The sequence below is a fragment of the Elgaria multicarinata genome, chromosome 13 (assembly GCF_023053635.1).
Source record: "Elgaria multicarinata webbii isolate HBS135686 ecotype San Diego chromosome 13, rElgMul1.1.pri, whole genome shotgun sequence".
Taxonomy (NCBI): domain Eukaryota; kingdom Metazoa; phylum Chordata; class Lepidosauria; order Squamata; family Anguidae; genus Elgaria; species Elgaria multicarinata.
Window position 1 is genome coordinate 2,237,501 of NC_086183.1, and position 144,179 is coordinate 2,381,679.

Here is a 144,179-nt window from a genome sequence, read left to right on the forward strand (position 1 = left end):
CAAGGGCTTCAGACAGGAGTTTTTCTAACCCTACCTGGAGATGCCGGGGATCAAACCTGAGACCTCCTGTATGCAAAGCAGGTGCTCTACCACTGAGCTCTGGACCCTGCCCAGCCAGAAGTGGATGTGGACCTTGGGAAGGAAACAAGAGCTGTTTTCTCTCTCTCTCTCTCTCTCTCTCTCACACACACACACACACACACACACACACCAATGCGGGTAGGAGGTCTCTGTCCACTGTACAGGCTCCCTTCTGCCTTGCCCCTGCCCTCCCTGCCCCCAAGGCCAGTCCTCTCATGGGGTGGAGTGAACCCCACCTCAAGCGGCAGAGTGGGAGGAGCAGCAAATTGTATTGCTCCCCCCGCCAGAGAGCCCCACTAGCTCGCTGCCCTCTCCCTCCGTGGCATCTCCGTGGCCACAGCAAGAGAGCAGCTGGTGGGACTCTCTGGAGCTGCTGCTGGCTCAGCCTCTGTTTTGCTCCGAGGGCCTCCTCAGAGCATCCAGGCCAGTCGGCTGCTCTCGGCCACCCGTCCTTTGGCTCGTACAGAGAGCCCTCCCAGTAAGAGCCAGGTGGGCTCACGCAAGAGCTGTGCCAGCCGCTTCTTCCAGCCCCACGGCTTTCCGGAGAGGTGACACAGCGGTGGCGGTAAAGGGAATGGGAAGAGGCTGGCATGACAACGTCAAAGGAAGGTGGTGCGGGGGGGCTGCAGGAAGGGGATGGAGGGTGCAGCGGTGGCAGCGCACGGGCTCTCACACCTCAGGCGCCAGGAGAGCTTGCGCCGGCCCGGCCTCCCCCTCCCCTTTTGCCAGCATGTGCATGTGACATGACCCCCTTTCCTAATAGAGAGCATGAGGATAGAAGATCAACCTTGCAAACCCAATTTAATGTTCAAACGGAGGAAAATCAAAGTGTCCTTTAAAGAACTGCCTCCTTTTCCACGTTCAAAACTTGACAGTAGGGAGCATCTTTGCGGTTTTGATCTCCACAAACATTTGGGAGGGATTCCAAATTGACACCACACATTGGGATGCGTCAAGCCTCTTGTGCCTCTGTAGCATTCAGCAAAGGTCATGGGGAGCAGCCGAAATCCGCCACTTTCCCTTGGAAATGTGGGGTTTTGTTGTGCAGGGACTGGGAGCAGGGCTGAAGTGCAGCAGGGTTGCTGCCTTTCCACTCTCCTCCTCAGGGCTCCTGTGCCTTTAGCAACTCCTTGGCAGGCAGAAATTCAACAGGTCAGGAAACGCTGCACAGTGTAGAAGTTCTGCCTAACATGAGCATCTTTTATGACCACAGGAGCCATAGGGGTGTGGGGGTGGTGGAATAGATAGCAACCCTGCTCCCCGCACCTCAGTGAAGGGTGCTTGAAGAAGATTCCCTCCCATATTCTGCCTGTGGGAACAAAGGTAGGTAGGCTGGAGAGAGGGCCGGGCTCTCGTTCTCCTTCACACATGTGTTATGCCTGGGTTCTCCGTGAGCACGTCAACACATCAATGTTCAATGCTAGCCTGACCTCCCTCCCATGCGCTCCCTCTGCCCTGCGCTCAGGGACAGCTGCCTTGTTTAGAGCAGAGCTTAAGAACAACCCAACAAACTCCAGCCAGAGGAGAAGCCAAGAAATATATACCGCGTTTCTTGATTCTAAGACGCACTTCCCCCCCCCCACATATAAACATCTCTAAAAACGGGGGGCGTCTTAGAATCGCAGGTGCGTTTATTATTTCTTAGAATCAAAGCTTTTTTTCTGTTGGTGGTACTGAAATTAGTGTGCATCTTAGAATTGAAGAAATACAATCGATGGCGTCTTAGAATTGAAGAAATACGGTATATATATTTTCATTCAAATGCTGGGAGCAGCAGAATGAGGCAGCCCTTAAAGCCTCTCTCCAGCGCTTGAAGGACAGAGCCCTACTTTTTGGGATGCTTCAGAAGCTGTGGGGAGCATGCTTTATCCTCCCCCCCTTCCAAGGTCCCCCATGTCAGTCGCTGTGCATATGGAGGCTGGTGGCTCCAGTGTCAGTGGGGCTGTGAATGCACTCCGGGTTTCAGTCAGAGCCAGTCAGAACTCTGAGGAACTATCTTGGAGCACCTTGGCTAGCTCCTTGAGAGTTCTGACTGGTTCTGACTGAAACCCGGAGCAGATTCACCACCCCATATCAGAGCCAACAGCCTTCACAGCCCAATTCATACAACCATGGTGGCTGAATAACCCAACAACAGCCTGTGGGTTATTTGAGGATTGCTGCCCACCCCATGCTGCCTGGGTTTGGATGACACGGCAAACTCTCCTGGCATGGATAGTTAGGGAAAACTGACCGGCACAGTGGCTTGTTTCAGTTGTCATGATCATGTGAAGAAGGTCGTTATTTTAGGAGCCCATCGGGTATGGGGGAAAGAGATTTGACTAAAATTGGGAAGAATTTTGTGTGAGCCTGAAACATCTACTCACAGAGGATGGTGGGTTGTTGTTGCATCTCTGCCTGCTTTATGGTCCTGGTGTTGCCTTTTTCAAGACAGCCCCTATAGGAGACTGTGCGGTGTGCCTTGGACCCAGGGGACCAATCCAGTTCCAGCAGGCCCCATAAAGCCTCAGCACTTGCTCTTCAGCCTGAGCAACCCAGCTCATTGTCAGGTTAGATGTCTGTCCTGTTCCCATGCATGGCTGCTTTTAAAGTGCGACATCCTCCCTCGGACAGCGTCATCTGCTTCTGGGCCTCCTGCTGCTGTTTTGGGAACATGACCTCTTCCTGCCCTGGGCTGTGTTATGCAGCTTCAGCCCTGGTGGGCTGACAGCTGGTGCTCCCCTGAACCGAGAAAGATGCCTGCCTGGGCCCTGGCTCTCAATGGGCTCTGACCTAGTGGGCAATTCGTTCAGCTGTGTCTTGGTGCTGGGTGAGAGTTGGATCTGTGTGATTTGCATCAGAGACAGCAAGCTCTTACCCATAGTTAGAGGAACCCAGCCCTCGTGTCTTTGCTGATTTCAGTGTCATTGATTACCTGCCGGCAAGCCCAGAGCAGTGACTCGTGCAGATCCTCACTAGGCAGCCTCTTCCAAGAGTGGCTAGTTTTACTTGTGGCCTTAGCCACAAGTAGAAGGTTTACCCACGATCATCCCAGGGTCATCCCTGCCTGCTCCTGGGATCCCCTGTGTGTCATTTACATGAACAGGGATGACCCCGGGACGATCCCAGGTCTAGCTAAGGCCTGTATCTCTGATCCCACCACGCTAATTGCAAGCCATGATTGGATCTCCTGTATCTGTGCACTTTAGTGTGACAGGATCAAAGACACAGCTGAGCCATCAGTTCTTAGAGGAGGATGTCTGTTGAGTCTCAAAGTGAGTCCCTGGTCTAGGCTTTCCTCCCTGCATGCAGGCGACCTGCCAAAGAGAACATTCGAGCTCCTTTGAGTGTGGCCAATTCTTACTTGTCCACATTTTGAAAGACAAGATGTTTGGGCACGTATAGAGTTTAGGGGCCTCCAATTCTTAATCAAGACAGTAGGCTGCTTCAGCTGCCAGAAGTTGGAGAAACACAGTTTTTGGCCGTGCTTTTGTTTGCAGCTGCAGCCCTTTCCAAAAGGAATTGTTGGTAGAAAGACCTGCTCCCTGTCTTGCAGAAAAATAGAAGGGCTGCAATGATGCTTTGCCTGCCCCACAAATGGCTGGGGCGAAGAATTGGCCACGTGCCCTGACCTCTCTTTTGGCTATGCCAAGAAACTTTCAGTGTTTATGCTCGGATAGCTATTGTTAAAAGCAGATGTATAATGCTAACCTTTGAAGAGGGTTGTTACAGAAACATTTCTTCATGTTGTTGCACGTTCCCCACTTCCCTGAGCAGCGAGGTTCCAGAAGCAGCCCCACACAGTTGGGTTTCCATTGGGTGCAGAAGCTCTGGAGATGTATGGTGCCTGTATAAATATTGGCTTCATTTATAACTATATTGTTAGAACGCAAGTGGGGGGTAGTCAAGATGCTGGTCCTCCAGAACTTTTGCTCTACAGCTCCCATCAGACCAAGCCAGTGTAGGCACATTAATTAACCCACGGTTTGCCCCCATTATGTGCGAACAGCTCTTCTCCATCTTGCAAAATTCTATTTATACCTGCCCCATGCCCCTCTTCCTGGTGGGAGGGGTGTCACCTTCCCTGAGCTCTGCTGGGCTATTGTCATTCAAATGCACAGATCACCCATCCGCCAGGAAACCATCTCCTGACACAAGAGATCACCTGACTATCTTGATTATTAAGCAGCCATCTACCTAACACAGGCCTGGTCGGAGAGCTCGGCGGAAGAAGGCGGGGCGGCGGCTCTCCGACCTGGGTGGCTCTTTCGCCGGCAGCAGGAGGCGGGTGGGGAGGTGGGCGGTGGCAAGGACGTGGCCGGATTCCCCAGCAAAGCCGCCAAGCCCGGAAACTTTTCACCCCATCCCCTCGAGGGGCAATGCGGGGCCACCTCCTCTTCCTCCTCCTCCGCCTCTTCTGGCCAGGATAGGGCAGGATCTACACAATTAGTTTTGGGGCGCACTGCAGGCGCACGCAAGCGCCTTCACGACGATGTGTAGATCCCCCCCTGGGCTGAAAACAACAGAATGAAATTTAATAGGGATAAATGCCAAGTTCTACATTTAGGAAATAGAAACCAAAGGCACAGTTACAAGATGGGGGATACTTGGCTCAGCAATACTACAAACGAGAAGGATCTTGGAATTGTTGTAGATTACAAGCTGAATATGAGGCAACAGTGCGACATGGCTGGAAGAAAGACCAATGCTATTTTGGGCTGCATTAATAGAAGTATAGCTTCCAAATCACGTGAGGTACTGGTTCCTCTCTATTCGGCCCTGGTTAGGCCTCATCTAGAGTATTGCGTCCAGTTCTGGGCTCCACAATTCAAGAAGGATGCAGACAAGCTGGAGTGTGTTCAGAGGAGGGCAACCAGGATGATCAGGGGTCTGGAAACAAAGCCCTATGAAGAGAGACTGAAAGAACTGGGCATGTTTAGCCTGGAGAAGAGAAGATTGAGGGGAGACATGATAGCCCTCTTCAAATACTTAAAAGGTTGTCACACAGAGGAGGGCCAGGATCTCTTCTCGATCCTCCCAGAGTGCAGGACACGGAATAACGGGCTCAAGTTAAAGGAAGCCAGATTCCAGCTGGACATCAGGAAAAACTTCCTGACTGTTAGAGCAGTACGACAATGGAATCAGTTGCCTGGTGAGGTGGTGGGCTCTCCCACACTAGAGGCCTTCAAGAGGCAGCTGGACAAGCATCTGTCGGGGATGCTTTAGGGTGGATTCCTGCATTGAGCAGGGGGTTGGACTCGATGGCCTTGTAGGCCCCTTCCAACTCTGCTATTCTATGATTCTATGAATGGTGATCTCTGGAGAGGATCCTGGAAAGAAGTGGGAGATGGCAGAGCTGTGGGAAATCCCTTCACAGGGTCTGGTGACAGGACAGTCAGCCAAATTGGGGTTGGGGAGGCTGTGCGCCAGGAAGTGGGGGGGGGGGAGAAAGAGGGCCTAGATTTCTTGTAGTGATCTGATTCACACAACATGACACGCAAGAGTACAGGTGGCTTGGTGTTGAATTGTGGTTTGTTGTGTTGTGTGAACCCAGCAGGGCTAACAAGCCATGGTTTGTTAACCAAGAACAACCTACAGTTCACAAACTAACAATAAAGTACAGGTTTTCTTTGTGGGCTGTTCATGGTTAACAAACCATGGTTTGTTAGCCCTGCTGGGTTCACACAACAAAACATCTCACAATTCAATGACAACCCATGGTTCAACCACGATCCACACTCAACCCGTCTTCTGGCTTGTCATGAAGTGTGAACCCAGCCATTGACTCAAATGAGCCAGCAAAGACGTTGGCCCAAGTCTCTAGGCCTTGCCCTGTGGAACACTTCAACTATGTTATTAACGAGGGTGGCCATATGAGAAGGACATGGCTCCTGTATCTTTAACAGTTTTACTGAAAAGGAAATTTCAGCAGGTGTCATGTGTATATATGGGGAACCTGTGGAAATTTCCTCTTCATCACAACAGTTAAAGGTGCAGGAGCCCTGCCCTCTTTTAAATCCGGTCACTGTAGTATAGCTCCTGCAGCTTTCACTGGTGTGATGAAGAGGGAATTTCACCAGGTTCTCCATATATACAAATGGCACCTGCTGAAATTCCCTTTTCTATGCTACTGTTAAAGACACAGGAGCCCTGTCCTCCTTCTCATAGGGTCACCCTAGTTATCCATAACATTTTGCCAGCCTTCCGCCGCACCTTCTCTTTGCCATCCTGCTGGCGGAACGACCAGTGAAGTGAGGCTGGCATTGGGCCCTTAAGAAGACGTGATTCAGTCGTTGAGCATAATTAGCAATTCAGTTAACGGTTTGTAATTCACGCACGACCCTGATTGCATCCGAATGCTACTTTATTTCTTTGCCGCCGCTCACATTCTGAGCACTAATTATGCTTCTCTGCCTGCTAATTGCTTTCCAGCCCTCTACTGCTGTTTCTTTCCAGTAACATTTATTTTTCATGCCTTTGTGTGTTTAAAGGTATCAAGCAGGAGGAGATGGAGACAAGGTGGGGGGTGGGGGGTGGGGTGCGGAGGCCGGCTGAGCTCAAGACAAGATAAAAGGGAGACGCCCCCCCGCTGCCCCCCCTTTGCCCGGCTTCCTGGCTGGGGCTCCCAGCTCCAGATGTGCTGGAGGAGGGGAGTCAAGCAATGCATTTTTTTCTCTTCTTCTCCCAGGCTGACTGTCAAGGTATTGTTTTCTTTAACTATGCCTGTGTATTCTTTTCCTTTTTCTTTTTAGAAACTAACTGCTGGATATCTGAAAATTCCAAGGGTGCCTTGTGAGGTCAGTGTGTCTTTTGCTGTATTGATGAATCACAAAACACACCTGCATTGACCCCCCCCCCCGTTTACCAACCACGTGTGGGACACCCCCCTTCCCCATCAAGGGTGCTATTCCTTAGCGTTGTCCTTGGTGTGGCAAAGAAAATAAAGCAACAGCTCCCTCTGCTGTTGCTTAAAGAAATAAACACACAGTGGTCTGCAGTGCATTAGATTGACGTCTAGTGAGCTCTAATGGACACTGAATGTCACTAATGGAGTGATAGTTCTCTTCGAGGTATTGCTAAAGGTGATGCACATAGCCCTAAATAAAAAGACCTTTACTGAGGGTGTTCTGTACTGCAAAATGCCAATCTGCCCCCGTTGGCTGATGCCTTTTTGAAATACGACCTCCACTGGAAGTCAGGTTTAATACAACAAAAGAGGGTTTTTTATGTAGTAGCCCACCAGCTATGGAATGTTGGGTGATATGCCTGGTGCCAACTGTAAGGATAGGGTGAGGGTTAACCGGACCTTGGGACTGGCATGCCTTTTAATTTATGAATTGTATGGTTCCATAGGAAGGGAGATAAGAACCAGGCAGCTGTATGAGGGGGAGAAGACTGGAGCCAGGCAGATTGTAACTGCCTTGAGTCCTTGAGTGATTAACCATCCCGGGCAGAGGTGTGAAGAAACTCCACGCATCAAAGCTGAAGGGAGGGGGGAAGGAGTGAAAAGAATAGTACAAAGACATCCCTGTGAAGGGAACAGAGGGGTGTCGGCTGAGTTCGGTCTGGGTGACGTATGATTTTGTAGTTTTAGCTTTTAGCTTGCCTGCTCTGGGTTCTTACACTTTTATGCATGTTTTATATTTTTATTCTGCTAATCCCATGTATTCCTACCCTTTTCCTAATAAATGGCCTTAAACCTCATACTATGTGAGCCGTGAGTGTCTGTGCCTGGAGATCGTGCTAAATCCAGTCAAGAAGCCAGCAGTTTGCTGGGCGCTCTTCCTTTTCACCAACTTCATTGTCTTTTAGAAGCCAGCAAGAACCTTAAAAGAAAGTATCAGCCAGGCATTTACATTTCTGTTTTATTTATGTTATTTTTTAAAAACAAATAAATAATTGGTCTCATGATGGCCTAAAATGTTACCCTTTTTAAAAACATCTTGTTTAAACTCCCTGAGTTTTAATAGTGCTCTTATCTGCTGGTTATTTTGGATGTATTTGTTGTTTTACTTGCTTTAATTTTTGTAAACTGCCTTGAAATCACTGATAAAAAAGGCATTATGTGTACTAAATAAATACAAAAATTAGGTAGTGATTGGGAATAGTCATTGCCCAAGCCTCCTGTTTCCTCTGGCTGTCAATGCCTGGCCAGCCTTGGGCAGTATCCAGCTGTGCCATTTGGCTATTGTGTCCCTCTTCCAGTGCAAATGGCATTGCGCTAGCAGAAGCCAGGTTCTGAACTACCGTATTTCTTTGATTCTAAGACACACTTTTCCCCCCATATAAACATCTCTGAAAAGGGGTGCGTCTTAGAATCGTGGGTGTGTTTATTATTACTTAGAATCAAAGCTTTTTTTCTGTTGGTGGTACTAAAATTAGTGTGCGTCTTACAATCGATGGCGTCTTAGAATCGAAGAAATACGGTATGTGCAAGAAGAGAATCCAATGAAAGCAACGTTTGTGCAAGTGCAGTTCTTCAAAGAAACAACAAGGCATCACACTTGTGGAACCTGTTGTGCAACCGCTTACACATCCAGTTGTGCACAAATCTTTCCTGTGCAAGGGAAAGATTTGGTGGAGCTCAGTAACCATTATCTGAGCTTATGGAATGACACCATTGGATACCGCCCCTTGTATCCAAAGGTTTCACTCATGTTTTCTGAGCTGAGCCCTCCTGAAATAAACCCAACAGTTATTTCAGCCAGAGTTATTTTAGATAGCCATTGGTGCTTGTAATTTTGGTTGAAGCTGAGACCTCTGTTGCTACAACCAGCTTCTGATGAGGCTCAGACACATGGAGTAAAAGGTAAGACAAGTTCTCTTCTTGTCTTCCAGTACTTGGACTATTGCTCCATCTAAAGTAATTAGTGGCCAAGTTGTTGAGATCAGGTGTGGTCAGATGGTGGTGCAAGAGTTGCACCTGGTTTTTACAGCAGGGAGGGGAATCTCTGGACCGCAGGTGTAATTGGACCTGCAAGACTCCCTGGTCCATCTCTCTCTCTTATGAGACCACACCTCTCCCTTTCCCATCCCAGGGCACCATTTTAATCCCCATCACAGCACATTGGATGGAGAGGTTTAAAGCTCTCTGCAATGGGGGTTAAAACCAAGCCCTCTCCATTCCTCAGTAGATCTGGGCTATAAATGTTTTTCCCCAGACCTGTTTTACAACACTTTGCCTCTCTCATTTTTGGAATAGCAATGGCAGAAGATTACACCCAATAAAAGTGCAAGTTAAGGGTTAATTTGTTCTTTTAAAGCAGTTAGATTGTGCAATTGCAGGGGTCACCCCAGGCGGAGAGGCTTGGGTGCAAACAGGGAGCAAACAGCTGGGGGTGGCCAATTGGAGCCAAATAAGTTTTCATTTAGCCTGGCTTTCTTGTATATGAAAGACTTGCATGTTTATTATGTTTAGTAGTAATAGTGGTTTCATTCTGCCTGGCCTGATTTGCTCTGTTTTATACTTCTAACTGCATAGTTGGGGGACTATCTGTTTATGCCTTGGGAAAGTTGGCCAAGGCCTTCACTTCCTGGATTCAGTTTGCTTTATTCAGCCGTTTTTGCTCACCCCAGGTTGGAAGCAGCTGGCCTGGCCAGTGAAATTTTAGAATGTTTTTAGAATGTTTTAAGGATGTTTTAATCATGTATGATATGTTTTTAATTAGTTTTTAATGTGTTTTATATTCATTGTTGTTCCCTGCCTTGATCCAAGTGGAGAGGCGGGTAAGAAATATATTATTATTATTATTATTATTATTATTATTATTGTTGTTGTTGTTGTTGTTATTCGCCCAGCGCTGGGCAGGCAGCGAAGCTTGAGACCAGACTGTTGTCTCTCTCATTGCTCTATAAGAGGATGAGTCTGGAACTTCTTCTCATTGAAGGCTGGGAGATGTGCCCGGGAGGACCACATTGCAGTCTTTGCAGGGCCTGAGCACTCTCATAATTGTAGACCAACAAGGTAGATCTATAGATCTATATGCACATTGCATACATCCCATAATGATAGATATATATGAGAGGTGGTGTGTATGTTACCCTGGACTAGTGGGGTACAGCTCTGGGAAGGTTCTAGCTTCCAAAACATCCACAGGGAACCCCAAACCAATTGTCCAGGTACTCCTCCCCAACATTTATCTATTTTCCTATTTCCAGGACTTTGCTGACCTGTGCTGTTGCCACCAATTCCTCTTACTTAGCAGAGCTAATCTGAAATGGTGCTGCGGTGGCTCCAAGAGATCCCATCCTTGCCTCCATGAGGGGTGGGTGGGAATTGCCAGGTAGTTTCCCAGTTCCTTTCCATATTGATTTTCAAAAAGTTAGGAACACTGGCCAATTAGGATGGGACATACAACTACACTCACCCTCAAGAGAGCAACGCCTCTCCCGACATGAACCTACCTGCTCATTGCGCTTAACATCTAAGGTCCTCCTCCGCGTGTCTACTCCGAGGGAAGTTCGGAGGGTGGCAACAAGGGAGAGGGCCTTTTCAGTGGTGGCCCCCCAATTATGGAATGATCTCCCCGATGAGGCTCGCCTGGCACCAACACTGTTACCTTTTCGGCACCAGGTCAAGACTTTTCTCCCAGGCATTTAACAGCATTTAACAATATATGCTAAGTTTGTTTTTTAATGGACCCCAGAACTGTTGTTGTTTAAATGGATTCCGTTGTTTATGTATTTTTGATGATTTTAAATTTTGTATACTTTTTAAAAAAATGTCCACTGTTTTTAACTTTTGTGAACCGCCCAGAGAGCTTTGGCTATGGGGCGGTATATAAATTCAATAAATAAATAAATAAATAAATAAATAAATAAATAAAATCCTATGGATCTTGGGAGAGCGTCCCAGAGACCGTAGGATTGCTTGTAAAATCTTTCCAAGGTCGGAGACAGCACTCAGAAGGGGGAGTCGGAGATCTGACCTCTCTCCCACCCCCTAGTGGCCAGTGTGGAGAGGACCGTGCTGGCTGCCTCTTTAAGGTCAGAAACTCACTTCAGAGAGGAGGAAAAGTGGGAGTGCCAGCGAGTGGGCAGGGGAGGAGACTGGAGAGGCCAGGGTACAAGTGATCCCGAGCCTTTGCCAGCCTCCTTCCCGCCCCCTCTGCAGCTAAAAAAGCCCGTGTAGCGAAATCTGCAGGGTGGCAGGACGGGAAGGCAAAGAGCATCATCGTCATCATCATCGCTACTCCACCACCCTGCCTGATCAAGTTTGGTGGCGCCTGATCAATGAGAGCGGAATAGATATTTATTTATTTATTAATTACATTTCTATACCACCCAATAGCCGGAGCTCTCTGGGCGGTTCACAAAAATTAAAAACATTCAAAGTATAAAACAACAGTATAAAACCATAATATAAAATACAATATAAAAGCTCAACCAGATAAAAACGGCAGCATAGGATTGTGCCCTAACAACGTTCGGCAAGGCTAAGCTGTGGAAGCCGTGCTTTGCCATTTGCCAATGAGAATCGTGCTCTAAAGAACTCACATCATCCAACTATGGCCTTATTTACACCTGCAGCCGTTTCGCAACGGAAGAGGGCTGCTTCCGAATGTTCCCCGCTTTCGCTATCTGTGCTCACAGGGCACACGTGGCTGATGTTTACTGCAATGATAGGAGTGCCGTCGTGTGAGCACATGTGCCTTGTAACACTGCTTGCGCACGTGGATTGGCAGAAGTGGATGGTGCTGGGCACATGACGTGGCTATGGGGCAGAGATTTTTTTTATGACTTGTGAGCTATGCGCAGATATGAACTCTGTTGAATATGTGCTCCTGCGCAGGGATTTGTTTGTATTAAAAAATAACAACCACATGTGGTAAAACATGCGGATAACTATCCAAAACATGTGGCGGAAATGATGAACAGGGCCACTCCTGCACACCTCCAATACCCATGCACACGCCCCTCACAGCTGATTGGCTGTTTGCTGAGCCGGGAACTCCTGGCGAACAGCAACGACCTCGCAAAGGTGTGTGGGGGGGGGGCACACCACACAAGTTCTTCGGAATGGACGAGAGAGCGAGCCAGAAAAAACGTGACAAAAGCAGTCAGGGATATTCCGGGAAACCCAAGACGTGGACCTGAGATCACTGCAGGAGCAGGTGAACATCATATGTCCCATAAGTGATGACTGCGATACAATCCTGCAGTAAATGGCTGGCGTAGACTCCCCCTACAAGTAGACAACAGAACACAAAGGACTGAGAGCCTTTTTTTTGTTTTTTAATGAAGTTGGCATGGATAATACTAATTAAGTTTGGAGTGCTAGAGAGAACGCACACGGTTCTTCTATCATGTAATGGATAAGCCTAACATTGAGATGGGCAGATGGCAAGCAGCATACACCGCACTGAATGAAAAGTTTAGTTTTCTTGTGGATTGGTCTATGACCAGCATTGACGGGGCCCTCTGGAGCAAGGCATGAACAGATACCCATCCATCAGATCTTGAATGTGCCTTCACAGATGAATTTCTGTTGTTCCCACATTTCTATGCAGACAGGAAATCTGTGGTAGAGATGATCACTGCACAAATAACAGACAGGTTGGTGACATGTATTCCAAATGTTAACTTTGCTTTTAGAATGTATCTCGCTATTTTTGGAACAAGCTGCAAAGGAGTGGAAACAATCAATTGTCTTAGGTCAATTACAGGACAGGAATGACCATCTTCACCTGCACTACTCTCAACCCTGAATGAGCTTTTGCAAAAAATGAAATCTGAAGAGGTGATCTGTGATTTTGCTAACAAAAAGATCAGCAAAGTTAATGCTGAATTTACATTTAGTTATGACATATTATACATGGGTGAGTAAACTGCTAAATGAATGAATCTCTTTGGGTAAGATCACTTCCTGCTAAGGTTTTAGCTGCTTTTCCTCTCTGCAAGGGTGGGGGACAATATTAAGATGGTCCGTCCCTGGAAGTTAACAGATCCAGATGGTTTCCAGAGGGCTTGAGATGTACATAGAATCATAGAATAGCAGAGTTGGGAGGGGCCCACAAGGCCGTCGAGTCCAAAACCCTGGTTGACTTGTGGAATGCAGAAGTGACTCAGGCACTTCATACGATTGCCCTCTCTGCAGAAGGGGTTGTGAAGGTCCGTCACGTACCCTGGAGCCTGAGAGGGACGAACCAAAGCAGGAGAGTGTCGGCGGAGGAAAAATCCTGACGGATGCAATCAGCCACTAGCGCGTGCCTATGCTCAAGTGGATTCAGGACAATAAAGGCAGCCAAGGAACCCTATCTCTCTGCCTCTATCAAACCCTCTATATGCTGCCTAGCAAAGCTTTTTAGGGCAGTCCAGGGCTTATTATAGGCTGGCCCTAAGGAAGCTGTGGACTCATCAGAGGCCTGCTGTGGTAGGTTCGCAAGATTACAATCTCAAGATTAAAGTCGCTTTGCATCTGCCAGGACTCAGTCCAGCCTTATAGCTGGTGAATCAGGTGGCCTTTCCAGAGCACAATCCTGTCCAGTTTTGTTGGATGGGTTGGTACAGCTGGGGGACCTTGATGAGGGGCTTGGACCCCCATATTGGATCCTTGACCTCCATGGCTTATTAAATCTAGCAGCCCCCCCCCCATGTTTTCATAGGCCCTGGGGAGTTTCCTAAGCCCTAGGCACTGTGCCTATTGTGCTGAATAAATAATCCAGCCCGGGGTGGGCCTACCTGGCAGGTTAGAAGCAGTGCCTTGGCGTCACCTCTCACCCTGCCCCATGCAAAAGGCCAGGATGCCCAAGAGGCCTTATGCTAGGAGAATGGCAACGGGAGCATCCCTGTTCTCTGGCTGTAGCCACACCTGGCCCTGAAGTCCTGAGGCCTTGGAGGGTCTCCCTTCTTCTGATGGGGGCAATATTGTATATCCTTTGGCATGACTGCAGCTGTGTGTGTGATTGTCCTCCTAGAGGCTTGGTCAGACGAGGTGTAGTGCCTAAGTCCAAAGATGATGATGATTTATTTATATAGCACCATCAGCGTACATGGTGCTGTACAGAGTAAAACAATAAAACAGCAAGGCCCTGCCGCATAGGCTTACATTCTAATAGAATCATAATAAAACAATAAGAAGGGGAAGAGAATGCACAAAACAGGCACAGGGTAGAGTAGAACTAACAGTATAAAAGTAAGATCAACATCAAGTTTTAAAAGCTTTAGAAAAAAGAAAAGTTTTTAGCTGAGCTGTAAAAACTGTGATTGAACTTGTAGCTTGCAAATGTTCTGGAAGAGTGTTCCAGGCGTAAGGGGCAGCGGAAGAAAATGGATGAAGCCGAGCAAGAGAAGTAGAGACCCTTGGGCAGGTAAGAAACATGGCATCAGAGGATTGAAGAGCACAAGCGAGGCAATAGTGTGAGATGAGAGAGGAAAGATAGGAAGGAGCTAGACAGTGAAAAGCTTTGCTGACCATTTATTTGGGTCGGTAAAATGAGTACCCAGCTAGCTGGGGGAAAGATAATAACGGCCGGGGAAGGCAACGGCAAACCACCCTATTATATAAGGCCTGCCAAGAAAACGTCAGCGAAAGCTGGCGTCCCTCCAAGAGTCAGTAATGACTCAGTGCTTGCACGAGAGGTTCCTTTCCTTTCCTTCTATTTATTAGGGTGACCCAATGGAAAAGAAGAGAGGGTTTCATGGTGGTTCAGGAGAGGGAATTTTGGCCTATGCAGTTTCTCATGCAGGGTTGTGAGGAAAGCTGCTGCACTGTCTGAAATTCCTTCTTCTGTACCCATGTGAAAGGCATGGAGCCCCTCTGATGCCCCCCTCTCAGGTCATGCACTGCGTCATCAGCACTGGTGTACATAGGCATGCTGAGTACAGAAGATAGCCTATGGCCATCAGGACTGCTAGCCACTAATAGCTTTAACCTCCATGAATTTGTCTAATACCACTTTAAAACCATCCAATTGATGGCTACCAGTACATCTTGTGGTAGCGACTTCCATAGTTTAATGCATGGTGTGAACAAATTATCCCCATGCTTGTGACAACATTCTGAGAGCAATGTTGAAGCTTACAGTTCAGGGTTGCCAACTTTTTATTGGTCCCTGCTTCCATGAGTTCTCTACAAAAGCAATTTATTGCATACTCTTGATTGGCATCTTATAGAGGTTTATCTCCCATACTTTCCCCCTTTATTCTGCTTTCAAAAAGATTGGAGACAAGCTGTAATAACAGTTAATGGTGCTATATCGGCAGAGTATAATGCTGGTGTAGCACTATAATTCAGCACTTGATGGTGCTGTGTCATTGAACATATAGAGCATTACCGAGAAAGGAAGCTTTCAATTCTAAATCACGTGCTTGCAGTCTAAAGCTGCCCATTGTAAACCCAGAAGGACTCTGCCCTCTTTTGCATCTGGTTACTCTAGTATAGCTTTAACTGTTGTGATGAAGAGGGAATTTCACCAGGTTCTGCATATATACAAATGGCACCAGCTGAAATCCCCCTTCAGTACAACTGTTAAAGATAAAGGAGCCCTGTCCTCCTTTCCATAGGGTCACCATACTTGAACTTACTTCTTACCTCTGCTTAAAGATTTCTGGAATTGCAGTGTTAATCAGGTGACCCCGAGGCCATGGTCTCCCAAGAGCTGGTATTAACGTTTCTTTCTGTATTTATGCAAGCTGGTTGGGTGAAGACGTGAGCAGCAAACTGGCTCAGAGATTCCCTAATGCCGAGCAGGGCGCAAATGCCTAGGCAGGTGGAGACAGAGGTGGCCACTTAATTCAATCAGGGCCTAATCGGAACGAAAGGCCCAGCATCCACGGGCTCCTTACACAAATGGCCCAGCCGCCACCTCTTCATTTTGATCCGTTTAGCCTCCCGTAGGCAGGTGTTAGTGGGAAATTCAATCACCCTCTTTCCAGCTGATCACGAGGAAGTTTTATATTAAAGAGAAGAAAGAAAAAACGGAAAAAGTGAGGAGGAGAAACAAGTTCAGCCAAAGCCAATTACGGTGCAGTGGAAACAGCCATCGGGCTGGAACAACCCCAGGAAGCCAGCCATCCCCGTTGATCCCTTCAGCCCGTTTGATCCCGTTAGCTTCAAACAGGTAGCAAGGTGTAATGGCTGGAACAGGGACAGGCAGTGCTTCAAAACCGAAATTAGCACCAGAAGCCTGCTTTGCTGGTCAGCTTTGTAGGTTTGCTTTTCAAAACATGGGAAATGGAAGCTTCTTCAGGAGAGTCTCTGGTCAAACTGATTGATTGAGTAGTAGCTTTCCCCAACCTGGTGCCCACTTCCAGAGGTGCCGAACTACAACTCCCATCATCAGGGCCCCGAGATGATAGGAGTTATGCATCTGGAAGTGGGCACCAGGTTGGGGAAGGCTGTTTTAAGGAGCCCTTTACATGGGTCTTGGTTCGTGTGAGAGTAATGGAGTGAGAGGCATAATGAGGTGGTGTCTTAGAATTGGGGGGGGGGTAGGTGTGGGCTCAACAAGGAGCTGGACCCAGCTCTTGGGCTGCCACTAGTCGACCCTCGTTCTACATCCAGAAGTGTTAGTGGTATTTCTGATGACGCAGAGAGGAAAGAAGGACTGACTTTCCACCTAGTCAAGGACCCTTTCTGCACCAATCTGCCATCATTATTGCCATATATTTTGGGGCAGTTAGAGCTTTTCTACACTAGGCTGTTAACAAACTTTATCTACTTTTGGTTTCATTGCAGAAATGACATCCGAGCACTTCACAAAAAGTATTTCCTGCTTTTCTGCTACATCACCTCTAGGTGGCACTGTGGTATACCAGAATAGAGAAATACACAAGAGGAAACCATGGTTTCTTTTGCTTTAGCAATTAAGTGCTACATTTCCCCTGCCCTAAAAAAGGCATACTGAAAGTGCTGGTTAGTCGCAGAAGAGAAACTAGAGGGTTATGTCATCGTCTAAAAAACCTGGAAACAACCGTGAGGGGAGAATGATGAATGGCTCATAAATGCCTCATGTAGAAAAACCCTCAGACTGCTTATTCCTTTGAAGAAGGGCTACCAACACTAAAGTTGGGCATAACGGGCACATCTAAATGGGGCATGTTGACAGGAGGTTGGGTGGGACCAAGTCCAAAAATGCCCATGAGAGATCTAGTTTCCCCTTCCACGAGAGATCTGCTATGAAAAAGAATGGACTGATTTGCGGTTCTTGTCTTCCACCTCCTTCAGATGTTTTGGCTGCTTCTCGGCAGGTGGGGGGAACAGTAACGAAAGTGGCCATGATTTTACTGGCTGGGTCATTGATTCAAGTCCACGTTGCTTTGCCAGGCTGGCCACGTTTGCACAAAATCATTTAAATCAACCAGCTAGGACAATACCTTGATGGGGGAGACGGTGTGCCAGGTGCGCTTCACACAGACAGCCGCTGTTCCCAAATGTGCAAATTTTAGCTGGGAATTTGGCAGCTCCCTTGCAAATGTTATGAACAAGGCTCTGGAGTGTGTAGGGGGAGGAGAATCGAATCCCACGAGCCATCCAAAGTCTTGTGGCTGGAATTGGGACCCCTCTCCAGAATCCATTATCAGAATGAATGATGCAGATTTAGCCTTGATTTTGTGGACACAGAGCTGGCTTTGTGTTATTTATTGAACCTTCCCATTGGACTGACCTGTTTTTTCTGGAGCCACGTGACAATCTGAAAATACTATGAGAAAAGGTTACTGGACTTCTGCTTTGTGTTATTTAACCCACTTCCATGAGCAACAAGGTTGCCAACCTATCAAGAGGCCACTGTAGCTGTGCCTTTACTTGAAGCGTCATCTCCAGATATTAGCAGGCGATCATGTTTATTTCTATGCTGATTTCTGCACTCCACGCTAAGTTTGCTGGTCAGTCAGCAACCCTAATTATTTGCAACTTGGCTCAGTCAGTTTCTTCCTGTGCTGTTGATATGGGGTACATTGCTGCCCCACTTTCATTTTTAACCCTTCAAGTCCTGCTTCTTTGCTTTTAACACATTCTTGAGACACCCACGCTCTCTGCTCTGAGCCAGGAAAGGTTCATCAGCTTGATTTTGACATATTGGGCCAGTGAAAACAGGTTTTTGCTCTGATTCACCCTCACAACAAACCTGTGAAGTAGGACACTGCTGTTTCCCTCTTACAGAAGGGGGGAACCTGAGATCCACACACTGGCCACATAGTCAGTCCATCACAGAGATTAACTTCTCGCCCAGGCCTGGTGCATGATCCAGCAGGTACCACTAAGAACGTACGGATTTTATAACACCCCTTTTGTCTGCATTTTTGGGATCATCAGGTACCTTTCGTTCCATCACCCGCTCATTGACAGAATCAGATTTTCTCCCACTTTCCTGAATTTGCACAACTTCGTACTTGCAAAAATGCACAAATCCCCCAAATGCACAAATCACCCCCCCCAAATGCACATTTTCATTCTTTAGCCAATGTGGGAAATGTGCATTTTTCAGTGATGGTTTTTTATTTTACATATTTTTCTATGACTAAATTTGCGTAAAATTTCAGAAAGTAAAAAAGCCGGTCAAGTTAAAAAAAGCTGGTCCGCAAGTCTGTGGAATCCCTGCAACTCTGGAAAAGCCAATCCACTGAGGGATCTGTGGCTCGGATTCATAAAAATCCGAACTCATTTGATTCCTTTGCAGATTTCTCCCACATCCTTAAAGCACCTCTGGCCAGTTCCACTGGGTGCTCCCAACTGCCCCCCCCATCTGCTCCTGCGCTTTTAGCAGCAGCCTGACATATGCAGAAATAAAGCCGCTGAAGCTTTTCCTGGCCTGGAGTTAAGCGGCAACAGAAGTGTCCCCTGCTGAAGCATCCCTGCGTGGCCGGCTGCTGTTAAAGGCAGAGGCAGGCTGCCCGCTCAGGTGGCCAACTTCTTTATTGCCCCTGCTCTGCCCTGATGAGCAGACATTGGCAGGTGGTACAGTTTACCTCCCAGCCATAAAAAGCTTCACCTCCTGGTCAAATCCTGATGAAACGTAAAGAGCTGGCCAGCCCTGCCCCATTTTCTTCAGGTGAATTGGCAACCCTAGTGTGCTCCCACATCCAAAGTGCCCACGCTGGCCGAAGGAAGCTGTTTGTGGCATGAATGCAGCCATGCCAGCGTGGACCGTCTTTCGCCTTGCCTGGAATGAATCCGAGTCCTTTCATCGAGAGCTGGCTCCTTCCCACGGATGAGCGTGGGCCATCAATAATGTGCCTTTCCAGTGAGCTCCCTTCCCAGGTTAAGAGGCCCGTAATCGCTGCGTTGTTCATCCACGGCATCGCCTGCTGAAGGGGGAGACCATCTGTGGTTGCCTTATCGTTTCGTCTGGCGGTGAGGCCAGAAGGGTCACAGGCCTGAGCCGCTACAAAATAGCTGAGATAAATCATTAGAAAAAAAGCTGACATCTTAGAGCATTATGATTAGGGTTGCCAACTGACCAGAAAGGAACAGGCCCTGACTGCTCTTCTGCTAACAGCAATGTAATGTACAGATATGAGCAGGAGAGCTGTTTGCAGCCAGGAGATAAGCATTAGCACTGCACATCAAGCTACAGTCAAAGGCATGGAAACAGGAGTTGGCAAAAACTGTGGCAATGCTTATAGCGATTCTGCATCTGTCTGGATAAAACATGGGCTTGGCTGCTCATCCCAATAGGGAGGGTTAGTAATGCCGTAATTTCCTTGCATGCTCCTGTTGCCTTTATGGACAGCACAGAAATGGAACAGGCGCAACCCCCAAAACAGCAACAGACAAACAAGGACGAAAGAGGATAGGGATTTGCATAATTTTTCCATATGCTAATTCATATGTATGAATGCAAATTTTGAAATAATTATTATATAATACATAGAGATATGGCACATCTCACCATAGTGCAGAAGATTGTGCCTGTCTGGTCCACCTACTTTTCAGCTGTTTACAGTTGGCCACAACAGTTCTTACAGTTCACAGAATCATAGCATAGCAGAGTAGAAAGGGGCCCATGAGGCTATCAAGTCCAACCCCCTGCTCAGTGCAGGAATCCACCCTAAAGCATCCCTGACAGATGGTTGTCCAGCTGCCTCTTGAAGGCCTCTAGGGTGGGAGAGCCCACAATCTCCCTAGGTAACTGATTCCATTGTCGTACTGCTCTAACAGTCAGGAAGTTTTTCCTGATGTCCAGCTGGAATCTGGCTTCCTTTAACTCGAGCCCATTATTCCGTGTCCTGCTCTGGGAGGATCGAGAAGAGATCCTGGCCCTCCTCTGTGTGACAACCTTTTAAGTATTTGAAGAGGGCTATCATGTCTCCCCTCAGTCTTCTCTTCTCCAGGCTAAACATGCCCAGTTCTTTCAGACTCTCTTCCTAGGGCTTTGTTTCCAGACCCCTGATCATCCTCATTGCCCTCCTCTGAACAGGCTCCAGCTTGTCTGGGTCCTTCTTGACATGTGGAGCCCAGAACTGGACGCAATACTCAAGTTGGGGCCTAACCAGGGCTGAATAGAGGGGAACCAGTACCTCGCGCGATTAGGATGCTACACTTCTATTAATGCAGTCCACATTTGCTTTTTTTGCAGCCACATTTTTATTTATTTATTTATTTTATTACATTTTTATACCGCCCAATAGCCGAAGCTATTGCATTTCTTTATCTTTATCTTCACACTTCTTTATCTTTAAGCCGGCATTGGATGGGACAGCCGTTCAAATAGGCGACACCTTCAAATACAGGTTGGTCCTCTGGCAGTGCTTCAAATAGAGAACTGTCTTCCTTAAAGGAGCACACCTGTCTGCCCTATTTGTGATACCACGGAACTCCCCCATGGTGCGTAACCTGAGCTTCCACTGCCTCCCCGTTGCTGAAGGCTCTTCTGCGCCAGCTTCCCATTTACCCTGCAGCAATAGCCTGTCCTGCGTTGGCTTCTGAAGGAAGGTCGTTTCCAAAAACAAGAACAACTTAAGAATGTTTAAAAACCTCGCCATGGTTCAAACACACAGAGCAACATTGATGTACCTATCTGGGGAGGCCGGATATGTGTGATGGCCAACGGAGAGCAATGCACTGGGGTTTGGTAGCCGTGCGCATACAGTTGCATGCATGTGCATTAGAAACAAGATACAATTTTTAGTTGTGCAATTTCTGGCACAAAAGATGCATCTGCCTTTATCCTTGTCAGAACTGCAAGGAATTCCAGTGCCTTTGTGTGAAAGCTTCCTCTCTTGCTCTTATAAATTCTTTAGAGCTGAAGACCCTGTGGAGATAGGTGGCGTGTGGATGCACTCAGCACTTTCGTAAGAGAAGGCAGGAAGAAGACTATCGAGGGATATCTCTTCCTACCTAATGCTCCTAAGAGCATTTTGTGTGGTGTACACAACCCCACCCCGCTGGAAAACAGATAAACATATATATATTTTTAAAAAAACCTCCCTGGCACAATTGTTTTCACTTAATATCTTTCTGAAAGTCCTTTAAGTTTCTTTAAAAGTCTCTCTCTCTCTTTTTTTTACATAGAGGCATACGAAACAGTTAGAAGTTTATTCCGCAGCAGTTCCTCCTGGGATTTTTTTTCTAGTTCTCTTGTATGGCTCACTAAAAGTGAAGCACCTGCTGTTTTTTTGTTTTTTAAAAGGAAGCTTCATACTCTCAGTTTCTGGGAGCAATCAAAAGTTTCTTGGAAAGAGCCTGTACTGGACACAACTGTGAATTTTTAAAAAAAATCATCCTATGTACTAGCGGACTGGTATAGCAGCTGGGAAGCAAAGATGGGCCTAAGCAGGGACTTTAGTCTCAAACCAATATCAGTCTCCCCAAAACTAGCAGTTTCCTGCAGCTGCCCAAGGCAGCTTCTTTTGCCAGCTTATCATTCAAAATGCTTCTTACCAACACCTCTTGTTCTGGGCAACTTCAAGCACGTCTCTCCCTTCCTCCCTTTGAAATTCAAACTTAATTTCCCTGTCACTTTGAATCTCTCTCTCTCTCTCTGGGCATCTCTACATTTAGGAAAAAACACACATCCTTACCAGGCTTTTTCTTCTTGTCCTTGGGTCTTTCCACGTTCACTACAGGTCTCTTTAGATGGCAACCAACAGGCTCCTTTAAATGGCAACAAACAATGATTTGTAATTGAAAAATTCCCCTCTGGGCAATGTTTCATAGTTCAGTGAAAGAGCACCATCTAATGGCAGAATTAATCCCATGATTATTTTTAATACTACATTATCTGCATTGTAGGTTTTTTTTAAAGCGAGATGACTGGGGGGAAGTGCAGGAGACTGAAAGAACTGGGCCTGTTTAGCCTGGAGAAGAGAAGATTGAGGGGAGACATGATAGCACTCTTCAAATACTTAAAAGGTTGTCACACAGAGGAGGGCCAAGACTCTTCTCGAACTTTCCCGAGTGCAGGACACGGAATAATGGGCTCAAGTTACAGGAAGCCAGATTCCGGCTGGACATCAGGAAAAACTTCCTGACTGTTAGAGCAGTACGACAATGGAATCAGTTACCTAGGGAGATTGTGGGCTCTCCCACCCTAGAGGCCTTCAAGAGGCAGCTGGACAACCATCTGTCAGGTATGCTTTAGGGTGGATCCCTGCATTGAGCAGAAGGTTGGACTTGATGGCCTTAGAGGCCCCTTCCAACTCTACTATTCTATGATTCTATGTAAACTTCCATGAGTGACCAAACAGGAGCATGCAATAAATCACTTGTGTGGAGAAACTCTTAGTTCCCTTGCCTGAAAGGGATAGGTTGTTGTAAGGCAGGAGTGGGGATTCTGGGGAATTTGTTTCAGCTGAAAGGATGAGTTCACTTTTGGAGAAGCTCTCAGGGGCAGGGGAGGCCCATTCCAGTGATGGGCAGGCCCAAAGGCGCGGGGTGAACACCACTCAAAATACCAGCCTATTTTAGCTTAAAGACTTTAATTAGGTGTTAGGGGAGAAATTTCAACCCTTTAGAACCGGGGGGGGGGGGGGGATGTGCGAAACCTGGCAAACCAACGAATAATTGCTAGGTAGGGGAAAAGGGTGTGGAGCCAGGGGAAGCAGGTTATGGCGATTTAGAAGAGCTGGATTGGGACCCAAGGATGGCCAAATTTGGCCCACAGGCCTGAGGTTCCCCACCCTTATTGTAAAGAGTTCTCCATCAAATGCTCATTGCCTTGCACAGCCTCAGATATAATGTGGGAATGCCGGAGGGCACTGTGGGCTTCTGCCACCGATGCATGCCAGGTAGCCCCACCAGAGCCCATTGACAGAGGAGGGAGTCCACTGGGCAGTCTTCTGGGAACCTCCAGAGTCTGGGAGATGAGGAGTTAAATGGGGGCTTTTCCCACCACCTCCTTGAAAGGAAGCGGCCTCCTTCCCCATGGCCGAAGTGCAGATGATGCCCACAAGATGAAGGCGTTCCGTCATGTTTTCTCCCCCTAAATAAAAAAAGATTTTTTTTTCTATTTTTAATGCTTCCAGAGGAAAGGAAGTGTGTGTGTGTGTGTGTGTGTGTGTGTGTGTGTGTGTGTGTGAGAGAGAGAGAGAGAGAGAGAGAAGGAATGGTATCTGTTGGGTATAATAAAACTACAGGAGAGAAAAATGAGGTCTGCTGCACTCAGACCACTTTGGAAGGAGCTGTCAGTATTTATGGAAAGTGAGCAGGGTACTGGAACTCAAGCGTGATCAGTGTCATACTGGGCCTCTCTCTCTCTCTGTGTGTGTGTGTGTGTGTGTGTGAGAGAGAGAGAGAGAGAGAGAAGTGCTGGATGCACAAACATCTTCTGTTTGTCTTTACAATGGTCACATCTGAGCATTTCAGCTGGTGGCGTAACACCAGCGCTTGTATCCAGTGCCAGAGCTGAGTCCTGGATTGGGTGAAGTGATATGATAAGAGAACAGTCTTTCTGCAGAATGTCTTTTGCTCACCTTGGAGAAAGTGTGAGCCCCTCCATGGATGCACCTGCAAATTGAGGGTGGGAATTTGGGTGACCAGCATCTGACTTTGCAATGCAGCTCCCAGATGAAAGTATAGACTCAGAGCTTCTCTACACGAGCAGTTTATTGCAGACTCATGATTGGCCACTCATGGAAGTTTGTGGGTCCTTTACATGACACTGTCAACCTCCACGATGTTCCCCACGGTTTCCCCCAGTAATCTCGCTTTGCAACCCACCCACCCTTGAGATAATTCAGTATTTAAAATAATCATAAATAATTGCAGTATGTTCCTAGTGTGTGGAAAGATTCCAGAAGCAGCAGCCCTGGTAAGGCTAAGGGTTCCTCCCTCTTAAGGTAGGGATATCCTTAGTTCTATACACCCTCCAAAGACTAACTTGGCTTCCTCTTTGAAAACTGCCACTTTTCCTGTGCTTTAAGGTGGACTTCCTCAACCCAGCACCCTCCAAATGTGTTTGACTACACCTCCCATGATCCCCAGTGTACACCCTGGCAAGGGGATGATGGGAGTTAAAGTGAAACACGTCTAAAGACCATCAGGTTGGGGGAATGCTGGCTTAAAGCATGTAAAAGGGTGTTATAATATCATCCACTTTGATTCACAATCATCCTTAATGATTCAACATGAAACTCACCAGATCGTGAGTCCTGTACAAGGGTGTTTTGGAGCTGAGGCCAGCTGTTGTTGAGAATCACTTTTCGGTGGGAATCCACAGTGGTGCAAAGGAAGCCCTGCATTCATTTGTGACTTAGAATGAAATTCTGGGGGGGCTGGAACAGATGCAGCCACAGCGCAAAAAGGGAAAGGGTGGTAGAGGAGAATAGGCAGGGAATGGGAGAGGCAGATCCAGCGAGACCCAGAGGGAATAGTTGGGAGGCAGAAAGCGCCGGCTTCTCCGGGCCTCGTGCCACAGCTGGCCTGGCCTTGGAGAGAGTTCCCCTGCAGGGCTTTGAGCTGCCATGGCAGACTGTAATGGAGGCAGCTTTAATGACCATGGGAACGGCCCTCGCTCCTGGGAGTCCGTAATGAGGAGGGAATCACATCCAACCTGCAGGTGTATTGTTCCTCCAGACCAAATGACTCCTCTCGAATATTGCTTTCCCAATATGTTTGTTTTTGCAGATAATTAAACTGCAATTACCTCACAAATAACGCTAACGAAGCAATTAGACAGAGAGAGGGGGAGGAGGAGGGCAGGCAGGCGGAGGAGGAGCTGCTCTTAGCTTTTGTAGGAAACATTTTGTTTGGGCACATTTGGATGTCTGTTTGTTTTTTAAAGACTTGGGAATGACAAGGGCTCAGCTCTGAGAGTCCTGCCTTTTAGATTTGAGATGTGTAGATGTGTGCCTGTGCGCGTTTTCCCTCATTGTAGAGCCCTAAAAATGATCTACAAAAACGCATTCATCTCACCATTTCAGCAGTGTACCATGTAAACTGGGGACTCCATCCACAGTAATTAAACGTTTATGTAAGTATATGTGGCTGGGTTGAAATTACATCCTATTGCAGAGATGCAGAGCGGACAACATATCATTAGCAGGAACAAAATGAGTTAAAATAATCACCTAATACATATTCGAAAATAAATGTGTGTGTTTTCATTTGTTATAAAGAATGCTTTGGCTAGGGCTTTGGGAAACCTCCAGGGGAAGGAGAATACCACTTCCTACATCCCTGATGTTTAAACTTAGTGAATCACTATTACTACAACTGCAGCTACTCCTATTCAGACACTGTTGCATTGTGTGGGGACACGGGGAAGAAGGACCCTAAGGCTCGAAACAGGGTGGTGTCAAGTGCAGGTGTGATGCCTTACCTGGAGGAGGATCCATCAGATGAAGAAGAGAAGGGGGAGAGCCAGCAAAGTGGGGCCCAGCTGGAGCCAGGCAGAGAGCTGGTGGCCCCAGCTGACAGCATTCCCCTGGAACCATTAGAAGAACAGCCTGGCCCCTCCAGTGCCATTCATGGATTCACTCAAGAAGGATGCAGACAAGCTGGAGGGGGTTCAGAGGAGGGCAACAAGGATGATCAGGGGTCTAGAAAGAAAGCCCTATGAGGAGAGATGGAAAGAATTGGGCATGTTTAGCCTGGAGAAGAGAAGATGGAGGGGAGACCTGATAGCACTCTTCAAGGACTTGAAAGGTTGTCACATGTAGGAGGCCAGGATCTATTCTCACTCATCCCAGAGTGCAGGACACGGAATAATGGGCTTACAGGAAGCCAGGTTCCGGCAGGACATCAGGAAAAGCTTCCTGTCTGTTAGAGCAGTACCAAAGGGGATTCTTGAAGAATGTTTATTCAATAGAGCTTCAATAGAGCCTACGCGTTTCAGACTCCAACTGAGTCCTTCTTCAGGGCAATTCAGAAAAACAGTTACAGATCATTACTCAATTCACTATGAATAATGAATCTACTGTGCTTGAGTAAAGATCTGTAACTGTTTTTCTGAATTGCCCTGAAGAAGGACTCAGTTGGAGTCTGAAACTCGTAGGCTCAAGAATCCCCTTTGGTTCTGCCCCTTGCCTTTGGCTTTTTTCTCACACTCCTATGGGGTTTTCCTTTCTTTTCCCTGTTAGAGCAGTACAACAATAGAACCAATGACCTAGGGAGGTTGTGGGCTCTCCAACCCTAGAGGTCTTCAAGATGCAACCAGACAGCCATCTGTGAGGTACGCTTCAAGGTAGATGCCTGCATTGAGCAAGGGGGGTGGACTTGATGGCCTTGTAGACACCTTCCAACACTACTATTCTATGATCCTTCTTCTTCTTCTGATGAATCCTCCTCCAGGTAAGGCATGCCAGTAGGCATGGTCAGGCACCTGCCAAGAGACTTGCCACTCCTCTTCCCCGTTGCAACCTGCTTGTTCTCCTGCCTCTTGGTCTAGCCCAAACAATGGTAGTAGTTCAGGAGGAGGAGGAGGAGGAGGAGGAGAAGATGCTGTTGCCTCCTTGCTCCCTGGCTGTTTGCCAAGCAAGCAAGCAAGCAAGCGGGAGCATCAATGAGAATGAGGATGAGGAGCAAGAGCAGCTGGTGGCAATACTGCTAGTGAGAACATAGACTCAATGAAGGAGGGGGCTCATTAAGGGTGTCGTGCCCAAGGGCCCTCAAAAACCCGGAGCCAACACTGCCTCCAGACACACACACACACACACACACTTACTTGGGAGTACATCCCATTGAACTTAGTGGTACTTCTGACTAAAATACTTAGGGTTTTGTTTTAACTGTTTTATATGGCAAAGAGTTGGACCCCCCCTTCAAAGGTCCAGTTGTGCCTTGGAGGGGGCTTCCAGACAAGTCCTATATTGTGGAGGGTCCCGACATTGGCACAACCAAGGTGGCGCAACCAAGAGAGCTTCGGCTATTGGGCGGTATAAAAATGCAATAAATAAACAAACAAATAAATAAATAAATAAATAAATAAGGTAATAAACTCAGGCTTAGAAGCCTAGAGTTTTCTGTTGGGAGGAGGTATCCCTTAGAGGAGTAGTTTCATTTCCTCAAAGTGGGAATGGTACTTTCTGTTTTGGAGGAAGAGGGTATAAAAGAGTGAGAAGGAGAGCTAAGAGGCAGACCAAGGCCATCGCTAGACCTCAGGTTTATCCCTGGATCGTCCAGGGGTCAAACCTGTTCATCTAGGTGACACACAGGGGATCCAGTGCTCAGGCAGGGGCGAACCCGGGATGATCCCAGGATAAACCTTACGTCTAGCTGTGGCCCAAGCTGAAATGGTAAAAGAACGTGCATTTTTGCAACTTTTATTTTCCCTTAATGCCTTTGTATCACTCAGCTCTATTGACGAAAGACTTGTAATTGTAATTTGCTTGTTTTACTATGCTAGTAAACTGTTGTGTGGAGCCTTGAGTGTCTGGAGTGTCCCTCACCCCACATCCACAGCCCAAACCCACGTTACTGGTAAGGGGAAGGTAAAAAGAAGGGAGGTGGGGGCTCTTCAGGAGGCAGAGATCCAGTGTGCTCTCTTCCTCTAACTCAGCCCAGCCTGGCCCCAACCCTAGCGACACCCAGCTGGACGATCCTGAAGGCCCCGCGGGGTGCCATTTTAGAAGTAATGCTTTTCTATGTACTTTTTGAGTAGCAGTGATCTGAACCGATCAGATACTGCTTTTGGGGGACATGGCCAGTGAGGGCACAGGAGTGACATAAAAACTGCTCCTTTGCTGGGGTCTAGCAGTGGCAGCCCCCCTGAAAGAAGCCTGCCAGGGCCCTCTCAAAGCTAGCCTAGCTGCTGGGTCCAGACATCACTGTCATCTTCCACTCAGAACCGTCCTGTGTTTTCCCACGGCGTCTTCCATCTTTTTTCTTACCACAGAAAAACCGTAAAAACATTTTTTTAAAAAGACCAAATTGCTGCAGTGCTGCCTTGTGGCTGTTCGTACTAGGAGCCCTCCCTGTGGAAGCCCCCATACTCATCGTGGATTGGAATAGGAACCAAAGTGTAACTTGTAGGGGGAGGAAGCAGTTGTAGGGTGCACACTGTGAGAAAAAGACCCCCCCCCCCCGGGCAACCATTTTTGTTACGTAAGAGTTGCCTGGAGTTGAGAGTAGCGCTCCCTCTGTTTCTTATTCCAGTCTCCCTGTGCATAATTTGATAAGGTTTGCCTCAGCATATATTACAAAACTAGTCAAAGAAATCCCTAATTTCCTGTGTGGAATAAGGGCTCCGCCAGACCTTGAATGCTGGGATATCTCTGCTGCTGCAACAAAAGCCTTATTTTTCCCACTAATGATTGCCTTATGGGATGCGACTCCAATATTATTACCCTGGTGTTTGCTCAGGGAGTCTCCAAAGTGCCTGATCCTTTGTCTTGTGACTAATGAATGCACCAAATCAAATTAGAAGGAAGATTAATTGACTGGAAATCCAGTGGGTTTGTGTGACTGCTGGAACAACCTATTGAGAGTGTGAAGGAACTTCAGAACGAGAAGGGATGCTTCCCACTATTTTTGCTGAAGGGGCACCAGCAACTCTTGACTGGCGTGCAGCGCCTTTCCTAATAAGTTCCAGTTTGCTTTTTGTGTTTAGCATCTCTGATTGACCCAGTTTGCCGGTCCTTTACATGATGCCTTCAACCTCCAGGGCATTTCCTGTGCCTTACCCTGGAAAACTCGCTTTAAAAAGATCAGAGATAATGCACTATTTAAAATTATCATGGGATATCGCAGTCCACTAGATGGCATTGTTTCTTTATGGAGCATTTCCAAGAGGGGAAGTTTTTAATTATAAATCACGTGGTCACTATTGGTCACCATCTAATGGAGACGTGATCAACACGGAAAGACCCCAGAAGAAGAAAAACTGGAAAGGCTGCAGGTGTCCCCCACTCTCAGTCTCTGCTCCACGCACAGGACAAAGGCAGAGCCAGGATGCCTAGGCAGGAAGTGGGTTCCTATCAGCCTTAAAATCAGACATCTCTGCTACCCATAGTGGGAGAGCTGGCAGGTTTGGAACCTACCCTTTTACCAGCCAAGCACCATGAACAGACCCTACAGCACACCCAGGCTGGAGCAAGCGGTGCCTCACAGCAGGCCTCAGCAGTGCCATTCTTCCTCTGACATGTGTCCTGTGCTTTACTTCTCTCCCTGCGGAGAGGAGAATGCGGAAGCTGTCAAAGCTAAGCGACGGGTGAATAGCTGTTGTCAACATCGGGGGGGGGGGGCGTTGGCTGTCACTCCATTGTAGGCTTCGCTCTGGAGCCTGGTGTGGCTGAACTCGCCGGGATGCTGCTCTCGATGAGCTTGATAATGAGACGGGCTGGTTTGGCTGAGTGCTTTGAGTGAGCCTTTTACCTACGGAGCAGGATAAATATAGAGAAAAGGTTGTGAATCAGAAACTCGCGCATACATAAAAGAGAGGAAGATGGACTAACAAGAGAGTAATTTTAGAATATATCGAGAGCTCAGTGTGGCCACTCTTGGTATCCATTTAACATCACAGCTACTGAGGAGGGCGGGAACCGAAACACTGAGCTCTCAATCTATTCCGAAATGATTCTGTTGTTAGTCTATCTATCTTTCTTATATATTTTAACTGAAGGGCTGACCGCATCCATAGTGGATCCAGAGCTTCCCTCTCTCTTTGCTGTTGTGCCGTTTTACATAAGCACCGTAACCATTTTGTAGTTTGGTTTGAGTCTCTCCACCACATTTCGAAGAAGAGATGTAAAACGCCCCCAGAAGAAGAACATGAGAAAAGCTGTACCTGGATCAGACCGGAGGCCTATCTAGTCCAGCCTTCCCTTTTCCAGGGCATCGTGGGCTGCCCATGTGCAGAATTTCTGCTTTCTGCGAAGTGTGGAAATACCTTAACCACACTTACTGCTGTCCCCCCCCCCCCCCCCCGAAGGTTGCCTGACTTCGCCTAATGGCCCATTCCGTGGGTGACCTGGCTTGTTCGCTGCTGGAGGTAAATCTGTTCTAGGTCTGTTTTGGGCTGTTCGTATCAAATGTTACCTTTTGGGTGGGGAGGTGATGTGGAGGAAGCACGTTAGTCATTTCAGAGGTACACTTCATGCCCCTCATCTTGAAGGAACATTGTACAGAAATGCACAATGTTGAGACTTTCTTTGCAATCAGGATGTCTTAGACTATTTATTAAATTGATTTATTTAAAACATTTCTTTCCAAGGCGGCATACAGCAATAAAATATATAAAAGCAATAAAAACATAAACATAATAAAATAGCATTAAAAACAACAATAAAAGTCAGCAGTAGAACCACCAGCCACAACAACAATGGCAATAGCAGCAGCAGCAGTAGTTGTATCACAAGAAGGCCATGGTGAAATCACGTTTTCAAGGCCTTCTTAAAAGCCTGCGATGATAGAGAGTGGCGGACCTTCGATGGCAGCTTGTTCCAAAGGTGTGGGGCCACTGTGGAGAAGGCCCTCTCATGTGTAATCACCTCATTGTTCTCACAGGTGGGCAATTGAGAACGCTTCTCTTTCTGATCTTAAATTGGTGGCAGGCTGATATGAGTGAAGTAGGGTGACCCTATGAAAAGGAGGACAGGGCTCCTATATCTTTAACAGTTGCAAAGAAAAGGGGATTTCAGCAGGTGTCATTTGTATATATGGGGAACCTGGTGAAATTCCCTCTTCATCACAACAGTTAAAGCTGCAGGAGCTATACTAGAGTGACCAGATTTAAAAGAAGGCAGGGCTCCTGCAGCTTTAACTGCTGTGATGAAGAGGAAATTTCACCAGGTTCTCCATATATACAAATGACACCTGCTGAAATCCCCCTTTCAATACAACTGTTAAAGATACAGGAGCCCAGCCCTCCTTTTCATACGGTCATCCTACTTCAAGTAACTTGGTACCAAACCGTTTAAGGCTTTAAAGGTGAAAACCAGCACTTTGAATCAGGCTTGGAAACACACTGGTAAACACTACGTGGGTGCCCAGTTCCAAATCTCTAGATCACGTGGAAACATGTTAACTACATTGATATCATCCCCCTGAGTGGATGGGCGTGGCCTGTAAAAAACAGCACTGGGGCTGGGCGCTGTAAAGCCAGCTTCCTTTGGGACCCGTAGCTCTCTCTACTCCCCACTTTCCAGTGTCTCTATAGCAACCGCCGCAGCCTGTTCTTCCACATGGCGCACAGAGAACTCAATAGAGAGAGAAATCCGGTCTGCACTTAACATCCCTTGGGGAATAAATGCTGATGTGTGCTGCTGTCTCTGGTTTCTTCAGTCTTAGAGATGATACAGCTCAAGTAAAGCAGTACAGAGAAGGTCAGACCGAAATGATCAGGGCCGTGGCAGAGGTTGCTGTTCACGAAGGAGAATTCGGTGCACCAGATTTGGCGGAGAAGGGGGTGTATCTGCGAACTAACTGGAAGTGCAGTGGGGGACACACCCTGATTTTGTGGCACAGCTGATTTACCTTTGGCTACTGGGGGCCTGTCTACATGTGGGGAAAGCCCTGCGATAGCAGTGTATCTGCACTGTGTCGATTAGACAACGGCTGTGCAGCTTCGGAGCCATCGCGGGGCTTCCTTGCAATGCTGCATTTTGAAAAAGTTGGGGATTTACCCCAACCTTTTCAAAGGGAGTGATGTCAACACGGTGCTTCTGCCATGTAACATCGTTCTGCAGCCAACCTGAGGCCAACCTGGAGTGGAGCCTGGTGGACGGTGACCAGTGATTGGTCACCTTCCACCAGGAAGAGGGCAGGACGGGATGGCTCCAGGACCTGGGTGGCTACCGAGAAACTCTGTCGCGCCACGAGAGGGAAAGCAGGGGGTTGAGGAGTGAGGCCTCATGGAGAGCGAAGAGCTAAACCAGGGGGCTAAACCAGACTGTGATGGGGGAGAAACGTGGCGCAGCACCTCTCCATTAAAACAAAAAACTGTATTGCAGCTCTATGCATGTGTGCGCTTCAGAGGTGTTGAATTTGATTGGAACAGCAGTTGCGGGAAGGAGAGGGAACTCTATTTCCCTTTGGGGAGAAAAGCAGCTGGCGGGGCGGGGTGGGGGCAATTTTGATTGGGAAAACTGCCTGCAGGAATAGGGTTACACACCCTCACTAGGCTGGGCTCCAATCCAGTTTGGCACCCTTCCCTCCGGTGTGGCTGAATGAACAGGGGAGACCCGACACATCCCATCCTGTCTGCGCTGCCCTTTCCAAGTTTGGAGCCTGGCAAAATTCATCCTCCAAAAGGGGTCTCCTTTTATAGCAGAGGTGTTGAAACCGCCTTAACTTGAGGGCTGAATTCAATTTTGGAGAAGGCCTGGGGGGGGGGGGCATCACAGTGATGGGCGGGATGAAAGGCAGAAGGGGCGGGGCCAAAAATCCCACCATATTTTAGCTTTTATTCTTACTGCCAGTATCTAAGCCTCAAGAGAGGCATTTCAACCCTTCAGGATGAGAAAAAATGTGCAAAAGCTGGAAAGCCACCAATCAATCAGCAGTCAGGGTAAAGCATGGAGAACTGGATAAAGGAACCAACATGACCCACTTCCCAGTCCCGGCAGAGGCTGATGGGAGCAAGGCAAGGCCTGCACAGTGACTCATACAGAGAGACAGTGGGTAGGCTCCTCTGTAGGTGGGGAGTTCTAATGCATCTCTGCATTGGGAGTGAGTGAATGATCCATCTGGTCTCATCCAATACAGAGGCATGGCAGATTCCTTGCCCCCCCGCCCCCCCAGGGAGGCAAGGCATGATGCTGCCACACGGCAGACAGGTCTCCTCTGTTGTGGGATTGGTACATCAGAGTTTTAAATCAATACATTTCTTATGGCACGTTGGCCGCCCTTCTCTAATTTGCTAGAGGGGACAAAACAAGCAAGCAAACCAACCAACAGGAAGACCTGCCTGGCTGCCTGCACTGGGTCAAGCACCAATATTTGCTGATGTGCAGCTGTGAAGCCCTGGGGCGTGGGTGAGCTCCGGCTCATGCGTGTCCATCCCGATTGCGTTTGTTTCTGACATGCCTCCCCCGCCCTCCTGTGCACCAAGATTCAGTCCTTTTATTAAATTGAATCGATTTCCTTTGAGCAGTGAGGATGGAACTGGGTTTTATTTAAGGGCAATTAGGAAGGAGGGAGAAGGCGGTCTCCGCTGGAAGAGACAACCGCTGTCAATGCCTGTGGGGATGTGGAGGGCCAAAACAGAGGTGATGTGGGAGATCCATGACATTCCGTTTTGTACCCAAAAGCAGCCATGGGGAAGTGGGCATCTGGTGGTTTTGATTGGAGCAGTGACGTTTGGGGTGTGTGTGTGCCCCCCTTTGTATCCCTTCTCCAGATCTAAATCATCCTCCCTTCTCCCACAAAGCTGCTATGAACCACCCAGTGGGGAAAAAAATGCAGGCATCTAACAGGTCCCTATATTTTTTCTATATCCCCTCTTTTTCTATATCCCCACACCACTTCCAGTGCTGTGTGGAGCTGGAGCACCCACGCACCCACCCACCTCCTGCTCTTGTGGCTGCTTTTAGATAAAAATGAAAACATTGGGAGAGTGTCTGGGAATGATGGGAACTGCAGTTCTGGAGGGCACCAGGTTGGGGAAGTCTGGCCTGCCTGCATAGGGATGGGTCGAGGCAAACCAGAGGGCTGGGGCAGCATTCAGTTTGCTGGTTTGCAGGGCTGTCATTTCAGCAGCAACGTTCAGCTCACCTTTGTACCATCACCATTTCCACGGGCAACCTCCAACTGTGTGTGGTTTAGCCAAAGTTAAGGATGTTTAAATCCCATTGATTTTAACGAGAATTGACATTAAAATATCCCATTTGTTTGGATGTGGCCAGAAGCACTTAATATCTTACGTAGCATTTTTTTCACATACATGGGATTGAGTAGATCCAATAACTAACTTGTCACTTTCATTTCAAGGGGTGAACTCTGAGTAGGACTAACATTGGATTCAACTCATGGATCCTGTAATCCTTACAACCCACAAGTGGTCCGTAACCTTAGGCCCATTTTACAGAATGTCAGAGGCTGAGGCTGAGAGAACAGTACTCTGGGACTTCATGGCTGGCTTGAGAGGTGAATAGCACCTTTCTCAGCTTACAGTCTGAGCCATTGTCCTTCTGTCTAAATAGCAAATCAAGTATTTTGTGGAATCAATATTAGATATGGAACTGCATATAAATATTGTAAATAAATGAAATAAACAATACTTTTTCCCTGGGCTGCCCTGACCTCAGTTTCTTGCCCGGGGGGGTGGGGGGTGGGGATTCTAGATGCTCTCTTCCTTCTGATATTGATATAACCGCCAGTGGTTATAAATCAGGCAAGGCTGATGCATGGATGGAAACAGAGACGGGGCTGCAGATGCATTTGTTGACAAGCCTAAAGAGATGCCCATTGTTCCAGTTAGTCTGGCATTGTCGCTTCTGACTGGCCTTATGCAGAGAGACCTCTTTCTTTCCCAGCTTGGCTACATCTGATCCTTTCAACAGGAGATGGCAGGACTTGAACCCGGGACCTTGTGCATGCAAAGCAGCTGCTCTGCCATTGGGCTACACAAGATTTGGCCAACTGTGCCCCCTGGGAACAACAGAAAAACATGCCAGGAAATGGGAGGGTGTTATGGGACCAGCAAGGGTGGAGGGATAACTTTTTCTCCGGCTGGACCCCTTCTCTACATGGGTTCCCCAGGAAAGGAACCCCTATGGGTCTGCCACCAGTCAGGCTGAGCTGCCTCCTGACACCCCCCCATCTGCCCAGTTGCTGGGGGTGGGGGTGGACTTCTGAGCCCAGTGGCCAAGCGATCCTCCCTGAAGCCCCGACCCAGGGAAAAAGGAAAAAGGAAGGTGCTTTGAACTTCCCTTCCCTCAGCCCAGAAACAGAGAGCTGACCAAAATCTCTTAAAAAACAAAACACTCTTAAAACACAAACAGAAGCTTTGTAACCATGCAGTCTTTCATGTAGGAAGAGTTAGGTGAGAATTTCCCTTTAAAACAACCCAGCCAAGGGCCCAAATATAAAACGGTGTGGGGAAAACCAAGGAAGGGCAATGATCACCTACGTTCACAGAATTCCATGTTTTTTTAAAGTCCGTTTCATTTATCTAGTCACTTTACCTACTTGAGTAGAGTCTTGGGTCCCAAAACGTATGCTGAGTTTATTGCAGAGAATGTTCTGAGAGAGAGAGGGGGGCATCTGGCTTCCAGTTAGATGGTATATAGGAAATGCTCTAGAAGGACCGAGGGGGTCTTTTAATAACAATAATAATAAATAAATTTCTTACCCGCCTCTCCGTTTGGATCGAGGCGGGGAACAACAGTAAGTATAAACTACATAGCGGGGATACATAGCTCAGCCCACACCAAGACAGCCTCCATTTCAGATGTCAGTGGTCTAAGCCAGCAAATCAGAAAATTACATAGTAGCTAGACCCACTTTCTTAATGATGGTAACATACAACTCAAAAGCTCAAGGTGGTTGGACCCAGTCAGCCTATTCAAGAAAAGGGATTAAGGTTTGGTTTACATTTTGGAGGATAAAGAAGTGAGATAAAGCTAGATAAAACTACTTAGGTTGCCTGGCAGGGTGTCTGTCTGCCATCACCACTAGGGTGACCCTATGAAAAGGAGGACCGGGCTCCTGTATCTTTAACAGTTGTATTGAAAAGGAAATTTCAGCAGGTGTCATTTGTATATATGGAGAACCTGGTGAATTTTCCTCTTCATCACACCAGTTAAAGCTGCGGGAGCCCTGCCCTCTTTTAAATCTGGTCACTCTAGTGTAGCACCTGCAGCTTTAACTGCTGTAATGAAGAGGGAATTTCACCAGGTTCTCCATATATACAAATGATACCTGCTGAAATCCCCTTTTCTCTGCAACTGCTAAAGATACAGGAGCCCTGTCCTCCTTTTAATAGGGTCACCCTAATCACCACCTCTCAGTCCTAACTGAGCCCCCAATAACTGACTTTCCCCAACTGCCGCTCACCCTGGCCACCATCCCATTCTAGCCTCAGCTGTCAGTCATTGCTCCGTTCTCTCTTCTGTTTCAATGGCATAGTCAGGCTTTTACATAAAAATCATAAACTTTATTCAGTAATTCTTGCATCTGTCTTGGAATGTTGTGGTTTAGTTAGGGGAAAAACTGCTGCATAAAAAACCTTATCAAGTTAAAAGGCCTTGGATTTGTCATTTTTAAAAAATTCACTTGGCACCTAAAAGCCATTAATGCAGTCGCTAGGCAAGCCTGCCTGGGGAAAAATAAATCCTTAAGCAGGGTTCTACAACTAAGAAGAGAGAGAGAGAGAGAGAGGGAGGGAGGGGAAGAAACTAATTTAATTTGTTTTAAAGTTACTTCACAGACCTAGGACTGGCCTACCTTGCAGGGTTGTTGTGAGGGTGAGAGAGGGAAAAAAAGAAATGAATTTAATTTGTTTAAAGGTTAACTCACAGGCCTAGCACCGGCCTGCTACTTTAAAATGATTACTTCACAGACATATATCTTAGGGGGCCCAAGTAGAAACTTGAAATTTGGCACGCTGATAGGTCTGGTTGTACAATGTACCAGAAAAATCTAAAAACATTAAATTTTGGATTTTAAGTATTTTTTTTAAAAAAGAATTTAATAAAAAACTGAGGCTTATGGCTACAACTCCCAGCATGCCTTGGGTGGAACTCCCATGAGTCTTCTCTTGCCACCAAACTATGACTCATGGTCATAACCAGGACAAATTGCTATTATTCCTTCAGGACATTCCATAAATAAAATTTCTTAGATATTGAAAATTGCTTTATGTTAAAATCACTATTCACAGACCCAAGCAACGCCAGGCATATCAGCTTTTATATATCAATCAATCAATCAATCAATCAGTTGGGTTGAACTGATTCCAGTATCATTTTTGTTTGGCTTGAAATAAGGCGAATCTTCTCACAGTCAAAGAACATTTGACCTTTTGGCAAATTTCAGCCTGAAAGCTGAAATAGGAGATAATTTGGTACAGCCCTGTTCAAATGGCCAAACAGGGAAGGGTGTGTGTGTGTGTGTGTGTGAGTGAGTGAGAGAGAGAGAGAGAGAGAGAGAGAGAGAGAGAAATGTTAGTGGCACACCCTACTTCCAATCTCCAAAGATTCATTGGCCTGGGTCACACATAACACTCGCCCATAGTCTATTTAACCCATGGTTTGTTGCCGTACCCAGAGTATTCCTGGCAGATGATTCAACAAACTATGGTTTGTTTTCTCAATCCCTGGGTTGTTTGTTTCCCTCCTCCTTTGCTTGCTCCTTCCCTGTATCCCAAACGCCTTTGAGGTGCTATAGTACATGCATCATGTAGAACGGCTGTAGTGTTTTTCTCTCTCTGTAGCCTGGCAAAATAACTCATGCATAACCCTCGCGTCTAGGTTCACACATAATGACAACCCATGCTTTAAACAACCCAAAGTTCACAACCCAACAACAAGCCATTGGGTTCTTTTTCTGGGTTGTTTATGGTTAACAAACTATGCTTTGTTAGCGCAGTTGGGTTCACACATCACGACAACCCAAAAATTCAATAACCCAAACCATGGATTAGCTTTATGTGTGAGTTTCATCTGCATAGGGTTGTTGAACACGAAGAAGTTGAGGCCAGCTGCTACAGTCCTGCTTTCCCCCTCCATGCGTTCAATATCCCCTGTTTGTCTGTATGATCCCAGCAAACCAACCACCAGTCCAGTAGAAGGAGAATGGCTTCTCTTCCTCCATCGCTCTTCGCACGCCACTTGCTTGGAGATAAGCCAGGCATAAGGAGATGGAGGGGTAACTGTTTGCACAGCTCCGAATGTGCTTATTTTGCATTAAATTGCTCAATTCACTCTGCTTTTCACTGAATCACCTCGTTGAATTTCTGTAGCATTGAACTCTGTATGGGGGCAAGAATGGAGTTTCATCGAAGTCAAGATTTACCTGGGTTCAGCCACAGGACCTCTTTACAGTGCCTGCCGAGTTCCATTCCTGGAACTCATGATAGAATATAAAAAAAGAGTGCTTCGGAGCATGTATTGAGCACCTCTCTCATCATTAACTAAGCATAGCAATCTGGAAGCAGGGAGGGGCTAAGGTAGCAGTTTGCAGTCCTGCCTGGAGGTGCCAGAGACCAAACCTGCACCATCTTGCATACAAAGCATATCCTCAACCGTTGAGTGGGAGGAGGGAAGCTGAACCCTCCCCCCACCCCAGAGTTCTGATTAAAATAATAATAATAATAATAATAATAATAATAATAATAATAATAATAATAATAATAATTTATTTATATACCGCCCCATTGCCAAAGCTCTCTGAGCAGCAGGCAGGCAGGCACACATGCAGAAAGCAGAGGCGCCCCTCCCGTGAGGCAGGGTGAATCCCCTGCCTCAGGCAGCAGACTGGGTAGGGCAGCTCTGCTGGGAGTCCTGATGCCTCTGAATGAGGTGGGCACTCGGGAGAGTTACAGTGGCCAGCTTCCTGCTATGGCAAATGTCGTGGCTCTCTGGAGCAGCTGTTGCCACCGTTGCTGCAACAGCTGTCTGTTGCATAGGCGGGCGGCTGCTCTGCAGAGCTACACCAGCTCTAGAAAGAGAGGATCTGGCCCAAGTGCCTCGCTCTGAGGGGTCTTTCCTCAGAGGCAGACATTGGTGGGGCAGTGGCCCTGCAGATCACCTGTGCTGCCTCTGAAAAGGACCCTGCAGGGAGTGGTATTATGGAGAAAGCTGGTGGTGGCAACTGGCTGCGCAGTTGTGCTCCCCCAGCGGTGGCTTGTGCTCCCCCCATCCCTGGCAGTGGCATGCAGTTGTGGCATGCACCCCCCACCCCTCAGCCTGTCCTCCCTCCTCAGGAGGTGGGAAGTTTTGCACAGGCCCTGGTAGAGCGAGACACAAAGAGCTGAATTTGGCCTCGATAAGCACTGCAGGATGCTGGCTGTCTCCTTAGAGCAGCCAATGGCCATGTTGGCTGGGGAAGATGGGAGGTGTATTCGAAGACATCCGGAGTGCACCAAGTCGGGGCAGGCTGCCCTAGAGCTCTGATGTCGGGCTGCCTGCCAGAGGGTTTAAGCTGCGTCTCCATACAGTGGAGGCCGGTGGCTCCTGTAAGGGTAAGGTGAGGGTTAATCGGACCTTGGGACTGGAATGTCTTTTAATTTGTGAATTTTATGGTTCCATAGGAAGAGAGATAAGAACCAGGCAGCTGTATGGGGGAGAAGACTGGAGCCAGGCCGGTTGTAACTGTCCTGTCCTTGAGTGATTAACCATCCCGGGCGAGAGGTGTGAAGACACTCCATGCATCAAAGCTGAAGGGAGGGGGGAAGGAGTGGAAAAGACGGGTATAAAGTTATCCCCTGTGAAGGGAACAGGGGGTTGTCGGCTGAGTTCGGTCTGGGGTGACGTATGAAATTGTAGTTTTAGTTTTTATTATTATTATTATTATTATTATTATTATTATTATTATTATTATTATTTATTTATTTATTTATTTATTTATATAGCACCATCTTGCTTGCACTGGGTTCTCATATATATGCATGTTTTATTATATTTTACTCTGCTAATCCCATGTATTCCTACCCTTTTCCTAATAAATGGTCTTAAACCTCACGTTGTGAGCTGTGAGTGTCTGGGCCTGGGGATCTGTGCTAAATCCAGTCAAGAAGCCAGCTGGTTGCCTGGCGCTCTTCCTTTACAGCTCCGATGTCAGTGGGGCAGTGAATCTGCTTCGAGTTTCAGTCAGAACCTAAAGGAGCTATCCAAGTCTGATGTCAATGGGGTGGTGAATCCGCTCCAGGGTTCAGTCAGAACCAGTTTGAATTCTAAAGTAACTATCTGTGAGGTGTGATGCACTTAGAGTTCTGACCGAAAACTGGAGCAGATGTTGGAGCTACCAGCCTCCACCTACACCCAAAGTGTGTATTTGTAAATTGACTCAAGTACTACAAAATGCCCAGAAGCCTCCAAAGGCCTCATTCCAAAGGAAACCAAGCCTGCATAAGCACTGCACCTTTGCAACGTCTCACTGCCCGGAGTAGTGGGGTGAACGTAACAATAATAAGAGAGATCCTTGGGTTTGGGTCTGAGGACTCTTTTAAAATTTATTTTTTTAAAAAAGGATGAGACAGATTTATGGAGGAATCATCAAATCATAGAATAGTAGAGTTGGAAGGGTCCTATAAGGTCATCGAGTCCAACCCCTTGCTCAATGCAAGAATCCACCCTAAAGCACCCTGACAGATGGCTGTCCAGCTGCCTCTTGAAGGCCTCTAGGGTGGGAGAGCTCACGATCTCCCAAGGCAATTGGTTCCATTGTTGTACTGCTCTGAAGAAAAGTCAAGAAAATAGGTCTAACAGGATAGCTAAATGCAGCCCTGTGTTTTGAGACAGCAGCATACCACTGGATACCAGAGTCTGGGGTCAAACAGTTGAGGGGTCTGTTACATCCATGGGTCCTGCTGGTGAGTTTCCCAGAAGCGGTGGGCTGTCCACTGCTGGAAGCAGAATGCTAGGCTAGGAAGCCCTTTAGATTAAAGGGAAATCACATTTCCTTACCATAGCTCTGTTTTCTGCTTCTTTTCCACATTTGAAACAAGCTGAATTACATGGGAAGAGAGCAGCAACCACGTGGCCTGTAATTTAAGACCTCCCAGCTCATATAGTTCAATAGGACAGCTCCTTCTAGTGGGCGTTTTGCAGCACAACTTCAACTGGTCACGGCAGGAAATCCCGACATATTTCAGAAGAATCGGGTTTTCCAAGGTCTATATCTAAATGGCATAACCTAGGAAAGGAGCGGGAGACACGCTGGAGGCTCACGTCATGGTCGAAATGACCTGTTAACTTCCGTGAGTGGCCTGTCACGAGCGTGCTATAAGTCGCTCGTTTAAAGAAGCCCTAGTTCTGATTCTGCAGGGCTCCTCTTGTGCTGGGGGGCTCAGGTGAAGCCTGTGAGGGCTGGATTGAGCCCCTTGGCAGCCACGACCCAATTGCCACCCTGCTCTGGCTTTGCAAGCATTACTGTCGGGACGTGCGTGGAGACATGTACTGACTTGCGGCTGAGCTTGGTCTCTTCCATACAACCCCCGCCCCACCCTCCCTGCATGCCTTCCTTTGTGCACATGCAGATCTTTCTTAAAAGCGATTGGAGTAATGGAGAATGTGGGGGCTGGGGGGGATGTGGGATGTGGAGGGGGAACACGCAGCTGACAGGTTCCTTTTATCGCCCCCGTTAAATGACTGTTTCACTAACTGATGTTTAATTATCTCTCAGAGGCTTGTTAATGGAATCTCAGTGGCCTTCGGTTGCTTGCAATTCAAAGACTTCCAAATGTGCGTGGCGTCAGATCATTACTGCTCTTGTACGAGGTATAAAAAGCAGCTGCCTGTCTTTGCCGTCGCCAGCGTGGCTGTTTGGCCGGGCTGGGATGTAACTAGCAATTACTAGAGAGGAGCGGCGTGTGTTGTTTGGTTTCATTTTGCAGTGTGGATAAGGCGTATCTACATTTTGGGCTGCAAAGGGAATAAGCATGGTGCAAACTGGAAACTGGTGCTATGCTTGCAAGCCTAGTTTAAAAAGAACAGCTCCAAAATTTCAATGGAGAAGGCAGGGACGCAAACGTATTTCTAACACTCTTCTTTCCCCGCCACCAAGGGTCACTGGTTCATTTTTATAAGCTGCCAGAAGTGCTTCTCCCTACTTGCTGTATAGCAATCATCTCCAAGCTGGAGCCTTCCAAATATGTTGAAAGTCAATTCCCACTATCCTCAGCCAGCAGAAGATGGGAGTTGTAGTCTAAGACATCTGTAGGGCGAAGGTTGTTCAGAGAAGGTTGTTGTATAAAATTACCATGCTTTCCTTCTGCCGCTTCTTAGCTCTATGCCTTTAACGGTGCTTGATCGAAACACAGAGATGGAGAAATGGTATTACTTGCCTGTGGCCGGAGTTCAGAGCCACAAAGAAAGAGTGTGACCCCTACTGTCCTTTCCTCACCTGATCTGCACCCTTGTGCTCAGGGTGCCCCAGCTTACTAAGGGTGGCTGCAAGGGCCTCAAGCACACATGGGCCCCTTAACATGTTGCAACAGTCACCGTGAAGCACGTGTTGCAGTCAGAGGAGGCTTTGGTATCAGTGTTTCACATCTTGGAGGATTCCTCTAGATTTCTGACTGATTGTGACTAAATCCCGGGGCGTGTTTATCGCCCTGCTGCATCAGAGCCACCAGCCTCCACTGCTTCCACCATTCAAAGCAGGCTGCTTCAGTGATGTATCTTAGAATCATCGAATAGTAGAGTTGGAAGGGGCCTAAAAGGCCATCTTGAGTGTCTTGCAGTAATTCCGCACTACTGCTCTTCATCATATGGTGGCATGTTCGTTTGGTTGTTTGGTTGACTACTCTTGCTGCTGCGCCTTTCACTGTGGCAGAGAAATATTAGCATTACTCACTGTTGCAGGTTCGAAAGGCACAGCTACAGGGGCAGAGAGAAAAGTTGTCAACCTGAGCTGTAGGTGTTCATTTCTTCAGTCTCTGGTGCGCTGGGTTGCGATGGGGGTGTTTGTACATGGGCCTTAATAGCTTCCGTTTAAATTCACTTTACTAATTTAGTGGAAGGAAAACGCATCCTAATAGAAAAAAAAGTCTGTCCCTGGTATACATTATGAAAAAGCCAAAGCTGTAGCTGAAATCCTTCTGCTGATGCCCAGTATTTCAGCCCATCTTCTGTGTGACTAACTGTTCACCTAGGAAGTTGTTATTAATATAGTGCCATCAATGTACACAGTGCTTGACAGGAGCCATGTCTATATGACACCCCTTTGCCTTCGGATTCCCCCCAACCCCCACCTGCAAAACAGAGTTACACGGCAGGAATGAATGTAGGGAAAATCATAGAATCATAGAATCATAGAATAGCAGAGTTGGAAGGGGCCTATAAGGCCATTGAGTCCAACCCCCTGCCTAATGCAGGAATCCACCCTAAAGCATCCCTGACAGATGGCTGTCCAGCTGACTCTTGAAGGCCTCTAGTGTGGGAGAGCCCACAACCTCCCTAGGTAACTGATTCCATTGTCGTACTGCTCTAACAGTCAGGAAGTTTTTCCTGATGTCCAGCTGGAATCTGGCCTCCTTTAACTTGAGCATGTTATTCCATGTCCTGCACTCTGGGAGGATCGAGAAGAGATCCTGGCCCTCCTCTGTGTGACAACCTTTTAAGTATTTGAAGAGTGCTATCATGTCTCCCCTCAATCTTCTCTTCTCCAGGCTAAACAGGCCCAGTTCTTTCAGTCTCTCTTCATAGGGCTTTGTTTCCAGACCCCTGATCATCCAATCACAGTGCTGTTGTCAGATGGGGGAAAACTGTGAAAACCTTTTTTTTATTGCAACTCTGCGCAACTTTGAAAGCTTGTAGCAGTGCATCTGCACTACTGCAGTCCATTTAATTTATGCGTTTATATATCTTACAGTAACTGCCCTTACCTTCATTCTCTGACTTTTACATCATCATGGCGGCCATTACGAGGCTTGTTGAGCCCGCCCCCTGCCCTGCATTCCCACACCTACTCTGCACTGGGATCCGCCCCTAGGTATGGCCACTTTCTTAACCTAAAGCATAGGCACCACTGACAGACAACCAACCAACATTGTGACATTGGAACAATTGAAGAAGTCGCAGTGTAACAACACTTTGAAAAAGCACAGTTTTTTGGAGAAAAGCCCAATGTGGCTGTGAGTTGGCGGCTGCATCATTTAAACAATAGGACACAACTACACAGCCACGGTGGGGAATATAGGGCATATAAACAAGCACTAAGTAACACCAGGAGGAAGGTCTAGGGTGGTCTAGGGTGACCATACGTCCAGTTTTGACTGGACATGTCCGGAAAAGGGCTCCCCAATCCGGGTCCAGGTGGAAATCCCTGTTTTCCCCATTTTGTCCAGGAAAAACGGGCTCCAGGAGAGCCTTAAACCACGTGTTTCCCGAATGTGGAAATGCGCGGTTTAAGGCCTGCCCAAGCTTACATTCGGGCCTCTCCTTGGTCACCGCAGTGACGTCATGGCGGTGACAAAGGAGAGCCCCGGATTGACGTGAGGTGATGGGCTGGGGGCCATGTTCCCACACTTCCAGGAATGCAGCCTCCAGCCCCACCCGTCACCTCTCATCGTACATCTGGGACTTTCCTTGGCCGGCGCAATGGCACTGACCAAGGAGAGCCCTGGATTGATGCGAATTGATGGGCTGGGAGCTGCATTCCCGCACTTCTGGGAATGCGTCCTTCAGCCCAACCCCCTCAGTGCTGAGTAAGAAGAAGAGCAGGAAGTAGGAGAAGCGGAGGAGGAAGAAGAAGCAGAAGAAGCAGAAGAAGAAGAAGAAGAAGAAGAAGAAGCAAGAGAAGGAGCAAGAGAAGAAGCAAGTAGAAGGTAAGATAAAGGTGTGTGAGTGAGACAGAGAGTGTATGGGTGAATAGGGTGCCTGGTTGTTTGAGTGAATGGATGTGTTGTGTGTGTGTGTTTGTGTGTGTTGGCAGTGGGTGTGTGGTATTGATGTCTGAATGGGATACGTGGTTGTTTGAATAGATGTGTGTGTTGGCAGTGTGTGTGTGTGTGTGTGTATTGATGTCTGAATGGGAAGCCTTGCTTTGAGTGAAAGGATACATGTGCATGCTTGGAGTGTGTGTGTTTGGGGGGGGCACTGTAGTTTTCTGTGAGTTGGGGGGATGATTTGGAGGTGGTATTTCTATTAAATAATGCATTTTAGACTCATAGACCTTCCTTTCCAATTTGTTTGATATAATTGGCAAGACATATATTTTGTTAAAATTGCTGATAATTGTTCAACCTTCTTAAAAACCTTTAAAAAATTTAACAGGGTTGCCATTATTATTATTTTTATCATCATCATCATCGTCATCATCAACTAGCTAAAAGTGGGCTAGATGGAACAACTATTAGGTGGATTCACAGTTGGCTACAGAATCGGACTCAAAGAGTACTTATCAATGGAACCTTCTCAAACTGGGGAGAGGCAACAAGTGGGGTACCGCAGGGCTCAGTCCTGGGCCCAGTGCTCTTCAACATTTTTATTAATGATTTGGACGAGGAGGTGCAGGGAACGCTGATCAAATTTGCAGATGACACAAAATTGGGTGGGATAGCTAATACCCTGGGAGACAGAAATAAACTTCAAAGTGATCTTGATAGGCTGGAGTGCTGGGCTGAAAACAACAGGATGAAATTTAATAGGGATAAATGCCAAGTTCTACATTTGGGAAATAGAAACCAAAGGCACAGTTACAAGATGGGGGATACTTGGCTCAACAACACTACAAACGAGAAGGATCTTGGAATTGTTGTAGATCGCAAGCTGAATATGAGCCAACAGTGCGATATGGCTGCAAGAAAGGCAAATGCTATTTTGAGCTGCATTAATAGAAGTTTAGCTTCCAAATCACGTGAGGTACTGGTTCCTCTCTATTCGGCCCTGGTTAGGCCTCATCTAGAGTATTGCATCCAGTTCTGGGCTCCACAATTCAAAAAGGATGCAGACAAACTGGAGCGTGTTTAGAGGAAGGCAACCAGGATGATCAGGGGTCTGGAAACAAAGCCCTATGAAGAGAGACTGAAAGAACTGGGCATGTTTAGCCTGGAGAAGAGAAGATTGAGGGGAGACATGATAGCACTCTTCAAATACTTAAAAGGTTGTCACACAGAGGAAGGCTCTTCTCGATCCTCCCAGAGTGCAGGACACGGAATAACGGGCTCAAGTTAAAGGAAGGCAGATTCCAGCTGGACATCAGGAAAAACGTCCTGACTGTTAGAGCAGTGCGACAATGGAATCAGTTACCTAGGGAGGTGGTGGGCTCTCCCACACTAGAGTCCTTCAAGAGGCAGCTGGACAAGCATCTGACGGGGATGCTTTAGGGTGGATTCCTGCATTGAGCAGGGGGTTGGACTCGATGGCCTTGTAGGCCCCTTCCAACTCTGCTATTCTATGATTCTAAGATCATCTATCTCTCTTTTCTTGCTCGTGGTGTTTTTTTTTTTTTTTTTAGTAAAAGTAATGTTGTCTTTTACTGATTCAGAAATTTCCTGACTATTTCACATGTTTTAAGTATGACTGCTTTCTGGATGTTGGCGTGGTTGTATTTTGGTAGGCCTAATTTCTGAAGGTTTTGTGTAATTTTTTTTTTAAAAAAAAAATTAGTGACTGATGTGACTAACGGAATAATTGCAACTTTTTCTTGTTGCCATAGTTCTTTAACTTCCATAGCCAGTGGTGTATATTTTTCTCTCTTTTCCTTTTCTGCAACATTTTTGTCATTAGGTATTGCTATCTAAATGATATAGGTGTGTTTTTCTTGGTTGTTTTTGACTGTTATGTCTGGTTGAAGTTGAAACAAACTAAGAGGTGCTAGCCTTTAGTCCATTTTGTTCCATGGGTAATGTTTGCAGGGTAATAGTAGTTTATACTCTTTCTGAATGCTTGGTTGCTTGTCAACTGCTTCATTTGTTCAGTGGTAGCAGTATGCTGAATGTGTGAGTATGGATATGAGAAAGGTGATTGGGAAAGAGTGTTAAATGTTAGCAAAGGTGACACTATGCTCATCCAGTGAAGGATTTGCCATCAGAAAAAATATTTGAGGGAAGGTGAGACTGTATCACACAGAGTATAGCAGATGCATTGAATGTCTCACTTGTTCTTTATTCCAGTGATTTTAACATTAAGATATTATGTAAAACAGGTTTGTCTTACTTGTGAGCTGTGAAATCAGACCTGTGACCAAGGACATGTTTGGGTAGGCACACCCCCTTGGAGTCTGGGCACGCCCCTTTGGGGGCTGGGCATGTTAGTGAGCACACCCTTTTGGGGGCTGGACACGTTGGTGGGCGCGCCCCCTTGAGAGCTGGACATGTTGGTGAGCACACCCCTTTGGGGGCTGGACATGTTGGAGGCCATGTTGTCCTCCTTTTTGGTTTCCAAAATATGGTGACCCTACTGTAGCCCTGTGCTAGACCACCAGCTTTGCAGGCTGAAAGTCCCTGGTTCAACCTGCACCATCTCCAGTTGAAAGGATCAGACAGAAGGTGATGTGAAAGGATTTACTGGATCCCCTGCAGAGCTGCTGCCTGATGTACAACAGGTCTGAACTGGTAGAAGGCAGTTTCCTTCGTTCCTAACATAACCAGAACAAAATGCTCAGGTCCCTGCCCCAAGGAAGCAGCAATCTAAATCTGACAGTAGGGGGAAGAGCAGAGAAAGGAAGGCCCGATTCCATGCTATGCTATGTCCAGAGGGCTCTAGTGAAGCCTGTCCCAATGGAGAGCCCTTCAGAACAGGTCAGGAGGAGCCAATGAGCTCCCCTCTCCATTCAGGGCTGTACAGTTCTTATGTTCCTTGCAAAATGTACCCCGAGGAATGGGGTGCGGTGCTCTAGGCGCAAGAGACGGGGCAGAGCTCTGCCAGGAACGCTGGCTTTGCCATCTAGGGGTCACCCTGATGGGGATCTGCAGGGAGCCCCAAGTTCCATTAGGGGGCAACGCTGCGCAAAGGCAGATGTCGCCGGTCCCTTAAAGCCCGTTTGAATAAAGCAGAAGATTTGAACACTAGGGTGCAACAGTTGGCCTTTTCCTCACCTTCTCTTCCTCTCTCCCTCCCCCCACCCCTGCTTTGCCACTTCTCCTCTGAAGTTCTCTTTTGCAAACTGAAGCACTGTCGAAAACGCTGTCTCTGTGAGTCGGCTTCTCTCCCGGGGGACACGCCGCTCCCTTTGAAGAGACTTCTCTGCTGATTTAACAGTAATTCTTTGTTTGCGTTTTTTACTGAGCCACTCAGCCGAGGCTCTCCAAGCACTTTGCTGACATTAATTAAGCCTCATGATGCCCCTGCTCTGCGAAGCCAGGTGAGGCTGACTGATGCCCAGGAGACTGGCCTGCTCAAGGGTTAGGGTTAGGGTTAGACCCGGCAGTCTCCCAGCCAGCTGCTGAGCAGGCCTGACCTTGCTCGGCTTGCAAGGCCAGGCGTGTTCAGGGAGGGTGGTCCGTAGGCAAATAGTTTTGCTTTTGCAATGGCCAGATCGTCCTTCCCCAAGCTGTTGGCCTCCAGATGTGTTGTACTATAATTCCCATCAGTCCTAGCTGGCTGTGAATAATGGGAGTTGTAGTGCCACACACCTGGAGGGAAACAGCTATGGACAGGCTAGACTAGATAACTGCACCCCACCGGTTCTCTCCATCCCACCAGGTTTCTGTGATGCTCACTCGCTCAGTCTGGGTTCTCCTGTGAAACCAGTCCAGCCCCTCCATCTTGCCTCAGAGGCTTCTAGCACTCGCACAGGAATGTGATGCCCCTCTCCAAATGCCTCTGGCAGGTGCACTGGATTCCTGCTAGATGCCCCCACTGCTTTGCAGTGGCTTGTTGATTACATGTGCATCAGCTTATGCCTTTCCTCTGAATGTTGACATAAGACAGGGATGTTACCACTGTCCGTAACAAGTGTTACCCCAGTTCTAGCTATGTATGTCTCTCTGCATGTGAGAGAATGGTGGTTCCCAGTTTTCGAAGATCCTTAGGCAAGATGCCCTGGAGGGTCCCTTCGGTCAGGGTGTGTGTGTCCTACCTTCTCACCACCGCTGACACTGGCTGCTCTTCCTCCTCCTCCTCTTCCTCACCATTGCTACCACCTGATTACTTGACAGGCAGAGAGCAACGAGGCCGTGGTGGCATCTCCTGCACCTCCTTCTCGTCCCCACCATTGCCTGGGCCAGAGCAAGAGGCAGGTAGACAAGTAGGTTGCAATGAGGAAGAGGAGGGGCAGCTCCAGAGGGCTTTTGTCAGCGGGCCTCTGCTGAGGTGTGGACCCTCAGCAGGCGTCCAACCACGCCGGCCCTTGACGCCAGCCCTGGTGTGCGCGTTGGTGTGTATGTCTGAGGCTATTCTGTGGTGATGGAAAGGGATTCTCTGTATCATCAAAGGTGTGAGTTTCTATGCCGTTGCTTTATGTCACCTGAGGCTTAGGTCCAGCACTCAGATTTGGTTCTGGGACTAAGCCCTGGTGGGGCCTGGCAAAGGCAGAATCCTGCTCTGCCCCAGCACCCCTTGACGAGCCCTGCCGCAGCCGACTTGTCTCTTCACCTAGAAATAACAAAACTGCAGCAGAGGGGGAGAAGGGGAGCGGAGGGACGTGGCAGTGAGCTTCACGCCGGCTGCGGGACGTGCCTGCCAGACTGTTCACTGCCGGGGCGTAATTGTCTGAGAAACGCTTGAAATCTCCACTTAATAAGCCAGCGATCTGCCAAAGTAATTAGTATTTACACGTTCGCCTGGTGTATTCCATGAATAGTTAATGGGCCGGGTGCCCATCAAGAGACCCCCTCGGAGCCTCCGCAACGCTGACACAAACATATGAATATTCATGGTAAGGGAACCGGTGTGCTGAAGGCGAGGAGAAGATTGACAGGTGTCAGTCTCTCTCCACTGGGGCAAGGGATTTGGAAAATAGGACCTCGCCCAGGCTTAGCTTTGGTGTGTTTGGGTCCGCCTTGAGCACCAACTACAAACCCCACACGCCATCATGTGAGTGTGGATGGAGGGAAGACACTGGAGCCTCACCGGAGCTGGGTTTGGCCAGATCTTGGCCTCATCATCCGCTTCTGCTCTGATGCCAAGACTCAGCCCCAGATTCTGTGCCAATTTCAGGAATTTTTGCTATCTTCCTTCAGGGATCCCGTGTGAAATGATGATGTTGGGATGGATGTTTCTGTCACAGCAAATGCCAAACCTTTTTACTATGCAGCTGGCCTTGTCTGGGTGCAAGGCAGTAATTTGAAGGAAAGCGTGCATTTGAGCCTATGCAGAGTGCTTGGTCCCTCATGGCTAGTAGTTATTGCAAAGGTTTGGGAGTTAAGCCCAGTTGTGCTCTGGCTCAAATTAAGCCATCTTCTGTTCCCAGCTTCCCATATCGTGGGTAAAGAACTCATTTCACCTCCAGACTCTCTCCTTCAGCCTGGGAGTCTCAAAAACTCCTGGTGTGGGCTCAGGGGTCTTGGCCTTGGGAAAAGATGCCGAGCACCTGGCCTCTTTGGGCAGATATGATCCCCTCCCCACGACTCTCTGTCCTCCCCTGCTCCTTTTCTTCCTCTTCCAGTGTATTTGAAATCTGACAACATCTTAGAAATAAATGGGAAATTGCAGGCCTAGACTGCTGCCGAGATGTACGAGACAGCTCCTTTATTAAGCCAAACCCAGGTGATGAATCCCTCTGCTGTGCGCTGGGGGCGAGGCACGCATGCCCTCGTCCGTCCGCCCCTGATGAGAGCTCGCGGGATGTGCTTGATACCACACGCCCCTCCCCTTTCCCCCATTTGGAGTGGGGATTGCTGTCCATTGATTTTCTTGCTCTGTTTTTCTTAGAAATTTAAGGTATTTCAAAGCCATAGGAAAGCGGATTGTTTACTGGTTTGAGGGACTGTTCCTCGCTTGTAGGATGCTAAGAAGTACCTGGGAATGGTGTCTAGGATGACCTCCTTCAGCAATGGGTTGTCCAGGATTTTGAGAATGAATTTCGGCATCCAAATCTTGAAAGGTGAAAACTCGCAACCACTCAACATTTGGCAAGACGTTAATGTCCTCTCTGATAGGAAAAACCTCCACAAAGACTAGCGCCATGCTGTGTTGCGCAGCACCCGTTGATTTCAATGCAGCATGCGCAGGAGACCAACTTCCTACGGGATTTGGTAGAGAGAAGGAAAGTTTCAAGAAGTGCCTGGGCCCTTGGCAGCCGCCTGGACTTCTGCTGCCTGGCCGTGCCCACTTCCCTGTGGTTGTCTCTCTAACGGCCTGCCCCTCCCAGCCCGCCATGAGTTATCTGAGTTGGATCAATGCTGTTGTGTGAGGGACAAGAAGTGCATTGATCCTCAAGAATCGTTTCCCCCCCATAGAATACAGCCAATTAAGTCCGTCTAATTAAAACAAACAGCCCAGTATGTTTCACTCTGTATTGCTCCCCTGAGAAGGAGAACGACATCAGGAAAATGACGGGGGTTATTTTAGATGGTGAGGAGGTGGCACGGGTTTGGGTGTGCCGGAGCGGAGTTGATGCCGTTGTGCTTTCACCCTCAAAAGACCTGAGCCATTCATGTACGCGTTGTTTTCTCTCTAGCCTAGGGGTTAATCTGAGGTAGGATTCCTCAAAAGCCATCTGTGAAACCCTCCAAGCTGACTCAAAACTTTTGGGGATCCCAGGCCACTTTTTATTTATTTATTTATTTATGTATTTATTTATTTATTATTGTTTAAAGCATTTTTATAGCGCCGCCTCACTATTTCTGGCATCGAGGCGCTTTACAATCACACATTGTAAATAACATATTGGACCAAGGAGTGCTGTGCTGCATTTTGGGTGTGTGTTAACCCTTCTGGCATGAAAAGGGGCCCTTAGAGGATCTGAAATGTTCAGTGCTCTGCCCTCCTCCACAGTTTACCTTGCTTTTGTTTTGTTCTGGTGCCGGTTCACCTCTTTTTGCTGCCTCTCCTGGCTGTAGCTTCAGCGCCATTTTAAAAGCAATGTACTTTCCAGTGTCTACAATGTGCCAAACAATCAGGGACCACATAGCCAGCATGATTGATGTCATGGTGCTCCAGAGCCAATAAGCCCCAGAGATTTCTGGAATACCGTCCCTCCCTCCGTGCACATTCTGGACACTCTACGCCAGAAAACTGCAGGAGGCATCGAGGCTGACGTGTTTATTCAAAACACTTGGCAAGTTTCCGTAAGCATATTCAATAATCCTATTTGCACAGGATTCCTACTAGATGCCCCTACCATGCTAGCAATGGCTCACCAATTAAATATCCATCAGCAGTGAGGAAAACCAACTTGCAGAGCCCCTAATGCACCACATTAAAAAGTTAATAATACCATCCAGCACCTGCGGCAAGCCAGATGTAATCCAGCAAATAGAAGAGTCGTGTAATTAACACTCTTACAATGACCAAGAAGCAGTTATTTGGTGTGTCTCTGTGTGTGTCTCTCGCTCTGCGTGGTGTGGAAAGACACGCAGGTATGTAGGAACTTAAAACAAACAAAACAAGAAGCAGCTGTGTGGGCTTTCATAACGTCTCAGCTGTGCTGAGGGGGTGAGCCACTCTCCTCGTCTCATTAATATCACGCACGCTTTGGATTTCGGACTCCTCTGCAAAGCAATTAAGACAGGGGCATGTGGGAGTCATGGCCTCTTTCGTTTGGGGAGGTGCGCGGCAGCTCTGCAGCGGGACGTTCACAGCAGGAGAGTTGGACAGGAGGAATCAAGAGGCCTTCATCCTGGATTGTGGCAAGTCCTGGAGGTGGGTGGACACAGGCATGCCGACCAGGCTCCACTTGATCCAGGACGTAGGCCTAGGGTTCCAGGGCCACTGCTCAGACCTCATTACGAACACTGACAGAGGTGGAATTCGGACTCCTGGATCAAACGAAGTGAGTTACAAAGAGAGTTGAGCTGAGCTGGACTGGGGTGCAGTTCTCTTTCATCTCCTGCCTCAGTAGGAATACCCTCCAGCTCTAGCATATAGCGAGGCTTTCAAAAGGGAGTCCTGCTGCACACGACAGATCATTAACTTACAGCAGCCCCCCCCCCCCTTTTTGGGTCAGTGGAATTTTGAGCATCTCATGGGTGCGCTCACAAAATGGCAGCCATGGAGCAGGCTTCGCCATTCATAACATGGCTGCTATTGTGGGTATGACTGGCTACAAAACCTCATTTCCCAGAAGGCAAACTGGTGGGGTGAAAAGAAAAGCAACTTGCCTCTGCGAGCCCCTGCCAAAGGAAGTGAGGCAGGTGGCTACCAGGAGGAGCAGGGCCTTCTCTGCTGTGGCACCCCGGCTGTGGAATGAGCTCCCTAAGGAGGTTCGCTTGGCACCTACAGTATATGCTTTTAGACGCCAGCTGAAGACCTTTTTATACTCTCAGCATTTTAACAATCTATAAGTAAATTTTAACTTGGTGTTTTAAATTTGTAATTTTGCATTGCTGCTGTTTTTATCTCGTTGAGCTTTTATATTGTATTTTATATTATGGTTTTATACTGTTGTTTTATACTTTGAAAGTTTTTAATTTTTGTGAACTGCCCAGAGAGCTATTGGGCGGTATAGAAATGTAATAAATAAATAAATAAATAAATAAATAAATAAATAAGTAAGTAAATAACAATCGAAGTACAAGGCAGAGAGCTGAGAACCAAAATGCAATGCCACTCTTTTGAGGCCAGATAAAGAGGGTGCGGGAGGGGAGCCCCTTGCTTTGCAGTGTGCCAGCCACCAAGTTAAAAAATACATTATTTAAAAAATCTTTCAAAATAAAATGAAACTCGGGAGGGGGCGGGAGAACTTGGCGGTGAGGGAAGGATCTGTGGGCACCACCTTGGAGACCCCAGGTGACTTCTGGCTCAGAGGGCTTCTGAAAGGGATGAGACGTGGAGGACAGCTATAAACCATGGTGGCTGAGTGTACATTGATGGTGCTATATAAATAAATAATAATAATAATAATGAGTGGAATCCCTATTGTTACTTTCTACTGTTAGTTTTACCCTACCCTGTGCCTGCTTACCCTACCCTGTACCTGTTTGCATTCTCTTCCCCTCCTTATTGTTTTACTATGATTTTATTAGATTGTAAGCCTATGCGGCAGGGTCTTGCTATTTACTGTTTTACTCTGTACAGCACCATGTACACTGATGGTGCTATATAAATAAGTAATAATAATAATAATAATAATAATAATAATAATAATAATAATAATAATAACCAGTGGAGGCTGTGGCTCTGATGTCAGTGGGGCAGTGAATCTGCTCTGGGTTTCAATCAGAACTGGTCAGAACTCTAAAGGAGCTCTCCAAGGTGCTGAAAGAAGTTCACCATCCTTAGAATAAATCAACTGGGTGTGTGAAGCCTCCCTGCCCCGTTGAGGAATGCATTCCCTCAGGGATAATCTGTTAAGGGGAGAGAGTTCTCCAACATCCCATTTTGGGGCAAGGTATTGGCCTTCCAATTCCAGGGATTCCTGGATGAGACGGATTATCTAGATCCATTTCAATCTGGCTTCAGGCCTGGTTATGGGACAGAAACAGCTTTGGTCGCCTTGGTGGATGATCTTCGCTGGGAACTGGACAGGGGGAGTGTGTCCCTGCTGGTTTTGCTGGACCTCTCAGCGGTGTTCAATACCATCGACCATCGTAACCTTCTGGGCCGCCTTGCTGGGATGGGACTTGGAGGCACTGTTTTACTGTGGCTCCATTCTTTCCCGGATGGGCGAATCCAGAAGGTGGTACTGGGGGACTCCTGTTCAACTCCTTGGCTGTTGGCCTGTGGAGTCCCTCAGGGTTCTGTTTTGTCCCCCATGCTATTTAACATATACATGAAACCGTTGGAAGAGGTTATCTGGAGTCATGGGGTGTGGTTCCACCAGTACGCTGATGACACCCAACTCTACTACTCCTTTCCACCCAATTCCAAGGAAGCGGTTTCTGTGGTAAACCGGTGTCTGTTGGCAGTAATGAATTGGATGAGGGTGAACTAATTGAGGCTTAATCCAGACAAGACAGAGGTGCTCTTGGTCAGTCAAAAGGCAGATCAGGGAATAGGGATTCAGCTTGCGTTGGATGGGGTTACACTCCCCCTGAAGACACAGGTCCGCAGCGTGGGTGTACTTCTGGATTCAGCCCTGAGCCTGCATGCCCAGGTTTCCGTGGTGGCCAGGAGTGCATTTGCACAGTTAAAGCTAGTGCGCCAGCTGCATCAGTTCCTAGAGATGTTGGACCTGGCCACGGTGACACATGCTTTAGTTACATCCCAATTGGATTACTGTAACATGCTCTATGTGGGGCTGCCTTTGAAGACTGTTTGGAAAATTCAGCTGGCTCAAAGAGCTGCAGCCAGATTGTTGACTGGGGCTAGTTATAGGGAGCACATAACTCCCCCGTTAAAACAGCTCCACTGGCTTCCAGTTTGTTTCTGGGCACAATTCAAAGTGCTGGTTATGACCTATAAAGCCTTGGGTCCAGGTTAACTGAAAGATCGTATTCTCCCTTACAAGCCTGCCCGTGCTTTAAGACCTTCAGGGGAAGCCCTTCTCTCAGTCCCACCACCATTACAGGCGTGCCTGGTGGGTACATGGGAGAGGGCCTTCTCGGTGGCTGCGGCAGGGTCTTGCTATTTACTGTTTTACTCTGTACAGCACCATGTACATTGATGGTGCTATATAAATAAATAATAATAATAATAATCCCGGGGAAGCTAGACTGGCTCCCTCCTTGATGTACTTTAGGAGGCAGGCAAAGACTTTTTCATTCCAGCAGGCCTTTGGTAAATGATCTGGACCTCCATCTGTGCCAAGGAGTTTTACAATTGTCATTTTAAATGTTTTAATGTTTTCATATTGGAATATGTTTAATATAGTTTTAACTTTTGTATATCTCTATTTATAGGTTTTTAATGTGTATGTTTTAAATTTTGTAATTTTATTTTTATTTATTTATTTATCATACTTATACCCCGCTCCTCAGCCAAAAAAGGCTCTCGGAGCGGCTTACACTTAGCAAAAAAGACAGTTTTTTGCCTTGAGGCCCAGCATTAGACAAAAGGCAGGAAATAATAATAATAATAATAATAATAATAATAATAATAATAATAATAATGCTGTTTGGTGGGTAGAGCTAAAGCCAGCAGTAGGTGGGGCCAGAACCAAAACTGGCAGGGCCAACCCTTTCTCTCTCTCTCCTCTCCCTCTCCCTGTTTTCTTTCTGTCTCTTTCTGATACTCTGTCTCTCTGTCTCTGTCTCTCTGACACCCTGTTTTCTCTAACACCCGGTTCTCTCTCTCTAACACCCTGGTTTTTTCTCTCTCTATCACCCCCCTCTCTCACCCCCCCTGTTTTTTTTCTCTCTCTCTCACCCACCCCCACTCCCACCCACCCCACCCCCACCCACTGTTCTCTCTCTGTGTCTCTCTCTGTCTCTCTGTCTCTCTCTCTGTCTCTCTCTCTCTCTCTCTCTCACACTCACACACTGTTCTCTCTCTCTCACACCCCCCACCCACCCTCACACCCACCCACTGTTTTCTCTCTCTCACACCCACACACTCACACCCACACCCACTGCTCTCTCTCTCTCTCTCTGTCTCTCTCTCACCCACCCACCCACCTACCCTGTTCTCTCTCTCTCTCTCCCCCACACCCACACCCACATCCTGTTCGTTCTCTCTCTCTCTCTCTCTCTCTCTCTCTCTCTCTCTCTCTCTCTCATATGCCAGAGGTCTGTACTGATAAACTTCTCATTTGACAGATTATTATGACCTGAATGAACATGAATTGCCTGAATCCAACCTTCTTTCCACACTATGGGTTGAGGCCCACTCTGTTTCTCTAGTGTGGATCATCCTTCTCTTCCTTATAGAACTGTGTTTATTGTTAGTCCTACAATTTTTGGAAAGCATACAAGGCACACCCACCCCTCCCCCTCTTCTGTCATCTCTTCCTATGTTCATTACCTAGCTGGGCCCAAATATTGTAATTGGGGTACTATTGCATGTTAAGTGCAGAAATTACCATTTTTTATGTTGTCCAGGAATGGCCAAATGACAGTCCGTGGCCCAGATCCAGACATTTTATCTGACTTTTGATAGCTTTATCAAATTTTAATCGAAGTTTGGAAAAAGTTTGCCTGCTGTTTCACTCATAAGAAAAAACAAGGTTTTCAAGTTGCCAGCAATAGTGAAGTCCCACATATACAGAATTCCATCTCTTTTTGACATCATGTACAGGGGCATCATGTGCCAAAGCAGAGGGACCACGGCTGAGTGCCAGAACCCCTTGGCCCTGCTCCGTGTCTCCCTTGCCATCGCTTCTTACTCTGCTGCCTTCTCCGAGAGCAAAGAGAAGGGGTCGCACCCTCCCCTCCCCTTGCCTTTTCCTTCTGGGTCCAGGAGGAAAGAACAAATGAATGGGCAACAGGGAGGGGATCCATTCATGGAGCTAGACCCACTCAGGGAGGGGAGCCCACGAAGGGCAGATTGGGGGAAGGGTGCTGTTGCACCTGTGCCCTGCTTGTGGTCCCTGATTGACAGCGGGTCGGCCGCTGTGTGAACAGAATGCTGGACTAGATGGACCCTTGGCCTGGTCCAGCAGGGCTTGGCTTATGCTCCTCTCCACTCCACCGAGTCTTGAACCAACACTGTTCATGCAATGCACAGGCCCTGAACGAACCAAGGGCTGCCTATTTGATGACCTCTTCCCCATGAAACTCCTCAAGGTCTTCACTCTCCATCTGAGACTTTCCTGCTTCAACTGGGTGACTGGCAAGATGGCCTTCCAGTGGCAGCTTGTGCCCACTGATGGGGTGGAAGGTGGGGTCAGCAGAGGCAGAGCCTCTTCACTCGCAATGCCCTCTCTGTTGTGGCACATCAACTATGGAATGCCCTCCCAAAAGCACTCCCCTGGAACCCACTTTTGGTGACATGCAAATACAACACTATTTCTTGTAGTTTGAATAAGGACGAAGGTGTTTGTTTAATCACACTGCATATTTTTCTTGGCTCACCACTGCAATGATGTCTGTGCTATCACCCAACAACATTTTGTGAATGGCAACCGTTAAGGCGATAATCGTTGTCTGTATTCCTTGCATTTCAATTCCCTCTGACAACATAGTTTATTCCCCCACCCACCCCACACACCAGTATGTGTATATAGATCTGTCAGTTTGAGGTTAACAACTCATGCATCAGATGAAGTGGACGGTGTCCATGGGGGCTTATGCCAGGCATAAAATTGTCAGTCTTTAAGATTCCACATGAGTTTTTATTGTTATTATTTGAATGCCCAAAAATCCCAGCATGTTTTTAGGCTTCTTTGATAGCCTTGCTAGATTTAAGTATTGTTGTTTTGCTACCACTTCTGTGATTTTCATTGGTTTTGTCCTCTTGATTTATTATGTTTAATTTTAAATTGTAAGCCTGAAATGGCTCATAAACAGAGTTTTTTTTACAAATGCATGTAAACGTACCCGTGGGCTTTGCGCATCTTCTTGTGGCTGAATGCCTGTGCTCCCGGCAGGGCAGCCCCAGCTGCTGGATGTCACCAAGTTTATGATGGTGTCTAATTACTTGAGAGGAGGTCAATGTGGCAAAATGAACTTCCTCCTCCCCACCCTCTACAGCACAGTGTGCCCCCCCCCTCCTGAAAACAGACCTTACCCATGTCTGGTACACTCAACTGATTGTACACTGATGGGAAAATGTCTGGTTAAGACTTCAGTGGCCATTGGGCAGTGGGTTGTGAAGCTTTGGATGGGAGCTGGAGACAAATGGTGCAGCCAACGAAGGAGATAAAAGTGTGGATTTTGCTGGAAAGAGGAGCCTGGGGGCTTTAAATGCATGGTGTTTGCTTTGGATGTTACTTTACTGCAGATGTGTTGGCCCTCCAGATGTGTTGAACCACGAATGCCAACATGGCCAATGGCAGCAGGTTGGCAAATGCTGCTTTACAGACTAGCTCTGCCTATCCATCTGGCTGGCAGTTCATCATGTATATCGACAAATGAGCAGCTATTACCCCCCAAAATGCCACAAGGCCTCCAGTGCTCTCTCCTCACTCGATGGCAGGCAGACCCTGCAGTATGCTGGTGGCAGAAGGTAGCTAGGCCAGGTCCAGTTGATAGATCTCTTCTATCAAGAGAGCTTCGACTATTGGGCGGTATAGAAATGCAATAAATAAATAAAATAAATAAAATTAATTAATTACCTGAGGTAGATCACCAAGCATTCCTGACCTCCAATAGTCTAACAGCAGCAAACAAAATGGTGAGTAAATGCCATTTCTCTTGTCATGGCTGGGCCGTCTGTCTTTCAGCCTCTGTGTTCCTCACCTGAAAGATTTGAGTGCCAGTAGGAAAATTCTGAGAGTGCCGTGGACTGCAAGAAGACCAAACCAGTGCATACTCCAGGGAATAAAGCCAGACTGCTCACTTGAGGGAATGGTATTAAAGGCAAAACTGAAGTACTTTGGCCACATAATGAGAAGACAGGATACCCTGGAGAAGAGGCTGTTGCTAGGGAAAGTGGAAGGCAAAAGGAAGTGGGGCCGACCAAGGGCAAGATGGATGGATGATATTCTGGAGGTGACAGACTTGACCTTGGGGGAGCTCGGGGTGGCAACGGCCGACAGAAAGCTCTGGCGTGGGCTGGTCCATGAAGTCACGAAGAGTCGGAAGCGACTGAACGAATAAACAACAACAAAAAAGGTTTCCTTGGACCAGGTCTTTGTGCAGCTCAGCTGGTCCATTTTCGAGTTGTGCGTTGGCATTCTTGTTCTGATGAAGGATTTGCATGCAAGTCATGCCAAGATATGGCTCAATGGCAGTGAAGCAGGGGGAATTGGTGCTTTGCATCTCTCTCTGCCCCAGTTTTGCATCTCTCTCTGCCCCAGTCCACAGCCACTGTTTCTCACAGCCACTGTTTCTCAACCCATAGTGTGGAAAAAAGGTTGGATTCAGGCAATTCATGTTCATTCAGGTCATAATAATCTTGTCAAATGAGAAGTTTATCAGAGAGAACAGTGTGTGTGTGTGTGTGTGTGTGTGTGAGAGAGAGAGAGAGAGAGAGAGAGAGAGGGGTCCAATTGGTGAGCATCAAGATTCTACTAAAAACAAACCAGTGACCACAAGCCTGAGGTCTGTTTGCCACGGCATTGGAGGCTGCTCCTAGCACCTCCCATTGATCAGGGAATGGGGAGCGTCACCCGGAACACAACAGCCATGTTGAAAGTGCTAGGATTCCATGTGGCATAACCTGTCATGGACTAGAGCCTATTTTGTCAAATGCATGAAATGTTATCCTCACTTGGAAGTATATTTTATTTATTATTGCATTTATATCCTGCCTTTTTTCCTCCAAGGAACCCAAGACAATGTACATAATCCTCCTCCTCTCCGTTTTATCCTCACAACAACAACCCTGTGAAGTAGGCTGGGCTGAGAGTCTGTGACTGGCCCAAAGTCACCCAGTGGGTTTCCACGACTGAGTGGGGACTAGAACCTGGATCTCCCTACTCCCAGTCCAACATTTTAGCCACTACGCCACACTGGCTCTATGGGTAAAGAGAGGGGGTAAAAGTTCAACTGTGGAGCAACAAGTCCAGGAAATCCCAAAGGTGTGTTTGCAGAATAAGGCAAACATGCATTATACGTGGAATCCTGCATCACACAGATGCCTCCCCACTTCAGCCATTCACACTGTACATGTGGACGCCTGTGGGAGGAGCTACATTATGACATGATGTCAGGTGGGTGGCTGGGTGGGGCTTCTCGGCACAGCCCTGTTCCTAGTCACGTGGTGAATTCCACCAGTTTGCATAACGCCTGCATAAGTGTTGCCACCCACATCCGACGGTGGTTTTAGAAATCTGAAAAGTTTTCCAAGATTGGCTTTGCCTCCCGTCATCTCAGTCTCTCCGTCCCTCTGCCTTTTTCGTCCCTGGTGCCCGAGCCCCTTTTTCACCTTACCTTGTATTGATTTGATATATTAAGCCTTTCAATTATTTTGCTGTTCTGAGCCGGAGTCAATAAACTCTAAAGCTACCCAGCAGAATGACCTTTTCCTGGGGCCTTGCCTTCACTGGAGGAAAACTGCATTTCTGTTGACAAGGGGAGCCTTTAAATATCACTCAGTGACCCATCTGTCTGGCTAGTGAAATATTTACCCTAGAGGAGAGGAAAGCATTTGGGCGGCCGGTCTCCTGCCCTCCCCTCCCTCCTCCAATGCCAGCAGTAGGGCTGATACCTTTCGTTCTGGCCGGGCACTTCTTCCTTAGACCTCCCACTTTGTAAAGGTGGGGATAATAACGCTGGCCTACCTTACAGGGATATTGTAGGGAGTACTGAGATAATATGCGTGTGAAGCGCTTTGAACACTTTGAGAAAGCACTGTATAAATGCTAAGTATTATGAGGTGCTGCATAACTCCTCTGGTATGGTCTCTCTTGTCATCGAGATGCATTGATGGGAAACATGTCATTCAAACAGAAGTGTAGCACTGAGTACTGGATGCTGGGGCCAGCCAATGGGGAATGACCATTGCAGCCTATGAGTTTCCCAGAGGCACCTTGGCTGGCTGATGCAACACCTTGGTCGCACCCTGGTAGACAGTACTGGTGCTCTTATAGCAAACACCAGGACCTTTGCATGTCTTCAAATTTCGTCACACATGGGATGCTGAAACCAGACTGCGAATAGAACTGTTTGTCAAATGATATCAAATATTATTCTACAACAATATGGATATTCACGGGATGTCTGGTGAACACTTGACATCAATATTCACAGGGAAAATTTCTGAGATGATACTTTAAGAGCAATCTTTTGACACCTCTGTGTGAACGTATCGCTGAAACCAGAAGTCTTGTTTCACAGTATCCGTTTAGAAGGAAGGCAGCTGCTGCTTCTGATATTGGGATGGGGACCCAGAAGGGTTGAAAAGGCAGACAGAGAGAGAGAGCGCGAGCGAGAGAGAGAGAGAGAGACCACATTTAAGTCACTGTCAGACTCTTGGAGATGCCCAGATGCTCTGGTGTGTCGCTATTGATCGCTTGTCCCCTAGAATTTGCTCCAGCACCATCTCAGCCCACACCACTAATTGGGGCAGACAGGACTGCTTTTTCATTGCCAGTTCAGTTTATCAGCGCTATCAGTTGTGGGAGGCCGCAGCCGGGGAAAGCCAGGAAAAGAGCCGTCCGCAAGGGCCCCCATCAGAGCCGTCAGCCTGCATCCCAGCCTGGCCAATGGGAAAGCTATCAGCAGCCAGCTGGAGAACGGAGAAGCGGCACCCAGAGACGTGGCACCGCAGCCTCTGGGCCTGGCTGAGACGGTGTTCTCCCCGTGCCACTCCTCGGCGTTCTCTCTCAGTGGGCTTGCCTTTGCTAGGGACACCAATGGGGGTGGGGGTGGCGGGGGTGTGTGTGCAGGTTGCTAGGTGAAAGTGCCGGCGACTGCAGCACCCCCACAGAGGAAGAGGGGCATTCTTGTCTTTGGGCACTCAGAGGTGGCCATGGAGGGATGGTGGGTGTGGGTGGTGGGGCTGGTGGCTCTGGTGTCAATAGGGCAGTGAATCCGCTCCGGGGTTCAGTCAGAACCAGCCAGAACTCTAAAGGAGCGATCCCAAGGTGCAAAGTCTGCCAATTATGGAGCACTGTGGTTAGCTCCTTTAGAGTTCCGGCTGGTTCTAGATTCACTGCCCCACTGACGGCAGAGCCAGCAGCCTCCACTGGTTGTTGCGCCTGCCAGCATTCTTCCAGTCCGCAGTTGCTGAATGAATGGCCTCCCCTGATCAGCCTGTCTTCCTGCTGGGACAGCAGCCTTCAGACCAGCAGCAACCCTGCCCACGTGCAGGGTTGGCTGCAGCACCCCCGCTCCACCGTGACTACCTGCCGTGCAAGGGGAGGATGGGAATGGCCCTTCCCTGTCCATTGCCAAGCCACATTTGCCAGCGGGTCTGCCTTGTGAATTGCCTGGCTGGCACGCAATGGCTAGAAGGCGGTCCGCTTAAGGATGCCCCCCCCCCCCCCACGAAGAGGACATGCATCAGCAGAAAAGAGGATGGTGATTTATTTATTTATTTATTTATTACATTTTTATACCGCCCAACAGCTCTCTGGGCGGTTCACAATTTGCACACAGCTTGCATGTACCAATTGATATGTATAGATGCAACTTTAGAAAGGATGATGATTTAAACTAGGGCTGTGGAGGGACCCCCCGATCCACCTCGGAGGCTGATCTGGAGCCCCTGAAATAGCCCCAATCCACCTCGGGGCTGCCTCGGGAGTTCCCGATCCACCTCAGTGCCGAAGCCAAGGCGTAATTCAGGCCCTCCAAGGCAACTTGGAATTTTCTGGGTGTCGGCTGCGATAACTTAAAATCGCGCGGACTGCTCCCTTTCATTTCCAGCGGCGGCAGCGGAAGCCGCCAGATGGTGGCAGCGATGGAGGCAGCAAGGTAAGGAGACCGGGGGGGGGGGGCGGCTCTGAAGTGCCGAGGCGGCCGGAAGCTTTGGAGCCAATTGGCTTCGGGCTGCCTCGGCCTTCACCCGAACTGCCTCGGCTCCGGTTTGGAAGGGTCCGACCCACCCGATCTGCTTTGGATTCGGGGTTCGAATCCAAGACGGTGCACAGCCCTAATTTAAACAGAACTACAGCAACTCTCACCATGGTGCAGAAGACTGGAACCAGGTATGCTCTATGCCAGCCCGTTCACTCTGCTGCCCAGGTGCTCATTGGTGGTGGACCTCAACAGTGCTGATGCTTCTTTATATTCAAACTGGAATTGGACAGCTCAACACTTCAAATAGAGGATGCCCTCAAACAGAGGACGTTCCTCTGTAAAAAGAAGGAAAAAAAGGATACATGGCCACCCTTTGCTACGCGTGCCGTCATCAGAGGCCACCCTTTGCTACGCGTGCCATCATCAGAGGCCACCCTTTGCTACGCGTGCCATCAGAGGCCACCCTTTGCTACGCGTGCCATCATCAGAGGCCACCCTTTGCTACGCGTGCCATCAGAAGCCACCCTTTGCTACGCGTGCCATCATCAGAGCCACCCTTTGTTACGCATGCCATCATCAGAGGCCACCCTTTGCTACGCGTGCCATCATCAGAGGCCACCCTTTGCTACGTGTGCCATCAGAGGCCACCCTTTGCTACGCGTGCCATCATCAGAGGCCACCCTTTGCTACGCGTGCCATCATCAGAGGCCACCCTTTGCTACGCGTGCCATCAGAGGCCACCCTTTGCTACGCGTGCCATCAGAGGCCACCCTTTGCTACGCGTGCCATCATCAGAGGCCACCCTTTGTTACGCATGCCATCATCAGAGGCCACCCTTTGCTACACGTGCCATCATCAGAGGCCACCCTTTGCTACGTGTGCCATCAGAGGCCACCCTTTGCTACGCGTGCCATCATCAGAGGCCACCCTTTGCTACGCGTGCCATCATCAGAGGCCACCCTTTGCTACGCGTGCCATCATCAGAGGCCACCCTTTGCTACGTGTGCCATCAGAGGCCACCCTTTGCTACGCGTGCCATCATCAGAGGCCACCCTTTGCTACGCGTGCCATCATCAGAGGCCACCCTTTGCTACGCGTGCCATCATCAGAGGCCACCCTTTGCTACGCGTGCCATCATCAGAGGCCACCCTTTGCTACGCGTGCCATCATCAGAGGCCACCCTTTGCTACGCGTGCCATCATCAGAGGCCACCCTTTGCTACGCGTGCCATCATCAGAGGCCACCCTTTGCTACGCGTGCCATCATCAGTGGCCACCCTTTGCTACGCGTGCCATCATCAGAGGCCACCCTTTGCTACGCGTGCCATCAGAGGCCACCCTTTGCTACGCGTGCCATCATCAGAGGCCACCCTTTGCTACGCATGCCATCAGAGGCCACTCTTTGCTACGCGTGCCATCAGAGGCCACCCTTTGCTACGCGTGCCATCATCAGAGGCCACCCTTTGCTACGCGTGCCATCATCAGAGGCCACCCTTTGCTACGCGTGCCATCAGAGGCCACCCTTTGCTACGCGTGCCATCATCAGAGGCCACCCTTTGCTACGCATGCCATCATCAGAGTCCACCCTTTGCTACGCGTGCCATCATCAGAGGCCACCCTTTGCTACGCGTGCCATCATCAGAGGCCACCCTTTGCTACGCGTGCCATCATCAGAGGCCACCCTTTGCTACGCGTGCCATCATCAGAGGCCACCCTTTGCTACGCGTGCCATCAGAAGCCACCCTTTGCTACGCGTGCCATCAGAGGCCACCCTTTGCTACGCGTGCCATCATCAGAGGCCACCCTTTGCTACGCGTGCCATCAGAGGCCACCCTTTGCTACGCGTGCCATCAGAGGCCACCCTTTGCTACGCGTGCCATCAGAGGCCACCCTTTGCTACGCGTGCCATCATCAGAGGCCACCCTTTGCTACGCGTGCCATCATCAGAGGCCACCCTTTGCTACGCGTGCCATCATCAGAGGCCACCCTTTGCTACGCGTGCCATCAGAGGCCATCCTTTGCTACGCGTGCCATCAGAGGCCCTGGCATCAAGATCAGACACTGTTTGTTTTTTTGATATCAAATATGTAACCTCATAAACTGTCAATTGTTGAACAGTAAATAGCACCAAGACTGCAATCAAATACTATTACCCCACTGCATGTCTTTTATCAAATAAATACCATTGCATGTCTGCTTTCGACTACTGTAAAATTCCTCAAAGGTTGAAATCAAATATTACCAGATGTCAGATGCAAATAGCAAATATTTGGCAAAGAGTTTGTGTCTGTTTAGAGGATATCCAGTGAGAATTCTTTATCAAAATGGAGGATCTTATATTATGGAGAAGGTATTTTTGAAAGCAAACTTGTTTCTGCTCTAATTCCAAGGAAGCTGCCCCAGGTCTCTAGTAAATCAATAAAAAAAATACAGATAGTGGTGCGCCATAAAACCCAACTCCCACCTAACTCATTATTTTTTCTGTTGTTTTTGATAGAACGGCCTGTTTCGCAAAGTGCTGAGGGCTACCATTACACACACAGTGGAGGAAGGGGTGCAGGCGTGTTTACAGGCTGGAAGGAGTCATTTGCTGCATCAACCTCCAGCATCACACCTGGGCCTCTTTGTGCTGGTTGCTGCCCTTCTTCTCACTTTCCGTTTGTGCCTCTGCCAGCCCAACAGTGTGAACTATGCTTCACTTGGCTTGCCGGTGGCACCTTGTTAGAAGATGTACTCCCTCTGGTCACGGGTACCGTCTGTATTAGGAGGAGAGGGGCTGGGGAGGGAAATGCATTTATTCCTCCAGAAAAAAAATCTTGCTGCATTCATTTAACGAGAGAGAGAGAGAGAGAGAGAGAGAGAGAGAGAGAGAGAGAGAGAGAGAGAAGTTGATTTGGCCTTTAAACTCGCTGGGTCAAATTGATCCCACACGAAACTCCATTGTACCCGTGCTGAAGGATTTCTCATTCTCTTTTCTCTGATGAGCTCAAGATTCCAACAGCTTTCTTCCTTTTGGCTTCAAAGGAGTAATATTTTCAAAAGAGCACAGGGTCAAGGTCATAAAGGGGCAGCCCTTGAGATCACAGGCGTTGTTCCTTTAAAGTTTTTTTTTTAAGTTTTTTTTTTTTTAAGAAGACTTCAGGCAGCCTAAAAATAATCTGAAGTAGCCTGCATTTATGTTGTCAACTAAGGCTTTTGTTTTGTATAGATATTCAGTGAGGACCATGTGGATGGAAATGGGTTGATGCTGAAGCGTACATGCTTCATTCTGTCCTGTGTTAGTAGCTAGGCAACACATAGCCTACGGCAGTCTTTGCTCTTCTATTGGTGGTTGCTTAGCAGCCAAGAGGATGTGGTGCTTTGTTCCCCTCTAGTGGTGGCTATTAGTCAATGCATCCTCCTTAATTATGAATTGGAATTGATGAGAGTTGCTAACCTTGGGGGCGGAGTGTGTGTGTTGAATGTCAGCTGAAATTACACTGGATATTAGGAATTTCTCTCCTCTGTCCCCACACCCATGCAATATGGGGATCTACTGCCAAACAAGAGTCATCGCCTTCCTCAGAAACTGCCAATTTTGTGTTGTCACGATGTGCATTTCTACATGGCGCTATTAATCCACTGCATCTACTTTTGGTTTCATCACAGAATTCAGATCCGAGCACTACATGAGGAGCATTTCCTTTCTTGCTTTTCCACTACATAACCTCTAGGTGGCACTGTGCTATAGTGGAATAGTGGGAATACACAAGAGGAAATGGCACTTCCCTTTACCATCAGAAATAACAACCTGCTCTAAAATAACTGTGTGAAGTGCTGTTTTAAAACAGAATGAAACTGGAGGGTCATCAGAATATCTAAAGAACCTGTACAAAAACTGAGAATATGGGACTTATTTATTTATTTATTTATTTATTTATTACATTTCTATACCGCCCAATAGCCAGAGCTCTCTGGGCAGTTCACAAAAATTAAAACCATTCAAAGTATAAAACAACAGTATAAAACCATACTATAAAATAAAATATGAAAGCTCAACCAGATAAAAACAGCAGCAATGCAAAATTACAAATTTAAAACACGAAGTTAAAATTTATTTATAGACTGTTAAAATGCTGGGAGAATAAAAAGGTCTTCACCTGGCATCTAAAAGCATATAATGTAGGTGCCAAGCGAACCTCCTTAGGGAGCTCATTCCACAGCCGGGGTGCCACAGCAGAGAAGGCCCTGCTCCTCCTAGTAGCCACCTGCCTCACTTCCTTTGGCAGGGGCTCATGGAGAAGGACCCCTGAGGATGACCTTAGGGTACATACAAGAGGAGGTGTTCCTTCAGGACAAGTGCACAATAAATGCCTGGTGTAGAAAAGCTCAATGTTAGAAAAGTTGTTAGCAGAAGAAAAGCTCAAGTCTGACTATTGAGAAAATTGGGACATTGTCTCCCCGCTCAAAATCCTCTCCCCCACCCACAGCCTAAAGTGGTCTTGTCCTGGGAAAGTTTTTCTACTTCATTCTGCTGGCTCTTAGAAAGAGCTTCAGTTGACCGACTAGAGCACAATTTCAGAACCTTCCTCTGGTGTCTGTGTTCAGCTTCAAAATATGTACAGTAACTATATATAGAATAGTGCATCTTTCCCTTCCTTTCAGCGATGTCAGGTTTGCCTTGGCAAGGTTCTGGTTCCAGCAACTTGGTTCTGAGACCTAAAGGAGGAAGAAGCAGATGTGCTCCAAAACAGGCATGGACAGCTAGGAGCAAGCGCCTGGCCAAAAGCAGACGGGGCCAAGATGCAGCACGGCCGTCAGGGCGCAGGAGCCCAGGCAGAGGCCTCACGCAGGGGCCGAGTGGCTCAGGCCGAAGCGCAAGCTCTAAGCCAGGAGCTTGGTGGGCAGGAACTGCCTGTGGGCTCAGCTGACAGCATGCTTGGGTGGGCCAGCACTGCACCCTGTTGAAGCCCAAACTTGCAAGGTGTAAGGCAGCAGTGCTGGGAATCCTCACCTGAGACACCACTCAGTGCCTTACAAGAGACTGTGGAGCCTGGTGGCTCCAGTATCACTGGTGCAGTAAATCTGCTCCAGGTTTCAGTCAGAACTAGGGCCTTGCTAGACCAGGCGTTAGCGCTGTGTGAGGCCCGGTTTCCCTCCTGTGCATCCAGATGACGCACAGGGGAATCCGGGGTCAGGCTGCGCTAAAACCTGCCTTAAGCCGGCATTAAGCGAATTCACTTATGGCCCGGCTTTTCCTGAGGCCGGGGCTGCGGAACGTCTAGCAGGGTCCATGGCTTTTTGCAGCTGCTCGCTTACTCGCGAGTAGCTGGGGAAAGCCATGGACTGGGCACAGTGCTCATACGAGCGCTGTGCCCATCAGGCCGGGGGGATCCCGGGGGGGGGGAAGAGAGGGGCGGGGGGGGGGAGGCCGGACCCAGCAGGAGAGAGGGGGCGAAGGCCGGACCTGGCAGGAGAGAGGGGGGGAGAAGGCCGGGCATCGGGGACGGGGGCGAGGGAAGGACAGCTGGGGACAGGGCATCGGGGATGGGGGCGAGGGAAGGAGAGCCAGGGTCAGGGCATCGGGGATGGCACGGGGGGGGGGAAGCCGGGCATCGGGGATGGTGCGGGGGGGGGGAAAGCCGGGCATCGGGGATGGTGTGGGGGGGGGGGAAAGCCGGGCATCAGGGATGGTGCGGGGGGGGGGGAAGCCGGGCATTGGGGATGGCGTGGGGGGGGGGAAGCCGGGCATCGGGGATGGCGCAGGGGGGGAAGCCGGGCATCAGGGATGGTGTGGGGGGGAGAGCCGGGCATCGGGGATAGCACGGGGGGGAAAGCCAGGCATCGGGGATGGCGCGCAGGGGGGGAGCCGGGCATTGGGGATGGCGCGCGGGGGGGGGGAAAGCCGGGCATCGGGGATGGCGTGGGGGGGAAGCCGGGCATCAGGGATGGTGCAGGGGGAGGGAAGCTGGGCATCGGGGATGGCGCGGGGGGGGGAAGCCGGGCATCGGGGATGGCGCGGGGGGGAAAGCTGGGCATCGGGGATGGCGCATGGGGGGGGGGAAGCCGGGCATCGGTGATGGCGTGGGGGGGAAGAAGGCTGGGCATTGGCCATCGGGAATGGGGGGAGGACGGGCAAGCGAGGGGGAGGGGGTCATCGGGCATTGGGGGGTAATCAGGGGCAGGGGGAACGGGGGGAGCTTTATTGTTTTTTAAAAAAGCACTTAACTTCTCCGGCGCACATGGCCCCTTTTTTTTAAAAAAATGGCCGACGCTACGGGGCTTCCCGTTGCCCCGTGGCGTCGTGAGTCTACAAGCCAGCGACGGCGCTAGCTAGCTCTAGTGCGCCGTCGCCCCTCCTCCCTGCTGGCTTATCCGGCAGGTCTAGCAAGGCCCCTAGTCAGAGCCCTTAGAGCTCCATCAGACGAGCATTTTATGGCACACTCGTTGCTGGGCACTCACAAAGTTTTGCAGGTCCCTCTCACAACATCGTCTGCCTCCCGCACACCTCCCGCCCCTTCTAGTCTTCTTCGCCCCAGTAAGTTTGACTTATTTTAAAAGACAGAACTTGCCTCTATCTCTTGCTTGGTGCAGGAGACGCAGTGCGATCAAAACGGCCCACTGAATGGGCCACGGTTGTTTACTTCCTCTTTCAAATGAGGAAGTAATGAGGGACAAACGCGAGGGTGGAGAAGCGATGGTAAGCAATCATGATTTCCCCCGTGTGATGACATTCTAAAGGAGGGATCCAAGGCGCTTTTTTTTACTGGTGCCAGGACCTCCGCAGTGCCTGAGAATGCTCCAGCAAGGGCAGCCTAACTGCTGGGACCACTGGGAAACATGGTTTCCCTGGCCTCCAAAGTAGTAAACAGCATTTCCCAGGGGTCTTGTCAACTGTAATTTTGCTATTGCACCATTCTCAGGCCTAATGGCAACCCCCTGCACTTGCTGCCCAGTCCAGGTTTCAGTCAGAACCAGCTCCGTACCTTGGATGGCTCCATCAGAGTTCTGACTGAAACCTGGAGTGGATTCACTGCCCCACCAGCCTCCCCTGGGATGAAACTGGGACTGGCTGCAAAGGCCCTGCCTCTATGGCTCAGGCCCTTTGCTCTGCCCCCTGCATATTCAGCTCTTCTGTATTGCCGGGCATTTCAGTTCTGCGAGGCGGTTTGCACATTGCATGCAAAACAGCATTTGCTGGCAATGCCTTTCCTACAAAATGGCGTCCATCTGGTTATTAAAACGTGATGGACTGGGTCACGTGGCAGCCGACACGCTCCAATTCCCTGCGGTTCCCTTTGCCTCCAATTCCCAGGATTTATTCCAAGGAAAGATGGGGCTGGTGGAAGAGATAAATTGGAATTATTTTTAATAAAATGGAGATCATTTTTAATCACGTTTTAAGTTATTTTTCTTCAGTCGGCTTGCGTGGTGTAGATGTCCCTGAAAAATGGGGGACTCTCATCTCTTGCAGTGCAGAAATTAATTCCGACCTGTCAGCCGTGGTGTTTAATGTAGATAATAACTATTAGTTCTATGCCAGACAGTCTACTCCATTCTTCAAGATTCCCTTCCCCCCACCCCTGCCTCCGCCGCTGCTGCTGCCACCACTGGATTATACTAAATCCTCCATCAGGCACTTAAGTTCTTCAGAGGTGGAGAAAAATTGTGGTGGAGGCCATGCGGAGGCGGGGAAAATAAATTGTGACATGTTATGAATGAAGCAGGTGGCCGGTCCCTAATCTGGGGCAATGGAGCCCCTGAAGCAGGCCCTGCCTGGAATCCCCGACTCTCTCATCTCCAAGGACTTGTCTTCTACTCCCAGCTGGGACAGGGGGCCATCACTGGGTGCTTCCACACCAGGGCCTTTTAGCACTTAGCCAAGGCGTTATTTCCCCACAATCAGATGGGAGCAGAATTTGAAAGGACTATACAGCAATTAAAGTTTTGGGCAGGTGTGTGTGGCTTAGTTTAATGGGACATTCCCTGCCCCGAGGGGTAATCTACACACTATATTAAATGTGCAATGTGTAGCTGATCAAAACAGGTTTTTTGGGGGGGAGGGTTGTAGTGATGGCCACCAATTTGGATGGCCTTAAAAGGGGGTTGGATAAATTCCTGGAGAAGGCTAAACATGGCTATGTGCTAGCTCCAGTATCAGAGACAGTAAGCCTGTGCGCACCAGTTGCTGGGGAACATGGGTGGGGGAGTGCTGTTGCACCGTGACCTGCTTTGTTGGTCCCTGGCCGACAGCTGGTTGGCCGCTGCATGAACACAAAGTACAAAATACAAAAGGGAAGAACAAGATTTATAATATCAAGAATAATGAGTTCGGATATATGTTATCGTGGAATTTAAAATCCGAAGAATTAATCGATATGATCCAAACTTCATCAGATTTATCAGACGTTGCTCCTTCTTTCATATTCTTGCAATGGTATAATTTAGGGTGCCACCCCTGTGCGTGAGATACAACAGCTGAGGGCTGCAGGACGCTGCAGGACGCTGCCGGGATGCAAGAAAGGCTACTGCTGTGGACGCTTTGCCAGTGGCACACTCCACTGGCGGTCATCTTCCACCAGTGTCGATGCGCTAGCAGAATGGTCAAAACAGTCATATGGATGGGATGTGGGTGGCGCAAGGATGGAGCATACCTGGACATGAGAATGCTCCCTTCTAAGGCCGACCTCCATGGCCTGTGCTAGCTTACACCTGCCCCGGACCTGGCTCAAAGAATCTCCCCATTTTGCTTCCTTCTTTCAACAGAAGGGAAATTTGATGACCCCACATCAAGGTCTACGCTGCCACAACGCATCATAGGGCACGGTGTAACAGATACCCAATCGCAGCACACCATCTCGTGTATATAAACCCCACAAACATGAGTGTAGCCGTACATTTCGATGTGCAGCCTCTCATCATCATGGTCCCATAGCCACATCCTCAAAGAGAGTCGGCAAATGCAAGTTGCGGTGTTGATCCACGTCAACGAGCCAGTTCTAGCGGTTTTCATCGCTGCCAGGAGGTGCTCTTTGGAAAAAAGCAGATCGGGTCTTCACTGCCCGTTCCAGACCGAGCCACCCAAACAACTTCGCATTGCAACCAGGACAGCTCACAGCAAGATCTTCTGGCAGGGAAAAACCATTTCTCCCCCTGCTTGGAGCTGCTTGGCCCCTGTCTTTATGGCGGTGTTTTGGCGTCGCAAGGTGCGCTTGTGTTCCTTCAGGGGAATGAATGCAAGTGTGAACGTCCCCAGTGTTTAAAAGTAAAACAACAACAAGGGGGGGGGGAAGGAACGGCCCCTTTCTTCTCCGTTCCTCCCCCCTTATTTTTTTTTAATTATTATTATATGTATCTCTGCAGCTGCGCAGATACAGATAATAAAAATAACAAGAAAGGGGGGGACGGGCATCCAGAGGGAGGACACGAAGAGAGGGGGCAGGGACTTGGGGCAAACCCCCTCTCCTCTCCTCCCTCTGGCTGCCCATTCCTCCCCCCCATTTCTTGTTATTTTTATTATCTGTATCCGCACAGCTGTGGAGATACAGATAATAAAATAAAAAGGGGCGAGGAACGACCCTGTTCTTCTCCTCCTCCTCCATTTTATTTATTTTTTACTTTTGTCGGTGCGGGGCCGCCCATGGCGACCAATCAGGGGGCGCCATGCGCTCCGCTGCCAAAAAAGTGGGGGTAAGTGCCCGACTTTTTTGAAGCAGAGTTTCCAGGGTTTGCCCCCGGATGGCTTCGCAATGGCGGCTGTGTCATGTAGATGACGAGCCACTACTGCGAAGCCCCCCCCCCCCCCCGGGGCAAACCCTTCGTGTAGACGTGCCCTCGGAGTGGGATCTTACTATTTTTAAAAGTATTTCTTAAAAAGAAAAAAAGAAACCCACAACAACTAGGAAGCCCTTGGCCATCTCATTTGATTTTAAGTACATCTTTCCCCTCCCTGAAAATCTTGGATGTCCTTAGAGCAGCCTTCTCCAACCTGGTGCCCTCCAGATATGCTGAACTACAGCAATGAGGAGGACGGTGGAATTAGAGTATCGGATTGCACAGTCCTCGGTCCTGAGGCCTACAGTCCATGTTTCGTAAGGCCCACCAGGGAGAGAATGTGGTGCGGGAGTTTTCCACTTGGTGGAAATGCAAATTCTAGCTGAAATGAAGAGGCCTGCAACCATGTCCAAATCTGCTCTTAGGACTAAATTGACCAATTAGCCAAGCAAGCAGCGTATATCAGCACAGCCCCTTATAAGCACAGCCCCGTAATATAGGGTAACTTGCAGCTTGGCTTCCTTAATGATAACCATAGCCATCCTGTGTGTAGAACCAATGGGCTGGTCCCAGATATCTGTGCTCCAGTGGAATAATCATACTTGGCCTGAAAAATGGGACAGGCAGCACCATCCCCTGGGGGCAATGTCCTTATCCCAGAGCGGAATGTAAGAGGCAATCCAGCCCAGGTGCGAACAAACATTCCCCACTCCCCCGGCCCCATTTTGCCTTTTTTCATTCCGTCTTGTGGGGGCTGTGAGCCCCTGGCTTTCGGCATTATAATGGAGTCATTGCGGAGTTGATAGGACTCCTGAATGTGGATGGCCAGAGGTGGAAGGAAGCACGCCCCCGCCCCCGCCCCCTTGCTGGTCTGTGCTCTTTTGGGATCTGGCCTTTGTGGCAGCTACAAAGCAGGCAGCGGCAGTGGGGAGTGTGTGTGTGTGTGTGTGTGTGTGTGTGTGTGTGTGTGCGTGTGCGTGTGCGAGTGTTGACACAGCAGTGCAAATTGAGTTTTTCCTCCTGAGCCTGCGTAGATTTGAGCAGGGCTCCAACCAGGAGCTGGCTTGATACAACACGCTTTCCCAACTGGGGTGTGAGAGGGAGGGAGGGAGGGGAAATGCAGGCCGCTCCAGCCAGGAAGGGCACCGGCGCAACAGCCCCGAAGACCAGGGAGTGAGGAGGAGACACCCAAGGCCCAGTGGTGGCTGGTGGCTCCCAATGCAGTGGGGGTGTGTGGACCTGCTCCAGGGTTCAGGCAGAACCAGGCAGAACTCTACTGGGGCTTACCCGAGCTCCTACCCCTTCAGCCTGATGGAGATCCTCTTTTGGGAGCCAAAATGGGAGTTCAGCAGCCATTCCCCCTTCCCTTAGTGCCGTCTTCGCTGAGCAGCTGGTCTACCATGACTTTGGTCCCCCTTTTACTCTGAAGAAGCCCCTTTTGTTGTTCTTCGCATCTCTCGCCAGCCTCAGTTCATTCTGTGCTTTAATCTTCTTGACACAATGGCCGGGCTTGGATGACCAGCGAGGGAAACGCTGCAGTGTGCTGGTCACGCGGCCAGGATTACCCTAGCTGCTGGGTCCTCTGAACCCGGCACGTGGCACGGCCATAGAGACTTTTCACCCACCCGACAAGCCACGGCTTTCAGTAGCAGGGTGGGTGAAGACTACACCCACGTTGCGCGCCAGATTCAGGTGCCACGGTAATCCACGATGCAGCACGGGTCATTAGGGTAATCTGTGGCCATAGCTAGCTGGAAGGAATCGTCCAGGGGTCAAACCTGTTCCTCTAGGTGACACACAGGGGATCCAGTGCTCAGGCAGGGGCGAACCCTGGAGGATCCCAGGATAAACCTTAGGTCTCGCTGTGGCCCCAGTCACATGACCAGCACATATGGTGGGAGGGGAACCACCAACGCTGGGTTGTTTCCCCCGCTGATCCTCTGACCCACGACCGACCGGGTTCGCAGGATCACGGAGGGGGGAAAAGACACAGTGGGCTTATTTCCCCTCCCCACACATGCTAGTTATGAGCCACCTGATCACAATTACTCTTGCTGGGCGTGGGTTGTTGTGACATCTGGACCTGGTAAGGGAGGCTGTCTGTCTGGCTGTCTGGGGTTTACAAAGAACCCTGAAACCCACGGCTTGTTCTAAGGTTTCAGAGTAGTTTATAACCCCCCCAACCCCCCCTTCCTTGCCTGGTGAGGGGACTTCTGCTAATCAGGTGGCTCACAACTGCCATGTGCAGGGAGGAAAAACGGCAGCTCATTTCCCTGCTGTGATCTTGTGAACCTGCACAACCATCTGACTGATCACTTCCTTAGAGAGCTGCCCCTCTTCCCACCTCTTTTAGGTGTCCTTTTTGATTTTCACATCATTGCTAAACTTTCTGTGTAGCCACATCGACTTCGTCTGTTGCCTTCTACTTTTCAATTATGGCAACACTTTGACAGGGCTCATGGAATCACTGAACTCAAAAAACTTCCTTAGCCCTGGCAAGCAGGGATTTGCAGGGCTGACACTGGGGTCTAGATCCACCGTTCAGTCAGCCTTCTCCTTTAGTAGTGACTGTACATTGATGCATTCTGGGCCATCATCATCATCATCATCATCATCATCATCATCATCATCATCATCATCATCATCGTATCATTACTAGTAGTACTAGTATTATTACTAGTATTATTAATACTAGTAATACTAGTAATTATAATAATAGTGATAATAATAATAATTCTTCCTATGTTCTCATAGGCATTGATGGGTTCAGAAGTGGTGGCGACTAATTAGAGAAGAGATACTGAGGTCACGGCAGAGAAGCTCCACAAAAACATGCACTTTAATATTTGGCAAGAATTAAGAAAAGGTGAATTCCTAGGGTTATGCAGAAAGGGATTGAAAAGAAACTGCACTGTAATGCCTTTATACAAAGTTGTGCTGTGGACCCGTTGAGAAGGCTGCCTGCGGTACAGGTCACCCCTTATCTCAAAAAGGGTATCACAGAGCTGGGGAAAGTGCAAGGAAGGGCAGCCAGACAAAATGATCAGGGGGCTGGAGCACTTCCCCAGTGAGGAAAGGCTACAAGGTTTGCGGCTTTGTCAGTAAGAAAAAAGGGTGAGGGTGGGTGGTGGGCATGATGGAACAGTGCCACCTTGAGGTTTTGAGGGCCGTGGGACAGACAGCCTCAGTCGCCACCCCTCCTCCCCTCCATCAGAAAGCCTACCTTCCACTCTCTTTGTGACCAGCTGCTCTGCCGCACCACCGCTACCATTTGTTTTCTTGCAGGCAGAGAGTCAGTGAGCAAGCAGGCCGGGGCATCTCGGGCTGCTCCGGACCACTACTGGAGCGAGAGGCAGGTGAACAAGCAAGTCACAACGGGGAAGAAGAGGAGCAACTCCAGAGGGCTCTGGTCAGGTGCCCGGCCGTGCCGACTCTTGATGCCGGCTCTCTGATAGAGGTTTATAAGTTGTTGAATGGTGTGGAGAAAGTGGATGGAGAGACGTTCTCTCTCCCATAATACTTGGACTTGGGGTCATCCAATGAAATTGGCTGGCAGAGTCTTTCACACAACGGATAATTCATTCATGGAATTTGCTGTTATAACATGTGGAGACAAATGGTTATTATGGCTCTTTGGAGCCTCCATGGGAAACTAGATACTGGACAGTGAGGCAACATTCTTTACAGAAAAGTTCTTCTTTCTCCAACTTAGCCTTGGCTGAAAGTGGGGCATGCAAGAGCTGTAGCTGTGTACCACTACACACCTCGGGGTTGTGGTGGGTACCTCGATGAAAACATCAACCCAGTGTGTGGCTGGCAGCTGTGAAAATTCTGTGTTCGGGATCATTAGGAAAGGAATCAAAAAATAATTTGCCAGTATCATAATGCCTTTGTACAAGTCAAGGGAGTGACCACACTGGGGATATTGAGTATAGTTTTGGTCACTGAACTTCCAAAAGTATATTTTAGAGCTGGGAAAAGATGCAGAAAAAGGGGACCGAATGACTGGTGGGAGATTTAGGACAGGTAAAACAAAGAACTTCTTCACACTATGCAATTTGCTCTCACAAGATGTAGTGGCGGCCACCAACTTGGATGGCTTTGAAAGGGGAATAGATGAATCCATGGAGGAGAAGGCCATCGATGGCTTCCCACCATTAAGGCTACTATATGTATTACCTCCTATAGTGGAGGCAGTGACCTGGTTTGCATGATCACTGCAGTCCACTATGGATTATTCCAACTAGAATGGGTTAAGGCACCAATGGGCACCAGGCTGATAATTCATGCCCCGTGCCATGACTTCCCATGTGGTCCGAATCCAGTGAGGGTGGCTTGTTCAGGTGGTTCACAGACCATCGGTTCTGAGTGGTTTGTTAATCACCCCAACAAGCCACCCCTGCTGGGTTCGGATGACATGAGAAGACATGCCCATTGAGAATAATTATGTATACCAGTCCAGCATGCAACTGGCACGTGCAGGATGGTTAAGCCACCATGGCTTATTAGCCACCCTTGTGTTGCTGGGAAGTCAACCAGGAGGGTGCTGTTGCACTCAGGTCTGCATGTGGATTTCCCATTGGGGCATCTGGCTGCCCGTTGTGCAGACAGAATGCTGTACTAGAGAGGCCTTTGGTTTGATCTGGCGGGGTTCTCGTGTTCTTACATTCTCTTTGCATCCTTGCTTGCTTGCAGCTGCAGGCGTAGCACTTTTCTGGGCAGCCCTTGTTTCTCTTCAGTAGCCAAACTTCCAACTGCACACACACACACACACATGCACGCCTCTGGCTAGAACAACTTTGGTTCTCCTGAGCTGTCAGTTACATGCTATTGGCTTGAATTACTCTTGCTGCCTTGTAGCTGGGGATATACGACAAAGCATTTTATGCAGCCGTTCCCAGATTATTATTTTTTACCTGTAAACTCTGCAGCTGTTTTATTGTGCATTGTTAGGATGTGAAAAACTGCATTCTGGCAAAGGGCAGCCTTGAAGCCCCTCCAAGGACTATCGTAGCTGTCAGTGCATGCCGGAAAAGCCTCTCAGATCTGGCACAAATACTCTGACTGTCGTTTCAGGCCTGAAAATATTTCTGAATTGTCAATGGTAGCACTAGGGAAAGGATTGCTTGGGGGAAAGAGGAGGACGTTCTTGCAAGCAGTGCCACTATTTCACAAACATGTGCAAAAAGGTGACCCACTAAGCTCTTGCACTTCCAAACATAGCCTCCCACCGTGGAGATGAAGTATGAGCAGCATCCTAGTTCTCTGCATGTGAGGGAGCAAAGTGGGGGCAAATATGTTTTGGTCATGGGGCAAACTCCCCTCTTCTCCTGTTAAATACTGCACAGGTGTTAAACAACCCGTCTCTGCCTTTTTAGCTGTGTAGTACAAATTGTAATCAAGGCAGAGAAGTTATCGATTCTAAGTCCTGCTCATTGGACATGAAATGTGACCAAGTTCCTAGTCCTCTCTGTATTAGAGAAAAACTTTAAAATGTGAAGGAAGTGCCTGTTTTATTCTCAGACAACTGGTTGTCCTGTTATGAAAATTTGGAACTTTGGGGATGGCTTTTAAGAGTTAGTGTTTATTTTATTCTGAACCCCCAGAGAGCTGGTTCCTAGTCCTCATTTGTATTCAAGAAACGTTTAAAAACATGTATCGGCAAAAGGCCCACATGCTGGGAGAGTTTTCACGAAGAAAGCACTGGGCGGCTAGTTACATTTGGCAGATCTCAGATTTTATTGTCAAAAAGCAACAACTGTTAAAGCCCTCATGGCTGTGGCAGAAAGCTTTACAGAGATGGAAACAATATTTGCTAAAGCTTTTAAAACCTGGCTCCTTTCTCAGGAAGGAAGCCACCTCTGTAAAGCTTGACTTTGGTAGCTACTAAACACAGTTTTGAGAAAGAGCAAGTCGCTAGCCATCACAGTGTTGGAGGAAAACTGGAAAACATGAAGGCGGCTAACTTGAAACGAAAAGCGGTCATCCATGGAGTGCCTCTCTTGGGTGAGATGCTTACTCTGCAGCTAGATGTAGGCAGGCTCATATTTATTAATGGCCAGTGAATGCAGATAATTTCCACCCCATTTGCAGTGGCCACAGCTCTCCCCAGGCCCGGCTTGCTCAAACATCCCAGACAGATGGTTTTTCACACAGGTCTGTGAAGAAATGCCAGTTTGGCTTCAAGGCCTTTGGAGATCTGCCGGCCACATCAGTGGGGAGAGGAACCCTTCATCAGCAGGTAATATGACAGACTGACAGGAGGCTGAGGCTGACCTGAGTAGCAGAAGAGAGAAAAGGCCATAAATATGAAGTTAATGGGGCCTGAAAATCTCAGCCATTTTCTCGCCGAATTTCCCTGACAAGAGACTTAAGGGCGAGATTAGTTAAGTCAGCTCAGAAATGAACAGTCGGAGTGTGTGTGGGGAGATGGGTAGGAACTCGCCCCGATGCTCAAGGAGGGTGGTCACTAGAATCCAGTCGCGATAGGGTTGGATGGATTCTGTAGTCCAGGTGGAGTCTCTGTCTCATCCGTGTAAAATGGTTTGGCAGGAACTGAAGACCATGAAAAGGAAGCATCTTTCACATAACACAGAACTCACTTCTCGAATTTGCTGTCACAAAACGCGCTGATGGCAAGTGGGGTTTAAAAAGAAAGGCAAATGTTAGCTAATGGAACCTCCCTATTCAGAGGCAGTGTATCTGTACGAGAGTCTGGGACAAATAGGGAAAGGACCGTCACCTTCATGAAGTGGAAGCTGGTAGCTCTGATTCGCCACCCCACTGATATCAGAGCCACCGGCCTCCCTGGCCTTCGTGCCCTCTTATGGACTTCCTGACAGTATCTGACTAGCTGCCATTGGAAGCAGAATGCTGGGCTACTTGGACCTTGGTCTGACCCAGTAAAACTTAAGTGGGGGACAGAGCAAGCAATGACTGACTACAGGATCCGCTTGTCTATCGAAATGTGCTCCTTGGTATGCCAAATGACCCGTTCAGACTCCCTACCCACAATAAATAACAAATATTACACATTTCCAGTGTTATGATTTCATTCCATGAGCTCTGCTATAATCTCAGGATGCCACCGTCAGATTCCTTACGAACAAAGGCCATGGCTAGACCTACTGGGTCTAGCGCAACGGAGGGGGTGGGATCTTGCAATATGGCTATCGCGAGATCTCCCCCTCTGTCTACACACGGCGCATGACATCCCAGGAGGAAGAGGACATCACGTCCGCCATTTTGGTTTCCCCCCCCCCCTCGGAGACACGCGCACAAGCGCTTGCGTGCAAAAGGTTAGTTTTTTTAAAGAAAAAAACCCTCCCGCTCCCCCACCCCACCCCCAATGGGCACAGATCTCCTGAGGAGCTCTGTGCCCCATGAGCGGCTCCCAGCTTCTCGTGTTTACTCACGAGGAGCCGGGACAAAACCGCGATGCCCACCCACACATTCTGTGGTCTCGGGATCATCCTGAGACCACTGGAAAAAGCGGGAAAAGGGTAGGGCGATATCCTGGGGCAAGGGAGGGCTCATCCCTCTCTGGTCCTGGGATGTCCTGTGTGTCATGTGGACGCGCAGGGACACTCCGGGAGGATCCGTGGGATATCGCCCGGTCTAGCCATGGCCAAAGAGTCTGCCCATGTGGAGTCAATGTGCCTGAGGATCTCCCTCATCATCTGCTTTATTGCCCAATTTATGAAGATTTAAGGACGGACTTGCTCAGCGACTTAAATCTGCCATTAGGCAGTTCTGATGGGTATCTGATCAACTTCTTACTGGGGGATACATTGCACCAGGTTTCTGAAAAGGTGGCCTGTTTCGCCTTCGGAGCAGCCATTTTAAGGAGAGAAATTTGCGATAAGCTGATCTGTATTGATGAGTAAGCCGTTACTGTTGGGTTTTAACATTATTTTAAACTGATGTATATTTTACTTTTGTTTTTATGTGTCCTGTTTTTGTAATGGCTTTTGCTACACAAAATAGTATTTGTTGTTGTTGTTGTTGTTGTGGATCTCCTCGTGGTTACTGAACATCGATCTACTGCTAGTGCTCATATGTGTACATTTCCGTCATAGGGGCACAATTCTGCAACTGATATAAGTTATGCAAACTAGGCAAATTTGCATAATTCCTCTTACCTTGCATAATACATTCTAGACTTTTTGCTGCTTTGCATAATTTATCCCACTTTTGCTAGTCAGGAAGAGGGTCATGGGAGTTGAGTGGCCACTGATGAATTGCCCAGAAGAGGACACTGTATCACTGAAAAAGGAGACAAAAGAAGACCCCTATTGGCATAAAATATGCATGTGCTGATTTAGATGAATATATGCAAATGTAGAAGAATTCTTATAGTTTAAAAAGGTATTTTAAATTATAAGAATTAATAATTTATCCAAGGCAGTAAACCTGTGTGCACCAGTTGTGGAGAAACATGGGCAGGAGGGTTCTGTTGCACCGTGTCCTGCTTTGTGGGTCCCTGGCCAACAGCTGGTTGGCCCCTGTGTGAACAGAGTGCTGGACTGGATGGACCCTCGGTCTGATCCAGCCTCAGGGCTCTTCTGATGTCCTTATGATGCGCGTGCCTTGCTCAGTCTGTTGTCATGGTTCTTCCTTCTGATGGTTCTTTATCTTTATACCATACTTTGATTGGACAGCCTTTCAAATAGAGGAGTGTCCTTGGCAAAAGAGGACACACAGCTACCCTATAAGAGAGCAGGATACTAAATGCCCCTTCCCCAGCCACTGGGAGCCTGCCCACACACTTTCAAACATAAGGGCTAGAGCCTTTCTTCTGTCTTTTAAATGACACCTGAGTTTCTCAGGAAGCTTGAATTCTGTACCCAATGCAATATTCTGCAGGTTTTTGATGCTCTAGCAGAATTATAGCTTACATACAGACCTGCTGATATTCACGACATGTAGTGTCCTGATGGCCGTTGTGGGATTCTGAATTCCAGTTCCACATAGTATTAACTTGCCCACCTGTCTTCGAAGACATTCCCAGTTCCCCAAAGGTATTGGGATTAATTCACAGCGTGGTCTCATGGGATGGGAACTTTGCTGACTTCTCTGCATTTCTCCGCTGAGCTGTGAGGATCCTAAATCCTTCGCTCCAGTGATCCTGAAAATGGAAGGCATTACAGAGGCAAGCATGGTTTCCATGCCAACAGCCTCACGACGCAGGCTGTTTTTGCTAGTGACACTTCCCTTGGATTTTACATTTCCTACGTGTGTAAATTGAACGGAAGATAATTCAGGGCCGGCCCTATCTTGAGGCAGAAGGAGAACAGCCGCCTCTGGTGGCAGATAGGTGCCCCTCATGATATTTAATTCATTCTTATACCCTTGGTGGTCCCATTCAGATTTTCCCTCAGGTTGGGTCTGGAAAAAGTTAGACCGATCAAAACGTACGTTTGACTTCAAAATTTCTCCCTTATCGCTTTACTGGAACATTACAATTAAGAAGGTATTCTTAACACTGCTTGCGAAAGCAATCTCGAAAAAGGCGGGAGTGGTGGGGCACGGGGCGCGTCTCCTTGTGGCGCTGAGTTCATGGGACTGTTGCACAATTGTCAGGATCGTTCAGCACAGTTGATTGATGGTGATACATTCAAGACAGGACAACAGGAAGCCCTTCTCCTCACAATTCCTTATGGGATTCACCACCAAACTCTTAAATTACTTTTTAAAAAGTCGGCATTCATGTATGTTAGGAGGCCTTCAGGGAGGGGGAGGGGCCTGGGCAGGGCGCATGTGGCTCATGGGCCAAAGGTTCCCGACTACAGACCTTTGGGACTCTGTGTGTGTGTGTGTGTGGTCTTACTGCAAATACTGCAGTACTGTCACAGCGTCGGCTCTTTCCCTTTTCCCTGCCATCTTCTGAATTCATGAGCATTTAGCCAGCTAGGTTCAGTAGCCATGTTGATTGGGGAAACTCTCAAAAAACTCACAAAAAAGATGACACCCAGCGTGTTTTCTGGGGCCTCCGGAAAGTGTGTCATTCCTCCTGCCATGCTAATGGGGCAGGGAATTAAAGGCTGAGATTAGTGGAGGAGGGTAAAGTGAGTTATTCCTGTTATTCCATGGTGCTGTTGCACCATGTCCTGCTTGTTCACCTCTAGTCGATGGCTGGTCAGCCACTGTGTGAACAGAGTGCTGGACTAGATGAACCCTCGGTCTGATGCAGCCTCAGGGCACTTCTGATGTGAACCACCCAGAGAGCTTCAGCTATTGGGCGGTATAAAAATGTAATAAATAAATAAAATAAAATAAAATAAAATAAATATTCCTGCCCCCCACCCCCCACCGCTTCAATCGGGGCCTTTTCTATAATGTCCTGGAATGACATACCTTCCCCTTTAAGCCTTGATTGGAGCAGTGGGGGAGAATGATGCGCCTCCAGAAAGCACAGCATTCCCCCCTGCCACGCTAATGGCAGCCTTAAAGGGGAAAGCATGTCATTCCTGAACTTTATAGAAAATTACAGGAAATTTCCCCTGACACTCTGGATAAAACAAAAACCTGGACAAACCCAGGGAAATCCTGAGAGTTGGTCACCCTAAAAGCCACATGCAGATTATGCCTTGACACTGCAAACTTCTTGGGGCCCACCTGTTTTGTTTTACTCATTCTGTAAAATCCCATGTACACCAATGCTGCTTTAGAAATAACGATTTAAAAAGAATATATCCAGATTACAGTGCCAAGCCCAGATTCACTTTTGAGGAGCCCTTGGTGAATTGCCCGTAGTAGGCCCTTTCCTGCGTGGGCGGGCTCCTCCTTTGCTGCCCTCTTAAGTTTTCTGTATACAGGGAGGCAACTTGTACCATAGCTGATAACATTCCGGAACTGTGACTTAATACCCTCTCCCCCAAGTCACAAATGTTACACCTGATTTAAACATTATTATTTTTAGTCAAACACCTAAGAAAATATCTTACACCTAAAAATGTAATGTGTGAATGGAACAAGCATGTGTTCCAAACACATTGATCATACCAGTATGCTTGTTAAGGATCTCAGTCTGGCTGTGGATCCCTTTTCAGAGTACACTTGGGCCGTTTCTACATGAGCCCAATATTTATTTATTTATTTATTGCATTTTTATACCGCCCAATAGCCGAAGCTCTCTGGGCGGTTCACAAAAATTAAAACCACAATAAAACAACCAACAGGTTAAAAGCACAATTACAAAATACAGTATAAAAAGCACAACCAGGATAAAACCACACAGCAAAATTGATATAAGATTAAAATACAGAGTTAAAACAGTAAGATTTAAATTTAGGTTAAAATTAAGTGTTAAAATATTGAGAGAATAAAAAGGTCTTCAGCTGGCGACGAAAGCAGTACAGTGTAGGCGCCAGGCGGACCTCTCTGGGGAGCTCATTCCACAACCGAGGTGCAACAGCGGAGAAAGCCCTCCTCCTAGTAGCCACTTGCCTCACTTCCTTTGGCAGGGGCTCATGGAGAAGGGCTCCTGTAGATGATCTTAAGGTCCGGGCAGGTACATATGGGAGGAGGCGTTCCATCAAATAACCTGGCCCCAAACCGTTTAGGGCTTTAAATGTCAATACCAGCACTTTGAATCGGGCCCGGACCTGGACTGGCAGCCAATGAAGCTGGAAAAGGACTGGCGTAATGTGATCTCGCCGGCCAGTCCCTGTTAGTAAATGGGCTGCCCTATTTTGTACCAGCTGAAGCTTCCGGACCGTTTTCAAAGGCAGCCCCACGTATAACGCATTGCAGTAATCCAAGCGAGAGGTTATCAGAGCATGGATAACTGTAGCTAGGCTATCTCTGTCCAGATAAGGGCGTAGTTGGTATATCAACCTAAGCTGATAAAAGGTGCTCTTTGCCACTGAATTCACCTGTGCCTCAAGTGACAGTTCTGGATCGAAGAGCACCCCCAAACTATGGACCCGGTCCTTTAGGGAGAGTGCAACCCCGTCCAGGACAGGGCAAACATCACCTCGCCGGACAGATGAACCACCCGCTAACAGTACCTCCGTCTTGTCTGGATTGAGTCTCAGTTTGTTAGCCCTCATTCAGTCCATTACCGTGCCCAGGCACTGGTTCAGAACAGTCACTGCCTCACCTGGGTTTGATGAAAAGGAAAGGTAGAGCTTGGTATCATCCGCATATTGATGACACCTCAGTCCACATCTCTGGATAACCTCCCCCAGCGGCTTCATGTATATGTTAAACAGCATAGGGGATAAAATAAGAGCCCTGTGGAACCCCATGGCTTAGAAGCCACGGCACAGAGCAATAATCCCCCAGCAACACCTTCTGGAATAAGCCATCCAAGGAGGAGCGGAACCACTGCAATGCAGTACCTCCAACTCCCAGCTCAGACAACCTATCCAGAAGGATACCATGGTCGATGGTATCGAAGGCCGCTGAGAGGTCCAGGAGAACCTCTCCTGGAGGTTCTCCAGGAGAGGGGGAGGGTCGCACTCCCCCTGTCTCTCTCCCGGCAGAGGTCATCCCACAGGGCGACCAAGGCAGTTTCCGTTCCAAAACCAGGCCTGAAACCCGATTGAAATGGATCTAGATAATCTGTTTCATTCAAGAGTGCCTGGAGTTGTCCTGCAACCACCCGCTCAAGCACCTTGCCCAGGAAAGGGATATTAGCCACCGGCCTGTAGTTGTTAACGTCCTCCAGGTCCAGATTAGGCTTCTTCAGGAGTGGTCTAATTACCGCCTCTTTTAAAGAGGACGGCACCACTCCCTCTCTCAAGGAGGCATTCACAACCTCCTGGACCCAGCCGGCGATCCCCTCCTTACTTGATGTAATGAGCCACGAAGGGCAAGGGTCAAGCACACAGGTGGTCGACCGGACTTGGCCAAGCACCTTGTCCACATCCTCGGGCTTCAATAACTGAAACTCATCCAATAAAACTGAGCCGGACGGCGCTCTGAACACCTCTACTAGTGGAGCTGCATTAAGTGTTGTGTCCAATTCATGACGAATCTGAGCGACTTTATCTTCAAAGTGCCGTGCAAACTCGTCACAGCGTGCTACCGAGGGTTCAACTATCTCACGCCCTGGCCCAGAGTGTAACAGGCCGCGAACCACTCGGAAAAGCTCCGCCAGACGACACTGAGAAGACGCAATGCTGGTGGAAAAGAACTGTCTCTTTGCCACCCTCACCGCCACAGAGTAGGCTCGATAGTGAGCTCTAACCCGTGTTCGATCAGACCCAGCACGAGTTTTCCTCCACCTGCGTTCTAGCCGTCTCCCCTCTTGCTTCATTGCCCTCAGCTCAGGTGTATACCAAGGAGCTGACCGGGCTCTGCTCAGAGGGAGAGGACGCTTGGGCGCAATCGTGTCAACCGCCCGAGTCATCTCTCCATTCCACAGAGCGACCTGGGCTTCGACAGGAGCACTGGCCATATCAGCAGGAAAATCCCCCAGAGCCCTCTGGAATCCATCGGAGTCCATTAGCCTCCGGGGGCGGACCATTTTAATAGGCCCCCCCCCTTGCAGAGGGGAAAGGCCGCCGAGAGTCTAAACCTCAATAGGAAGTGATCCGACCATGACAAGGGGGTAGATGCTTGTTCCCCCACTTTCAGATCACCATCCTCCTGTCCAGTCGAGAAAACCAGATCAATCGTGTGTCCTTTTACATGCGTTGGGCCAGTGACATGTTGAGACAGCCCCATGGTTGTCATGGCAGCCATGAAGTCCTGAGCCGCTCCGGATACAGCGGCCTCGGCATGGAAGTTGAGATCCCCCAGAACCACCATCCTGGGGGTCCTCAACACCAGGTCCGAGACAACCTCCGTCAGCTCAGGCAGGGAGACTGTTGGGCAGCGGGGTGGACGGTACACCAGCAGAATCCCTAATCTGTCTCGAGTACCCAATACACAGTACAGACACTCAAGATCAGTACGGGCTGGTCATGGCTGAGTCCGTGTGCATCCAAATGTGCACAGGGACTCCTGGGGGCAGGGGGGGATGGGCACGAGTTTTTCCCAGAGATAAAGAAACCCTGGGAAAACCCGATTCTTCCTGCAGTCTCGAGATAGTTCTGAGACCGCGGGAGGTGTGGGCACCTGTCCCACCTGATGCCATGCCAGAAATGGGCACGGAGCAATGCAGGGCAGCTCCATACCCATCAGGGAGAGGGTGGCAGCAATTTCGCCACCCCTGAGATGGCAGGGAGGGGGTTGAGGGGTCAATTTCAGGTGGTGGTTGTTTTCTTCAGGATATCGTGAGAGCCTCCCCCCTCCCTCCCAGAATGCCGGGAGGTGTAGAAAGACTCTTGTTGGCAAACCTGGGTTAGTCTCCATGTAATGTGTGAAAGAGCCTTGAAGATGTACTCTAAAAATGGAGGGAGCCCCAGGAGGATTTGGCTCATTCATGCTGTAAGAAGAATGCTGAAAATGCTCACTCGACTAGACCAAGATTGGCGCCATAAAAAATGTGCAAAGAGATGTGTCTGTTTCTGTCATCTTGCCAGGGAGCAATGCCTTGGTCTCCCATTCCCATTTTTTTTAATGCAGCAGCTACAGTGGAATTGGCAACACTCTTCAGTTGTTAAGAAACCTTTTTATGGGGTGCCAAGAGTACAGTTGGCAAGCAGAAGCCCTCTTCTGCACATGGAAACTCGTACTTGCACTCAGCAGCTGCAAAGCTAAGGGAATCCAACGAGGGAACACCGACCCTCCTTCCCTCTGCTGCTAGAGGCAACGTGGGGGCTGAACTGTGCCTGCACTGCAGGGCTGCCCTCTGATGGCGGAAGAAGGATTTCTCATGGTGCGAAATGAACTGGGGCCTTCTCAAGGAATTTTGAGGGAGGCCCAAAGTCTTGTGGTGGTTGGCTGGCTGTGTGTGGAACCTCAAGGGTTGGGCAACTTTGCAGCCATATCACACTGTTTGCTCATATTCAGCTTGTGATCTACAACAATTCCAAGATCCTTCTCGTTTGTAGTATTGCTGAGCCAAGTATCCCCCATCTTGTAACTGTGCATTTGGTTTCTATTCCCTAAATGTAGAACTTGGCATTTATCCCTATTAAATTTCATTCTCTTGTTTTCAGCCCAGCGCTCCAGCCTATCAAGATCACTTTGAAGTTTGTTTCTGTCTTCCAGGGTATTAGCTATGCTGTTGCCAGACAGCGTGGCTTGAGAACCCCACCACCTTTGAGGGCTTTTTTGATAAGCAGTGATGGTGTGTGTGTGTCGCACTTCCAGAGGATTATTAACCTGTTGTATCCGTCCCACAGTTTCTCCGAGAACGTACATTTTCTCCAACAACAGCCCTCCTTCTTTCCTTCCTGGCAGAGGCACTAATTTCCACACATCTCTTCAGTCGAGATTATCTGCCCCCTTCAATCGGAGCCCCTGGGAGAAAGAAATGGTTGTTTAAAAGCAATTCAAGGAAGCCCAAAGTAATTTATGGGAAATTAGGGTTTTGCTGCCTTTGGAGCATGGCAGGTTCCTCCCTCGCTGTCTCGTTTTCCTGGGACTGCAGCCATAATAGCCGTCTCATTCCTCGCTCTGGAGGTGTCTTGCAAGGTGATATTTTAAACAAATCTCTCTTGGACTCAGATAAGCAGAATCATTAATCCCTGATGAACGGGGCTGCGATTAAAGACAGGAGGGGAAGAGGAGAGTTGGGGGGGGGGGAAGCAGGGAAGCTTTGGCTCCTTTTGTTCAAGCCCACTAGAGCTAGAAAAGAGTTTTAATGAAAAATTTAAATAGACACCATCCACCTGCTAGGCACTGCCTGATTTGATTGGAGTTTTTATTGGCTTTGATTGGAGGAGTGTGCGTTTGTGTGCACAGGCAGCCCAGCATTTCCTGGGTCCCTGTGCATCTTCAGAGCCACCAAAGCTTTACTATGCTTTGTTAGGTGAAAAGGTAAACAGTATAATGCTGTGGTTGGGCTGGGGCTGGGGCAATCCAGGCTTAACCCCCTATCCATAACTGTGAAGCTCACTGGGTGACCTTAGCAAGTTGCTCTCATTCTCAGCCAGCCTACCTGACAGCATTGTTGTGGAGACAGAATGCAGGGGAGGAGAAAGCGCGCATGGTGTCGTGGATTGGGATTCAGCAGATCTGGGTTCTAGTCCCCACTCAGCCATGAAGCTGGCTGACTTTGGCCCAGTCACTGACTCTCAACCTAACCTGCCTCACAGGGTTGTTGCTCTGAGGATGAAATGGAGTGGAGGAGGGCCACGTAAGCCGCCTTGGGTTCCTTGCAAGTGGAAAAAAGGTGGGATATAAATGTAAAAATAAATAAATAAAACTATGAACTGAACCTTGAGCTCCGTGGAGGAAAAGCACTGGGGAAATGTAATAAATAAAACAAGCCTCTCAGTTTGGGCTGGAACGTTACAGAATAACGCACATCTTCAGGATGCTGTTTGCACCCCCCTCCCAACAGGATTTAAGAGGAATGAGGACTAGCAACTTGATCCTTTTTTGAGATGAAATGTTAAGGGTTGGGAGAAGAGATGTAGAAGCACCGGGCACAAGCCGGTGGGGATTTCTCCTGAGCAGGAAGCAAAGAGAGGCCCGTTTTCAGCCGATTTGGGAGGAGCAGGAGATCTTCAGATTATTTTTAGGTTTGCAAGTTTAGATTTCTGAAACAAATGAAAAGGACTTGGTTTTTTTCTTTTCTTAATCACAGAATCATAGAATAGCAGAGCTGGAAGGGGCCTACAAGGCCATCGAGTCCAACCCCCTGCTCAGTGCAGGAATCCACCCTAAAGCATCCCTGACAGATGGTTGTCCAGCTGCCTCTTGAAGGCCTCTAGTGTGAGAGAGTCATATTAAATAAGTATATGGTCCCATGCCGCAGCATCTCTAAGTTGGGGTTACAGCAGTGGGACGGCAGTGCCTCATTCTCTGCAATATTATGCTAATTTGCTACGGTAGGGGACCTGCTAGCCTGCATCTTTACTGCACTACAGTGCCACCAGTTGGCTGGAGGGTGGTATTACAAGTGTTAGTTTAGAAGTCAGGTGGTACAAAAGGGCAATGGGGTTTGTTCTATGGGCTTTTCTGCAGTCCAGCACCTTTGAAGGGTACCAGGTTGTGCAATTGAACTGTATCAAACATTCTTTTTAATGTCCCTCTGAAATCCTACAGATAGGAACATAGGAGGAAGCTGCCTCCTACCAGTTCAGACCAGTGGAGACTGGTGGTCCCAATTTTGGTGGGGCTCTGAACTCCCCAAGTGTTTCAGTCAGAACCAGACAGAACTCTATAGGAGTTATCCAAGGAACTGAACCTATTTTGGAGATAGGGCTCAGCACCCTGGAGAGCTCCTTTAGAGTTCTGGCCGGTTTTGACTGAAATCCAGAATGGGTTCACAGCCCCACTAAAATCAGAGCCACAAGCCGCCACTGGGTCAGACCATTTATCTATCTAGCCTAGCATAGGCCTGGTTCAGACAACACGTGAAACCATGCTGCTTAACCACAAAATGGTTAATGGCACGCATGCATTCTGTTTACCATTTTGTGGTTAAGCAGCATGGTTTAGCGTGTTGTCTGAACCAGGCCATTGGCAGCTCAGGTTGGCAGCAACTCTGCAGTATCTCAGGCAGAGACTAGGCTGCTTTTCCATCACCAGCCATCTGGTCCATTGAACTGGAGATGCCAAGAACTGGACTGAGTGTGTAGCCTCCCACTGAGCTACGGTCCCTCCCTGTCTTTTACCTGCACACCACGCACCCCCTTTCCTTCTTCAGGTGAAATTCAGGGGGTGTGCTCTCCCCGCCGGGAACTGAAAGGACTATGGGTTTGAAGGCCAATGGCTCTGTGACTGTGGCCAGGCTTTACACCAGGCACTTGGGGTGACGTTTGTTTCTCCACGCTTCCCTGCTCCTCCTTTGCCTGCTTTGTGTCAGCACGGGCCCTTCGGAATCCTTTCCCATTGATTCCGTCCCGACCTGCTGCTAGGTATTTCGAGGTTGTGCGCACGTTGGATGTGTGGCTGTTTGATTCGTGCTTTGTGTATCCCGTGTGCAGCCCCCGGGTGGTGGCAGAGGCCCTGTTTAATCTCTCGCTCTTCACAAAGGGAGTGGGGATAGGAGGCGATTAGTGGGATGAGAGCTTCTTTTTGAAAGTCAGAAGCGCTGGGTCTTGGCGAGAGAATTAATGAAGACGTTGAATTATGGATGGACTTTGAGAAAGTAAACACATCCAAAGCAGGCTGGGATTGGCAATGTAGCGCAGCTCAGTGTTCCGTCGTCTCAGCCTCTCTTTCTCTCCGCTGCCTTCATCCTCTTTCATATTAAGCTCCTTGTAGCTTAGCAATGCAGCTCAGAGCACAAGGGCAGGCCTCGGGAAGGGAGGGGGAGCTATATTGTATTCGAGGAAGATGGGGAAGGGGAATCCAGAGAGAAATTATTCGAGATCACAACTGTGTTCACTCTTTCTTAACCCAGCCTACATCTGAAAATCCAGGAGACAGACATTAGCTCCTTATTCATAATTAGGACTGCACCAAAAGTCCTCCCACGTAATTCTAGAGAAGAAAGTAACATTTTTAGAATCCCCCCCCTCACTTATGTCCTGGAAAAGCCCTTTTGTTGCTGCTATTATTTCCCCAGCCTCTGGGGTTCATCAGACCAGAGTTTTATTGCATGCTCGCTACTGCTCACTCACGTTTTCTTGTGCATCCTTTAGATGCCTCCCGTCGTCTGCCTCCTGTGTGCCTCCTGCTCCTTCTTGCCTTCTTCCCATCATAAAATAGACTCCAAAAAAATCTGACTTTTTTTTGGAAATGAGATGTGCCCCCATTTCCTGCTGTGTGCAGAAAAAGTGGCGTGATAAAAATACCCCCTGAATGGGCCATGTGGTCTTTGTTTACTTCCTCTTTCTTCTCTGGGAAGAAAGAGGAAGTATTGTGGGACAGGAGCAGGGGCGGAGAAGTGACGGTAGGGAAACATGATTTTCTCTCCATCTGATGATGCTCTAAGTTAGGGTGACCAACTGTCAGGATTTCCCCGGATTTGTCCTGGGTTTTGTTCTTTCCATGGTGTCAGGGGGGATTTTCAATAATTTTCAATAATGTCCTGGAATGACACACCTTCCTCTTTAAGGCTGCCATTAGCATGGCAGGAGGGAATGACATGCTTTCTTGAGGCACATCATTCCCCCACCCTGAGCTCCAATTGAGGTCTTAAAGGGGAAAGTGGGTCATTCGTGGACATTATAGAAAAGGCCCCAATTGGAGTGGATGGTGGTGGTGCAGAATGAAATCCTTTCCCCTCCTCCACTCCAATCGGGTTCTTTAAGGTGGCGGGGGAATAACGTACTTTCTGCAGGACTCAGAAAGCTGCTTCCCCACACACACACTAGGTGTCCTCTTTTTTGGTTTCCCAAATATGGTCACCCTACTCTAAGTTCAAGATGGCAGTTGAGAAGTCTAATATCTAGTTGCTCAGAAGCTCGGGTGAGAAAAGCAAACTAGGCAGAATGCTGCTGCTTGGGCCTGTGTGTACAGCCTAACACAGCAAAGCAAACTCAGCCACTGAAGAAGGTGGAGAAAATCGGAGACATGTGACATTGCCCAGTAGAGAGAGCAGGTTTTCGCACAATGGCTTCAAGTAGGAGCAATTTATTTGTGTAGCAAGAGTTTGGCATTTCAGCAGCGCAACTCTGCAAGGTCCAAAGCAGTTTTCTATTTGCCCTGATGTCTATTTAGGGGATGGTGGTGGGGGAGGAATCTCCAGCCTGCTCTGGGCGTACAAATGATTCCTTACAACAGTGGTGCAGTTTTATGCCCCCCCCCCACTCATATTTCTTTGCCCGTCTCAGTTCTTGTCCAAGACCCAGAAATCCTCTCCGCTTGGCAGGGCTGGTGCTACTATAGAGGCCACTTGTCTAGAGTGCCAAGCTAAGAGGGGCGCCTGGCACAGCGCAGCACTCACGCGTGTTGGCTGTGAGCCGGCCCGGCCCGAGTTTTCAGCTGGGCCTGGGCTGGCGAGATGGCACCCTGCGCCCACCCAGCCGAAGCAAAGCCAGGGACGCTGGGGTGGGGGTGGGGCGGCTCCACGTTTGGACTTCTGGAATGCACCCAGAAAAGAGAGAGAGAGAGAGAGAGAGAGAGAGAGAGAATGTATGGGTGAATGGTGAATGGGTGAATGGGGTGCATGGGGTCTGAGTGAATGCATGTGTTCATGCGTGTGTTTGTTTGGCGTGAGTGATGCTGAGTGTGTGTGCGTGCACGTGTGAGTTAGGGAGGATGATTTGGAGGTGATATTCCTATTAAATAATGCATTTTAGACCTATAGATGTTCCTTTCCAATTTGTCTGCTATAATTGGCATGACGTATTTCTTGCACTTTAAAATAAATTTAGTTTCAAGTTTTGTGCTTCTTATTTTTTCCAGGAAACATATGTTCTTAAAAATCAAAGTTGGCATTTTTTGGGGTGGTGGTGAAAGTAGCTCATGTTGCCTAGGGCGCAAAATAGTCTGGCACCGGCCCTGCCGCTTGGCCCTTTGTGGAAAGTGGTGTTGATAAAACAACAGCACTATTGCCCCGCTCGTGCTCTTCACTCCTCTGATGCCATGTTTCTCGCCTGCCCAAGGGTCTCTACTTCCCTTGCTCGGCTTCGTCCCTTCTCTTCTGCTGCCCCTTACGCCTGGAACGCTCTTCCAGAACACTTGAGTTCTACAAGCTCAATCACAACTTTTAAAGCTCAGCTAAAAACTTTTCTTTTTCCTAAAGCTTTTAAAACTTGATGTTGCTCGGACTTTATACTGTTAGTTTTACCCTACCCTGTGCCTGTTTTCCCTACTCAGTGCCTGTTTGCATTCCCTTCCCCTCCTTATTGCTTTACTATGATTTTAGTAGAATGTAAGCCTATGTGGCAGGGTCTTGCTATTTACTGTTTTACGCTGTACAGCACCATGTACATTGATGGTGCTATATAAATAAATAAATAAATAAATATAATAATAATAATAATAATAATAATAATAATAATAATAATAATAAGTAATCTTAGTATTTCAGCCTTTAGGAATGTGAATTGAAATGGCAAAGTTAACGCCATCACTTTCAATGACTACCTCACAGGCCTGTTTTGAAGATACATGACATAACTGCAAGCAATCTGTGCACTGAAAAATGTGATAGAATTACTTGATAGTTGCCCTTCTGACCCCAGTAAGCCCCTGTTGATGCACCAATTTGAAACGGACGGCACCATATATCCTCACTTAAATGCACCCAGCTCCATTTTATGTTTCTTGGTCCTTTCATTGATATCCATGTTCATTGTTGCATCTGGGCAGAAAGGCAGGCAAAGGCAGGCACCTTCTTTTCAGGAACATGGGGAGCCGAGTTAGACCATTGGCTAGGAGTAAGCAGAGAAATGGCCACATTTGCAGATGCTACCAAATTATTTAGGTTGATTAAAACAAAAAGGGACAGTGAAAAGCTCTAAAAGGATCTGTCCATACTATGGGAAATTGGCATTAAAATAGCAAATGTGGTTCAATGTAAGCAAGTGTAAAGTGCTGCACTTTGGAGCAAAAAACTTAACCATGTATACATTGATGGGGGTCTGAACTGGCAGTGACTAACCAGAAAAGGGATCTTGGGGTTGTGGTAGACAGCTTGAGAAAACGTCACTCCGTTGTGTGGCTGGCTGCTGCGAAAAAACATGAATTCCATGTTGGGGATCATTAGGGCAGAAATAAAAAATTAAGCTGCCAATATCATAATGTGTTTGCACAAGAACATGAGAGCATAAGAACAGCCCTGATGCCGGATCAGACCGAGGGTCCATCTAGTCCAGCATCCTGCCCACACAGTGGCTGACTAGCTGTTAATGGGAAATGTAGAAGCTGGACACCAGAGCAAAAGCACCCACCTGCCCATGTCCCCATCAACTGGTGTACACATAGGCATACTGCCTCTGGTACTGGAAGCAGCTCGAATCTATGGTGCAACCACACTTGGAATACTACAGAGTCTTGCACATTAGAGACTAAGAAATCTATGATGGCGCAAGATGTGGAATACTGTGTACCAAGGTGTAGTGAACTCAACAAACTTGGAGAGATTTAAGGCTGATTAAGGCTATCCGTGGCTACTAGTCATGATGGCTACATATTACCTTCAATATGAGAAGCAGCATGCCTGTAAACACCAGTTGTTGGGGGACCCAGCTGGAATGTTATTATTGCACTTATGTCCTGCTTTTGGGCTTCCTAAAGGCATCTGGTTGATCACTGTCATAAGGTAACAGAATCCTGGAGTTCAGTCTGATCCAGCTGGACTCTTAAGTAGATCTAGTTCAGTATTGGCTACACTGACCGGCAGCGGCTCGCCTGGCTTTCAGGCAGGATGACAGCCTTTCCCAGCCCCGCCGGGATGTGCTGGGGATTGAACTGGGGTCTTTTGTATGCAAACTGTGTGCTCCACCACTGAGCTACAAACTTTCCCTAAAGCCATTGAGGCTTGTAGCTTGTTACTGGTGGCAGCTGATAGCTTTGGAAGGAGCTGTCAATGAGCCACGTCTCAGGAGCCCAGGGGGACGGGGTGGATGTTGTGGGAAAGAGTGCCTGGAGGGAAAATAACAGGCCTTGACTGTTCATTAGCCTGTGGAAACTCCATTCCAGCTGTGCGTGGCCCATCCTTGGTGAGCTCCCTGGGAGATTCTACCAGGGGTGTCAAAAAGTGATGGAAGGATTTTGCTAAGAGAGTTCCAGAGGGACCTGTTAGATTCAGCAGACAGGAAGACAGATGGAGCTGAGCTGGAATGGATGGACTTCGTTTATTCGGGAGCAATTACTCTCAGTCCCCTTCACCGTTCGGAGTGCTCCAGCACTTCTTTCTCCCGGCCCAGACATTAACCTTTGGATCCTGGGAGAGGGAAAGCATCTCCCCCACTGAGCAGGGGGCATGTGGAGCTGGCAGGTTCGTCCACAGCAGTTCCACTACCACTGAAGTGAGACTCCCCTCTCCTTCTGATCTTTTACTAGTGATTATAGTTCCCCCAGTCTGCTGCCTTCACCTCTCTTACCCTACCCTGCCTCAGGGAGAAGAAACAGTGCAAGAGTGCTCATCCGACAGTGGCAGGCAAGTCCAATTACATTTTAATTAAAGGCTGCAGATTTTAGAATAGAGCTGTCAGTTCCTAAATAAAACGACTCCTGAGCTTAAAGAGAAATGAGCCACTGCTTCCTACTCTCAGGCTGCAAAACCACCAGAGACATTAACGAAGGGGTGCAATAGCGCAGGAACCCAATTAAAGCAACAGAGGGTTCCACAACTGCATTTGCAACTTTCTGCCATCGTATGGGGTTGCAATTGAACTCAGACCGATCTGCCTCCTCTTTCCAAAATGCCTCATTAATATTGGATATATGAAGGCGAGTTCATCTGAAGAAACAATAAAAAGGTGCCCGCATAAAGGAGGGATTAATTGGAGCAAGGGGTGAAACACTCTCTCTACCTGTCTGATCTGAGGGTGGTAGAGTATGGGTTACTGTGGGGGTCCCCAACCTTTTCAGACCTGTGGGTACATTTGGGAATTTGAGACCATGCTGTGGCCACTAACACAAAATGCCTAATCAGTGGATTGCAGCTTTGGCACCTACCTGTCGCGCCTATGGATCCTAGGCTGCATCTTATTCAGCCAAAAATTTGTTTCATATCTATTGAACACGGCAATGTCCCTTTAATAAGGGATTTAATTTGGCTAATTGCTGGTGGTGCAATATAGCTAATGCTTCTTTTAATCATATAGAATCATAGAATAGCAGAGTTGGAAGGGGCCTACAAGGCCATCGAGTCCAACCCCCTGCTCAATGCAGGAATCCACCCTAAAGCATCCCTGACAGATGGTTGTCCAGCTGCCTCTTGAAGGCCTTTAGTGTGGGAGAGGCCACAACCTCACCAGGCAACTGATTCCATTGTCGTACTGCTCTAACAGTCAGGAAGTTTTTCCTGATGTTTTAATAAGGTCCACTAGTTGCTTTTTTGGGGGAAGGAGGTTATTACACAAATAAATTTTGTACTGGAATATTCTTAAATATTCTTTTATATTCACTTATGTACACATTCTTTTAAATTATTTACCTGCTTCATGGAAGTTAACAAATGGTCAGCATAAATGGATTCTCTGCACCCTTTTGACAGCCAAAAGACTAATATTCTCAAAAACTCACATGCTATAATGCAATAGATTGAGGACCTTACAGTGCTTTCAATATTTCAATGGGTGGCATATACACACCACCTTGAAATGGATACTTGTTTGAACATATGCTCTACTTTTATTGAAAGCCATGCATTGGTAGAAGGTTGTATGAATTTCTACAAATCCATGCATGAATATTAAAAAAAAATGGAAAAAAAACAAAAACCTTTGGTTACACGTAGGCATCATGTTGAGGACCTATTTGTGGGCACCCTTGGAGGTGCCTGTGGGTGCCATGGCACTTATGGACACTGCATTAAGAATCCCCGGGTTACTAAAAGCCCTACAAGCTAGCAGCAAACCCTCCCGTGTGTATCATCCCTTTTCTCTTTTAGGGTTAACAATGTGCTAGCAGCCAGAATGTTTTGGGAATTTCAGGAAATGGGGTGAACGTATGGCGATAGAAACTGGGAGTTGTGGCCACCGGTGGTTCCTGAGGGATGGTTTATCACACAGGGATAGGTGTGGGAGAAATGGACCTGCTGGGGACATTGTAAAGACACTGACAAATGGAATGGCTCAGGGCCCACCGGTGAGAGAGGCTGAGGGCGGATTATTTTGCTTTCTTTGTTAATGCGATTTTCGGCATGTAATTTGCTTTTGTAGCTTCTCATGGATCAAAGGTATTTATTTCACGCACAACACATCAAACATTCATTGAAAGCCCTGATCTCCATGTCGGCTCGAAACACGCAGAGCTAGAGATGGAACTTGGAAATCCCCAGAGTGGATTTCATGGGTGCTTGTTGTACAGTAGTCGCTTTGCCTGGCCTCCTGCTTCAGGCTGTTTGCTCTGTGTACACATCTCCAATTGAAGCATCAAGCCGTTCTATTCCAGTTTCATGGCCTCGATGTCCTTCCCTGCTAAGGGCTTTTTGGTTCAGCACTTAGAGATTCTACCAAGCAAAACACAGACTGATTTTATAGCTGTCAAGTGAGGGGAAGACATTTCCTCTAGGCCTTTCCCTGGGCAAATAGCTGAAGATGCTTCCTTAGAGGCACTGATGGGTAGAAGAGGCTCGATTAGACGAGCATTGATGGCTTTTGATGGCAGGGGGTCACGAGCTCTTGAAGGCACCTCACCAGCTTGGGTCAGTTCGGCAGTTTGGGCCATAGCTAGACCTAAGGTTTATCCCTGGATCGTCCAGGGGTCAAACCTGTTCATCTAGGTGACACACAGGGGATCCAGTGCTCAGGCAGGGGCGAAGCCTGGATGATCCCAGGATAAACCTTAGGTCTTGCTGTGGCCTTGGAGTATATCAGTGAACAGAACTAATTCTTCGACTGGCTACTTTCTGGAAAGTGCTGGAAATTCTGACCTTGGGCTAACTAATGGCCCAGGATCCAGAGTGCTTAAAACAGCTTTCATTAGCATGGAGGATCTTAAAAAACATACAAATCCCACCCCACCCCGCAACATATCTTCCTTGATTGTTTTTTTTTAAAATAAAGCCTGTCTCTTGCAGTCTCTTTGACTTGTAGGATATTGATTGGTCTGGCTCCTGGAAGGCTTTCCCTATTAAAGAGCAAAACCAAAATTATCTGAGACATCGTTTTAGAGTTTCTTTGGAAGCGTCTGTTGCTATAGGGTAACTCTTTTGGCTACTATTCCTTTTGTGATCAACATTTTCTTTAGGCCAAAGGAAACTGAGCATGTGACATTTATTTTATTTTATTTTATTTCTATGCCACCTTTAAGGGCAAAAGTCCTCCCAAGACAGCTAACATAATAAAATCCCATTTAGTTATGTCTTGGACATTTACTTTTAGAACCATGTAATTTATGCAAGTATGAATCTTGTCTGCCCACGGTGTTGAAGAAAAGTGCCCAGCTCTGAACCAGAGTAACCTATGCTACTAGTTTCTAAGCTGAGTTGTTAAGGTAATGTTAAAGTCAATCTGTAAACACTTTGAAATCAATGCAGTGATTACTAGAAGCCAACATGGATTTGTCAGGAACAAATCCTGTCAGACTAAGTTGATCTCACTTTTTGATAGGATAACCTCCCTTGTGGACTGTGGGAATGCTGTGGACGTCATATATCTTGACTTCAGCAAAGCTTTTGACAAAGTACCACATGACATTCTGATTAACAAACTAGCTAAAAGTGGGCTAGATGGAACAACTATTAGGTGGATCCACAGTTGGCTGCAGAATCGGACTCAAAGAGTACTTATCAATGGAACCTTCTCAAACTAGGGAGAGGCAACGAGTGGGGTACTGCAGGGCTCAGTCCTGGGCCCAGTGCTCTTCAACATTTTTATTAATGATTTGGACGAGGAGGTGCAGGGAACGCTGATCAAATTTGCAGATGACACCAAATTGGGTGGGATAGCTAATACCCTGGAAGACAGAAACAAACTTCAAAGTGATCTTGATAGGCTGGAGTGCTGGGCTGAAAACAATGGAATGAAATTTAATAGGGATAAATGCCAAGTTCTACATTTAGGGAATAGAAACCAAATGCACAGTTACAAGATGGGGGACACTTGGCTCAGCAATACTACAAACGAGAAAGATCTTGGAATTGTTGTAGATCGCAAGCTGAATATGAGCCAACAGTGCGATATGGCTGCAAGAAAGGCCAATGCTATTTTGGGCTGCATTAATAGAAGTATAGCTTCCAAATCACGTGAGGTACCGGTTCCTCTCTATTCGGCCCTGGTTAGGCCTCATCTAGAGTATTGTGTCCAGTTCTGGGCTCCACAATTCAAGAAGGATGCAGACAAGCTGGAGCGTGTTCAGAAGAGGGCAACCAGGATGATCAGGGGTCTAGAAACAAAGCCCTATGAAGAGAGACTGAAAGAACTGGGCATGTTTAGCCTGGAGAAGAGAAGATTGAGGGGAGACATGAGAGCACTCTTCAAATACTTAAAATGTTGTCACACAGAGGAGGGCCAGGATCTCTTCTCGATCCTCCCAGAGTGCAGGACACGGTATAACGGGCTCAAGTTAAAGGAAGCCAGATTCCAGCTGGACATCAGGAAAAACTTCCTGACTGTTAGAGCAGTGTGACGGTGGAATCAGTTACGTAGGGAGGTTGTGGGCCCTCCCACACTAGAGGCATTCAAGAGGCAGCTGGACAACCATCTGTCAGGGATGCTTTAGGGTGGATTCCTGCATTGAGCAGGGGGTTGGACGATGGCCTTGTAGGCCCCTTCCAACTCTGCTATTCTATGATTCTATGATTCTATGATAAAATGTCCAAGAGAAGCCATGAAATTCTTAAGATAACCAAAATCAAGTGAATGTTTTCCAGGGAACAGTGAGTACTGTAGATGAATACCTAGCTACCTCCCTTGCGAGGTAGGCACATGCTTTGCAGCAATTAGCTCTTGTGCCTCTTTATTCTGCAGAATAAACGCTGTTTGACCCATACTTCTTCTCCTCTCCTCCCTGTGTGCTGAATTGGACTTGGTACACCAGGGAACGAGCGATTTTTGCTACAACGGGGTAAGACGTTTTTATGAAATATCTTTTTTTCTTGTAGATTTGAATTACAAGTGATTTTTTTTAAAAAAATAATTGCACTATTTTGCCAGTGGATTTAAACCTCTGGATTTGAACTATGCCTTTAAAAACTCCTGCATTGAGCAGAGAGTTGGACTTGATGGCCTTATAGGCCATACTGTTCTATGATTCTATGCCAGTTATGGCAAGTACTGAAGTTTACGGACATACCATTATTTCATTATTTCCATTTCAAATTGCCTGCCTCTAGTTTAACATGCCATTATTATTGTTGTTCTGGGCACCGGTGTTTTATTAAATGTACCCCTGTGTTACTTACATGTTTCCAAATGGGCTGCAGATGCACTTAGTATAATTGCTGTTTCTCGGGCACTCTGTCATGTGGAGTACAAACAGCAACACCTTAATTAACTACTTTTTGCGAGAAAACGCGTTAATGTTCCCCGCGATCAGAGAACAATGAGCTTTGGGATGTGATCTTGAGAAGATGAGAGCTGAGGGACAGCATGTTGGTTTGAATCCTCTGGGTTCTCTGAAGATGTACAGAAAGGGTTGCCATGACAAGAACATGTTGTTGTTTATTCGTTCAGTCGCTTCTGACTCTTCGTGACTTCATGGACCAGCCCACGCCAGAGCTTTCTGTCGGCCGTTGCCACCCCGAGCTCCCCCAAGGTCAAGTCTGTCACCTCCAGAATATCATCCATCCATCTTGCCCTTGGTCGGCCCCTCTTCCTTTTGCCTTCCACTTTCCCTAGCATCAGCCTCTTCTCCAGGGTATCCTGTCTTCTCATTATGTGGCCAAAGTACTTCAGTTTTGCCTTTAGTATCATTCCCTCAAGTGAGCAGTCTGGCTTTATTTCCTGGAGTATGGACTGGTTTGATCTTCTTTCAGTCCAAGGCACTCTCAGAATTTTCCTCCAACTCCACAGTTCAAAAGCACCTATCTTCCTTCACTCAGCCTTCCTTATGGTCCAGCTCTCGCAGCCATAGGTTATTACGGGGAATACCATTGCTTTAACTATGTGGACCTTTGTTGTCAGTGTGGTGTCGCTGCTCTTAACTATTTTATCAAGATTTGTCATTGCTCTCCTCCTAAGAAGTAAACGTCTTCTGATTTCCTGGCTGCAGTCAGTGTCTGCAGTAATCTTTGCGCCCAGAAATACAAAGTCCGTCACTGCCTCCTCTATTTGCCAGTTATCAATCAAGCTGGTTGCCATAATCTTGGTTTTTTTGCAGTTTAACTGCAACCCAGCTTTTGCACTTTCTTCTTTCACTTTCGTCATAAGGCTCCTCAGCTCCTCCTCGCTTTCATCCATCAAAGTGGTATCATCTGCATATCTGAGATTGTTAATGTTTCTTCCTGCGATTTTAACGCCAACCTTTATTATTATTATTATTATTTATTTATATAGCACCATCAATGTACATGGTGCTGTACAGAGTAAAACAGTAAATAGCAAGACTCTGCCGCATAGGCTTACAATCTAATAAAATCATAGTAAAACAATAAGGAGGGGAAGAGAATGCAAACAGGCACAGGGTAGGGTAAGCAGGCACAGGGTAGGGTAAAACTATCGCATGATGTGTTCTGCATACAAGTTGAATAGGTATGGTGAGAGTATACAACCCTGCCGTACTCCTTTCCCAATCTTAAACCAGTCCGTTGTTCTGTGGTCTGTTCTTACCGTTGCTACTTGTTCGTTATACAGATTCCTCAGGAGGCAGACAAGATGATTTGGTATCCCCATACCACCAAGAACTTGCCACAATTTGTTATGATCCACACAGTCAAAGGCTTTAGAATAGTCAATAAAACAGAAATAGATGTTTTTCTGGAACTCCCTGGCTTTCTCCATTATCCAGTGGATATTGGCAATTTGGACTCTAGTTCCTCTGCCATGACCCAACATTAAAGGCACCTTAATTACATGGATCTCTTCGTTTTTGAGGATCAAAGCATCTCACACAATCTATGGCTTCGGTGACATGATGTGAGTCAAGGTTATGGATGCCTCCTTTTCTGACTGTGCTTGGTTTCATATCTTTCAGGATGACGGAAATGGGCAATAGTTTTATTTCAAAGTTGAAGGAAGATCACTGCAGAGGGTGTATCCACTTATCACACTTTTACAATTCAACAATTCACAATTCACAATTCAAGAAGGACACAGACAAGCTGGAGCGTGTTCAGAGGAGGGCAACCAGGATGATCAGGGGTCTGGAAACAAAGCCCTATGAAGAGAGACTGAAAGAACTGGGCATGTTCAGCCTGGAGAAGAGAAGATTGAGGGGAGACATGATAGCACTCTTCAAATACTTAAAAGGTTGTCACAGAGGAGGGCCAGGATCTCTTCTCGATCCTCCCAGAGTGCAGGACACGGAATAACGGGCTCAAGTTAAAGGAAGCCAGATTCTGGCTGGACATCAGGAAAAACTTCCTGACTGTTAGAGCAGTGCGACAATGGAATCAGTTACCTAGGGAGCTTGTGGGCTCTCCCACACTAGAGGCCTTCAAGAGGCAGCTGGACAAGCATCTGTTGGGGATGGTTTAGGGTGGATTCCTGCATTGAGCAGGGGGTTGGACTCGATGGCCTTGTAGGCCCCTTCCAACTCTGCTATTCTATGATTCTATGATTCTACTTTTGCTCAACAGTTGTTGTTTTTAATGGTATCCAAAACCCTACTAAACCTGTTTGTCATGAGATGACTGTTGGGACAAAAGCAGGGCGTGCTACTGAACTTTGGAATTACGGGGTTCATAAACAAACTTTCCCAGGTCAAACTATCCCGACCCAGGCCCATTACAAACTTAGCCCAACCTCCTCTGAAATTTGGGGCCAGATCAAAGCGGGCTCTGCCTGCACACACCCTGATGCACTTTTCCATTTCCCACCCGATGTCAGCTGGCAGCAAAGAGCCACCATTATGCCTTAAAGGCTGGTGCACAATACCCAAGGCTGCGAGGAACCCTGCAGTGTGTAGGCCTAGTTATCACTGGGTGGGCATGTGTCTGCTGGGCGGACAGACGTCTTGTTTAAAGCTGAAAAACACAAGAACTGTTGCTCATCACCATTTAGTACCCGGACAGCTGACTAGGCAGGCACCCAGGTCACTTGATCACAGTCTTCCGGACTGTATTTCTATTTAAATTACAATAATTACTTCTAATTTTACATATAATTATATGCAAAATCTGATGGAAATCAATATCCTCTTTTGTCCTCTTTTTGATGATGCATTACTTCTTTTTGGGTGGTCCTTAAGTGGCCACCCTACTGTGGTGATCAATCACTATTTGGACTGTACCATGTCAGATCGCTCACATGACTGAATGCTCTTCCTGACAGTAACACAAGGAAGCCCCACCCTCAACAATGTACAGGCACTTCTAAAGACATTCCTGCGCTGAACAGTGAGGTCTGCAAAGACTTTCTACTTGTATTCAGTAGCATAGGGACAGCACATCTCTCCACACAGAAAACCCAATGCCAAGGAGAAGGGTTTTAGGTGTCTTCGATGCCAGAGGGGTAGTTAATCTGCTCTGGATTTCAGTCAGAACTCTAAAGGAGCTGTCCAAGGCTAGTTAGTTTCACTGCACCACTGACATCAGAGCCACCAGCTTCCACTAATTTTAAGGCCTCACCTTCTAGTTCTCAATGTGGAAGAATCTTGTCAGGGCCTTCACCTATAATGATCTTGTCAAAATTCATAGTTATTTTCCAGCTCATAGTACTTGACGGCATTATAAATTTAGTAGCATGTCCCTAATAGTTATTCTTTGACTCAGAATGTAAAATGAGCCGATCCGCACCTCTCTGGTACCTTAAGTGCTGCAATGGCAGCATCTGGCATGCTGCAGGCCACGGGGAACGTAGTTTGACCTTGAGCACCCTAGAAATGACATACAGTGTTCAAGGACTCCTGTCCCCTTGGATGTTGTGAGCCTATTCAGCAGTGTCTCAGCTGCAAAGAGCATCGTGACTTGCGGTTTCTAGGGTGCCTCATATCCACATGAAAGATTCAGATGTCCTGGAAAATGAGCTTTCCCAGGACTCCTGTCATCTGTGACCAAAGAAACTTGGTTAGCTTCTTTAGAATTCTGACTGAAACCTGGAACAGATTCACTGCCCCACTGAAACTGGAGCAACCAGCCTCCACTGTCTTCCCGTGATGTCATGAGAAATGTGACTGGCTCACAGTTTTGGAAGCTGGTTCTGAAAGGGCACAACCATGACAAGCCGTGCTCCCTCTTACATGTGGAAAATAGCTCAGTTTGGCAAGTCCAGTTCTGAGTTCCTGATCTCTCCTGCCTTCAGTCTGAAGTGGTATGGCAAGACATAAGTTAACCACCTTGCTGCGAGCTAAACTACAGGCCTGTTCACTTGCATCTCAATGGATGCCTCTCCACTTCCTGTGAGCCGCTCACTGTTCCTCAGCCATGCCAGGTTGGGTGAAAAAGGGAAGGGGGCCTGTGCAGAATCCCCCATTTAGCTGGAAAGGTTGACGGGCCTCTCTTCCTCCGTGGATTTCTCTAACCCTTCTGTCACTGGCCATCAGCGCATTTTGTGGCAGTGAATTCCCTATGCATGGTGTGATGTGCTTCTTCAGTCCTTAACCTATTGCCAGTCAACTTCATAGTCTGAGCCCATTTTCTAGTATTATGAGAGAAAAAGAGAGTTTTCTCCCTCCACAGCGAACGACCACAGTGAATTAATCTACACCTGCAGCCCTTTCGCAACAGAAGAGGCATGCTCCTGAAGGTTCCTCGCTTCCGCGATCGCCCCTCATGGGACACGTGCGACTGATCTGTACCGCAATTGGAGGAGTGCTGTTGCGGGAGCACGTGTGCCCCGTTACGGTGGTTCCACGTGTGTATCGGTAGAAGTGGGCGGGGCTAGGCAGATGGCTACGGGGTGCAGCATATTTTTTTACTGTCTCATGAGGGATGCTCAGGAGTGCAGACACACAGTAACGTATGTGGGGGGACGACAGAAATGGTCAAATACGCATTCCTGAGCAGACATGTTTGTAACAAAAATACACTCGGCGGTAAAACACACCGATACCCATGCACACGTCCCTCACAGCTGGTTGGCTGTTCGCTGAGCCCGGAAATCCCAGCAAACAGCAATGACCTTGCAAAGGGGGCGGGTGTGTGTGTGCGTGCACAACACGCATGTTCTTCGCAATGGAAGCGAAAGAGCCAGAAAAACCACGATGAAAGCAGTCATGGAAATTCTGGTAAAAGTGAGAGGTGGAGCTGAAATCCCCACGGGAGCAGGTGAACATCATGTGGCCCGTTAGTGATGACTAAGATACAAACCTGCAATAAACGGCTGGTGTGTAGACTCCCCCCAGTGTAATCTTCTATCATTACTCTTCCCAAATGAGGCTGAGGTGCATATTTATTTAGCAAAGCTGCACTAGCTGCAATGATACAGAGTAGAGACCTGGACCCTGCTGGATTTATAGTCTAGTACAATATAAATCCCCTCCTCCTTGATTTTTAAGTTTTTCAGGGATAGTTCCTGTGTTCGTTGATGTCTGTGTGCATTGTTGTCTGTAGGACATGGGGATACCGCTTGTTTTCACTGCCCGGTGGTCACGTAACTCTGTCATGAGAAGCAGGTGACACCTTAACACTGACAGGTCCATCTGTCACCCATTCCCCAACAGTCATCCAGCACCGTAGGCCTCATCCATCAAGTGGTGCAGCACTTATGTGATGAGGCTGCAAGGCCGCAACTGCCTGTCAGTGGATGGAGTGCTCTGGAACTTCACTATGTTAACCCTGCCTCATTCTGTCAGCCCAAGGTCCTCAGGCTGGACTCTCATGTGCAGTCAGAAGTGACACTGTTTCAAGAGGGATGACGTCCCAAGGTGAAAGGGGCTCCTTATTGTACCAGGGATGGGCACTGAAAAACAGGCAGAAGGTATGTTTCTGTAAATGTGAGCACCTCTGTGATTCCAGCAGCATTGACACTCCAGGAAGTCGGAACTTTGTTTCTGTTTTCTCCAAGGCTGAGCTCATGCCAGCACATTTGCCTTGTGAAGTATATTTTGTGTGTATCAGCTCCATCAGATGAGTATTTTATTGCATGCTTCTTACTGGGCACTCGTGGATTTTTGCAGATTCCCCCTCATGACTTTGTCAGCCACCAGTGCACCTCCCACCCCTTCTAGCTTTCTTCGTGCGACAAAAATAAACACCCCAGTAAGTCCTACTTATTTTAAAGACGGAGGTTGCCGCTATGTCCTGCTGTGTGCAGGAGAAGCAGCAAGATCAAACGGCCCACTGAATGGATCACATGCATGTTTACTTCCTCTTTCGGAAGAGGAAGTAATGAGGGACAAACACATGGGTAGAGAAGCAACGGTAAGCAAACGGATTTCCCCCTGTGTGATGACGCCCAGGCATGCACCTCTTACTGCTTTTAATTTTGAATATTGATGGTTTAAGATTAAATGCTAATGTCTTTGGAGGACAACAGTCGATTTTCAAGCATTTTAAAAAGGTCAGATTAAAAATAGTCCACAAAATCAACTTTTATATTTTTATATTATAAAAACCCTTTTTAAATGAAAGTGAAACACTTTTGGGACACCACTGCAGAGTCTCTGATCAGACTGAGATTAAATTTGCTTTTATCGCTAACCGTCTCTGATAAGCCATTTTAATACATTAACATTTTAGTCATCCAGGTAATAAGTTCATAAAACAAGCACTCACTGAAATGCTAAATTTCAGCTAGGAGGTCCCCAAGACGGGCTACATTTAGAAAACTATAATTTTGTTTTTCAGTTTTAAAGATGAGATGTTCACAATTTTACTCGTCAGGGGATCTGAGCTGCACTTTACCATCTTCTAATGTACGGTTCTTTCCAACTAATATTATTCAAAAGGCAGTTGGTGGCCCTTTGCCTGTTTGCTCAGTTGATAGAGCACGATGTATTTTTTATAGAGTTGGCACGGAATTTTGCCTAAAGCAAAATTTGAAGCTGATTTACTGGTTCCCAAGTGAAGCACCAAGTGCACAGAGAAGACCAGGAAAATTCCTGAGAGGAACTCTGGATGTAAAGTCATAAAAACAAGCTGCTGGATCAGAACAATGGTCCATCTAGTCCACCATCTTGTTTCCACCTTGACCACCAGCTACAAGCAGGGAACAAAGGCAGCAGGCATCCTTAGCACCCCAGAGTTGCCTCCAGTTTTGCCTGAAGAGAAATCTGAGTCAAATTTGGAATAAAAACACTTATAAAAGCTTGTACAGACCAACCTTCCCCAACCTGGTGCCCTCCAGATGTATTGGATTGCAACTCCCAGTCTCCCCCGTCAGCCTCGGTAGGGGATGTTGGGAGTTGTAGTCAACACATCTGTATGGCATCAGTTTGGGAAAGGCTGGTATAAAGAAATGTATTTCAGCAAGGAAGCATTTTAATTTCCATTTTTAATATAGCTTGGCCCCCTTTGCTCCTGTTTTATCATTATTTTTATTAATTTTTTAATTGCCCATTTATTGTTTTTATTATTACTTTAACAAAAAAACTCAGAGGGTGGCAACAAGGGACAGGGCCTTCTCAGTGGCAGCTCCCCAACTGTGGAATGAACGGCTCAATGAGGCCCGCTTGGGGCCAGTATTGTTATCTTTTTGGTGCCAGGTTAAAACCTGCCTCTATTCCCAGGCATTTGGCAGCATACATTTTTTAATCAGGCCATGGGATACTGTTTGGATATGTATACTGTCTGTTTATATGTTTGTAGCTGTACTGTTTTTGTATTATGCATAATATTGCATTTTAAAAAGGTTTTTAATCATTGTAAACTTCCCAGAGAACTTTGGCTATTGAGCGGTATAGAAATAAATGAAACAAATAAGCAACTGAGGAGAAATGTGGGCTCTTAAAGTCTTTTGGGATGATGTCTCAGCTGCACAAACCACATCTTTTTGTACATATCTCTCTTGCTACCAGTGAGGTAAAACTGGTCTATTCTGACCTTTTCTGTACGACCGACATCCTTCATCAGCAATTAGTTCGGCTGAAATGACAAGTTTGGGGGTGGAGAGAAAGGAGATAATTAATATCTGAGGGAGGCCACGGACCCCAAGAGCGCGTGCGCCTCTGTGTGGCTAGCCTCACATTTTATGAGGGTGGCTCCTCATAAATTTTTATCCTGTCAGTAAAGTCTCCGATTTTAATGGTATTTAGATTTTATATCCCACATTTTACAAGTAATAAAAAGCACAATTGCTTTGGGGGCTCTTTAAGTGCCTCAGATAATGAGGGGAGATGTGGGAGAACAGCCAAAAACTGAGGCTGCCTCTTCTTCTCCTCCTCCTCAGCCTGCTCCCATGACCATGCCCTCAACAACTGTGAGGGGAAGAGCTTTCATGGGCTCCAAAGATGGGGTGAAGGATAGGTTGACAGGGCACACAACATCAGAGAACCAGAGGAATGAAGACGACCATGGAGAAATGGGAGTGACGTGACTGCTTGGTTCCTTTTTTTCCTTCTTCTTCCTTTCCTACAAGCTGCAATTCTGAGGAGGCCAAACAGATGTTGTTTTCTTCACACAGGCTCTAATTTACAGTTGTATTCAGGAACAGGGGGAAAAATCATAGGAGAGAAAAGTGATTTCACATAGAATTTGCATCCCTTGCTCAACCAACTGCCTCATGTCAGTGTAATTCTGTGCTCCTTTCACAGAAGTTGAGATCTCAGCTTCAGTCTTAATTGTTTTCACGGAGAATAAATAAGATGACAGCCCTCAGTGTGATTCTGAAAATACCTTGAGCTATCTGAATTGGGCCAGTTCAGGTCTTGAATTTAAATTTCAACATAATAGAAGAGTCCAGTGGTCCATCTAGTCCAGAATTACAGTCAGCCTTAACACAACAGCAAAGCATGAATTCAATAGTCTTTCCCTGTTCTTTCTCTCAAAAAATGTGGTGTAGTGGTTAGAGTATTGGACTGAATACTCTAACCACTACGCCAAATGCTCTTCTCCCAGGCATTTTAACAGCATTTAACAACGTTAAGTTTGTTTTTAATGGACCCCAGAATTGTTGTTTTTTAAATGGATACTGTTGTTTTTATACTGTTTTTATGTTTTTTAAATTTTTCTATACTTTTAATATTAACTATTTTTAATTGTTGTAAACTGCCCAGAGAGCTTCGGCTGTGGGGCGGTATATAAATGTAATAAAATAAATAAATAAATAAATAAATAAATAAGAGACCCAGGTTCTAGAACCCAATCGACCATGAAGCTTACTGAGTGACTTTGGGCCAGTCACTGACTCTCGGCCTAACCTACCTCATAGGGTCATTGTCATGATAAAATGGAGAGGAGGACTACTTTGAGTTCCTCTCAAGAGGAAAGAAGCGGGATGTAAATGTAATAATAAATTAAAAATAACTACATCTGGTGTTCGAAAATATAATTACTTGGTACATGGACTTTCCACTTATAGATCATAGCTAATACCCATTGATAGATCTGTCCTCTGTAAATTTGTCTAATCCTTAAAAAAAAGGCATCTAGGCTAGTAGCTAGTTAGTACCACATCTTGCGGCAGTGGCGCATCGCTTCATCTTATGTGAAGAACGTATCATGAATCAATGAAACTGGGTAACTCCAAATTCTAGTATTCTGAGGAGGGAAGAAAAAAGTTCTCCCTATCCCCTCTTGCTGCACCATTCGTGTTCGGTGATGGCCCTTGGCAGTTAGAAATTAAGGGTGGCAACTAGGAATGAATCTGACCTCCCCTCCCTGTGCTGTTGGACTCGATGGCCTCGTAGGCCCCTTCCAACTCTACTATTCTATGATTCTATGCTGTGGAGATGGGCCTACTATTTATCTGACATGGGAGAAGAAGTAAAGGAGATAACGTGGTTGCCTAGAGCTGTTGCTATGTTTCTTCTATAGCAGCATTGGAGGACTGGCAATCTGTGAGACTAGCCCTATTGTCACCTTCATCTTCATGTCGACTGGATGTGTGGAGGTGGGGAGCAGGATCGTGACCGCTTGCCCAGTCCTGACCGTAGCACATTCAGCAGAATGTTTGAACAGGGCTCTTTGTATCGGCTTCATATGTGCAATTGGGATGCCACTCCCAAATCACGCAGTGCATAGTTTCCACATGGGTAGATCCCTGTTCACACATTTTCGTGAACGTATGAAGGTTGGCCTGGCCAGCAGGTGCAATCCTGCATCCTCTTCCATGCGTTCCATCAGTGCAGATGTGAAGGTGAGCACACTGCTTGAGAATCATGAGACACAGCTGGCATGTGAGGTGGAAAAAAGAGGCAGTTCATGGGGTCATTTCTGGAATGGTCTCCTGTACCTTGCCTGGGAACAGAAGTTTTGTGAGGGGGCTGGGAATTATTTCTCAGTAATCACAATGGCTACAGTCCCAAAGGTCTAAACAACTACAGAATGTTGATTCTCTCCTATGTTTCGGGGGATTTTGCTTTTAGGTTTTCTGGTGAACAGTTGATTAGTCAGTTTAATCACTGTAAATGCAAGAGGATCAATTCAATCAACACTCCAGCAGACCTGAAAGTAAAACAATGTGCATCGGCAAAACTGTACGATGTGAGACATAAACTGTAACTAAAAACACAACACTCGTTAAAAAAAAATCCTCCTGTTAAATTCTGCATTGCTATCAGCAGCAAACCCGCTGGCAGGCAAACATGAAAAGCACTTAATTTTGATCAAAGCATTTGTTTGCCTTTTGCTACTGTTTACCTTTTTAAGAACCCCTACCTTACTATAATCCAATGAAGAATAAAAAAATCAATCTAGGAAGCGCTGGGTAATCAAAGCGGGTAATCATTCTGGGATTAGTGGGGAAAGATGTTGGTTTTTAAAAGCATCCATGAACCAGGGACCTCAACGGCTATGGCCTGATTCTAGGCCCAAGATGCTGTCTCAAGCTCAGAGCCCTCTTCAGGGGCAGAAAAGAAAGAGGGGTGCATAGCATATGGGCCAAACTAGATATGACATTAATTGTGTGGATGCAATTAGTATGTGTATGCTCAAACATCTCAATATCAGGTGTGTGGTGATGGGGAGCTGGACAGCACTGGGACAAGGTGGGGAGGGAGAGTTTAAAAACCCTCCCACTGTGGTCCAGACAAAACTGTTCACCTCCAAAGCTGCTATTTGAAGTTTAGGGTGACCATATGAAAAGAAGGTCAGGGCTCCTGTATCTTTTAACAGTTGTACTGAAAGCGGAATTTCAGCAGGGGTCATTTGTATGCATGCAGCACCTGGTGAAATTCTCTCTTCATCACAACAGTTAAAGCTGCAGGAGCCCTGCCCTCCTGACTAGATACAAAAGAGGGCAAGGCTCCTGCAAAGCTGCTACTTACAACTAACTCATGTCTGGCCCTCAGGCACTGCAACTGGTAAGCAGTACAGAGCCTCTGTTCTAATTTATTTATTGTTAAATCTATACCCTTCCTTTTTTCTTCTTGCAAGAAACCCAGGGTGGCTTACATAATCCTCCTCCTCCATTTTATTCCCACAGCAACACTGAGGTAGGTTGTGCTGAGAGTCAGTAACTAGCCCAAAGTCACCCATTGGGATTCATGATTGAATGGGGACTAGAACCCGGATCTCCCGAGTCCCAATCCAACACTCTAACCATTACACACACTGACTTTCAATGTCCTAATGACTTGGAGCCTACTCCTCTGTCTTGGCCTTTCGTCAAAGAGGAAGGACTTGCATGATATGGCGTATGCACCTTCTCCTATTCATTCCAGGCTCAGCAGTTATGGATACGCACAGGACAACTGCCAGGGCCAGACCAGGCCTGTGGGTGGTCTAACTATAAGCCAGGCCTGGCAGGTGTATTTTCTAAGGCACCAACGCTGCAATTAGGAGATGGGGCTGGACTGTCCTCTTTTGTAGAGGACAGTCCTCTGTTTGAAGGCATCCTCTGCTAATTCTGAATTAAAAATGAAGGACTATAAGAACTGTTGCCCAGTTAGCACAGAAGACTGAAGAGAAGACCTCTTGCCACCTTCTTGGCAAGACATGACCTTTCGTGTCACGTCTTTTCAGATCTAAGCCTGTGGAGAGGGCCTGTCTTGTTTTTAATCTGCGTACAATGCTTAGTAAAACTTCTTCTTCAACAACAGAAACAGTTCTATATAGGTACCTCTTGTGTGTTGCAGAAGGCGCCTCCTCCCAGCATTGCTCTTCACACTGGATGGCTTCATGGAACATCTTAGTTCCATCATAGAGAAAGAAGATCCCAAGGAGTATTTGGTGGCAGTGGTGGCCATCGTTAAGGAAGTAGCAGCCATAACCTGCGGGGGGTTCACTGAGAGAGTCTGAGGAGGTGTTGTACGGGAGAGGCTGTGCCCTCCAAGCCGGCTTTTTCCAGAGGGTGACAGCGGCCCAGACTTCTGGTGCTGCTGGGAGACCTAGGAGTGCAGGCCCAAAAACCAGCTTTGGGAGACCTAGGAGTGCAGGCCCGAAAACCAGCTTTGGGAGACCTAGGAGTGCAGGCCCGAAAACCAGCTGGGAGACCTAGGAGTGCAGGCCTGAAAACCAGCTGGGAGACACAGGAGGGCAGGCCCGAAAACCAGCTGGGAGACATAGAGTGCAGGCCCGAAAACCAGCTTTGGGAGACATAGGAGTGCAGGCCCGAAAACCAGCTTTGGGAGACATAGGAGCACAGGCCCGAAAACCAGCTTTGGGAGACATAGGAGTGCAGGTCTGAAAACCAGCTTTGGGAGACCTAGGAGCGCAGGCCTGAAAACCACCAGGGAGACCTAGGCATGCAGGCCCGAAAACCAGCTGGGAGAGCTAGGAGTGCAGGCCCGAAAACCAGCTGGGAGAGCTAGGAGTGCAGGCCCGAAAACCAGCTGGGAGACCTAGGAGTGCAGGCCCGAAAACCAGCTTTGGGAGACCTAGGAGTGCAGGCCCGAAAACCAGCTTTGGGAGACCTAGGAGTGCAGGCCCGAAAACCAGCTGGGAGACCTAGGAGTGCAGGCCTGAAAACCAGCTGGGAGACACAGGAGGGCAGGCCCGAAAACCAGCTGGGAGACATAGAGTGCAGGCCCGAAAACCAGCTTTGGGAGACATAGGAGCACAGGCCCGAAAACCAGCTTTGGGAGACATAGGAGTGCAGGTCTGAAAACCAGCTTTGGGAGACCTAGGAGCGCAGGCCTGAAAACCACCAGGGAGACCTAGGCATGCAGGCCCGAAAACCAGCTGGGAGAGCTAGGAGTGCAGGCCCGAAAACCAGCTGGGAGAGCTAGGAGTGCAGGCCCGAAAACCAGCTGGGAGAGCTAGGAGTGCAGGCCCGAAAACCAGCTTTGGGAGACCTAGGAGTGCAGGCCCGAAAACCAGCTTTGGGAGACCTAGGAGTGCAGGCCCGAAAACCAGCTGGGAGACCTAGGAGTGCAGGCCTGAAAACCAGCTGGGAGACACAGGAGGGCAGGCCCGAAAACCAGCTGGGAGACATAGAGTGCAGGCCCGAAAACCAGCTTTGGGAGACATAGGAGTGCAGGCCCGAAAACCAGCTTTGGGAGACATAGGAGCAAAGGCCCGAAAACCAGCTTTGGGAGACATAGGAGTGCAGGTCTGAAAACCAGCTTTGGGAGACCTAGGTGCGCAGGCCCGAAAACCAGCTTTGGGAGACATAGGAGTGCAGGTCTGAAAACCAGCTTTGGGAGACCTAGGAGTGCAGGCCTGAAAACCACCAGGGAGACCTAGGCATGCAGGCCCGAAAACCAGCTGGGAGAGCTAGGAGTGCAGGCCTGAAAACTAGCTGGGAGAGCTAGGAGTGCAGGCCCGAAAACCAGCTGGGAGAGCTAGGAGTGCAGGCCCGAAAACCCGCTGGGAGACCTAGGAATGCAGGCCCGAAAACCACCTGGGAGACCTAGGAGTGCAGGCCCGAAAACCACCTGGGAGACCTAGGAGTGCAGGCCCGAAAACCACCTGAGAGACCTAGGAGTGCAGGCCCGAAAACCAGCTTTGGGAGACATAGGAGCACAGGCCCGAAAACCAGCTTTGGGAGACATAGGAGTGCAGGTCTGAAAACCAGCTTTGGGAGACCTAGGAGCGCAGGCCTGAAAACCACCAGGGAGACCTAGGAGTGCAGGCTCGAAAACAAGCTGAGAGACATAGGAGTGCAGGCCTGAAAACCAGCGTTGGGAGACATAGGAGAGCAGGCTGGAAAACCAGCTTTGGGAGACATAGGAGAGCAGCCTCTCTTGGCTATGTTCAGGGCTGCCCGTGAGCCCTTGTCTTAACTCTGGGAGAGGCTGCAGCTGGGGCCTAGGAGGATCAGCTGGGATCACACAAAGGAGCTGAAAGTCAGACAATGAATCAGGCAGACAAGGTTCAGAGGGAAGCAGCTAGTGGGATGCAGCCCAGAAATAGGGGTTTCAGGGCTCCTGTATCTTCAACAGTTGTATACAAAAGGGTATTTCGGCAGGTGTCATTTGTATGCGTGCAGCACCTGGCGAAATTCCCTGTCCTCCTACCTTTCCTTCTCTTTATCAGTCCAGCATTTCTCTGACTTACGGTTGTTAAGCTCTTTTAGTTCCTGGGTGAGGCTGTCCATCTCTTCCCTGTTCCCACTGGGTCTCGGACACTCAGGTAGGGGATGAAGAACTCCCGACAGGGGACCCCAGCAAGGTCTCAGGTGGGGGAGGGGGGAGGGGAGGCACAAAAGCAGGCAACACAGGTGTGAAGCGCTGTGCAGAGTGGTGGAGGTGAGCTGATGTGGTCGGGGCTGGAGCACCCAGACCCACCCCTCTCTATGGGGCTCAGGCACTGATGGGGTTTCTACTGGCTTGCTTTGCTTCAGCTGCTGGTGAGAGACACGCGGCCTGCCCACATGAAGAAGAGGTGGAAGCTCTCGACAGCCCGGCTGGCGCACGCCAGTCCAACCGCCTTCCAGCGGAGCAAGAAAGGCCTTCTCCACCTTTATGCCAACTGTAAGAGGGTAAGTGACAGCCCACGCCCCAAGCCGGGAGCGGTTGCAGTGCTTCTTATTTATTTATTTATTTTATTTTATTTATTGCGTTTATATACCGCCCCGTAGCCGAAGCTCTCTGGGCGGTTTACAAAAGTTAAAAACAGTAAACATTAAAACAAATATACAAAGTTTAAAAAGATAAAAAGCATAAAAACACAGTGTCCTTATAAAAACAGCTATTCTGGGGTCCATTAAAAACAAACAAACTCAGCATATGTTGTTAAATGCTGTTAAATGCCTGGGAGAAGAGAAGGTCTTAACCTGGCGCCGAAAAGATAACAATGTTGGCGCCAGGCGAGCCTCATCATGGAGATCATTCCATAATTGTGGGGCCACCACTGAAAAGGCCCTCTCCCTTGTTGCCATCCTCTGAGCTCCCCTCGGAGTAGCCACTTGGAGGAGGACCTTAGATGTAGAGGGCAGTGAGAGGGTAGGTTCATGTCGGGAGAGGCATTCCGTCAGGTATTATTAGATGATTACTCTTGAGAAATCCCCACCCTTTGTTCACAGACTTTTAAAGGGCATTATAATCAAATCTTGTGGTTTACCTGTGGTTCCTCTGTCTGCTTATTTTGTTTTTGGCAATAACCGAACAATAGCACAATCTCTGCAGGTGTAGATCAGCTTAGGGGTATGGTCCCCTTGGAGGCTTGTGCCCAATTTATTCCTTTCCCTTTCCTTGCTTTTATGGGATGGCTGAATTGGCAATTTGTTCAGAGAGCTTATTTGGTCCCAGTGTGTTAGGAGTAGGTTAATTAATAGTTTCCTCTTTGTGACCAGCTAATTATTTTATCATGTTTAATTCTTTAAAGTTTATTGCACTATTCCAGGTACAGTTTGTCTCTGAAATCACTAGGTGTTCTTACCCCTGAAATATCCGGGGAAGGGGGTTGACCAGAAGAGTTCTATGGTGGACTTTTGGCTCAGAACTAATGCAGAGTTTTCTTCAGAAGGAACCACAGGAAGTCTTGTGATGTATCACAGTGGGGAAACAGGTGGGAGAAGTAACAAATTCCTTCTTTTTCTCTGTAATAGAAGCGGCCCGAGTATTTTGTCGATGAAATCCAGGGCATACTTGGGTCCACTGATGTAGAAGTCAACTTGTTGGTTGTAGACTTTGCCCAGAAGCTTTGGCACTACATCCAAGAGGAAGGCCAGGTGCCTCTGAATGCTGTGCTGGCTGCCCAGTACCACACCATGTGAGTATTGCCAGCAATTTTTCCCTCCTGGGGACCAGCCAGTGGCCAGTCGATTCAGCACTTATGCTAGAGTAGGACTCACTGACAGACTGATTCTGTGATGTAGCCTGTCAATCCAATCTAGTCCTCATGGGACTGAAGGAGGAGGAGGAGGAGGAGGAGGAGGAGGAAGAGGTGGCACATTTTTTCTGGTGACTTGTCCAAGAGCAGAAGGGAAATGTGAGAACTTCTCTGTGTTGACAGAAGTGGGGAAATGCTTCTGATTTTTCTCTTTGCTTCTTCTTTGTAGGAAATTGTCAAGATCTGAAAAGTTGTCCTGCAGAACTATTGGCTTCTTCTACAGCACTAGAAACACTGTGAAGTAGGAAATCAAAGATCTCGTTGTGGTACTGATACATGTGAAGGGTGAGAACAAGGATGTGGCAGAGTTGAGGACCCTCTGTGTCCCTCAAAAGGCCTTTTAACTTTCCCCATATCAAAGCTCCCTTTTGCACTCTAGTTCCACCTCATGGGATGGTTCCTCAACCTCCAATGGGAACTGGAAGGCAGCCTTCTGGCAAGGGACACTTAGAGCATGCAGGACCTGCTGCATGAGATCACGAAGCACCTGAGCAGAGAAGAGTGGGTGGACTGTTGGGGGATGAGGGAGGTGCATCTTCCCACAGCACTCAGAATTTGCCCTTGCAAATGGCAGAGGGTGGCAGGGGATGGGGTGCTCCTGGTTGATGGGCATTTCTTGGGCTTTAGGGTGGTTTTCTCCTAATTAGACTGACATCTCTTGTGTATGGGATGGAATGGGCTCGAAGTTTCCCTCCAGCAACTTCCAATGCCCCACCCTTCGTATGTCAAGAATTTCTGGGCATGGAGAGGGTCTTATGTACCAGACTGTAAGCTGCCCTTGTCTTGCGTTCCTCCAGTTCTGGACAGACTGTGCCCCTGCCGTCCGATCAAGGAGACCCTTTGGGAGGCCTTCGGTCTGCTAACTTCACCATTGTGAGGCCGAGAAGGTGGGGATACAGCCAGAAACACCTTGGTAAAGCCAGGAGGGGCAAGAAATAGGAATATTGCTACTCTCTGAGCTTGCCCAAGATTCGATGGCTTGAGGAAAATTAATTTGGACTCACACTGATTAATAGAGACCTGCACTGGTGACAGAGAATTAGGAACTAGGATTGTTTTGAATTGCATTCAATAAAGTTTATTGTCCATTCAAAACCTAAATGACTGCATTTCTCCTCATTCCTCTGGTTTGGGGATAAGTGCTAACTTGAAGGTTCTCATTTGCATGCTTTAACTTGTGCCATGTTGTAAAAGAAAATGATAAAAACTCTTAAACGATCATTCAATGAACAGTTAAAACTGGACAGACCAGTTTTTAGTTGCAGATGTAGCTGATATAATTTAAAGGACATGAATCTTTTAGATCTTATTTTTAACAAATGCACTTAACCAAGCAACCCTGTGGAGGTCAGGTTGTGAATCTGATTCACTTCAATGCTCTGCAGTGCAAAAATGCAATTGGAACCAAAATCCAAGGGGCCAAGTGCCCAGGGGAGGCACCCTGAGATGGAGCAGCAAATGGTGCTCCCCACCCCCCGCTCCAAGTCAGGGTGTATCGTATCCCAAGGCCAGCCAAGTTATTAGAGTAATAAATTAAATAACTAACAAATTGCTGCCCCTTCATTACACTCAGAATCAGCTGCCCGAGACAGCTACAATTATGAAGCCATCATGAATCTTTTAAGTCTCAAAATCCCCAAACTGTTTTTAAGGGTTCAACATGCCACCCTCCTGGGGGCGAAATGGCAAACCTCAACCAAAGCCTTCCTGGAGCAAGGAGGGAAGTAGTATGAAGGTATGTACATTGATGGTGCTATATAAATAAATAATAATAATAATAAATAATAATAATAATAATAATAATAATAAGGTCCATGCTAGAGCTGGAGCCAGGTATGCTTGCTACTAGAGCGGCAAGGGTGGTGGACCTAAAAGCAGAGAGGGGAGATACCTCTGCGTTGAGATTACCCTGCAAGTGAAAAGCAGGGACTTTAGCCTAATTAACTAAACCGATAGGAATCACAGAATTAATTTTTTAAGGCTGAAACAAAGTTTGGGCTTAATATTATGCCTATTTGTTTCTTTAATAAAATATCTTAGCCTGCCCCAGAGTGGCAAGAAAAGGTCTTAATGAAACAGTAGAGGGTTTTTCTATACGAGACAATTTAAATACTGGATGCAGTGATATCTAAAAGAGCAGTGTTGTGCCAGCAACAGAGACCAAACAGATTATGTTAAACAGTGAAAAAGCATGGGCAGAAGGACAACAAAATAGGCATCAGCAAGCCTCCCTGGGGAGAGCATCCCATAATATGGCCACACAGTAGCCATTGTCTATTGGTGGGGGGGCACCTGGAGAAGAGCCTTTGTCAACGATCTTGACGGCCCTGTTCAAAAGACGCCTTAAACCACAGCTTTAACCACCGTGAATGAGGCAAAAAGCCTTATTCACCATGGTTAAAGCTGTGGCTTAAGGTGTCATCTCAGCAGGGCCCGTGACAGCATTGTAACACCCAGTCCCAGTTAGCAGTCGAGTGGCTATTTGCCATTTCCAAGATATCCTCAGAAGAAATCCCACATGCAATGCATCCCAGTATTCGGATCTGGAGGTGATCTGGGCCTGGATCATTAAGCGGAGGTGATCTCTGTCTGTGGAGGATCACAGCTGGCGCCCCAGCCTCAGCGGGAAGAAGGTGCTCCGTGCCATAGACTACAGATCAGACTACAGATGAGCTCCGTCAGGAGAAGGGCAAACTTGCCCAGGATGGGACCAAGACTGGCTCAGAATGTTACTGTGCTGAACAGCACTGTGTTGACCACAACTAGCGATGTCCTAAAAACCTCACCCCCACCACCTTTATAGAATCATAGGATAGTAGAGTTGGAAGGGGCCTATGAGGCCATCGAGTCCAACCCCCTCGCTTCCCTTCCTCACTTTCAGCATTCAACTGGCCAAATTCCTACTCCTAACTGCCATTCCGCGCTCCCCCTCCCATTTCCCTTAACGTTCCACACTCCCCCTCCCACAACACGACCCCCGAGCCCCACCCCCTCCTCACATTCCGATTCAGCTGAAGCCAAAATTCCATGCCTGCCCTGAGGGCGCTCAGATGGCCCTTCCCTCAGCATTCCGTGCCCACTGCCAGGTCCTGCACACCTGGGGGGGATCTACACTACTGCTTTTAAAGCACTTTGAAAATGTTTTGAAAACTGTATATGCAGTATTTCCTGGGCCCCTACAGTTGTCAAAACTGTTATAAAGCATTTTAAAGCGCTTTAAAGCAGTAGTGTAGATCCCCCCCTGGAATTGAGAGGAAGGGTTTCCAAGCCAGCGTTTGCCCCTTCCAGGACTGCACGAGTCTCAGAGCCTCTCCTTTTAGGAAGGTCCTGGCTGAATTGGACCCGCCATGCTGAACACTGCCTGGCAAGCCAATATGACCTCTGACCCATGGTTTGGTTTGGTGACCCTCCCATTGCTGCTGCCTGCCAGGGACTGAAACAGCCCCGGAGGGATTAAGCCCCTCCTCCTGGCAAACCATAACACACTTTATAACTTTTAGAAGTGATTTATTTATTTATTGCATTTTTATACTGCCCAATAGCCGAAGCTCCCTGGGCGGTTCACAAAAATATTAAAACCATTCCAAGTATAAAACAGCAGTATAAAAACATGATATAAAATACAACATAAAAGCACAATTAGGAAAAAAGCAGCAGCGGTGCAGAAATACAAATATAAAGCAGCAAAGTTAAAATTAATTTATAGACTGTTAAAATACTGAAAGAATAAAAAGGTCTTCACCTGGTGTCTGAAAGAATATACTGTAGGTGCCAGGCGAGCCTCCTAGGGAGCTCATTCCACAGCCGGGGTGCCACAGCAGAGAAGGCCCTCCTCCTGGTAGCCACCTGCCTCACTTCCTTTGGCAGGGACTCACGGAGAAAGACCCCTGAGGATGACCTTAGGGTACATATGTACATATGGGAGGAGGCATTCCTTCAGATAGCCTAGCCCCAAGCCGTTTAGGGCTTTAAATGTTCATACCAGCACTCTGAATCGGGCCCGGACCTGGACTGGCAGCCAGTGAAGCTGGAAAAAGACTGGCGTGATGTGGTCTCGTTGGCCAGTCCCTGTTAGTAAACGTGCTGCCCTGTTTTGTACCAGTTGAAGTTTCCGGACTGTTTTCAAAGGCAGCCCTATGTATAATGCATTGCAGTAATCCAAAGGAGAGGTTATGAGAGCATGTACGCCACTTTGAGATCTTAATGATATAAGGAGGGATATAAATGTTTTAAATAAATAAAATAATAAAATAAACTGTAGCTAGGCTATCTCCATCCAGATAAGGGCGCAGTTGGTATATCAGCCTAAGCTGATAAAAGGTGTTCTTTGCCACTGAGTTCACCTGTGTGTCAAGCGACAGTTCTGGATCCAAGAGCACCCCCAAACTACAAACCTTTAGGGGGAGTGCAACCCCGCCCAGAACAGGGCAAACATCACCTCGCCGGACAAATGAACCACCCGCTAAGAGTACCTCTGCCTTGTCTGGATTGAGTCTCAGTTTATTGGCCCTCATCCAGCCCATTACTGTGCTCAGGCACTGATTCAGAACAGCCGCTGCCTCACCTGGGTTTGATGAAAAGGAGAGGCAGAGCAGGGGGTCATCCGCACATTGATGACACCTCAACCCACATCTCCGGAAAACCTCTCCCAGCGGTTTCATGTAAATGTTAAACAGCATAGGGGATAAAATAGAGCCCTGGGGAACCCCATGGCCTAAATACCATGGCACAGAGCAATAATCCCCCAGCACCACTACCTTCTGGAATCGGCCGTCCAAGTAGAACACAGGGCCTCCAACTCCCAGCCCAGCCCACCTATCCAGAAGGATACCATGGTTGACGCTATCGAAAGCCGCTGAGAGGTCCAAGGGAATCCACCGTGTTGCACTCCCCCTGTCCCTCTCCCGGCAAAGGTCATCCCACAGGGTGACCAAGGCAGTCTCCATTCCAAAGCCAGGCCTGAAGCCCAATGGAAACGGATCTAGATAATCCATTTCATTCAAGAGTGCCTGGAGATGCTTGCCTTTGCTTCCTTTCCCCTTTGGTGTCACATCTTTAAGACTGTCTTTTTTTTAATCTGTATACAATGATTTAATACATTTTAGAAACTTTATTATTATTATTATTATTATTAATAATAATAATAATAATTATGCTGATGATGTGGCTGCTGGGATTTACTCTGCTTGGTGGGCAACACGTTGTGAAAACTGAAGAAGAACGCCCTGCTTGGAAGATGGCACAGATGTTCTCTCTCTCTGGGTCCCTGCCTGGAAGGCTAAATGTTTTCTTCTTTTTTTCTTCTCCTGGCCTGGCTCTTGTCCCTTTGACAATGGCTTGACATGCATAAATGTTGAAGGTGAAGCTTTTCTTGGTATGGAGATAAAGTGATATAACATTTCCATGTCTTTGTTTTCTGCATGTGAGGCTGTGTGCAGGAGCCAGGTCAGTCAAAGAGTTGGCAGCTTTGCACTTCAATACCACTATAAAGCAGTAGAGTGGCTCCTGCCTTTTATATACCGCTTTTAAAGTGGAATATCCTGCTTGGAGTAGATGAGCCCCAGATCTCTTGCCCAAACAGAATATTTATGTGGATCCCAACATGGTAACCGCAGGATGCCACTGTCCGGGAGGGGAGCAACAAACTCCAATTCCCTTGGTAATCCAAATACAAGGAGGACATGATACTCTCAAACACCAGTAATAACATCTCAGTGTGGGGGAGCCAGAGAGGCAAACATGAAAGACCAGTGGGGACTGGGGAGGAGGCTCTTTCTGAGGCACCATTTTGGGCCTTCCTGTGAAGCTCTTTTCAGTGCCTCAGAATTTCAGCCCTACACCTTGGAAAGAATCACAGAATCATAGAATAGCAGAGTTAGAAGGGGCCTACAAGGCCATCGAGTCCAACCCCCTGCTCAATGCAGGAATCCACCCTGCCTCTGAGCATGTACAGAGTGCCCTTCCTTCAACATTCCATACCCACTGCCAGGTCCTGCACACCTGGAATTAAGCAGGAGGGTTTCCAAGCTAGAGCTTGCCCTTTCCAGGACTGCACGAGCCTCAGAGCCTCTCGTTTTGGGAAAGTCCTGGCTGAATTGGACCCGCCATGCTGAACACTGCTTGGCAGCCCAATATGACCTCTGACCCATGGTTTGGCGACCCTCCCATTGCTGCTGCCTGCCAGGGACTGAAACATCCCCAGAGGGATTAAGCACCTCCTGCTGGCAAACCATAACACACTTTATAACTTTGTAAGAAAACTAATAAGTGTTTGCGGGACTTCACTTCACTTAGTGAGCAACACACTGTGGAAACTGAAGAAGAAAACCCTGCTTGCGAGATGGCGTGACCACAGGCCTCTTGGCTACAGATGTTCTGTCCCTTCACATCCCTGCCTGGAAGGCTGGTAGCTTTTCCTAGCCCGGCTCGCCAACCTTTAACAACAGCTTGACATGCAGAAATAGAGGAGGTGAAGCTCCCCTACATGTGGAGATAACGGCCAGATCTATACCAAGAAGGATAGAACACGGTGGAAGTGGTTTGAAAACGCTATACGGAGAGTGTCATGGGCCCCTACGGCTGCCGGTGCACTTCAATACTGCTATAAAGCAGCAGTGTAGTGATAGAAAATGGTGATGTCTTTGATTCCTGTATGTCAGGATCTGTTGTTAAAGGCGCAGGAGCCGGGTCAGTCAAAGAGTTGGCTAGGGTGACCATATGAAAAGGAGGACAGGGCTCCTGTATCTTTAACAGTTGTATTGAAAAGGGAAATTCAGCAGGTGTCATTTGTATATATGGGGAACCTGGTCAAATTTCCTCTTCATCACACCAGTTAAAGCTGCAGGTGCCCTGCTCTCTTTTAAATCTGGTCACTCTAGTATAGCTCCTGCACTTTAAGTGTTGTGATGAAGTGGAAATTCCACCAGATTCTCCATATAAATAAATGACACCTGCTGAAATTCCCTTTTCTATGCAACTGTTAAAGATACAGGAGCCCTGTCCTCCTTTTCATATGGTCACCTTAGAGTTGGCAGCTTTGCCTACTGGCTGTGCCCCATGACCACCCTGGGCCCTGAGAAGGCCACCGTACGTGTATTGGTTCGAAACGTGGCAGTTGCTGCTCTGCCGCCCAGTCCCGGGTGTGTTTACACGGTTGCCGGGTCGCTGAGGTTCCGATCCAGCCCACCCCATTCCGAAGTGTCCGTTGTTGCTCTTTGAATTTCTGGACGTCGTTGCAGGCAGAAGCGCCGTTGCATCGCTCCTGCCAGTGCTCTGCTCCGCTTGCCTGCACCTGAGCGCCACCTCCGCCTCAGAGATGGCCGTCAAGACGAGGTCCAGAGTGAGTGTTGACCCCCTTCCCCTGGGGGCCAAAGAGGTTTGTTGGGAATTGGGCTCTGGGGCTGGTTGGCTGTCGGATCAGGGCACTCTGGGATGGGTCCCATCGTGCCCACTTTGGGGTGGCCCAGGTGGGCACAACCCCTCTCTCCCCTTCCCCTCTGACCCAGGGCATTTCTGCTCTCCTCTTTCTGCAGGAATGGGAGCCGGGATGTCCCCTCAGCCTCCTGGGCATCCTCGGAGAAGGAGATCCCCTGGCTTCGGTGAGGTAGGATATGCTGCTCCCAACCTCTGCTTCGCACGGCTTCAGCGCCACCGCCGTCTCCTTACGTCAGCCCCCAAAGCCAGGGCCCCGTGGACAAGGAGCTTGCGGTCTCCGTCGGCCTTCCCCAACCTGGCACCCTTTGGCTGGGGGACATGGGCAGAGGAGGGGGAGAGGCAAGGGGAGGAAGGGGTCCCGCGGAGCCAGTGCCATGCCTTGGGGGTGAAATGACGCCAGAGGGCTTGCGCTGGAAGCTCAAGGGCCGCTTCTAGGTAAGGACCACTCCCACAAACATGCCGTGAGTCCCTCTAGAGAATCAGATCTCTGGGGTGCAAGCGGTGGGGTTGGCCGTTGCCTTGCTGGGCTCCCCATAGCCTGCTTCAAGGTGTACGGCTGTCCACTGCTGGAAGCAAGGTGCTGGGCCCGTGGGCCGACCCAGCAGGGCTCTTCCAGTCTTTCCACGTTCTCAGGGCTTGTGCCTTTTTCTCCCCGCAGTGACCTGGGGCCAGAGGGATGTGGCGCTGAAGAGCCCAGGGAGGAAAAGGAAGAGGGATCCCCTTCCGGAGACGTAAGCATACAGCAGGCCGGCCGCTTTGCCCAGGGCCAGTCTCTCCATTGGGCCCTCAGAACCGCCCGACTGGTGGCGCGGAAGACAGGTGGAACCCAGGGGTCACGGGAGGCGGAGCCAAAGGGCCACAAGAGGCGGAGTCAAGGGGGCCAGTGGAGTGGAGCCGACGTGGAGTCCCCGAGAGTCAGCAGCCCCCACCCCCACCGGAAGAGACAACTGGCGCACAGAAGATGCAGAGGGGCGGGGGGAGATCATACAGCCCGCCCAAAGGGGACCCTTTGGACCCACAGTCTCCTCTCCCAGCCACAAACCCCATTCCGGGGAGAGTGACAGGACTGAGAAGGAAGGCCTGGGTGGCCCAAGGGGAAGGATGGGCGTCCCTTTGATGCTAACCCTGGTGCTGCTGCTGGGGATGACGACAACGAAGAGACACACCCACAAACAGACCTACAAACACACACAAGTCCCTGCCGTACAGGAGCACACATGTTCTTTGGGTTTCCAGACGGACCACGTGGACCAGCAGGAGGCCGAAGAGGCAAGGACGGGGGACAAGGGATGCCTGGGATTGCAGCTCCCTCGGGTGTCCCCGGAAGACGCCACCCTGAGCCCCAGCTGCCTAGGGCCGGTCAACTTGGCAGAGGTAAGGCCTGAAAGCCCAGCGAGGAGTGGTAGGACTTCCTTCCATGCCACCGCCTCTCCTGCCCACCTTTTCCCGCTCCCGGAACGTCCTTTCCTGGCCGGACGTGGAGATGGCCAACGGTCCTGTTGGGATTCGGGCACATCTGTGGGAAATCTCAAGAGGTGCCCAACATCTTTTCCTCACCGAAACGTCCACACTGACCCCTCACATTTTCTTGGGGTTTGGGTTTGCAGAAGGAGGCGGCCCAGGAGAGGATGGACGACATCTCATTCTTCCTGAAAACCATGGAAAACCAGGTAGGCAGCTCTGAACATACGTCAACAGGGACACCCAGAGCGCCCCCTCCCCTCCCCAGTGCCCCTTTCTCCCAGCTGAAGAGAACCCTTCCTTGCCCCAGGGGCCGTTTTCTCTCGAGGCCTCGCCTGCCTGCCACTCCAGGCCCCTCCCCTCCCTTCGCCCCACAGGTTCCAGCGGACCTAAGGGGAGTTCCCCCCAAGAGCACTCAGGGCAGGGATTTCCCATTGGCATCATCCAGCAGCCATCTTACTTCGCCTCTGCTTGGATGTAGGAGCCGCCTGGGACAATGCCGGCAGAGATGTTCGGAAACCTTTGGAGTTTTGCTTCCATGCAGCCCTTCAGCCCCCTCACTGTTTGCAAAGGCTCTGGGTGGACAGGGTGCCTTCGGCAACATTTGGGGACAGGACAGCCGAGGGTGGGTGGGGGGAGGCAGTGGCAGAGTCCAACCCCTGGGGGTCAACAGATCCCAGACTGGGGAGGAGGGCGGTGGGGAAATCCCCATTCCCAGGGGCCCCAGTGACGAGTCCCAATCTCCTCCTCTCCTCAGGCAGAAGCCACGAGGACCATCGGCAGGATCATCCAGTCCACGGATGACGTCGCGGCACTGGAGGCCCGGTTCCCGGAACTTCTGCTGGCCTTGGTGAATAAGATCATGCAAGCCGCCGGCCTGCAGAGGACGTCCGAGGGATCCGAGAGCCAAGACACCGGCTCCCTGCCTCCTAAGTAAGTCACGGCACAGGGAAATCGGGGGCAGAAGGGGCCTGGTCTCCCCACGCTTCAGTGGCACGGGAAAGGCCCCCTGCCCCACGTTCCCCGGCAGTGGAGATGTTTGGGGCAGGGAGGCGTCCTCTGGGCACGAGGGCCCTTCTCCCCAGACATGCCATTTCCTGGCTGAAAAGGCCCCCTTCGCCCGGGCAAGCGGTGCCTCGGTGACTCTGGCCTCCCCCTCTCCTCTGCAGAGAAACAACAGCCATCATCCGGATGCTGCTGCAGCGGGCGGCAGCACACGTGGCGGTGGACCTGGTCTGCTGGCACATCTTGTGCCGCCCTAAGACCTGCCTGCACGGAGTGGCCGTCCTGGTGAGGTAAGAGGGAGCGTGGCGCCTTTTGTCCGAGGGGGCCCGGAGGTCAGCCCCTCCCGCTCTCCGCGAGGACGTTCCCTCACAGTCAGCCGGGGCTCTTGTGTGTTGCAGGGCCCTCCTCGCAGCATCGCCCTCCACGCAGCGGGGCCTCCAGGACCACCTGAGGTCCCTCATGGAGAGAGAAGAACCCACGGAGCATGCGGTGGCAGCGGTGGCCTTCTTCATCGAGGTAGGAGCAGCCGTGGAGAGTAGAGGGGCAGAAGCAGTCCGTGGGACGGGGCCCAGAAAACGGGGTTCCCGCACCTCCCCTTGTGGGAGCAGAGCAGCCTCCTCCTCCTCCTCCTCCTCCTCCTCCTCCTGGAGAGGTCTGGTTCCTGGGCGAGGCTGGCCGTTCCCCCTGTGCTCCCACTGGGGTTTGGTCAAGGGGGTTGGGGTGGGGAGGGGACACCCACAGCCCCCGCAGGGGCAAAGCGACGTGCAGCGTGGCGGAGGTGAGCTGATGCGCTCAGGGCTGGAGCACCCAGGCCATCGCCTCTCGGTGGGGCTCCAGGTATTGATGCGGTTTCTCCTGGCTTCCTCTGTTTCAGCTGCTGCTCAGCGACACGTGCCCTGTCTCCCTGGAGAAGACCTGGCCGCTCCTCGCGGGCTGGCTGGCGCACCCCAGTCAGGCCGCCTTCCAGCTGAGCAGGAAGGGCCTTCTCCACCTCTACGTCAGCTGTAAGAGGGTAAGTGGCAGCAGCCACACATGAGCCCAGGAGTGGCTCTTGCCCTTCCTACTGAGGAACTGCCACTCTTTGTGCACCCACGGCTAAGGGGGGCCCTACGTGGCACCCCCCCCACACACACTCACTTTCCCAGCGGTTCCTCCGTCTCTGTCTGCTGGCTTTATTTCTGGGCAATAACCGAAGTAGCAGGATGGCGGACCAGGCCCTGGGTTCGACAGCTCCTGTCGCATCCAGGGTATTGCAGCCGAGGGAGGGGTTTCTTGATGCTTCCCTGTCCGTAGCCAGCTCATGGCAGGATCAGGCAGGATCCTTTCCGTTTTATTGCACTTTTCCAGCGGAACTTTGCCCCTGAAAGTGCTCGGTGTTCTTACCCCTGTGGTATCCCGGCGGGTGGCTGGAAGTTCCAGGGAGGACTCTTGGCTCAGAGCGAATGCAGGGCTTTCCTCACAAGGGAGTCGTCTGATCTCACCCAGAGGGCAACCTCTTAGGAGATAGGACAGGATCCTCCTTCTCTCCCCGCAGAGGAAGAGGCCCGAGGATTTCGTCCAGGGCATACTTGGGTCCTCTGACGGAGACGCCACCTTGGCGGCCCTGGACTTTGCCCAGCAGCTGTGGCGCCACCTCCCTGAGCAAGAACAGGTGCCTCTGAACGCTCCGCTGGCTGCCCAGGTCTGCCTTCTTTTCCACCACGTGAGTATTGCACGCCAGCCCTCAAGGGGCGCTCCGTCCAGCACAGAAGCTGGGGCAGGCGTGACCGACGGAGACTCAGCCCCGGGCCCCGTCACTCGGATTCTCATCGGTTGGGGAAGAGGGCATCTCCGTGGTGACAGAGGCGAGGAAACGATTCCGACGTTCCTCTTTGTTCCTTCTTCGTAGGAGTCGGCTCAGGTCCGAAAGGCAGCCCTGCATTACTACCGGGTTCTTCTGCAGCACCAGGAACCTCATGAGGAGAGGAGGCGGAAGGTCACAGACCTCATAGCGGCCCTGATGCATGTGGAGGACGAGGCCGAGGCCGTGGCAGAGGTGAGGCCCCTCCGTGCCCCTCCAAAGGGCTTCTGGCTCCCCCACGGCAAACGTCCTCCGTGGCTCTTGCGGCTATTCACCCATGGATGCCACTCCTGGGGGTCTCAGCTCCTTAGTCTCTGTGCAGGAGCCCTTCCCTGCCTGGAGATCTCTTTCTCCCCCTGCTAGCATCTCATTGTCTGCTTCTGTTCCTTCGAAGGCAGCGAAGGACATCGCCCGGCGCCTGACGGAGGACCTGCAGTGGGACCTGCCCTGGCACGTTCTGGCGAGGGAACCCTTCAGCCTGCAGGAGCTGCTGCACAAGATCTCGAAGCGACTGGTAAGAGCCCTTCTCGGTCCCGCTCAGGCAAGAGCGGGGGGGCGGGGAGGGGGGACGGCTTCCCAGAGGGCTCAGCGTTTGCGCTTTTCCGTGTCATCCTAGTTACGGCACTACATGTCGAGGTGGGTGCTGGAGAGCGAGGTGTACGACATCATGACCTACTTCCGCAGCAAGCAGGCTTCAGTGAGGAGGACGGCTGCCATGTTCCTGGGTAAGGAAGCACAACCTCTGGGTCTCCCTTCGTGGACAGCCCCAGGTCAAAGGGCGGCCTCTGGCCCAGCCTTGGAGGATGTGGGGCGCCCAGGAGAGGCCTGGCTCTTTCGGCGTTTGATGGAGCGCCTGATCCTGGCTGGGCAGGACCACCTGTGCAGTTTCCCCCAAGGCCCAGTGCAAGATGCGAGCCCCTGGAGGTGTTGCTCAGGCTGCCTCGGGGCTCCCGGGAATCCGAGGCCACTGGGTTCCCTCTGCGAGCGGATGGGATGCAGGCCGTGGACGTGGACAGCTCAGGTCTCCTATGGCTCCCTCCGTGTCTCTCCAGGTCACCTGATGCACAAGGATGGCAGTGTCATCATTGAATGCGTCGTCGGCACCTATCATGCTTGTAAGTGAGGAGCTGCGGGTGTCACTTCCCCCAGGCAGAAAACTGTAGGGAGCTCAGTCCACGTTCCTCCCTTTCCTTCCACTTCCCTCCCTGGGCGGATGGCAGTGCGGAGGACTGCAGGGGACGGGTGCTCCCGCCGGGTGGACATTTTGTGGCGCGTGGGTTGGTGTTCCCAGTAGGACTGCCACCTCTCAGGGCGGAAGGGGGGCCCAAGGTGTCCCTCCGGCCGTGGTGCGCTTCAGGACCCGGAGAGGGTCCCCTCGGTGTCGCCGGGCCTGGCTGTGAGCTGCCTTTCTCGTGCGTCCCCGCAGTTGTCGACTTCCTGATCCGCGACAAAGGCCCTGCCGTCAGGAGAGTCGGCTACCAGACAGGGGACATCCTGCGGAAGAACTTCGCTCTCCACTCCCGCCGCAGTCTGCGGGCCGCCGTCCGGCGCTTCGTTGCGGGTTGTAGGCGGACGAGGTACCCGCCAGAGTACGACGACCTCCGTGCCTGATGGAATGGTAATTGGAGCAGGACGGCTGAGGGCCTGGCGGGTTGCAGGAGCCCTCCCTCCGACTGGGCTTCGCGGCCCTTGCGGTGGCTGGATTCTGCTGGGCTCCACCAGTCCGGGGCTGCGCATCCATGAGGTGGTTCTATGAGGAGGCCGAAGCGCCGAGGAACACGGAGCTTTTCCCAAGCGGATGCTGCCTTTGGGACGTTTCCTGTGGCGGAAGACAGGCGGGGCGGAGGGCTGGAGTTTTTGGGAAGGCTGGATTCCCTTCCGGTCAGGGTGCCATAGCGAGAGAGGCTTATTTCTTGCGGACGTTTCACGTGAGGAGTAGGCTGGGAATCCACAAACCCCCTAAAGATTGCTGTTGCTTCGCTTAGTGGCTGGGAAGAGTCCTCCTCTCCCTGTCTTCGTGTCCCTGGCAAAGGCTGGCACAGCCCCAAATCTCTCCTCTCTCTGTGTGTGTCTTTCAGGAATGAGATCTCCTGGACTTCCGGCTCGGAACACCGCCTGGGAGCCATGCCGCAGCCCCCCAGGGAAGTGACGTGAGGCCGAACAGCGAGGGGGAACCTGGCTCCGCCCCCTGAGCCCATGCAGCCCCACCCCTAGTCTCAGGAGGCCCCTCCCCTGCACAAGTGACCTTCTCTGGGATCCTTTGCTGGGTCAGGAGGGGCTGTGGGGCCGCAAGGGAAGAGGAAGGAAGGTCATCTCCCCTCTCCTCCATCTGCTGGGGAGTGGAGTGCCCCCCTTTTACTCCTGAACCCTTTCCCTGCTCCCAAACGGCCTCCGGGCCACCGCCCCAGCCCCCTTCCCCGCCGGGATGTGCTGCTGCTCCTCCCCTCCCTCTCCGGCAGCCAAACCCCGCGTCCCCCTTCGTTCCCTGCCGCCTTCCCCAGGCAGCGTCAGCAGCAGAGCAGCCCCGGAAGCAGAGAGGCCCCTGGGAGCCCAAGAGGCTAGTGGGAGGAGGAGGAGGAGGAGGAGGAGGAGGAGGTCAGGTACAGGGCCGGAGCCCTTGTTGAACGCCGGTGGATTTATTAGGAATCCTTTTGGACTGTCTGTGCAAGCGGAAAACTGTGGGAAGTTCCCGTGGGACTAGCTGTCTCGCTCCCTGTTGTGGCCTTGAAGCCCGAAAGTCTCCCTGGGAACTTGGGACTGTTTTGGAAAGGAGGGGGCCCACTTTTTGAAGGAGTCACTTTGAATAGGCTTATAAGCGAGACTGCAGAGCTGAAAGCCTTGCTAGGTTCCATCCCTCGAGGCAAGGCCTGAAATCCCTGCTGTTTGGATTCCACCTCCGATTGGGACTTTGAAAGCACTTTGCACGTGGACGCGCTGCTATTGGGACTCTGGATTTCTAAGGACGGTGCCATGAGGAGAACTTCCAGCTTTGCAGTCTCGCTTATCAGCCCCTCCACAGCCACTTGACAGACAGGTCCTCTGACCTGAGCACCATGCCCATGTGCCAACAGGGCGGGACCGCAAAGCCACGAAGGTGAGGCTACCATCTCAGGGACCCCTTCACTAAGGGGGCCCCACCTTTCCAAAACACTCCCGAGTTCCCAGAGAGCCTTTGGAGCTTCAAGGCCACACCAGGGAGCCAGAGAGCTACTCCCGTGGGAGCTCCTACAGAGACCCGCTTGGCCAGACATCCCAGAACGATGCCTAATAAATCGCCCTACCTTCAACCAGGCCTCTGGCCTTGTACCTGGCAGAGGAGGAGAGGCGGCCAGGCCAGGGAGCAGCGGGGGTCTCTCCGGCCCCTGCCATTGCTGCTCCCCCGGTGTACGAGACGGGGTCGGTCAGGGAGCTCCTCCCGCCCTGGCTCCGCCCTCCCCTCTCCACAACTCCGAGGCTGGGGTCCCCATTGGGAGGGGGCTCTCCTCTGCTTCCTGCCCCCCCAAAAGCCCAACGCTCCCACCTGTCCTGGCCCGGAGGCAACTCAGAGACGTTCCTTTGCCTGCTACGGTGGGGGCCGGGGCCAGGCCCTCGCTGCGTTGTGTGCTCTCCCCCCCTCAGGAGGAGATGCACCGGGGAGGAGGATTCTCCCGGCTGCATCCGGGCCCCACCCCCACCCCCCAATCCCCGAGCGAAGCGATGAGACTGACGCCGTTTTCTGGTCCTGCAGGTGCCCCTTGCCCTGGAGCCTCCTGGGACATCGAGGGAGGAAGAAGAGGCGGTCTGGAGGATCGGGCCCAGGAAAGAAGAGGCCGTGCCGTTTGGCCCTGCTCCGCGTCTCCTCCCTCAGGCCCGTTTCCAGCCTGGCAGCCTCCGGCCGGCCCTTGGTGCAGTGTGGGAGGTTCTGGTCGCCAGTTTCCATCTGGGGCCGCGTAGGAATTTCCCCCCCTCCAAGACCCACGGAGGGGGTTTTCGCCTACGCCGCACTGGCCAGGGCCGGAGCCATCAGGAGTTGAGGATGACGGGAGGCGACTGAGGACCCACACCGATTCACAGGGACCAGCACGGGCGAGAGCAGGAGCTAGGAGCGGCCGATCATTGTGTAACCCTTTAAATTGTCATGAATAAACTTTGTTTCCCATTTCAAACCTGGACTGTTGCCTCGTCTCCTCGTTGCTGGGTTCTGGATGCAAAACCCCTTAGGAAGCTTTTCATTTGCGTCTTTTAGCTGTCGTCCCGAACAGATAGAATTCAGTGGAAACGTTGAGAATGATTCCTCAACCGTCACCAGAGAGTTACCTGGGCCCAGTGAGCAGCCCAGCAGCCATCTCCTGACCTGATGCGTCTCCAAAGAGCCCCAGGTGCAACGACTTCCAGCAGCCTCGTCTGGAGACCAGTGATGAGAAGGGGGGCTTGAGCTGAGGCCTTGGAGCCCTCTGAGTCCTCGTCACCAGCTTCAGAGAACAGGAGAGGAGGGCAGACGGAGAAGAGGCGTGTGCTGGTGTGTGTGTGTGTGGGAGAGAGAGGGAGACACACACCAGAGAGGTGAGGAAGGTCTCTCTAGAGGCCTCATCCTCTGGTCCAGCACCTGCAGCATGAATATGTAGACCTGATGCGCCTCTAAGCCGTCCATCCAGATGTGTTGCGAACCTTCACAGAGCGCTTTTGACAGATGCAGCGGGGGCTGGGGAAGCCCAGTTTTGTGGCTGGGGCGGAGAATCCAAATGGCAGCCCTCTGTTCGCTTGGGGCCCCATGCTTAGTGTGGTTCACCTGCACAGTCTTCACCATATTGAGCAGGAGCACCATGAGAGCCCTTCCACTGAGTTCTCGACAGCCGTCTGTAGGCATTCTCCTTGGGTGCAGAATCACTGTGCAAGAGGGATGAGTGCCCCACCTCCATCCCCTCATCCTCCACCTGTCGGAGGGATGACTTCTGCAGTGGGTGTGGGACGGGGGAGGATCCTTTCCACTTGTGTGGGCTCAGCAGACCATGCCAGACCTTGAATTTCCAGCGTTTGCATTTGCATCTAGTGCCTGCATGGGTAGAGAAGGCTCCCTGCTTCCTTCCATCTTGGGGGTTTGGGGAGTGCCTATGATGGGAGAGGAACCAGAGTGCTCATCCTTTCTCTCTCCCTACTGGTGTGTTGGCTATGCGCAGAGGTAGAATGCTTGAATAAGACTTACGATATTGGGCGAACTTTACGGAACACCCCGCCCCACTTTCAATCCCCACACATGATGCCCGGTCTCCTGTTATTCAAAAAACCACTTACCTAAATCAACCAGCCTCTCCCATACAGTTTCATGGCTGTAATATTTCCTGCTGTTTTCTAAACTTTCTATTTCGATGCCACTGGAATGTGAAGTGTGCAACAGATAAACTTTGGCCTAATACTGTGCAGCTCCAATGACAACAGCTGGACTCAAAATGGCCACCAGTCTAGATCCACCTCCTTCTATGCATCGGATATTCTTATGACTCTGAGTTCAGATTCTTTCGAGTACCCAAGGAGGATTGGACAGGATTGCCCCTTAAGCTCTTTTTCCCCTACACGGCTAATATCAAGTGAAGAGGGTGGGGTGAGGAGACACTAGCCATAGAATTGGTATGGGGCAAGCAACAAAAAGCCCACCCACCATGGCCCCGGTCCAAATCAGCCTAAGGCTCCAGTTTGAGAAAGAAAAGGAAGTCATTAGAGCTGCTCCAATCCCAGGGCCCCCTGACACCTCCAGTTTGAATTGGGTGGGGTCCACGCTTCCCACCTTTGAGACCCCCTCTCTGCACGGATGTATTGGCCAAGGAACTCCTGCCCCTGCACATGTGCTGTGGAAGATCAAGGCTTTGCAGAGGATTCTGGGACATTTTCTATGTCACACATTCTGTTCACATGTTATGCCTCACTGCTGCTCCATGTCACCTGAAAAACAACGCATTGGAACTCTTTAGGTTGGTTCCAGACTTTGCCATGTTTGAAGTAGTAATTAGTGACTAACTTGTCCTATTGATTTCATAAGGTTTATTTAAGCATTTACTCTTGCCATGAAAACTAAATGGATCAGTACAACCAGAGATATGTCGGTATACCATTGGAAGATAGGACCCCCAGGTCGAAAATGCTACTGGGGAGGAACAGAGGATAAGTTCAACTAGCCCCAGACGTGATGACGCAGCTAGCTCAAAGCCGAAAGGACGGCTAGCGGCCGACGGTGCTGGTGGTGAACGACGAATCCGATGTTCTAAAGGTCAACACACCATAGGAACCTGGAATGTAAGATCTATGAGCCAGGGCAAATTGGACGTGGTTATTGGCGAGATGTCAAGATTAAATATAGATATATTGGGTGTCAGCGAACTGAAATGGACCGGAATGGGCCACTTCACATCAGATCAGCACCAGATCTACTACTGTGGACAGGAGGTTCACAGAAGAAACAGAGTAGCCTTCATAATTAATAATAAAGTGGCTAAAGCAGTGCTTGGATACAATCCAAAAAATGATAGAATGATCTCAATTCGAATTCAGGGTAAGCCATTTAACATCACAGTGATCCAAATATATGCCCCAACCACAGATGCTGAAGAAGCAGAAGTAGATCAGTTCTATGAGGATCTGCAGCACCTACTGGATAATACACCAAAAAGAGATGTTATTTTCGTTACAGGAGACTGGAACGCTAAGGTGGGCAGTCAAATGACATCTGGAATTACAGGTAAGCATGGTCTAGGAGAACAAAATGAAGCGGGACATAGGCTGATAGAATTCTGCCAGGATAACTCACTGTGCATAACAAACACTCTCTTCCAACAACCAAAAAGACGGCTTTATACATGGACTTCACCAGATGGCCGACACCGAAATCAGATTGACTACATCCTTTGCAGCCAAAGGTGGCAGACATCTATACAGACAGTAAAAACAAGACCTGGAGCTGACTGTAGTTCAGATCACAAACTTCTTATTGCACAATTTAGAATCAAACTAAAGAGAATAGGGAAGACCCACAGATCAGTTAGATATGAGCTCACTAATATTCCTAATGAATATGCAGTGGAAGTGAAGAACAGATTTAAGGGACTAGATTTAGTAGATAGGGTCCCGGAAGAACTATGGACAGAAGTTCGCAACATTGTCCAAGAGGTGGCAACAAAAAACATCCCAAAGAAAAAGAAAACCAAGAAGGCAAGATGGCTGTCTGCTGAGACACTGGAAGTAGCCCAAGAAAGAAGGAAAGCAAAAGGCAACAGTGATAGGGGGAGATATGCCCAATTAAATGCAAAATTCCAGAGGTTAGCCAGAAGAGATAAGGAATTATTTTTAAACAAGCAATGTGCGGAAGTGGAAGAAGATAATAGAATAGGAAGGACAAGAGACCTCTTCCAGAAAATTAGAAACATCGGAGGTAAATTCCAGGCAAAAATGGGTATGATCAAAAACAAAGATGGCAAGGACCTAACAGAAACAGAAAAGATCAAGAAAAGGTGGCAAGAATATACGGAAGATCTGTATAGGAAGGATAATAATATCGGGGATAGCTCAGACGGTGTGGTCAGTGAGTTAGAGCCAGACATCCTGAAGAGTGAGGTCGAATGGGCCTTAAGAAGCATTGCTAATAACAAGGCAGCAGGAAACGACGGTATCCCAGCTGAACTGTTTAAAATATTGCAAGATGATGCTATCAAGGTGATGCATGCCATATGCCAGCAAATCTGGAAAACACAAGAATGGCCATCAGACTGGAAAAAATCAATTTATATCCCCATAACAAAAAAGGGAAACACTAAAGAATGTTCCAACTATCGTACAGTGGCACTTATCTCACATGCCAGCAAGGTAATGCTCAAGATCCTGCAAGGTAGACTCCAGCAATTCATGGAGCGAGAATTGCCAGATGTACAAGCTGGGTTTAGAAAAGGCAGAGGAACTAGAGACCAAATTGCCAATATCCGCTGGATGATGGAGAAAGCCAGGGAGTTCCAGAAAAACATCTATTTCTGTTTTATCGACTATTCTAAAGCCTTTGACTGTGTGGATCATAACAAACTCTGGCAAGTTCTTGGTGGTATAGGGATACCAAGTCATCTTGTCTGCCTCCTGAGGAATCTGTATAACGAACAAGTAGCAACGGTAAGAACAGACCAAGGAACAACGGACTGGTTTAAGGTTGGGAAAGGAGTACGGCAGGGTTGTATACTCTCACCTTATCTATTCAACTTGTATGCAGAACACATCATGCGACGTGCTGGGCTTGACGAATCCAAGGCTGGAGTTAAAATTGCAGGAAGAAACATTAACAACCTCAGATATGCAGATGACACCACTTTGATGGCTGAAAGCGAGGAGGAGCTGAGGAGCCTTATGACGAAGGTGAAAGAAGAAAGTGCAAAAGCCGGGTTGCAGTTAAACCTCAAAAAAACCAAGATTATGGCAACTAGCTTGATTGATAACTGGCAAATAGAGGGAGAAAACGTGGAGGCAGTGACAGACTTTGTATTTCTGGGCGCAAAGATTACTGCAGACGCTGACTGCAGCCAGGAAATCAGAAGACGTTTACTTCTTGGGAGGAGAGCAATGACAAATCTTGATAAAATAGTTAAGAGCAGAGACACCACACTGACAACAAAGGTCCGCATAGTTAAAGCAATGGTATTCCCCGTAGTAACCTATGGCTGCGAGAGCTGGACCATAAGGAAGGCTGAGCGAAGGAAGACAGATGCTTTTGAACTGTGGTGTTGGAGGAAAATTCTGAGAGTGCCGTGGACCGCAAGAAGATTAAACCAGTCCATACTCCGGGAAATAAAGCCAGACTGCTCACTTGAGGGAATGGTATTAAAGGCAAAACTGAAGTACTTTGGCCACATAATGAGAAGACAGGAGACCCTGGAGAAGAGGCTGATGCTAGGGAAAGTGGAAGGCAAAGGAAGAGGGGCCGACCAAGGGCAAGATGGATGGATGATATTCTGGAGGGGACAGACTTGACCTTGGGGGAGCTGGGGGTGGCGACAGCCGACAGAAAGCTCTGGCGTGGGCTGGTCCATGAAGTCACGAAGAGTCGGAAACGACTGAACGAATAAACAACAAAAAAGGCCTCAGCTAGACCAGGAGGTTTTACCGTGACGATCTCGCAATTTTACGATCGTGAGATCGTCACACTGGTGTACACGCGCCGCACGATATCACGGCCACCATTTTTTTGTTTTAAAGAAGGAGCGCATGAGGTAAGTCTCTCTTTTTTTTAAAAAAAAAATCCCGTTTCCCCCGTCCCCCTACTCCCTATGAGCACAGAGCTCCTGAGGAGCCCTGTGGCCTGTGCCTGGTTCTCGGCTCCTCGCGGTTACTCGCAAGGAGCCGGGATGATCCACGATACCCGCTCACATGTTCGGCAGTCTCAGGATCAGCCCGAGACCACTGAAAAAGTGGGCTAGAAGTGGAGCGTGAGATCCCAGGGCAAGGGAGGGATCACCCCTCCCTGCTCCCGGGATCCCCTGTGCGTCATGTGGATGCACAGGGACGATCCCGGGGATATCGCCCCAGGATATCGCCCCATCTAGCTATGGCCTAAGTCTGCATTCAACCAATTATACACAGGAAGTTGCCTTTATCCTGAGTACCCTTGGCCCAGCTAGCCCACTGACTGGCAGCAGCAGCTTTCCAGTGCTTCAGGCAGGATTTTGCTGTTTTATAAACTTTTTGTGAACTGCCCAGAGAGTTTCATCTATTGGGTGGTATAAAAATGCGGTGACTAAATAAGTGAATAAATAAATAAATATCCTCTCCTAGCCCTACCTGGAGATGCTTCCGAGGGCTCCACCATGGCTCATCTTATCATTCAGAAAGACATGGTCAGTTTCCATGGCATACTGGCATTCCTTGTCCGGAGCTGCCCCTTTCCAGCATGTAATTCCTTTGCTGAGGGAACTGCACTGGCTGCCTATGCGCTACCGGGCCAGGTTGAAGGTTCTTGTACTTGTGTACAAAGCCCTAAACAACTTGGGACCAGGATACCTGAGAGAGCGCCTTCTCCCCTACCAACCTGCCCGGTCACTGAGGTCATCTGAGGGCCTGCTCCTGGTGGTTCCACATAGATCCATCCTCCGATTGGAATCCACCAGGGGAAGAGCCTTCAGCGTGGTGGCTCCCCCCTGTGGATTCCCTGCCTCTGGAAGTCAGGCAGGCTCCAACCTTGTACTCCTTTCGGCGCCTCCTGAAAACATCCTTATTCCAGGAAGCCTTTCCTTAATATGCAGCCTTGAATCTCTGTATTTGCTTCTTTTAAAATTTGTTTTAACTGTTTTATTCTGTTTTCATTTTATTTTATCTTGTACAGCGCTCCGAAATTTGGAATGGGGAGTAGTATATAAATATTGTAAATAAACAAATAAAGAGCTTGTAAACCTCTAACACATCTTTTAGGGCTCACTTGTCTCTTCAGACCTGGCATCCACCTATAGCTGAAACGTGCATTTGAAGGGACCTTTCTTAATTATTATTTTTTTGAAACCCTGACTAAGAAGCCAGCTGCAAGTCAGGGGCATGGGGGAAGAAAGATGAAACATAGGATGACATCCAATCCTATTGCTCTGCTGGCATCATTAAAGCTTTCAGAGGGAAACCATACTGTGCTAACAGGACTGGAATTTCCCATTAGTTAAACTAGCAGCCGAGAACATTAATAAGGTGCGTGTTTAACAAAATATATCTCCCCCCTACCCTCTGTCCATGCTTTTCCCACCCTCCTCCTAAAGAACAGGTTGCAATTAAACCCCTGCTCTTTCAATGAGAGCGGAGGGGGTGGGGTGGAATTTGTATGAAATATGAAAAGGCCTGGCTCCTCTCTAATATTCACTGTAATGAGATAAACTTAATTGAACATTTTACAATGTCATCCTCATTTCCCTTTTTAATTAGGTCCTTCTTCCAGAACAACATGAGACCATATGATTGTGAGCCGTTCATTACAGAAAGCACCGCAAACGAGAATTAGCAAGAGGTTAAGAAGGCACCAAAGGGATTGCTCTCTCAGAGATTTTAGAAAGCCATTAAAACCAGAGTACTTTTGGCAATGAGTGGAGGAAAGCCAAGAAAAGCGTCTTGGCCAGGTGCTTCTGGTGAGGTCTCTTCAGCTGGGGCAGCATCCCTCTGAGTCACGTCTACAGGTTTGTCAGTGAGTTCCCAAAATGAGAAGTTTAGGACGTCACACAACCTATTTGGATGTCACACAGACCGATGCCCAAACACAGACGATATGCTGTTTAGTCCCTCACATATTTATTTCATGTATTTATTTTAAATATTTCTTGGCTGCCTTTCGGGACAGAAGCCCTCCCAAGATGGTGTACAATCATAAAACACATAATAAAAACCATTATGGTCTTAAGCAATTAAAATACAGTAAAAACTAGCAAAAACACAATAAAATCCAGCAACAACAGCAAACATAGTATGATTTCAGGGTCTTCTTAAAAGCCTGCAATGGAGGGGCCTGGTGGCAGATCCCTGGTGGCAACTTATTCCAGAGATGTGGGGCCACTGCGGAAAAAGCCTTCTCTCGTGGTGGCCCATCTAACTGGTCTCACAGGTGGGCAAATGAGGACAGCTCTCATGCTGTCCTTAAAGTGTGGGCAGGCTGAAATGGGTGAAGGCAGTCCTTCAGGTAATTTGGTCCCAAACTGTTTAAGGTCAAAACCCCCAGCACTTTAAATTGGGCTCAGAATTTATTAGATTGTAAGCCTATGCGGCAGGGTCTTGCTATTTACTGTGTGGTCTGTGCAGCACCATGTACATCGATGGTGCTATATAAATAAATAATAATAATAATAATAACCTGGCATGGTATAGGCGTTATATGATCACATTTATTTATTTATTTATTACATTTTTATACCGCCCAATAGCCGAAGCTCTCTGGGCGGTTCACAAAAATTAAAACCATCATAAAACAACCAACAGGTTAAAAGCACAATTACAAAATACAGTATAAAAAGCACAACCAGGATAAAACCACACAGCAAAATTGATATAAGATTAAAATACAGAGTTAAAACAGTATAATTTAAATTTAAGTTAAAATTAAGTGTTAAAATACTGAGTGAATAAAAAGGTCCTCAGCTGGCGACGAAAGGAGTACAGTGTAGGCACCAGGCGGACCTCTCTGGGGAGCTCATTCCACAACCGGGGTGCCACAGCGGAGAAAGCCCTCCTCCTAGTAGCCACCTGTCTCACTTCCTTTGGCAGGGGCTCACGGAGAAGGGCCCCTGTAGATGACCTTAAGGTCCAGGTAGGTACATATGGGAGGAGGCGTTCCTTCAAATAACCTGGCCCCAAACCGTTTAGGGCTTTAAATGTCAATACCAGCACTTTGAATCGGGCCCGGACCTGGACTGGCAGCCAATGAAGCTGGAAAAGGACAGATGTAATGTGATCTCGCTGGCCAGTCCCTGTTAGTAAACGGGCTGCCCTGTTTTGTACCAGCTGAAGCTTCCGGACCATTGCCTCGCCCCCACCAAGTGACATCATATGGGGTCTAGTTGGGTTTACTCACTGGTAAAAGACACTTTGCACATGGTCCAAGGTTAATACTTCACATTCCTAGGAGTGATCCGCAGATACATGTTGAATTCTCATGGGTTCTGGTTGAAATGAAAACCTTGCCTTTGCCTATGTGGTTGAAAGAATTCATGTTTTCAATGTTAGAGAAAGAAGTGTTTTTTGAGAGGGTGAATGTTTCTTCTTAAAGCAACAGCATGACTGCATGCAAGCAAAAGACAGCGTGCTTTGGCATTTTCAAAGCTATGATATATTTGTTGGTTTTGGTGGCATACACCCCTAGAAATACTTGGATTCAAGAAACGATGCCATATGGCATGACTTAATCCATAATGAAGGGTGCTGGGGCTCAGCCAAAGCACTGTGTCAAAGCTTGGAGGCTTTTCTCCCAGAGCTCCATGCCCTCTATCCACCAGTGTGCCGGGAATAGCTCAATAGGCAGTAGCCAACAGATAGATCTATGGATCAAGACATCCAGGGCTGATATCTCATGTGTTTCATGAGGTGGCCTTAGGCAAGCCACCATCTTTCAGCCTTAGTGCTTCTGGAAGGAAGGAAGGAAAGGAACCTCTCGTGCAAGCACTGAGTCATTACTGACTCTTGGAGGGATGCCAGCTTTCGCTGACGTTTTCTTGGCAGGCCTTATAGCAGGGTGGTTTGCCGTTGCCTTCTCCAGCCATTATTACCCTTCCCCCAGCTAACTGGGTACTCATTTTACCGACCTCAGAAGGATGGAAGGCTGAGTCGATCCGAGCCGGCTGCCTGAAACCAGCTTCCGCTGGGATCGAACTCAGGCTGTGGGGAGAGTTTCAGCTGCAGAAACTGCTGCTTTACCGCTCTGCACCACACGAGGCTTTTGATACCACCCTAAAACAATCCAACAACAAACCATGGGTTCTTAAGGAGGCTTGTTTGAAAAAAGAAAAAGAATAAGCCATACTTAACAAGCCAATCTGTGAGAAATGTCCTGGGTTCAGACAGAACGCTAACCCACGGTTCAACAACAAGCCACAATAAACCACCGGGGGTGTTAGTGTGTTGTGTGAACCCAGTCAATGTGTGAGCACCCCACCAACCCTATCCCTAGCTTAAAGGCCTTGACTTTTATTTCAATGGTTGTCCCCTGTGCTATGAAAGGAGACTCAGTCCACAGTTGTTTGACTAAGGCCTTTGCTAGACCTAAGGTTTATCCCAGGATCGTCCCTACCTGCTTCTGGGATTCCCTGTGTGTCATTTACATGAACAGGGATGACCCTGGGACAATCCTGGGATAAACCTTAGGTCTAGCTAAGGCCTAAGACAGAAATGGAAAACCTCTCACTAGGAATATCTCTATAGCACAGGCTGGTTTGATTAAATAACACCCCTCCCCCCCGGGCCAGCGCCAGAGCCTTGATCCACAGTGAAAAGCAACAGGAGGTGGCAAGAGGTCCCTTGCTCTCAGCTCCCCAACTCATGCCCAGAGCTAACGCTATGCGGGCCCTTCAAGCCATGATGGATGGCTTTAGAATTTGGCCGACGTTGCTGTACATTTAATTTTATGCTCTTGTGCATTAGTCTTAATGACAGACAGTCAGTGCAGTTGGGTTAGGGTTGTGGGGGATGGCTGGGGGGACATGTCAATGTCAGTCCTCCCTTGAGCCCAAACTTTCATAAGTGCTGTTATTTAGGGGGTCTTGAGGCTCCTGGGGTGTCTCTCCCCGACCTCATTCAATCCAGATGGAAGGAATGATCCTGTTTAATCCAGTCCCGTGCTCACCTCTCCATCAGCGGCTGATGGAACGTCCCATCCTCCAGAGCCTTGGAATCAAGAATTAATCTCGTTTAGTAACGTAAACAACCTAATAAAACTCTAAAAAAAAGGAAGAAAGATGAGCTAACACTTTGATTTAACGACCTTGTCATTAGGGATTCATTAGATATTCATAGCGATAGGCGCAATGGAGCTGGAGCCGTTTGGTACGCGTTTGGCATGCGAAGGCTTTGTGGCTCATTGGCATACAAGGCCCCGACGGCAGCCTGGAGGGAGGGCAGGTCTCAGGGCTTTGCCTTGGCTTGGGGGCACCACCGATCCAGGACTAGAAAGCAGTGAAAGAGCTTGTTCCTAGCAAATTTGGACACAGCTCTCGCTCCCCACACACCCCGACCCTGTTCAGACGACACGCTAAGCCACAGTGGTGAGGCATTTTGAGCTAAACAGGATGGCTAAGTGTGTCATGTGAACCATTCCTAGCCATGGTGGCTACATAACCAGAGTTTAAAACAGCAAATTTAAAATTAAATTTAACTGTTAAAATACTGAAAGAATAAAAAGGTGTCTGGCGTCTGAAAGAATACAGTGCAGGTGCCAGGCGAACCTCCTTAGGGAGCTCATTCCACAGCCAGGGTGCCACAGCAGAGAAGGCCCTCCTCCTGGTAGCCACCTGCCTCACTTCCTTTGGCAGGGACTCATTCCATTCTATGGACCAAAGTAAGTAGGCTGGAATACTGCGGTGTTGGGAAGCAAAACCGGCAAAGTATCTAAGTATCAGCATGACTTTGTCCATAGAACACAATGGAACACATTGCTTTCTCTCCAAAAATCTCTACCTCACTTCTCATAATGAAAATGAATTATTATTATTATTATTATTATTATTATTATTATTATTATTATTATTATTATTTCTTCTTACCTTCTATCTTTAAAATAC